This window comes from Crocodylus siamensis, chromosome 6 (assembly GCF_052110815.1).
Source record: "Crocodylus siamensis isolate JL-2025a chromosome 6, ASM5211081v1, whole genome shotgun sequence".
Taxonomy (NCBI): Eukaryota; Metazoa; Chordata; order Crocodylia; family Crocodylidae; genus Crocodylus; species Crocodylus siamensis.
This window is the reverse complement of record NC_143400.1, coordinates 51,084,470-51,228,648: the sequence shown is the minus strand read 5'-3', so window position 1 is coordinate 51,228,648 and position 144,179 is coordinate 51,084,470. Positions and strand designations below refer to the sequence as shown.

Here is a 144,179-nt window from a genome sequence, read left to right as displayed (position 1 = left end):
TGCGATTTTTAAGCTGATACATGAGACACTGGAGGCTGCTGGAGTGCACACTCCAGCAGACTCGATTAATTACAATATGTTGGAACAGACTCACTGCTCATGTATAGGTGCCCAATGTTCCTAAATAACCATTTATTTTGGTTTTTGCTGGATTCTGTTGCAGGTCACTGAAGTTCCCTGCTCCTAGGGAAAGGTACAGGGCCAGTTGCCAGGGCAACCGCAGTTTGGTCAGCTGACCGGAAGGGGGCAGGGCCTGGCTTATATAAACAGCTTAGGCTGAGGCCAAGCAGGCAGTTCCCCACTAACATCCAAGGGAGAAGAAGCTCTGCTAGAGTAGGCAACCTAGAGAAGCTTGATGGCCTGAACAGCTTTGGTTTGAGGACTGGGTGGAGAAAGCCCTGGTAAGGGTTTGATTGATGATTAGCCAGGTGGTTTAGAGGTTTGTGTTTAGCCAGGAGGCTTAGTTCTGAGTGGAAGCCAATGGGCTCGCGTTAATGCTTTTGGTTGTTTATTGTTACACCAAAGGACCGGGTGAGGCTAATAGGGGTTGAAGGAGGTCTCATAGGGGCTCCACAGTGGTGTGGGGACCCCGGTGCCAGAAAGGGCACAGCATTTAGGGGTGCACTGACCCCAGCCCTGAAAAGGGGCACAGTGCATTGGGGCCAGGTACGGCTATGGCCACCTGAGCCCCAACTGCGGAGAAAGGCCCTAGGGCAGGCAAGAAGCTCCAGGGAGGGGATTTGGGGTCAGGCATGGCTACGGCCACCTGAGCCCTGATTGTAAGGCAGGGCCGCAGTGCGGGCGGGATTGTGGGAGAGAGCCCTGGTGTGGGCGCGGCCGTGAAAGAGGCCAGAGAACGTCCGTGGGGAACGTGGGCATCTGTGAGAAGAGAGAGACCAGGGAGCGCTTGTGACGGCGCAGGCTAAATGGCCGCGAGAGAGGCCAGGGGAAGACGAGCCCAGGGAACCCACGAGGGTGCGGGTAACTGAGACGAGCCCAGAGGGCGTCCGTGAGGACGCAGGCTATAGCAAGGCAAGCAAGGGGCTGCCGTGAGGATGTGGTAAGGGATTGACTAGACAACGTCCGGGACATCTGCGAGGCTTGGGGCGTGGTAACAGGGGTGGTAGGAGCCACGCATAGCCCTGAAGTCTTTAGGGCATGGAGTCAGCTAAGGCGGGACACAGACTGGGATACATCAGGGGTACTGTGTTCAAGGGGTTGAAAAGGCAGCCTCCCATAACACTAATGACATCAAAGACATGGCGGGTGAGAACGAGGGTGCATTGACACCAACTTGGCATGGTAGGGGGTTCTAGGAGAGATCACGGCCGCTCCTAGGTCCCCGCCCCGTGACAGATTCACTTTTGGTCTCAGTTATACTTTCCTACATTATTGTTCTGGTAAAATATTAACCTGAGTGTTAAATGATACCAATGGTTCTTGAACTCCCACTGGCAAAATCCGGCCCCTCTCCTTCATTCACTTGATCCAGCTATATCTATATAAAATTTGTCTGATATGCTTTCAACTATATGCCTTTGACGTTTTAGTGTGTAGGATCTGTAGCACCTAGAAAAATGGTTCCTCTTGTTAGAGCTAAAGCAGAGCTTTCCAATGTTTGGGGCCATGTTGTCTTCCATGCTTGGTGAATGTCTGCCTGTGAGCTCTCCTTCCCTTAGAAGGTTCCCTGCTAATAAAAAATTCCACTTTGTGAAGAGCTTTTTGCCAGCAGAAAATTCCACCCTATGAAGTGATTTCTTCTGGTCACATTCTTTCATGCCCACTGAATGGATGACACCTGTGCGTGCATTCAGCACTGCAGCCTGGGCTTTCATGTTTTCTGCTACACTGCACATTTGGATAGTATTTTCCTAGGGACAAGTTTCCCTCACACAATAGCCTTTCTTGCGTCTGAAATGCCATAAATAAACCTATTTCTAAGCAGAGATTCTCTGAAGCTCCCAAAAGCATCGTTCCTACACATTCTCTTTAGTTTAGTAATATACTGATCTATGTTTGCCTGCACATAAAAAATCTGTGATGTTCAAGGATCCTATTCTTTTTTGGCATATAGGACTCCTCAAATATGGACAGTAGTTTATTTAATTTTTTATTCTGATCTTTTGCAAAGGTAAAGGTGTTATAAAGAGCAAGGGAGTCTTCCTCCAAAATGTGCAAGAAGATTGAGGATTTAACATAGTCATTTTTCTCCTGTGCCCCTGTGGCTGCTAAGGAGCACTCAACCTTTGTCTGAATGCCCTCCAGTTCTCTGCTATATTGCCTGATGTAAGAATTGCAGGTGGATGTTGCAACACTTCTGTGGCCAGCTGTTCTTAGATTATAACTGTGCAGGAAGATTATAACTGTGCAGGAACATTACTTACAGTGGCTCATATCCTTTCATATGGCTGTGTTGCTCCATGTGCTCTCAAGTCCCATTTTTTTTCCAACTTGGAACTCAATTTATTTCAAATTGTTTCTTATTTTTCACTGCTGACACCATGTATTGACCACCAGGTTCAATATAAACACAGGCATATGTGAATAAGAAGAAATAATAACTATGCACTTTATTTGTAGAGCAGTAGGCAACCTCTGCAGTCCCTGTTGCTAATTAACTACTGAACTGAGGGACCATCTCCCAATTTCCAGTTTCCTCCGTCTTTTTTGTTAGGGATCATCTTTAAAATATAACTTCTATCACTACAAAATCATCTACACCAGTTTGAGGATCCAGTCAGGATGTTAGGAGTGCTACAAGTTTCCTGCCAATCCCCTTCCCAGCTATTCATAGTTTCATAGTTTCTAGGGTCGGAAGGGACCTGAGCAGATCATCTAGTCCGCTCCTCTGCCATGCCAGGAAAGAATACTGGGGTCAAACGACCCCAGCAAGATGTTCATTTAACCTCCTCTTAAACACCCCCAGGGTAGAAGCCTGCACCACTTCTTGTGGAAGTTGGTTCCAGACCCTAGCCACCCTGACCATGAAGTAGCGCCTCCTGATATTTAACCTAACCTACCCTCCACCAGCTTGTGACCATTATTCCTGGTCACTCCTGGCAGTGCTCAGGGGAACAGTGACTCCCCCAATGCCTGCTGATCCCCCCTGACTAGTTTATAACAGGCCACAAGATCCCCCCTCAGCCTTCTCTTTTAGAGGCTGAACAGGTTCAGGTCCCGTAGCCTCTCCTCATAGGGCCTGCCCTGTTGTCCCCTGATCATATGAGTGGCCCTCCTCTGGACCCTCTCCATGCTGTCGACATCCCTCTTGAAGTGTGATGCCCAGAACTGGACGCAGTACTCCAGCTGCGGCCTGATCAGTGCCGCATAGAGGGGGAGTATCACCTCCCTGGACCTGCTCGAGATGCATCTTTGGATGCATGCCAAGGTGCGGTTGGCCTTCCTAACTGCCTCCCCACACTGCCAGCCCATGTTCATCTTGGAGTCAATGATGACCCCCAGATCCTTTTCCGCCTCTGTGCTGACAAGAGGGGAGTTCCCTAACCTGTAGGTATGGTGCCGGTTGTTCCTCCACAGGTGCATCACCTTGTACTTGTCTGTGTTGAAACCCATCCTATTCTCGTCCGCCCACCCTTGTAACCTGTCTAGGTCTGATTGTAGCCTGTTGCATCCTTCCAGTGTGCCCACATCCCCCCACATCTTAGTGTCATCAGCAAATTTGAACAGGGTGCTTTTTACCCCCTTGTCCAAATCACTGATGAAGATGTTGAACAGTGCGGGCCCAAGGACCAAGCCCTGCGGAACCCCACTGCCCACGTCCTTCCAGGTTGAGAAGGCCCCATCCACTACCACCCTCTGGGTGCGGCCCTCCAGCCAGTTGGCGACCCATTTAACTGTGTGGGTGTCTACATCACAGCTCCCCAGTTTCTTAATGAGAACAGGGTGAGAGACAGTATCGAAAGCCTTCCGGAAGTCCAGGAAGATTATATCCACTGCTACCCCTGCATCTAATGATCTGTTGATCTGATCGTAAAAAGCCACCAGGTTGGTCTGACAGGACCTGCCACTGATGAACCCGTGTTGGTTGCCCCTAAGCATGCAGTCCCCTGCTGGTCCCTCCTGGATGTGTGCCAGCATAATTTCCTTGAACAGCTTGCCTAGGATTGAGGTAAGACTAACCAGCCTATAGTTTCCCGGGTCCTCCTTCCTGCCTTTTTTTGAAGATGGGGACCACGTTGGCCCTCTTCCAGTCCTCCAGTACCTCACCAGAGCACCACGAGTCCTCATAAAGCCATGCCAGGGGACTTGCAATGACCTCGGCCAGTTCCTTTAGAACTCTAGGGTGGAGATCATCCGGGCCGGCTGACTTGAATATGTCCAACCCCTCCAGAAGCTCCCTAACTAAATCCTCGCTAACCCGTGGCCCAGGTGTGCCTCCCCTGGGGCCCGAGGGGAGCCCAGCAGGGAGGTGGCTGTTCTGGTCCCTACTTAGGAAGACGGAGGCAAAGAAATCATTGAACATGTTAGCTTTGCCATCTGGTGTGATGACCAAGTTTCCCATCACGTCCTGCAAGGGCCCCACATTACCCGGGACCTTCTTTTTACCCCCTATGTATTTAAAAAAGGACTTCTTATTGTCCTTAATTTGGGAAGCTAGTCCCAGTTCCACCTCTGCCTTAGACTTCCTAACTACCCCCCTACATCCCCGAGCAACTACAGAATAGTCCTCCCTGGTGACGACCCCTTCTTTCCATTGGGTGTAAGCCTCCTTTTTAGCAAGGAGACATTCCCAGATGCTTTTCATGAGCCACGGAGGCTTGTGTGCTCTCCTGCTCCCTTTGATCCTCGTTGGGATTACCTTCCTTTGGGCTTGGAGGATCGTCTCCTTAAGGAGTGACCACTGTCCTTGGACACCTGGCTCCCCTCCCCTCCAGGATCTCAGCGCTTCTCCAACTATCCTTCTTAGCTCGTTGAAGTTTGCCCTCCTAAAATCTAGGGCCGCTGCCTTACTGCATGCCTTTGCCACCTTGCGCTGGATGGTGAATTCCAGCAGGCGATGATCGCTGTCGCCCAGGTGGTCAAGCACCCGCATCCCCCTCACCAGGTCATCACTCATGGCCAGCACTAGGTCCAACAAGGCGTCTCCCCTGGTGGGGCTGTGCACAGGGCTAGGGACAGAAGATACATATAAAATGGTTTAAGTGATCAGAAACTGGTTTAAACCTGTAACAGAACAGAAGTTCTGTGCATAAAACCAGTTTCAAAGTGGCCAAAACTGGTTTAAGATAAACCTGGTTGAATGTAATATCAGACTTAACTGATCTAGGTCAAACTGATTTATGGAACTTTTGTCCCAGACCAGAAGTTTAAAATGAGACAGACACCTGAGGCCTGATTTTACTCTACCTTTTAGGCATTTAAGTAGGCTTAAAGGCCTAAGTGTGATTCTGTTCCATCCTGTTGAAAAACTGTTAATGTATCTACTTCTGTAATACACCTGCTATCTTACCCTTAAGACTGAGTCACAAAAAAACAGTGAGGCAGAAGGACCCACCCACTTTTTTAATTGACCATTTTTCAGGAGCTTGAGCAGATGCTTAAGTCCACTTACACATCTAATAGGTGGAATAGAGTCTGGCCTCAAGCTTCTGCCTACAGAGCATCATCCTCAGCATTTCTACAGAGGGCTGGCCTTAAGCTCCCATTCACCAAACTCAGAAATGCAGCAATGAAACCACTTCAAGCTGGTCAGCCACATTTCTGGGTTTGGTGTTTATGAGCAACTCCACACGAAAGTGGTTCTTCCCACAAATGCTGTGAATGCAGTGCAAACAGGCCAGTAGAATAGCTGTGAAATGAAGGGAATGAGGAAATAATAGGACTAGTTGTATTATCATTGGGGTAGCGGTTTTTGCACCTTCCTCACTACCCTCTATTGCTCACAAAGACATTGATTACACATCTGGACAGAAGTGCATGTACCCCACCAGAGTGACCTTCACAAATATTATTGAGCACTGGTTGTTACCATGATGCTTAGGGACCTAATGAACACCTAATTAATTTGTGGGTTTGTAGATTTTGTGGAAATAGTGAAATATGGGGTTGTCTGCAAAGTTTGCACAATCAACAAAAAAAAATGTTGATTCCCCAGTGGGAGCCAGGGTCCTTGCTGCCAGAAAGGGAAGGGCTGGCTGGTGGGTGGATGGCATGAAGGGCAAGAGACAAGATGGCTGTGTCCCCCTCTCCCTCCTCCTGCACTGGGGCCTCTCCATCAATCAGCACTGAGGAGCAGGGCCGCATGAAGGACAGCCAGCAATCAAGACAGCAGCCATCCTATCACTCCTCCTCCCCCCACCCCCCGCCCCCAAGACCTCTGCCAATCAGCCCCAAGCAGCAAGGATGCCATGGAATGACTGTGGATTGAGAACTTTACACCATGATCAACCTGTGAAAATTGGTAAATCTCCCCATGATTTAGGTGGACCACTATCAATAATCATATAATTTTTAATAGTACTAATTTCAGAATAAAAGCAACTGCTGCTGGCTACACCTGTACAGAAAATAGATGTCTGTCTTGCACAGTTTATCAAGATTTCAGAAGATTTTCCTACCCTCCTTTGGGATAAAATTCGAAATATAAAAACTAGCAAACCAAAAGCTGGGGACAGGGTAAGAGTGACTGCACAATGCTTAGTTTGGATCATTCTGAAATGTTTTGCTATGATCTTAACATTTATTTTACTTATTTTAAAGCTACAAAGTCATTAAATGAAAACATAGATTTGAATTGAAAAATGGAACTTTTCATTTAAAAAATACTGAAGCAGGACCATTTGATGATTTTTTTAAACATTTTTTGTTCCCTATTTTTTCTTCTACAGTGGGGAATATGGCAAAACCCACCCCTCTTTTTTGTTGTCTCACTTTTTATACAGGAAAAAATATGTAATTGAAAAATTCCTGACAGGCTGTACTTAATTCTGGCTGAGTCCCCATAGTACTGCAGGTAGGAAAGTTTCTTATTGCTATTCTAGTGAGTGCCCTAAGAAGTCTGTTTTCCCAAACTGCTTTGTCTTGCACACAATTAAAATATATACAGCTTTTACATACAAAGGGCCTCAGCAGGAGTCTCTGGCAGCAAAACAACTGTATAATCTACATTAATGGGCCAGTCAGGATGAGTTTATGACTGCCTTGCATCACCAGAGTTACACAAAGCAGTCCGAACTCCTGAAGAATCTAGCACAAAACACACATGGGAGTTCATCTCTGTATTAGCAGGTATTTTGTAGGAGTGTAATATATCTCTTTTATACCTCTAAGAGGGAAATGCGGAAGGGTGGGGGTGGGGGAGAGAGTGAGGTACAGGTGATTGGAATATTAGGCACAGACAAAAGTGAGGCATCTCCCCAGTGTAACTCATAGCACTTTACAGGGAGTGCCATGAGATACAATGATCCCCCAGACCCAACAGACATTCCTTGTGGGTCCTAGGGGTTGGGATATTGAGTTGCCATTTAGAGCAACTGGAAGTCTGCAGCTGCTCTCTCCTAGCAATGTCCCTCCCCACTCCCAGCCTTGGCACTGTTTGACAGAATGGGATGGAGGAAAGGGAGTGGAGAGAACTCATTCTGGGGGGTTGCCCAGCCAGCACGGGAGGGTGAGGTAGGGGTTTCCAATCGATCTGCCCCACCTTCCAGCACCAACTAAAAAAAAAACACAGACCAATCTCCTTCCGCTCCCTTAACACCCTCCCATTCTGAAGATAGTGCCAGGGGAAATGGCTGATCCGTATCATCTCAGCCCTGCTTCTGGCATGTGCAGACAGAAGTCACTGAAGGCACTGCATTTTGGGGCACCTTTGTCTGAACCCTTCTGTAATGAGGATTTAGACTGGATCAGGCCTTTTTAAAGCACTCTGTGACCATGCACTTGTGTTTGGTCATGGCTGTAGAGAGCTTTTAGGAGATGATTGGGCAAAAATTGTCACTTCTGTCTACACCTGTTAAGCTTTGGTCTGAAGCTTATCTGCAGCCCTTATTCAGCAGGCAAATGCCTAACTGTAAGCTCAGGGGAAGCCTCACTAACATTAATGGGACTATTTATGTTTTTATGGTCAGACACAAACAAAGTAAGGGAGTTTATGCATAACAAATATATTTCCTTCTGGTCCTTAATGCCTAAAAAATGCATGACTGCTCATTCGTACTGATGGCTACTTCTCATGGAATAGATCATATGATATTCTGAGTGTAGTTTAAGTGAAAAAAAATGATGTTGGCCATATAACTAGAATTATTTAGGAGTACAAAAAAAATCCCTGGCTCACTGACTTTGTTACAACATACACAAGTACCCCCCCAAACACATACACTCAGCCTACATGACCTATTGCAGTTGGATTTTTAGAAGTGCAAAATATATTCAAACTATCATTTTGAAGGGAGCACGTCAGCAAAGACAGAGCAATGTCCCATGCTTTGCTGGATGTGTTCAGCATGGCTATTTATTTCCCACCTCCCACCTCATCTCCAGATTTTCTATTTCCTACAACAAAGGCTGACCATGGAAGAAAACATTCCTATGCAGACTCTAGACAATTTAATCCAGAACACAGTTTAAAGCATTGGAATCTCTCTTTCACAATGAGAGCTGAAATGAACCAAACCAGAATTCCCCACAAAGTAGTGATATGTAGTATTTTACTGTTTAGACTGGGGGGGTGCAGTATGAGGTCTTCCCTTTCATGGAACAATGAGGCCACCCAGTGGTGAAAATGAATCTCCACGTTGTAAATCAGGGCCTGCCATACTGAATGGATCGATACTTGAATGAATTACATTTAGTATTCTCCATTCTAAACATTAAAAACATCATGCATTAGACTAAACAAATCATGCCACTGGCTTTAAAATAAGGTGTTTAAAGAACAGTGAGCGGTAGGTGCTTTGTATTTCCCTTCCAGCTTTGTAAGCTTGTATGACACACTCAGCTCATGTTTTTAAATCTTTTCTCTACAACAAAAACAGCTAAAACATTTTTTTTCCCCCATTAATGAAAACTCAGACTCTCACCTAATCTGTGGAAGTAACAAGATCTGAGGCTTCATGAGATTCACAAAATATCACAAGGTTTTTTACAAGAATTCGCGGCACTGTGACTTGCAATCCTATGATTTGGGGCTCAGCTGACTTCGTAGCTCATACATCTGTACAGAGGGGAAGGTAACTGCTAGCTCTCCTCAGATTTGCACAGATGCTGGGGAATCCCAGGGTTTATGAGCTAAATCCCATTCCTTTCCCAGGGCAGGGAGAAAGCAACAGGCCCCCAGTGGAAGAACACAGAGGAAATTCCAGGAAGCAAACTTTGATTGTTGCCTGGCCCTTCCCTAAGCGGGTACAAACCTCCCACAAAGGGGCCTGACCTGCCCTTTGTCCTGTGTTCTTAATGCCATAATTGAAAGCAGCACAACTGGCCTGGACTCTGCTTCAGGCAGTCATTGTTTCTGCAGTGCTTCTGCAGGCAAAGGAATATGAGCTTCAGCCATCAGAAGCAGCTCAATACAGAGGAATGGAATAGAGGTTTAAGTCTGTTTATCATACTAGCTGAGGCAGAATGAGCCTCAGTGATTTACAAACAAAGTAAAAGTATATGTATATTTATATTTCTAAATAAATCTATATTAGAGGCCTCACGTTAGTGCCCGGGTATACAGTGAAAAGCTGCTGTTACTTTAGAACAATGTATTCCAGCTTCCCTTCAGCTGCAAGAACAGAACTTATCTCAGCATTGGAATTGGAGTGGGAATGGCATTAAAGCTGGGGTTTGGTTCACTAGTTACATTCATTCAGCACTTTCAAATTGAGTTCCAGGAGAGACACATGCACAAGCAATCACGGTTTTGCAAAAACATTTAATGCTCATAAATCTTTATAAAAAGATGGCTGTCTGTTTAGCCATGAGACAGTAGAGCGTGGCGATATTTCTGTTTTTAGTGGGCACTTCTACACACGTGCATTTACTGCACAGTAACCAAAATCATGTATAGGGTAACAAATTTATACCCAATTAGTTACTGTACGTTAAAGCATGTGTAGATCCCCTACTGCGCAGTAACAGTGTGTGTGTGTGCGTAGACTGACTTGGGACTAACTTTAGCATTAATGCACCTTAACACCTGCACATGTAGAGATGGGCCTATTTCCACTTACTGTACAGTAACTCACTGCATAGTAAATTTAAGCCAGTGTAAATGCACGTGTAGACATGCCCACTAACCCATGAAAAAGATGAAGTGGAGAGATGACAGAAGTGATATCAACTGGATGGTGTAGTTATTTTTCCCTCCAGAACCACCTTGGGTTCTAGATTCATGCCAAGGGAATGGATCCAGTAGTCACACTGAGAAGCTGCCACCCTACTATTAGAGGTGGATTATTGAGCCTGGGGGAAGTGCCATGGGCCTGTGAGAAGCCTTATGGTCTGGATCAGGCCTGCAGGTTAAAAAAGTTGGATGACCCTGTTTTACATCAACCCACTGAAATTGCTTTGTGAAGGACCCCTGGTTTTGTACTAGACAGATCCAATTTCCAAGCAGGCAGTGTTGTTGTAAAACCCCAGCACACCAGTTGGTATTATTATGGTTAGTAAGTTGAACATCCATAACTGATCATGTTAGTCAATTATTTCCTGGATCTGCCACCAAAGAGTTTCATCAAATGAAGAAGTCAACAGCGAAGCACACTCCTTCCTTGCTATTTTTTGTTGCCAATTTCTATAGCTACTCTTCCAGGATTTACTTCATTAACAGTAACAACTGACGTCCCTCACCACCTCTTTTTATGCTTTTATTCTGTGCAGTTTTGCTTGGCTGATGGAGGTAATATGTCTGATCTTCCAGAAGAGTTCCCATTGTGCAACACTGCCTGCTTTGGCATACCATCCTTTATACTTCTCTCTGGCTACCTTAGTGCACCCACTTAGAATATGACTGGTGTGTGTCCAGGGAGGGATGGGGGGGGGGGGTTGTCTCTTGATGCTGACAGACCTAAACTTTTCATACTCAATGTATTTGTTCTTTACCATTGTTCTTTATCTTTGATGGATCTCTCCCCTCCCTTGTGTTCCCTGGTATATTTATAGACAGCAATCACATCCCCTCAGCCTTCATTTTGCTAGACTAACCAAGCCAAATTCTGTTATTCTGCTCTTGTTTAATAGGCTCCTCCTAACCATGATCACCCTATTCACTCTTTCCTGCATCTGTTTCAGTTTGGCTTCATCTTGAACATGAGTGACCAGAATTAGATACAGTAATTTACATGCTTAAAATGAACCAGTGTCTTATGCAATATCATTCAGATTTTCCCTTCTACTGGACATAGTTTTCCTGATATATTTTGGGATCGTGTTTGCTTTTATTACCATGCACCTTATTAGTAACTTATAATCATGTTCCAGTTGATAAATATATCTAGATCCTTCCGTTCCTCTGGGCTTCCAGAAATTCTTGTCATAAAACCCAAGTAAATGACCATGCAGTCTGTACTATTAAATGTCACCCCATTTCTATTATTCCAGGTGTCAAGGGTTTCCTGTATATTATCCCAGCCTGCCTTGGAATTGAAGCTACCCAATTTTGTTTCATCAGCAGATTTCATCAGCACACTTCTACCTTTTTGTGAAGTTTCTTAATGAAAATATTAAATAGAACTGGTCCCAAGATCAATTCTTCAGAAACTCCCTCCAGCCCAATAGTTCCTTTTCAGCACATGAGATTGTTATCTTCTTTTTAGCCAGTTCCTTGCCTGCCTTACTGTTCTTGTATTAATTTCCATCTTCTCCACTCAACTAATAAATTCCCATGTGGTACCATATCAAATGCTTTATTGAACTCTAGATAGATTAGATCTACTACATTTCCCTTGTTTAGAAAATCAATTATCTTATCAAAGAAAGATATCAGGTTTGTCTGACATAATCTACCTTTGGTAAAGCTGTGTGGCATTTTTTTCCCATTTCCCATTAATCTCTATGCCTTTAATTATAGTTTCCTTCAAAAAAGTGTTCTGTAGCCTTGCCTTCTATCGAAGTCATATGAACTGGTCTGGAGCTACCCAGAGTGTTTTTTGCTGTTACTGTTTTATTTTGTTCTCTAATACCTAGGTACTATAACTGCTTATAGCCGGTTGTCAATAGTGCCCCCCAGGTTCACAGGTTTATTAAAAATCCCTTATGCTAGACCTGAGGTTTCCTGCACCCACCCACCTTTTTCAGAATTGTGAGAATGATGTGATCTGATCCCCTGTACTTGAGTAGTACATCAAGAACATTAGTTCTGCTTTCACCGCAGGGGCATTTTTTCTCTCCAGACCCGTCATTCCCATGTGCCTTGCCCAAGGTCAACATCACCATCATGATCACTGAAAAATGAGGCAAAGAATTAATTTCGCTTTGGGGCCATACTCATATTATCCCTACTCTCTATCCCATCCTCATTGGCTAGCATCCCACTTTTTCCTTCCTTTTTTTCTTTTCCTGTGTCTGGAAAAAAGGGCCTTTTGCTATTTCTTTTATTCTGCTTTGCAAGCTCTACCCCAACTTGGCTTTTGACAATGCAACACCTTCTGACCTCTAGAACATAGCTTTCCTCAGTGACCATCCCCTTTCTTCATACCTGTAAGCTCTTTGTTTATCACTATTATTACTCTAATTAGATTTTGGAATGTTTTTCCACAAGATTTTCCCCCCTCTTCTTATGTCTTTATAATATTCCACCCACACTCTGGGACATGTTACCCTCCCACTTTTACCTTTACTTCCGTCTTTCCTGGACATTGCAGATTCTTATTTCTGTGCAAGTCTTGATTACTCTTCCATAAACTTTCCATTTGGTTTCATACCCTGCACCAGTCACTCTAGTTCCTCCATATCATTTCCCAAGACCCTTGCATTACTGTATAATATGTCAGTTATTTACTAATTACATCCAATTCCAGTAGCTGGATCAGACACAGTCCTCTCACTGATTACACTTGCCTGACAGTGGCCCCAGTACTTACTTGTTTTTGCTGTCCATCCTCCTACCCTATGGTGTTTCTTTCTCCACTTCTGTACCCACATTTACCCAGTGTTCCTCTGTCTGTGTTCTAGAATCAAACATGGTGTTGACAAGGGTCTCTGCCAATATTCTTGCCTCCTCCTCCAAGTTTGTGCCAGCCCTCATTCTAGGTCAATACCCAACTACTCAGGTGGAGACCATCTGTCAGAAGTCCATTTGTCGTGCTCTCAGCTCAGTCAGATCCAGGACTTCTTGTTTAAAAGCATGAGCCTTTACTAACTGGAATAATAGACACAGCTTTGTTGGCCAGGGCTGTAGCTGGTTCTCTAATCCCTCTATGTGATCCGCCCAGCCACTGCTAAAGGGGGACATGGAGTGAGTATGAATTACGCTAAACTTACTGGACAGAAAAAGAAGCTGTCATTCTTATTGCATATGTTCATTAGTGCTCGGGAATATAAGGACCTGGATCCATGATTACAAGACACTAGTGTAATACAAATAGTAAGGGGGGGAAAGGAGCGGTCCTGTTTCTAAGGTATCTAAATACCAGCACAGAGAGCATTGTTCACTGGAGAGATGTCATCCCCTTTGTGACCTCATAGGCTTACAGTTCATATGCAGTAGGATAGCTGCTCATCTCCCACACACTTTAGCTAGAGTGATTGCTCCAGCACTTAGCTTAGTCACTGGGAGACTGTGGCATTATGTATCCCTGAGTGTCTAGGAGACGATGACATGAGTGAAAGCAAGGTAAACTTGAACATTACTATCTTTCTACTGGTGTTGGAGTACAGCAAGGCTGACTGTCTCAGATAAGGCATCCAGAATATTAAGGAAACCATCCCAAATCTTGAGTATGGAAAATGAGTGGATATCTCAATGTGATATTGCATGTTGAAATGGTGGGATCTCATTGTCTTCATAATGTAAAAATATGCTCCTTGGGAGATTGCCTAAGGGTAAGGGTAATGGGTACAACAAAAAAATTGTCTGGAAATTTGGAGGAAATGTTACTTAGAAAATTAAACTTGGATGAATGCTTGAATAAATGAGGAAAAGAATAAAGATTATGTCATTCTCTTTATGTGGAGAGTGACCCTGAAGAGCAGGGCTTAAAATACAGGGGGATCATATTTGAATAGAAATGTAATCAGCAGCAGAGGATGGTGGTAGGTTACATACATATGCTGGTAATGGGAACATTGGACTGAAATGACTTCTGAGGAGAGACTAAGGGAAATAGGCTTATTAAGCTTGCAGAAGAGAAAGCTAAGGGATTTAGTTGTAGCCTTCAACTCCCTGCAGGGCGGTTTCAAAGAGGATGGAGCTGGACTGTTCACAGTGGTGGCAGATGACAGAACAAGGAGCAATGGCCTCGAGCTGCAGCAAGGGAAGTTTAGGTTGGATATTAGGAAAAAAATCTCTCACTAGGATGGTGGTAAAGCACTGGAATGAATGGGTTACCCAGAGAGGCTCTGCAATCTCCATCCTAGACCTGGATCGACAAAACCCTGGCTGGGATGATCTAGTTGGGGATGATCCTGCTTTGAGCAGGGCATTGAACTAGATGTGACCTCCTGAGGTCCCTTCCAGCCCTATTTTTCTGATTCTATGAAACCCCATCTCCTTTGGGTCTAGAGTTGGGAAGTTCATGCATTGCTCCTCTTTTTTGTATTACAGTAATTATAAATGCCTGTCCCACAAAAAATAAAAAATCAGGAGTCCCGTTTATGCTAGGTGCTGAGTACATACCCAATAACCCTAAAACAGACAGTCCAGGCAGGTGGGAAAGTGGATGGAAAGATAAATGGAGTTAATTGCTGGAGGTCATCCAGCAGAATGTGCAACACAACCTTGCTTCCTATGTCCCATGCAAGTGCCTGCTCCCCTGGAACATGTTTCCTTTTTGCATGCCCCCAACAGGGAAAAAGCAGACTTTGTAAAACTGTAGAAAGTATATTAAAGCCATTGATTTATTTTTGGTGTGTGTGTGTGTGTGTATATATATATATATTTAAAAGAATAAATGTAAATAATTATTCCCAGCAGATTCCTGGAACCTTTGCAGCTGACAGCGAGAAAACCATTACTCCCTGGTATGTGCCTCCTTTTGGAGCTCTCATATGAAACCTGAATTTTAAGTCAGTTATTAAACAAGCCCTTTTAGCAGTGGCAATGCTATGTGATATAGCAAGTGCAGTACCATGTAAATCTGGCTGTTACATGGACCCGACATGGGCATGACTGATGCTACTTCAGCATATCACCCTCTTTCCTCATCCTCTCATTCAATTTTCCCTTCTATTCCCTCTGCTGCACTTTCATTCAGGGTGGGATATTGACATTACGGGTTAGTAGAACAGGGCGATCAGAGATGAATCAACCGATAATCAATTTTCTTGACATCCCCCCCTTATCTCTATTCATTTGCCTACTCCAGTTCTATTTTGGAAAGCAAATGCCATTTTAAACTTGTGATCTGTAAAAGCTAACATTTGAATCGCTGTTTCAGTAGCATCTCCATCTACAATAAATTGATACTTCATTTGGATCGGAACAGTAGACGTAGTTTAGTGTTCAGTGAGCATTACTGGATAGGATATTTCGGTGATATAATGCAAGCACCAGTAACTACCTGAAAACTCATATTCTCCAGTTATTATGTCATATTTTATGGTTATCAAATATGCAAGGAGCAAGACATGACAAGGTGTAGGGGAGTGTGATTTATCCATATGCCTTAGGAGAAAGCCAGGGCGTTTTATTCCACTTATAAAAAATATACTTTAAATGGAGATATTGTTCTATTGTTTGTACAAATCTGATAGCTCTTGTTCAAACAAGAATCATCATTTCAGGAGGGCTGCAGGGCAGGGAGACCATTATCCAGAAAGGACTGGGTCTTCAGTAGCACATCTGATGGGCCAACAAAGAGTCAAGACCCTGGAAGCCAGGAAAGTACCAGCACTGCCTCAGTCCACTTGCCAGGCTGCTACATATTTGGCAACACGGAGCCCTAGGGTACCCATCTCTAAAGGAATCTGCATGGTGGGCTGATCTGGAACCATAGATTCTGGAAGCCCAAGCTCCCAAAAAGCTGTGGAGGAGCCAGCTGAGTGCACTGGCAGGAAAGAAACGGCCATTTTTGATACCCACCTGGCTGGATTGCATGGGAAACTTGCTGAAATCCAGCATTTGCACAAAACATTTTAATTTCAAGGTGGATTCGTAGTAGTAGTAGTAATAGTAATAGGAGAATTTCTGTCCAGTACTAATTGCAATCCCAGAAGAGAGACCACAGACTGAATAGGCACAAGGATTCACCTAAGTCCTTGCTTCAAGTCAGGAGTTAGGCATATTAGCAGAACAGTGCGGGCAAAGTGGAAACTGTAACAGTGAAAGACACCAGCCAGCAGAATGCATTCTGGGAACAATTCTCTGAGCATGGGCTCGGGCAGCTAACAAACCTGAGCATTGCTAAGGAGGCATTCTGCACAAAAAAAAAATGGTTTATTGTTCCAGTGTTTTAGCTATAATCATTTTAAAATGGTATTACTGAAATGAGCTCCAAAATTCACACAAGCATTGTGTGCCAATCTCCTCTGAGGTTCAGGGAAAGCCCAGTAACTTGGAGTGGATGCTTGCTGGAGTCTTCCTCTGTACTTCTACTTCCACCACAGAAGCTCCCTTGACAATTCTCCTAAACCCGTAGCTCTTAGAAATCCCTGTACCTACTTCAAATGACTTCAGGACTTATCCAGTTGAGGTCCCCCTTGAGGCACGGTGACCTTCCCCATGGTCTTTCAGAAATGGGGACTAGACATATCGCCTCAATAGGGTCTACAGTGAGGAAAAGAATATGCCTGCTTCTCCTAGGGCAGCTCTCTAAGTGGGCAAAGCAAAGCATAAGGCTTCACCTGCCTCTGCCAGCTCTACCTGGCCTAGTACACAATTACTTCATAATTTATCCTAGCAACCACATGTTGAGAAAGTAAAGCCTCCTGCCTCCTATAACAATTGAATGGCTGCCTGCCTATGTATTATGGGGTCTCCATATCCAACTCACCTGATGGGAAGAAGGATTACTCCATTTCTACACGCATGGTTTTTAAATAGCATACCGTGTATGTGAGGCAATATGAACAATAAAAAAAAAATTCAATTAAAAGTGGGAGTCTGAATGAGTGAAACATCTTGGTCATAGTGCCTTCTCCTTCTAATGATCTCTCCTCTCTTTTCTCTAAGTCTCTCCATTATCATGTTTTAGATGGCCTGGTGACTGTCTCTGCTCCCCCTCTTTCTATCCTATTTCCTGTATCCGCATATCCCCACCCCATTTCTTTCCCTGCAACCTCATAATGTGGCTGAACTTATTCCTTTCCCATAGGATCCCTGGCATATCTCCTCTCTTTTCTCTCTCCAAAGGCCCCTAATATTTTCTATCCTCCTGTTCCCATGCCTATTCCTGAGATCCATTTCCACCCTCAACCTCCACAAATCTACTCCCTGGGGGGGTTGACAATGATGCTGGCTAAGGCTGTGCGAGGCTTCGGACAGAGCTTTGGATCCGGAGGAGCTTTGGACACTTTGAGGTTTGAAGCAGCATGTCTGGATCAAAGTGTTGGCTTTGTTAGGCTTTTTGAAGTGGTTCAGAGCTTCTGAAGTGCTTTGGGAAAGCTTCAGAGCCGCTTTGGAGATCTGCCCATAGGGTATAATGGGGAAACAATGAAATATCTATAACTCTGTTGTATTTTGTCTACTTTGAATGACATTTTCTGGAGTTATAGACTCTGCTTAGCACATGAAGCCTGCCAAGTTTCAAGAAGATAGGTGCAGGGGTTCAGGGGCAATTGTACCCCAAATTCTCAAAAGCAAAATTGATATCACATCTATGTGTTGCACCACAGGGGGATAAAAACTGCAGGAGTGGTGTCCCTGGCTGAGGCCACAAAGCCTACCAAGTTTCAAGAAGACCAGTGCAGGGGGTTGGGAGGGACTGCACCCCAAATTCTTGAAAGCAAAACTTACGTTACGTCTATGTGTTACACCACAGGGGGGTGAAAACTGCAGGCATAGTAGCCCCTGGTGAGGCCACAAAGTCTGCCAAGTCTCAAGAAGATTGGTGCAGGGGTTTGGGGGCAACTACACTTCAAGCTGCGGAGAAGCAACACTCATGCCATAGGTGCCACAGCGTGTGTTAAGGCACAGCAGAGTAAAAGCTGCAGGCCTGCTAGCCCCTGCTGAGGCCACAATGCCTGCCAGCTGTCGAGGAGGTCAGTGCAGTGGGCTTCTGGGGTCCTGCACCCCTAGCTGCTGACAGGCAAAATTCATGCCACAGATGCTTGTGGGACTGACTGTCTCTGTTTTGGGGCTGGGAGACACTACTGCAGGCCTGGCTGCCAAGCTACTGCATTACCAGTTACCAGTCAATCATAATTCACTCAGAGACCAGCTCAATACACAGGATGGAGCTAATGTAGCTAGTTAATTGCCATCAATTAGCACCTACAAAAGCAGAGACTAAGGAGAGGAAATAATCAATACAGACAATCAACTGCCCCAAAACAGACACAGTCAGTCCTACAAGCATGCATGTCTGGAGTTTTGTCTGTCAGCAGCTAGGGGTGCAGGGCCCCAGAACCCCCCTGCATCAATCTCCACGACAGCTGGCAGGCATCATGGCCTCAGCAGTGGCTACCATCCCTGCAGCTTTCACCTTGCTACAGTTTAACACATGCAGTGTCACCCATGTCATCAGTTTTGCTTCTCCACAGCTTGAGGTGCAGTTCCCACCAAACCTCTGCACTGTTCTGCGTGAAACATGGCAGGCTTTTTGGCCTCACCAGGATCTACCATTCTTGCAGTTTTGACCCCCCTGTGTTGTAACACGTATAAGTGACATGAGTTTTGCTTTCAAGAATATGGGGTAAAGTTCCCCCCAAACCCCTAAACTGATCTTCCTGAAACTTGGCAGACTTGATGCTCTCAGAAGGGGATACCATCTCTAGAAGTTTCATCCAAATCAGACAAAAAACAGAAAAGTTATAGACATTTCATTTATTCCCCATTATACCCTATGGCCAGATCTCTGAGGCTGCTCCAAAGCTTCGGAGCCGCTTCGGCTGGATTGAAGCAGAAACCCGGTCTGGAGCTGCAGATCAAATCCCTGGCATCTGAAGTGGCTAGAACCCAAAGCCGGATCAGATCGCTGCCGACTTGCACAGGGCTAATGCTGGCAACTTCCATGAGACTAAAGCAGCCACTAAGACACATGTGCCTTTCTTTCTGAATGTCTCTTCATCACTAGAGCTGTATCTCAACCTGGTTCCCATTTCCCTTGACTATCATGAGTTACATCCATTATCCCCTCAAGTCACCCTCAAACTTTGAGGACAACTTCTTAAACAGGCAAAGGTTCTACTCCATCCAGGTGCTGAACATCCAGGATTATTCCTGTTTTCCACCTAAACCAGTGTCCAGTTTTAATGCTGGTATCACCACACACAAACTGGTGGTAATTACTGATTACATTGGCCAAATTGCCCTAACTTTTCATCTGAAAGGATCTATTTTATCAGTACTTTTAAAATCAGCAGGACAGATTGATCTGTGAAGTCAATCCATAGACTTCCATGAAGTTACATGGGTGGCAGACTGATACAAAGTTGCTTGCTCAGTGTTCAGTGTCGCTGGTTTGGAAATGGGTAAGGAGAGTGTTTAGAATTAATTCCAGCCAGAATTTACAAAATACATACAGAGTAGTTGTTTCAGTTGTTTGCAGGCTTGAATGACATGCCAGCTAGGAAAAGACTTGAGTAAAAGGAAGAATGAACAAGTTGTAGGGGATGCACTAAATGTTTCTCTGGGATTTTGTACTGGAAGGAATGTGTGTATGTAGAGATGTCTATATCAGTCTACATTGTTGGGTTTTTTAAATACTATTTTTAAGTGTTCTATTTAACCTCTCTCGTTCTTGTAAAAGAGTCAAATTCTATTTGTAGTGAAAAGACCTGCTGGGACCTGTCACTGCAATATGTTACAGCTCCTTGAGATAATAATAAAAATGCCCCTTCATCCTCAACTCCCCCCCCAACCAAAAAAAACCTGGACCTGATGATCCCTTCCAGCCCTAATGTCTATGAGACTGCATGCTCTTTTCTTCTGCCAGGGCCACATGGATATCAACAGAAGAAGACTCTGTTTTCCAGTCCTGGCATATAAACACGTTGCTGAAAGAGCAAATTGAATGTCTGCTAAAGGAAGAAGAGATCATCAAAGCTAATATTAGAGATGTAGAAAAAGACTTAAGCAGCATGGAGGCAGAGCTCAGCAGGTAATGTCTAAGAGGATGTGGTATGAAGCAAATATCAAATGCCCTAATGACACATCTAAGAGTGCTAAGGGGCCAGTTATTCATGGACTTTCCAAAAATAAATCCTGCTACACCTCACCCCATCTGAGCACAATCTTCCAGCCTGTGCTTCTATCCCATGAAGAGAAGGACACTGGAATTGGTGTTCTGCTTCTAATAGGTGGTTGGAAGCCACAATGAAGGGGGGAAATGTTAGCAGTACAGTTTTTGGATTAGCTTCCCTCTGCTAATGGCCCTGACCTTAATGAGCCATACTAGGCTTTGAAATGGGGAAAAAAAAGCCCTCTTACCATGACATCAGGCTTTTATCACAGGGTGCCTAGAAATCATCACACCAGATCAGACCTAGGGTCTAACGTCATGCTGAATCCTGTCTCCAGAAGTGGCCAGAGAAATGTGCAAGACAGTTATAGAATAACCTACCCCCAGAGAAAGGTTCTTCCTCTCTTTCATCAGTTAGAGACTGGTGGATGATTTGCTGAAACAACAGCTGGACTTGATCTGTTGCTGTGAAAGCAGGGTGGTCCAATTCTCACCAGTCTATGCCAGCTTTAAACTGATTTGGGACTCAAGAGATGCTGCCTTTGACATGTGTGAATTTAGCACATTGCCAGGACCTCCTGGCTTCACCGTTTGCTGCCCTCCACTCCAGTTTGTAGATAGAGCTGGCCATCTCCAGCCCCACTGCCCCCTCCCCTCACCCCTGACCAGCAGAACAGTTCATAGGTTCATGTGTGCCTGTATCATTTGTCACCAAATCCAAATGTTCCCATGTGTACACTCAAAACCTCTATAGGAACTAGTGTTCTGGAGCATGAGGATTTTCTTTATACTTCATGTATGATACAAATATTTCCATCCATTACCTGTTGAATAGTCAGGGCTATATAGGTGAACAGACTGTGCCTAGAGAGGGAGATATCTATCTTTATTCATGGTGTATCCACGCAGCAGTCACTTCTGTGACACTTGTGTAGTATAGAAAGAGCCCAACAGGCTTTAAAGTAGCTGGATTGGGCATGCTGAGCAGTGTAGCCCTAGCAGCACAGAGCTCAATCCAGAATACCATCTGAAAATGTACCCAGTGTATCAGGTAGATTTTGCAACCTTCACTGAGCTCCATGCTGATACAGCTACATTACCAAGGGTACTCAAGGTAGCTACTTTAAAGCTAGTTGTTACCATTTCTATGTCTCCATACAAACATTCAGGAATCCTAGATTTAGCTTAGAAATAAAATTGACTTGACAAACTATAGTTGGTTGGTTCCTTTCTTTTCACTTGTTAAGTGTATACACATGCCTTTATGGACTTATATTTGAAGCAGAAAGTCAATGGCCCTTGTATTCCCAAGTCAGTTAGGCACTTTTGAAAAGCCTAACTTTAAAGTACATAATGAACTGACAGAGTCAGAGAGGCAATGAAATGAATAAATTCATGAATTGGTGACTACTAGAGGTGTAAGATATAGTTGTGTGCATGAGAATCTGAAGAAATGAGCAATCAGAAAACAGTAATCAGAAATCAGCTCTGTATTTCTGAGCCACCTTCACAGTTTTTGGACTATGAATTTATTGTCTTGAGGGGTTTTTTTTTCTTTCTCCAATGAGCATAGGATAAAGCAGGCAGAAACCATGAAAATACATTTAGAAGCAGAGCTCCAAACAGCCCAGAAAACCTTGGAGGAAGAGCATGTACTGGAGTTGGAAATGGACCTTTACCTAAGGAAGCTGGTAGTATTACATTTCACCTATTAACAGCATTATTGTTATTATCATCATCAAATGCTACAGGAACAACAGTGAAACATTATTATTACATGGTACTTACTAGAAAAATTCATGCCAGTAGCACAAAACAGTACCAATTATCATTGCTGAAGATTTTTTTAAAATGAGAAACCTTTTTTATTAATGAAAATAAAACCAGAATTCTATATGGTTTCCTGAGAAACAAGAACAGAAGCCTTATCAAAGTTGTATGGTTAGTTCAATCAGCATTTTAATAGAATGACAAACATTTGCTAAAGATGTTCTTTCCATTCCCCTTTTAGCATTGAATTATAAAGGCAAGGTTCTTTGAGTAGATGTGGTATCTTTTATTAGACCAACTGAGTAGTTGAAAAAAAGTTTTTGGCAAGCTTTCAGGTGCAATCACTCTTCTTCAGGCACAGGGAGTCTCTGCTGGTCTGAGACTCCAAGAAATGAGAGAAGCTAAAAGTGTGGCAGGATGTCACCTTCCATAGATGAGCCTACAAACTTCACTTCGTAAGTCTACTGGATACAAAAAATCATGGACTCAATATAGACATTGGTTTTATGGCACATTACAACCTTTCTGACATCTGATTCACCAGGTACCTGCCTGACCCGACCCCTTACATTGTTCTTTTCCCCCAACTTTTATCCCTTCCTCTCCCCTGCTTTTCTGCCCTTAGTAATAAATCAGGGAGACAATTTTCTTCTTCATTGAGAGCCCCTTTCTTACCCTGTAATATTTCCTTTAGGACTTTCTTTTCCCCTGCTTTCTTCCCTCTCATTCCCCTGCTTTACCTTTTGTTTCTCCTTTTCACCTATTTATATTTTCACTACATCCTCTCACACTTTTAACTTCTCTCAGTCCTGTTTTCCTGATCTCCTATTATTTTCTTTTTCACTGAGATCCTCTTTTCTATCTTTATATTCTGTCACTGTAATGTCTCTCTTCAGCCTTTTTTTCTTTTCCCCTGCTCTCTTCCCCATCCCCTCTGCTTTAGCTTCCGTCTTTCTAATTTCTACCTATTTACTCCATTTTCACTGACATCTTGCCACACTTTTAGCTTTTCTCATTTCTTGGAATCTCAGACCAGCAGAGACTCTCGATGCCTGAAGAAAGGTGACTGCGCCCAAAAGCTTGCCAAGAACTTTTTTCCAACTACTCAATTGGTCTAATAAAAATATCCCATCTACTCAAAGAACCTTGCCTGCCTATGTCCTTAGACCAACATGGCTACAACCAAAAACCATTCAATTACAAATGTCTCTGAGAAACAACTCCAGCAAGGTGTGTCCCCCATCCTACTTTACCGCCTGTGAAAGATGTTACCTTGTCACCTCCAAAATATTGGGGGTAACAGTCTAGTGTTCCCTGGTCATCTACAGGGCCACTTTTTGGTCTTCTACAGTGGAGCTGTTCACCTACCAGCCTGGGAGCTGCATAGGTTTATCTGCAGCCCGCTCTGGCCACTGCTGCCTTCATCCCTCCAGCTGCTTCTACAGCCAGGGTCTCCAGTCTCCCCCTCCCTTCTCTGACTTTCTTTTCCTCCCCCTGACCCACAAGGTAGGGCGTGGCAGGGTGGCACGACTCGGCGTAGCCTGCAGTGCTGGTGAAACCCACAGCCAAGGAGATGAGAAGAACTGCCCCATGCAGTGTGGTAGTGGGGAGGGAGCTGTCTGATTACATAGTACCAGGGGAGCTTGTAGCTGGGGAGGTGAGTGGGGTGGTGCAGTCCCTGCCCATGGCTGTTAAGTCAGACAGCTCTACTCTATAGGATCAAAACCAGGGAATTTTATTCTTTGATGCATAAGGACAGCTAAGTAGTCGCACAAATAGGCAACCACAAAGCGAGAGTGAGAGCTCCTATCTTTTCCATCTAAACAGACTGGCACCTACCTATACTCCTACCTCTCTCCTAAGACTAAGTGGGTAGTCACAGGATTCAGCCACAGGTGTCTAAGTCGTAGCTCATCCACAAAGGTCATGCGTTCATGTGATGGCTGCTACTGCACATCCTTCATCTATGTGACTACATAGCATTTGGAGTCATCCACATAAGCAAGGCTATGGACCAAGGAAAAAGGAATCTCCTTTTCCCAAAATGCCCCTTTAAAAGCCATAAAATGGGCATTTCAATGATTTGGAAAGAATAGAATGTCACTGCAGATCTGTACATGCATAGTTTGTAGAGTCAGAAGACTCCAGTCATAGGTTACATGCTGGCAGGTTAGATTCACATTAGCTACTCAGTGGGCATGTCTACACACACACATTTAATGCATTTTAGCCTGATTTAAGGCACATTAAAGATGCATGTCTACATGTGAGCATCATTAACATACCTTAAAAATGGTGATTTAAGGCTATTCAAGCCTAAATATGATACCTGCATAAAGCAGGTATCAAATTTATGTGTGAATAGCTAAATCACATTAGCAAATGTGTAGATGCACTAATGTGCATTAACACAGTCTGTGTCCATTGACTTGAGAATAACTTTTGTCCCAGGTCGATCTACACACTTGTGTTAATGTGCATTAGTGTGTGCACATGTGGACACATGCAGCAACATAGAAATTATGCAAAATGGAGCAGATTATGTCACCAGGAATGGCCAACAGTAGCTGCTTCAGAGGAAGGTACAATAGCCCCCACTTCAGGCAGATGTAGCTTGCAGTTCAGTTCACAGAACACAAGCAGAATATTAGCCTGTCCAGTCAATGACATAACACTTTGATCTTTAAAGTAATCAGTGTTCACAACTCCCTTGTTAAATATTTGCCCCTGTTCTACTGAAGCTAGGTGGATACCAACCAGTTGCAACTGGTTTGGAAGTAAACCTAAGCCCTGGTCCAGAGGTGGAGTCAGTGGAGCACCTTGCAGGAACCCTATGTCTGGCTCACAAGGCAGGGACAAGGCTCCACGGAGGATTTCCAGCCACTCTGTCCACTTCAGCCTTCTTTCTCTGCTGGCCATTAATATTAGGGCTGTGCGAGGCTTCGGACAGAGCTTCGGATCCGGAGAAGCTCTGGACGCTCGGGGGTCCAAAACAGCACATCCGGGTCGAAACGCTGCCTCATTCGGCTTCCCGAAGAGGTTCAGAGCTGCCTTGGAGATCTGGCCATAGGGAATAACGGGGAAACAATAAAAGATCTATAACTTTGTTGTTTTTTTATCCGATTTGGATAAAATTTTCAGGGGTGGTATACTCTGCAGCAAGGATGAAGCCTACCAAGTTTCAAGAAGATCAGTGCAGGGGTTTGGGGGGAACAGCACCTCAAATTCTTGAAAGCAAAACTCCTGTCATGTCTACGTGTTACAGAGCAGGGGGGTCAAAACTGCAGGGCTGGTAGCTCTTGCTGAGGCCACAAAGCCTGCCACATTGCAAGAAGATAAGTGCAAGGGTTTGGGGGGAACTGCCCCTCAAGCTGCGGACAAGCAAAACTGAGGCCAGAATCCCTGAAAGTTTCCTTCAAATCAGACAAAAAACAACAAAGTTATAGATATTTCATTGATTCCCTATTATACCCTATGGCTGGATCTCTGAGGTGGCTCCAAAGCTTTGGAGCTGCTTTGGCCGGATCAAGGCAGAAACCCAGCCTGGAGCCCCAGATCAGATCGTGGCCATCCAAAGCGGCCAGATCCGAAGCCGGATCGAATCGCTGCCGACTCGCACAGGTCTAATTAATATGGCTGTCTGAGTGAATAACAGGTTTCCCACCACTGTGTTCTTCCAGCTTCCCCTGGTGTGACTTCAGTGAAACTAGTCTTATGCATGTAGACCTGGAGAAACACATGTCTTCAATGGGACTACTTTCATAAAGTAGTCACTACTTCGGACAAATTCATGTGCCTGGCTGCCAGCAGGAGCAGAGAACCAGCTCTGTGCCCTATTATTTCAATGAAGGAATCTTTTTTTCTTCCCACAGGAGAAAGACAATGAAGATTTCAATTTGAGAATGCTTATGCTCTCTGAGGAGGTAAGTGGGAAGAGCAGACAACATCCCTTGGGATGGTTTCCTCTTCATTTTAGCACAAAAGATGAGCAGCATGTCAGCATGTACTTGTAAGAGCATGAAATGCAGCACAAGGCAGCAACACGCCTCTGAGGTTTGGGGGAAATTGCACGTAGGAATGTGTGGAGCTGTGTTTAGAAAATGAACAGAAGGCATAGGATGAATGCTACATGACCATGTTTTCAACAACCTATGCTGCCAGTCAGGACAGCAAACCCTGCCCACCTCATCATTTCATCATTGCATGGCATGTTGATTACCTTTATTGTTTTAACTCAGGGCTGTTCAACTTCCAAGGAGCTGGGGAGGCTGCATGCCCCATGGAGTGCACCAGCGAGAGCTGTGTAGGCCACACCAGCGTGAGCCCCAGGCCACATGGACCACCCTGCCATTGCACCATGCACCCACACAGGCATCTCCTCCCCTAGCGTTGCACCGTGCACCCATGCAGCCCTGGGCTCACCCCCTGCTCCATACACTGTGGCCTTAGGCCCTGGGGCGAGGGTAGCCAGAAAAATACTTTGACCAAGCCCAAGGACCACAACTTAAACCCCTTAGCCTATATGTGGCCCTTGGGCCACAGTTGGAGAGCCCTGTCTTAGCTGTTATAGCAACAACTTTGACCGTTTGGCATACAGTTGATCCTATTTCAGACCCAGCTTCATTATTCCAGATCTAGTTTTAGCTTTTGCTCTCAGGATCCAAAAAAGGTCTTCTGATTTCAGTAGTTCTATCCTGTTGTAGAACCAGTTGTCCCTAGTTACCCACCTGGCAAGAGGAAGGGTGTGCAAGTGGTAAATGTGCTCTCCTGGGAGAAGTGAATTCAGTTCTTCCTCTGACATCCTGTGTGATGTTGAGCTGGAGAAAGCAATCCCATTCCAGGATCTGCCCGATTCCTTGGAATCTGCAGTTCTTCTAGCACCAGCATGAATAACCCAACATGGCCTTTTTCACCATGGTGCTACCTGAGACCTCAAGCATTCAGATGTTTTGATCCAATAGGAGCATATCAGTGGTGCACAGAATGATTCAGGGGTTTGCCCCAGGTCAGACAGAGTTATGGCCTGACTAGAAAGTCAAGAGAACTTTCTTTAATCCCAGTTCAGCACCTCCCCTGCTAAACCAAACTTCCTACTTTCTGTTAGCAAGCCTCTCTGATGGTTGTGGGATCTGAGTTAGACTTCTTGCTTTCCTTTAGTTTGATCAGGTCAGGGTTTGGTTAAAAAGGAAGATGTGAACAAAATCCAAAGTTCCTTTCATGCTTTGGAAAAGTTTATTCACTTCTTTATTCTAACTGCCCAGAGCTTGTTCCAGACTGCTTTATTCCATACCCCTTTCATCTGTGCAAAAAGCAGGCTTAAAAAGTGGTCAAAATAGAAAGGGAGAACTTTATACCCACACTGCAGAAGTGTAAAGGATTGCACAAGTTGGAAGCCAGGGAAGAATCAGATCTCTCTTTTCCAGCTTGATTAAATAACGTTTGGTCACCATGCGGTCCTTAGTCCTAGCTCAGTTTCCATCTTATATTCTACCTCAGTGGGAGCTGGTTCTGATTAAGCCTGAAGAACATGGCTAAACTTTTGTGAGATCTTGCTGGCAAGTTGTTGCTGCCCTTCAAACCTCTGCTGGGAACGGCCAGAGAAGTAGTTAAGCTGAAGTTCCAGGCAGTTTAAGCTTTGATTCAGATTTGAGCCAAAGACTGTCTCCAATGAATTCAGCTGTAAATGGATGCCTCACACTGGGGAACCAAACATGGCTTGTTGCAATGCCAGCCATATCATTCTCTTGTGTACCATTGGCTACAGAAATTGGTGTGCCTTAATTATACTAGTTGGTTTGGCAACTTATTAGATCTTTGACATAAAAAGTACCTAATACTGTAGAGCATGTATGCTATTTTTCAGTATGACAAGGTTATATCTAGAGTATTATCACTATCTGTCACTATCAGTTCACCCATTGGGCTCTTCTCCCACACCACTGCCAAGTGCCATTGACTGACTGGCTTTGTCACATCTTCTTTCATCTGTCAAGATGTCAGTCAGCTATCGATCAGTATCTTCTCTACTCCTTATATGGGGATTTGATAAGAGAGATGTACATATATTGCTGTTACCCCTCCCCTTCCTCCCGTGTTCCTTTTGGGGTAGAAGGATAGTCCCTGCCAGCGGAGATGGATAACCCACTAAGGTAGTGGCCTGGAGATCTGGATTCAGTTCTAAATCTTCTATAGACTCCTTATGCAACAGAGTGTTACAGTGCCTAAATGGAGGTTAGAGACCCTGAGATGCTTCTGAGAACAATACCCCAAACCTAATGCCCTTAGTGAATGCATATACATATACATATGCATTATAATAATAGCTGCCATTAACAATATTAATTATTAATAACAATTAATATTAACAACAATAATAATGATACACTTTGCATTACACTTCAGCCCTCCAAGCAGACCAAACACCTTTACATATATATGGCACCTACACAGAGCTATTTAGGCTAAGAAGTAAATACCATGTCCATAGTGTATTACCAGGTTTTACCATGGCTGTGCATATTGACAAGTATTGAAATTTCCATGCTGACATGATTGGATTTCTTTCAGCGCTTGCTTTGGCCTACACTACCTCCAAGGATAGCAGACTTGATTCACTTCTCACTGCCATCTGTTGTAAACTTGTCCATCTCTACTGAAATCAGTGGAATGAATCCAGCTTTATGCCAATTTAAATGAGAAGAAAATGATGTCTAAATTATTCTCCCATATCTTATCTCCTAGTGTAACTCCAGGGACTCTTAGCAGAGTTACTTTTAGTTCAGAATTAGGTCTGTAGCAGATAGCGTTGTTGGAAATATAATGAGTTTATGTGCAAGTTATATATGCAGGCCTAAGGCAACTGAAATACAATGACATATCATACCATCTAATTTCAGAGTTCAGCTTTAATGGCATCAAGAAAAGCCAGCCAGAACAGCCACAGGCAGCTGCAACTTCAGATCAGGAAATTGGAGGTAAGTAAAGACAGAACCAGGGAAGAAGAACATTTGGTACACAAAAGGAGTCAGTTTGAGTAGACTTGATTGACTTCACATCCCAACTGCCTTACAGGAACTAACAGAAATCTCTTCATTTGCTACAGCAGACTGTGAATTCAGGTTCCTGGTGTCTGTGACTATCAGTTTGGTCAGACTAGGGCAGTTAGGTACCCAGCTCCTTTTGAAATCCAAAGGCATTTGGGCCCCTACCCTTCTTACATCCTTTAGAAACCTCTAACAAAACCTGGAGGTATAAACAATATGTGCAAGTTGAGGACATGGCTGTGTAAGGTTTTTACTAGATACAGATCTAACAAGTACTGGAAATCACCCACTATCGTGAATCAGCTCTTCTTTCCCCTGACCTATTACTCAAGCTTTTTTGCAAGATGCAAGGGTTTAAAGAGAGAAACTGTCAATGTTTTGGTCAATCCAACTTGGTTGTAAACATTGTGGGTATAGTCTACATATATTTAAAGCCACATCTAGGTCAGTTTGTGCACAAAGAGCAACACTGTGTTCAGGCTGATGACTTGAACTGGGCATAGTGGAAAATAAAATCATGGGGTTTAGTTGAGAGTGAGAGGCTGTTGACTATAAAACCATATTGATAACATAATACCGAACTGAATATTTTTGTTTATTATTGAATGTTGTCTCCCATTAGAGAAAGCTACAGGAACGTATACTGGCTTCTACTACTGAAGATGAGGTTTTCAGAAAGGTAAGGTAATCACACTGGTACTTGTATCAATATATCTCTTTGATGATGGAGAGAAGCATAGCTATAAGTCAGTCTCACTGGTTGAATATGATCAATAAAGTACAAAAAATGTCATTACATTCTCAGCTGCTCATCCTGTATAAACTACCATAATCACATTCAGGAAGGAGATTTTTGGAAAACAATTATGTCAAATAAGGCAATGAAAATAATTATTGGTGGCGTTTGCTTTAGAAACACTGAGCCATGTCCCTAGCTACCCGAGAGAGGTGATGCTGCTTTTGGTTGCAAATATGTAGGCATATTACCAAAATAAAAGGTCCTTTTCTCAATTATACTGATGGGGCTATACACACAGTGTTGCCTTCAATTAAAGGCCCTTCATTACACAAAAATGTCATTGATTAACCAAAAATGAGTCAGAGAATAGCAACTAAGATTATGGAGGAGACACTGAATGAAAACTGACACTTTTGAGTGAAGCAGCACAGATTTTGGCTCAATTAAAGCTGAGGTAGAAACAGAATATTCACCCACATGTATCTGAAGAATTCACACAGGAGAAAAACAGGCATCTTTGGAGCTCTTGCCAAAACTTATTTAGGATATGGACATCAGACAAAGCAAAGAAAAACATCACAGGGGTATTTTTAAAAATAGTGACAAATGATATCCTTTTAATCATAAGGTGAGTGACTTCTCTATCCTTATGCTCAGATTGATAGAAAAGCTTTCTAGGCATCCATTCTCAGTGGTGACAGATGACAGAACAAAGAGCAATAGTCTTAAGTTGCAGTAAGGGAGGTTTAGGTTGGATATTAGGAAAAACTGTCTCATGAGCAGGGTGGTGAAGCACTGGAATACGTTACATAAGTAGGTGGTGGACTCTCCATCCTTGGAGGTTTTTAAGACCCGAGTAGGCAAAGCATTGGCTAGGATGATCTAGTTGGAGCTGGTCGTGCTCTGAGCAAAGGTAGGATTAGATGTGACCTCCTGAGGTCCCTTCCAACCTTCATTTTCCATGATTCTATGATTCCAAATGTTAATACAAAAATATTTTTCAGGAGTATTTCATTTTATGACAGCCTAGAAATGTTAGTTCCCAGCATTCCTTTCTCTGAAATCTATATAAAGATTTGTTCAGTTTCCAATCACTACAAGGGTTAACTTTGGATGAGCTGACATGTAGGCTTTTCCATGGGAGCCTGTAGCAGGGATGTTCTACCTAGTTTGAATCACCTCTTTTGATAGAGGGTAAAACACAGATACTCTTCACCTATTGGTGTTTGCGTTAGTGATAAGTGGTAATAATAATTCCCAAGTAATATGTATTGATTTTCAGTAAATCTGAGTAAACACAATTAAATAACAAGTCATATCTTTATTAGTTTCTGAAATTAGAAGTTATGGAATCTTTTTGCACAAAATAAGTAGTTCTAAGTAACTGCTTCAAAGTGTTAAGTAGCAATTATTGTACTTTATTAGCAGTTAATACTACTAATTTATTTCTGCATAAATATGCAGACGGTTCAGTCCCAGGGCTATCCAGTTGGTTTTGTTAACAACCAAATTTCCCTATAAACATACCCTGGACATAGATCACAGCCCCTCTGACCCTCCATTATTTTAAACAATAGAGTCTGGTTCAAAGACCATTAAAGTTAGTGCAATAGTTTTCATGCATTGTGTTTGGACAGGGTGTAATGCTGTAAAAATAAAATATCAAGCCCCAAACCTAAAATGAACTGCATACACATACACACCTCATCACAGGAATATGACCAAGATTTCCCAGTACCCTGCATCAGTATAAAGAGAAAACTGGTTCCCACCAGATTTCACAGACAAAGAACCTTAAACTCTGGGGATGGAAACAAATATTGCTTTTCATCACTTTCGTGCCACCATAACATTTTATGGTGGCACCAGGCAACAGCAAATAGATGCCCATATCCTTTGTTGTACCACAATGTTGTGGTAGTAATAATGTGCATCACTTTATTGCTTTATGGTGGAAGAGCACAGACAACCAAGAGCTGCCTGTACTTTCCAACTGCCCTGGGCAGGTGCTGGAGGGGCTTGAGGGGCCCAGTCATTCAGGCCATAGAAATTCCCATGCAGGTCAGGCTGCTCATGTCTTGGGAGCACCTTTCATGCCCCCAGCAATTTCTGTGAAACAGCTGGAACTGGGGAAAGGCTTTTCCTGTGTCTTGAGATGCACCCCAGAGATTTCCAGGAGCCTATCTCTGGAAGTGGGAAGTGCGTTGCCTATTGTCCCACAAGACCAAGGGGTGGGACAAGGGGCAATGTGTGATTTGCCCAGTAAAGCTCTGCTAGGACACATCCCAGCACAATTGATTAATTTCATTTAATTGCGTCTCTTTCTAGTGGCTACCACACTGAATACTCTCGACATATTCTATACTGTTTTGTAGTAACCCCAGATGAAGGATGTGTTGCTGCAGTGTAGTTCACAGGTCATAGGAAATTATACTTACATTTGTATCTTTTAGATGCAACATCAAGCTCAAGAGCTGGAGGAATCCATAAAAGAATATGAGGCTGTAATACAGGTGAAGATTCCAAATGTTAAAATAATAGATGGTGGTAGTATCAATTATATAATTAAACTTGCAAAACAGAAGGAGGACAATTTTACAATTAAGAAACTGGATTAGTACTCAAGTGACCTGCCTTTGCTTTTTGGCTCTATCAGAGTTTTCCACAAGTGCATTATATCTTTTCTTTATTGCATCTATTTAGATTGCAAGTTGTAGGGGTCTCTTGTGTCTCTGAACAGTTTCTAGCACGATAGATTGCCATATCAACAGTAGTGTTTACTAATATTAAAAGAGTGTCCAATATAACTTTGATTTCATATTAACATGTCTTTCCAAAATGTAATCTTTTGGTCTACATTGTTATGACCTTTGTGTCCATGCAAAGGGAAAGAGAGCATACATATCTCTATGGCCACTTTTTCAGTTCTAGGAGAACAGAAAGACATTTAATTTTTATTTTGAAATAACTTCTGCAAGTTTGGCAGGTGAGGGGAGAATGAAACATGAAATGGTCACACCTATGCACGTGACAGTGATCACATACATAGATGCAAGCCTGAACATCATGGTTTAGCAAGCATCAGAACATGGGTGGTGAAATTACTATGATATCCCTTTGAAAGCCTGTTTTGCTGTGTGTGCACAAGGATATTTTACTCTTTTAAGCAGCAATATAGTTTCATCCTTGTCCGCTGGCTTGCTGTGAACCAACCCAAGCAACATTCCTGAGATATTACTCTACCTGGTCACACACTGAATATCTCCTACAACATGTTGCCAAGCTGAATTCTGCATTTGTTTGACCTTACTTAGACATCCTGTAAAACTCACACTTTCTTGTAGAAAAAGTAAAGAGACAATAAGCCCAGTATTTCAAACTAGAGACAAAACTGAGTGACATAAATTTGGAGTAAATGGTGATTTAATGGATTTGTTTTGAAGGTTCTTCAGACTAAAGAGAAGTCTCTTCAAGACCAGCTGTTTGCTGCTGAGGAGGAAAAGGCTCGGTAAGTTCCCGAGTGAAAAACAAAGCCCTTCAAAGCCAATGTTATAGCTCCTTTGACTAGTCAGTGAAATCTGTTGTGGAATGATTACTGAGTGATGAATGTTACTTGGACAAAAAAAGCACCGTGAACAAAGCTGACAGGAAATCAGTGAATGGGAACCTTCTGCTAAGTGCTGCTTGGCAGTAAAAAAGGGCTGGGGTTTTTACTCATAACTACAATTCTTGTTAGCCTAAGTGAACCAGAAAACTGGGAAGAACCAGTTCACATGCTCTGTGTGCTCACAGTGAGCAAAATGTCCCCATTTGACAACAATTAATTAATGAAACCTGGCTTTATTAAGAGAAAGGGAGAAGCGGTCAATGGGATAACTTTGGAGAACCTAGTCAAGAGACGAACAGTAGATGAGGCAATCTCAAAGGTCTTTGGAAACATTGCTGACACAGTTCTTAGCCCAACAGCTGTGGGTGGCAGGTGGAATAGTTAACCACTATCTTCATCCTTCATTATGTCCCACTCATGGTTCTTAGCTCTAGCTCAATGAAATCCTGTCTCAAAGCAGGTTGCTCCCTTGCACTACTGGACTGCACAGAGGCTTCACAACTTTTCCAGCTAAAATAACAGCTTCTGCCCAGGAAAAGTGCTCACCCAAGATCTTTATTGCTACTCTATTCTCTAGTCTTCTTTCTTGTTCCACCAATCTTCACCACAGCTCTAGTCCTTACTGCTAGTCACATGTTTCTCCTAGGCACCTGAAGCCTAGAAGCTCTTTTCAAAATGAGTCAGTAGTAGGCAAAATCTAATCTTTTCCTGTACAGAGAAATATTCTTCAACAGAATCTTAATTTTCCTTTCCTTAAAGGAAATTCAGTGGTACACAAGGCACAATTGGATGCTGCCTCCTTCAGAGAAAAAAAAATGTGACCAGCATTCTCCTCCCTTTCCCCCACCTTTTTGTCCGGGATCCCTTCTTCACTACAGTCGACTGCACTAGGAGGAATTCAGACCTGGGGGAACCCGAATAGAACTTGCTTCAATGCCCACTCTCAAATACAGGGATTGGTATTTTCTATACCCCCCAATTACTAATTATATGATATTTGAATAAAATGAATTCATATTCTTACATAAAGCCATGAAAGTGACAGAAAGGCATATTGACTAAGATACCGAAATTAAATGTCAACAAGGCCTGGCTTATAATTATGATGCTTCTGGGGATCACAGAGTGGCGTGACAGGTTCCCTTTAACCATTTTAAAGGCACTTAAAATAAGATTGTGTATACATGAAAGGGTGTTAAACTGTGGTAAGTACCTTTAAGCATCTTAGAGTTATGTTAATTAGGCAGGGGATATCTTTGAGCTGTTCTACCTAGCTCAAGCTAAGGTATTGTTAGTTTGCTTCACAGAGATAAAGCAACCAATCTGCAGTCATCCAGTGTCCCAAGATGCACAGCTGCAAGCTCCTCTACCCCTGCAAACTTTCCACCCTCCCAAGCTCTACTGCTCAGGGGATGGTGCTGGCCTCAAGCCAACAACCTCACCCACCCCCAATGTGTATGACCCTATCCCACATGGCACCATGCTGCCAGCTCCAAGAACCTCCAGGAGACAAGGCTCAGGACCCTGGGCCAGGGTTAAGGCACATACCCTTTGCCTCAGAGGGCTAAATCTTTGCTCCACATCTAGGCATCTCTTCCCTAGCCAGAAGAATTTGGAGTAGGGGAGATGAGGCTTCCTTCCCCAACCTCCTGCATTTCTGGCAGGGAGGAGGGAAAGGGCTGCCTGGTGCTGTGTGGCTAGAGCATGGAGTACAAGAAGGGATGCTTCCTCAGGGTCATAGAGTCATACAATACTACAGTCATAGAGAAACAGGGCTGGAAGGGACCTCCACAGGGCATCCAGCACAACTTCCTGGCAGAGGCAGGAACATCTCTTTCTAAACCATCCCATACAACCATAATGTAAATTCTACATAAGTCTAACTTCAACCCTTACACAACACTGCTTCTATAAAAGGTTGCCAATATATACCCAAGAGACCCCAGGTAGAGGGCTATGCCCCCTACTGCAGAGTAAGAACCCCACAGTCAGTAACAATCTGATCATGGGGTAACATCAATTGGCATGCTCTAGTTGAAGTCCCCAGCCTTAGTGGTAATAAATCCCTTCCTCCACCACAGTCTTCTACTAGCTTCAGAGCAGTTGCAGGTTAAGGCTTAATGATGTTTCCAACCTGCACAACTGCATCTTGCCACTCAAAATCTTGGTGAGCAGTAGGGCTGTGCGAAGCTTTGGGTGGTGATTCAACTTGGAGGAGATTCGACCTGATTCGGTGGCCGAATCTCTGAATCAGAATCGAATCATGGGACCAGTTTAAAGGTCTGAATCGATTCAAAGCTCTCCGAATCTTTGGAAAACATTTGGAGAGCTTTAATGATTTGGGCAGTCCCTGGTGGCTGCAGCCACTCTGAGCTGGTAAGGACTAGAAGCAAGGGAGGGGACCAAGGGGGAAGAAAAAAAAAGCTAAGAAAAGCACCAGGACTTACCACTGCTGCAGCAGCCCCGGGGCTTTGGGGGGTAGTGGGGCGCAGTGGGAGGCAACAGGGATCGCCCATGCCAGCAGGAGTGGTAAGTTCGGGGTTTTTTTCTTTTTTTTTTTTTTTTCTTCTTATAGTGCCAGAGCTGGCCCGGGCAAGGCACCCATGGTGGGGCTGGGAGAGCAGGAGGGGAGAAGCAGGGGGCTCACACAGCTCCTGCCTGCTCTTCCAGCCTAGCAGTGGCTGCCGCAACTCCTGGCACTTGTCTAAAAAAAAAAGCCCCGGTGCTTACCTGCTGCTGTCCCCATACAGCGTGGGCCAGTGGGGGGCAGCAGGAATCACTCCCCCACACCTGGCAGCACCAGGTGAGCACCAGGGCTTTTTTTTTAAACAAGTGCCAGGAGTTGCAGCAGCCACTGCTGGGCTGGCAGAGTGGGCAGGGTCTGGGCCTGGCTGATTTGGAGACTCAGCCGAATTGATTCAGGACAGTAATTCAAATCACCAAATGGAATCACTGTCCCCTGAATCAGCTGAATCTGAATCCGAAACAAATACTAGCTGCTTCGCACAGGCCTAGTGAGCGGGGGTGTGGCTTCAACTCCCTGCAGGCTGCTTCCAAAGAAGATGGAGCTGGACTGTTCTCAGTGGTGGTAGATGACAGAACAAGTAGCAATGGTCTCAAGTTGCACCAAGGGAAGATGAGATTAGATATTAGGAAAAACTCTCCACTAGAAGTGTAGGAAAACACTACAACAGGTACCCAGCCAGGTTGTGGACTCTCCATCCTTGGAGGTTTTTAAGACCCGGCTAGACAAAGCCTTGGGTGGGATGATGTAGTTGGGGCTGATCCTGCTTTGAGCAGGGGTTGGACTAGATGTGACCTCCTGAGGTCCCGTCCACCCCTCATGGTCTGTGATTCTATGATTCTATTCTACCTTTACCACTGTCTCATATTCCACAGATTTAGTATGGTTTAAGGGTAACCTTTAACTCCCCGCAAAATACTGAGGAATATAAATAGCACTAACTTATAACCAAGTGTTTCATATATGGGCACCTACCATATCTCTTTCAATATACCATAAAGATGGTGTGCTGATATTGAACCTCTATCAAGCACACTCCTGAATCTTGGTCTTGTGGTATGCTCTTGTGGGCAATAGGATAAGGCTGGCAAAACCCTATTCAGTTGCATTTTTATCCAGGATGAGAAACAGAACCACATTTTAGCTTCACTGCACTGGTAAAGGACCAGAATAGTTTCCATCCTGACAATTAAACATAATGCATTAGAACAGAGAGACTTGTGGGCCCTTGAGATAAATGTTTTAACTTCTTGAAGGGTTGACTGATTCATATTACCTGTACTTCTCACCTCCTCCCCTTACCTGATAACCACAGGAGAATTACTCAGAATATACCTGCGTTTACTAGAGCTCCTCTCCTATAGATCCCAAGTTGCCCACACAGTGGCACTGGCAGGCCAAGAACTGAGCCATATCAGCATGATTTTGTCTCCTTTTTCCTCTATATCTCTGTTACTTTTTTACCTGGATATCACTTATAACCATATGGGGTGTGCACTTTATGCACCTTGCCCTCTTTATTTTCTGTGCTGGTGCTTCCACTGGGTGGGGCAGCAGTGGCCTGCTTGCTGCCTCTCCTTACTAAATCTGTAGACATGCTCTGTGGTATGTGCAGCTCCCTCCACCAGTCATAGTTACACTGTTCAGACTAGTATCTGGCAATGTTCAGGCCTAAATAGGCCCGTTGTGTTAAAGTACTGCATCTTATTTGAAAAAGACCACGCTCCAACAGTGTTTTTTTGGTAGTCTAGTGATTTGTCCTTATATAGAGAGTTGTGTGTGCTGTAGCCTTTGAGCTGTCTGCTTTTAGATCCTTGCTCAGTCCTTCCTGCTGCTACACCACCCAGATGTGTCATGTTGTACTTTCTTACAAAATCAGTTTGATTTGGAAACGTCTAATATAAAAGGAAGACTGGGTGTGTTTTGAGGACTTAATGTCCCATATTCTCTCTTACAGTCATGGTAGTGTGTCCTGCTATCTTTGGTTTACCTAGCAAAGATGGAAATCCTAGTCATTTTCAAAGATGGGCATAAGGACTTATCATAAATGGCAGCCTTTAAGAAATCTGCATGCAAACGATATGAAGGAGCTTAAAAAAATTATGACTTGTGCTCCTAATATTTTTAGCTGCAAGCTAATCATTGCCTTTCTTGTGTAATGCTAGAAAAGTGTGTTTAACGTACAAATGAGGCTGATAAGCAGTACTTCAATCGACACACAATATTCTTCTAATGTCTCCCTCTCTGTTCTTTTCTTTTTCTTTTGCGCTCTTATCCCTCTTGCTTCTGTAGTGAAGTCTTTGTAGAAGACCTGTCTAACTTTCCCGTTACATTCTCTTCTTTCCATCTGTCTTTGTTCCTATTACACAGAGACACATTAATGACTGAATTGCTCTCTCTCTTTGACTCGTATAACTTTGTACCCTGTGTAACTTCAAATTTACTTTTAAAAATTCCCAGTGAGAAATAGGTAGGTATTGGGCTGCAAAAGGGCATTGCAGAAAATTTGATAGGTGATTTGAAATGATGAAAAGTTGTACAGATCTGCCAATTATCTAGACCAGCAACATGTTAAGTGTAAATATGGTAGTTAAGAACCTCTTCCTGGGATGATTTCTTACTGAGACTTGTGTAAAAGGAAGCTAATTAAAGGCAGGAATACATGCAAGGCAGGAAATAAGAAAAAAGAAAGGTATCTGGAAGTATGTGTGAATTGCACAAGTGGTGCTCCCTGGTGTCATTGTAAAATAGCAGTGGGAGATGTTGTTTAGCATGTGAAACAAAGGAGCTGAGGAGACTTACTTCCAATGCCACAACCCATCTCTTATGTCCAGTTTGAATAAGCAGGCTTCTTAATCACTGTAGGTGCATGTACACACATGATTAATGCAACTGAATAAACTCTGGCAAAATTTGAGCTGGCGTAAAATAATCCCGTTACCATCTACACATGCATTTAAACACAGTAATTTACTCCGCTGTCAGATAGTATCTGTGTCTGATGGGACTATCCTACACCAGAGAAAATTAATCTACTGTGCCCTAATTGTGGCATGTGCGTAGACAGTGATGCTTTACTGCACAATAAATTAGTCTACTGTACAGCAAAGTGCATGTGTAGATATTCCCACTGTATCTCAAATCTCCATCTATATGATGAGGGTAATAACGCAGACTGTACGCAGGAGGGACACAAGTGTTTCAGTCTGCGCCATACAAACGTGTAGTATATCCAGGCAACAGTAAAAGACAAACGAGAAAAGTGCCCAGCTTGCATGCAATGCAATAGCTGCCTTATGTCAATAGTGGGAAAAGGCATCTGATGCTTTATGAGTGGAAAAGTAAATATGCCTCTTGCTAACACCCAAGAAAATAGAACACCTTTCTTAGATCTGGGATCACCTCTTCAGAGCTACAGCATATGTTCTTATATGACGAGCCTCAAGTGAGACTGTCACAGCCATATGGCAAACTGCATAGGAGAAAGGGAAGCTTTTTTGTGGGTGATCTCTTCTGTTGGGCCAACTGCATGGCCAGGAGAGATTTAGATAAACATTTGGGTGCAGGTCTGAGATAAAAGTAGTTGGGGCTTGAGCTAAATGGCACATGGAGCAATGGTCTATGTTAAACTCGATACGTAAATAAAAACAGTTTGCTGAGCTGCAAAATAGTAGAAATCAAACCAGAAAAATGCAGAAGAGAGGATAACCTGATTATGGAAAGAGCAAAAACATTCAAGAAGGAAGAGGGTCATTAATACCTATGGAGTGCATCAAGATTAGGAAGGATCAGGTAGATTATAATGATTACAATAACCCATAAAGTCTGCTATTTATCTGAAGCTGTGTCTGCATCTCTCTCAGACCTGAAGAAGTCTGTTCTAATGAAGTGAGCTTGAGCTCATGAAAGCTTGTGAGATGTGTATGTGTGTGTGGGGAGGAGGGGTGCATGTTTATGTGTGTATATACACATACATACACATAAAGTCATAGAGAAGTTGGGATGGAAGGGACCTCCAGAGGTCATCTAGTCCAGCCCCCTGCCTGAGGCAGGATCAGCTCTATTCAAACCATCCTATATAAACCATAATCTAAACTCTAGATAAGACTACCATCAACCCTGACACAACACAGACCTAACATCCAAGCACAGGTAAAGCAGGAGGACCATGGCAGCTAAGGTCCTGCTTCTGTGAAATGTTGTCAATATATGCGCAAGAGATCCCAGGTAGAGGGCCATGCCTCCCGTTACAGAAGAAGGCAAAGACCCCTCCAAGTCCATACCAATCTGACCATGGAGTAAAATACCTTCCTGATCCCAAACATGGCAATCGGTCTGATGCTGAGAGGAGGGGCAAGACTCTAGCCAGGAATGTCTGGCTTTGGGCCCAGCAGCAGCATTGGCACACCCCAGTCAAAGTCCACAGCCTTGGCTTTAGCCAACACCCAGTGCCTCTGAAGAAGGCTTAAAAATACCCTGACCCATATAGCAGAAAGTGTGTGTTGGGGAGGCGCGTGGAGGGGCAACCAGCAAAGCCCAGATGCATGGAAAATACCCATCGTAGAACATAGGCATTGCTACACCTGGATCATTCCCAATCACTGGCTTTCTAACCTCCTCTTGAACACCTCCAGTGATGGAGCGTTCATTACTTCCCTGGACATCTATTCCACTGCCTCACTGCTCTCACAGTGAGGAAGTTTTTTCCATATATCCAATCTAAACTTAGTTTGCTACAACTTCAAGCCATTCAGTCCTCCTCTCTGCAGCAAGAGAAAAAAGGTGTTTTACCTCTTCCTTATGCTAGCCCTTCAAGTATTTGAAGACTGCTATCATGTCTCCTCTTAAACACCTTTTCTGCAAGCTGAACATGCCTGGCTCCTTCAACCTCTCTTCTTTATGGACTTGCCTTTCAAGCCCTTGATCATCTCTGTTGCCTGCCTCTGGACCCTCTATACCTTCTTCACATACTTTTTAAAATGTGGTGCCCAGAACTACACATAGTACTCCAAATGAGGTCTAACCAGTGTCGAATAGAGGCACTATCACCTCCTGTGTCTTGCACCTAATGCTTCAACTGATGCTTCCAAAACCACATTCAATTTCTGTGCAGCCAAATTATACTGCAGACTCATGTTGAGTTTGTGGTTTACCAAGGCTCCCAAGTCCTTTTCCATAGTGCTGACATCGAGCCAAGTGTCATCCATTTTTTATTTGTCTTTTTGATTATTCCTCCCAAGGTGAAGCACTTTGCATTTGTCCACATTGAACTTTATCCTGTTAGCTCTAGGCTCAGTTTTCCAGTCTGTGCAGATCCTTCTAAACAGTGCTTGAGTACTCAGACATGCTCACAATCCTTCCTAATTTTGTGTCATCTGCAAACTTGCTCACTAAGCTTTCTATGCCAGCATCCAAATCATTAACACGTTGAATAGCACCATGCCCAAGACCCCTGTGGGACCCCATTCTAAACTTTCTGCCATTCTGACATGGACCCATTAATACTTACCCTTTGCTTGCAGCTATTGAGCCAGTTACCTATCTACCTTATAGTAGTTTTATCTAGCCTGCATTTCTCCATTTTGTTTATGAAAAGGTCATGTGAGACATTGTAAAAAGCCTTCTTGAAGTCTGTATCCACAGCATTCCCTTGAGCCACCCCAGTAGCTATTTTGTCAAAGGATGTCTTATCAAGTTTTTTCGACGTGATTTGTTTTTCATAAATCTTGCTGGCTTCTTGTGATCGGCTTTTCTTCCTCCAGGTGCTTGCAAATGACCATCCATAGGATACACTCATGTAATTTCCCAGGTATTGAGGTGAAGCTAACCTATCCCTGGGTTCTCCTTTTCACCTTTTTTTTTAAAAAGGGGCACTACGTTGGCCCTTTTCCAGTCATTTGGTACCTGGCCTGTCTTCTGTGACTTCTTGCCAAGGACTCTCAGATCTTCTCTGCCAGTTCCTCTAGGACTCTGGGAGGAAGTTCATCCAGCCCTTCTGACTTTAATTAATTCAGTCCCAACAAAAGCTCACTGACCATGTCTTTTGTTATGTTCTTCTTCAGCTTGCCCTCTTCCTTTTCCAGATAACCCTCATTAGGTGTCTGGCTTCAGTTTAATTTTTTTTTGTGAAGACTGAGGCAAAGCAGCTGTTGAGTAGCTCCAACTTTTTTGCATGTTTGGTTAGGAGTCCCCCCTGGCTTGTCAATAGGGGACCCACAGTTTCCTTGGTCAACATACTTTCTTTTCTGGCCAACATACTTACAGAATCTCTTCTTATTGTCCTTAACTTCCGTTGTCAGCTGCAGCTTGTTCTTTATCTTTCCCTTCCTGACCTTGTCCCTGCAGGTTCTTGCTAGATCCTGGTACATGTCCTTGGTGACCTGCCCATGCTTCCACTACCTGTATGCTTTCCTTTTGCATTTGAGGCATTTTAGAAGCTCCTTGTGCAGACACACTGGTCTTTTGCACAAATTCTTCTTGTGCTTCCATCATGTCAGGACAGTTTCTTGTTGGGCTTCCTATCTTGTGCCCTTTAGAAGATCCCAGCCCCTCTGGGTGCCTTTATCCTTTAAGCTATCCTCTCATGGCACCATGCCTATTAATTTCTTGACTTGAATGAAATCTGCCTTTTTAAAATCTAACCTCCTAATTTCCCTCTCTTGGGATCTGGAATTCTTTCGTATTGTGTTTGTATCCTCCCAAGTTACCCATCATCTTCACATCCCCTGCCAGTTATTTCCTTTGGGTCAGGACAAAATCAAAGATAGGTGATCCTCGAGTTGTATCCTCTCCATTCTGGAACAAATAGTTGTCCTCCACACAAGTTAGGAAACAACTTGACATTTTGTGTTTGGTTGCACCGATCTTTCAAAAGATGTCTGGAAAATTGAAAACTCTCATTAGTACCATCCCATAACTTTTTGATAGATTTATTACTTATTTGAATAGTGCCTCATCCACCTCCTCTTCCTGATTTGGTGGCCTATAATAAACCCCCACAATATTAGTGCTGCATCTTTCACCTTACATTTTCACTGAAATGCATTCTGATTTCCTGTTTTCTTCCTCCTGAACCAGGAAAACACTGCATGTATTTTTGATGTACAAGGCAACATCACCACCTTTCCCCCCAACCCTGTCCTTCCAAAACAGAGTGTAACCCTCAGTGTTGACATCCCAGTCATAACAGAAATCAGATCATAGATCTTTTCACAGGTTGCAGCTTCCAGATCATCTCGTTTAATCCCTATACTTTTCACATGTGTATATATACACATGGGATGTATTTATCATTTTAACCTACTCAGAGTTGCTTCTTTGAGTCCTTTCCCCTCTAGACGTGCGCTCTATTGCCAGAGGATTTTGATTACCATCCCCTGTGGAACCTAGTTTAAAAACCCTCATACAAGGTTAGCCAGGCTGTGCCCAAAGTAGTGGTCACAAAGTAGTGCTGGCAAGGATGATTATACATGGGAAAGACACTTCAATAAGTGGTGTATGATGTGATGGCTCCTCAGACTGCTCTTTTTCTCACATACTGACTCAATGAGAAGACGGACAGAAGCACTTGAAGTATATGAAAGAAGTTGCAACATTGATGAGGAAGTTGTTAATTCAATGAGATGAACTGAAATGTGAAGATCTTTTGAAATCCAATGCCCTAGGCCCCAACTATTTGGGAAACAGTTTGATGTCAGTCAGTGGCCCATTCAAGCTGAAGAGCCTTCACTCCACTTGGAAGCAGACTTGAGAACTCAACTCTCTGAGCACTTTTATTTTCTTGGACAAGGTCATTCAGACATGGATGTAGCTTCCAGGGTCTCTGGATTCAGAGCTCTCTCTGGAGGAGGCAAATGCAGGCTTTTCACCAATTGTGTTTTAGGCAATGCAGTTCCTCAGGTGCTCCTGAGACCCAAGTCACTATTTCAGTAAAACCTTGCAGAGACTGTGGATCCATACATAGAAGGGACTGATAATATTTCCTGTGATAGGCCCGGCGTGCCAGGGGTAGCTGTGATGCCCGCTGATTGCCACATGGCCCTGACCCCACCCTGGCTCCTTAGGGTACCCTCCCTTTTCAACCTCACCTGCCTTGATGTTTCTTATGGAGTACAGGGAGGCTACCCCAGGGTCCCAAAGTAAACCCCAAATCCTCAACCAGACAGTCTCAGTCTTGTCCCTTAGGGCACTAAACTGTGGCCGTCTTGGCCCTGTTAGTGCCTCAAAGGCTGTATTCATGGCCATAAATGCCTCATGTCTCCCAAGGCTGGAGGGGCATGGCGACCACCCACAGGTGATGGTGGCAGGGGTGTGGTGGCAGCAAGTGGGAACCACTTGTTAGTGGCCGTGGTGATGTAGGCAGTGGGGTGGACTGAGCGAGGACTGCCCACAGGTGGCCGCAGCAGTGTTGCTGGTGGCGGGGGTGGGGAGGGGTGACAAGCGCCAAGTGGCAATTGGCAACTGCCCTCAGACACCACTGGCAGTGCTGGCAGTGGGGGGAAGAGGGAGTGATGAGCAGCTACCACCCACAGATGCCACCAGCAGTGGCGGTCAATCTCAGGGGTGCACATGCACCCATGTGCACCCCATACGTGTTGCCACTGTTGATGGTCTCCATCCTTCCCTGTAGCCATGTCCATTCCTCACAGATGCTGTTCTGACAAGGTTCTGGACCTTTCTGTAGGGGCCTCTGCCTTCTTGGCTTTAGCCAACTATTATTCTGGTTGTAGGCCTCCAGCCAGGGCACACTGGTTCTGGCCCAGGTTTCTCAGCCTCAACCGTCTCTGTAGCTCAGTCTCTGGGCCCCTAGCTCCTGTCTCAGTCTCAGTCTCAGTCTCAGTCTCAGTCGCTGTGTCTCTAGCCCCCGCCTTCAGTTTCATCCCAGCCTTTTGACATGCTTACCCAAGCTAGGCTGCTCATCATCTGACTCAGCCACCCCTGCCTCAGGCAGGGCTGTTCCCAGGCCAACTCAGGTCAGCCCCACCACTGCATCCCTGGCCTGGGGCAGGACTGCTCTTAGCCTAATCCAGCCCCAGGATGCCCCTGACCCAGGAAAGGCTGCTCATGTTTTGCCAGCCCCAGGCCCATTTAACTTGGCTCAGCCCCCTGCAGTTATAGCCCCATGTAGCCTACTAGGTCTTAGACCCTGGAAGGGCTCTGTGCTGGGTGCCCCTCAGGCTTTGCTGCGGCCTCCTATCCGCCTCTGTTAGCCATTTCCAGTCCTTTGGTCTCAAACTGAACTGCAACACAAACACAAGCACCCACCTCCAAGCTAAAAGTCTCCCTCACTCTGGGTTAACGTCCCCCTGCATTTCTACCACCATGTGAGTTCTCACCTCCCACCTGTCCTACGTGGTTTGAGTGCTTGCTTGGCTATCTCTTTCAGCCCTTCTCTTCCCAGAACTCACTCCCTGCTTTGCAGGGCCAGACTGCTTGCCTGTTTTCACCCCTGTGATGAGCTTATATACCTTGGCAGACTGCTTCTTCCAGTTAGATGACTCCCTAGTCTAACAGAGGGGTTTCCCCTTGTGCCTACTGGTCAGCATACCTCTCTTTGCTGCAGCTTAACCCAGCTGCTTGTAGCCATTACTTTCAGACTTCCTGGGAATCTACTCCACATAGTAAGCTTGATGCAGTGCATCAGCCTCCTGCCTACACAGCAATGCTAGCCTGCTGCACCTTCCCCTTAAAGTTTAACAGGAGTCACTAGCTTCCTGTTACACTTCCTTTCAGGAAGGGCCTGAAAAAGCTGAATGAAGAATGCTTTGCACTTGAAAGCTTGTCTAATGCTATCGCAGCTACATATTTGGTCCAATAAAAGATATCAGCCTAAGAAATCCTTGCCTCTCACGTTGTTTAGCAAAGCATTTCCTTTACATAGAAGCCACCTAACTGGTTCAGAGCATCTTAAAGACCTGTCTGTCAGGAAAGACAGTTACCCTTCACCACTGCCATTCTCTTCTGCAGAAAAGGACCCATTGGGTCATGTTAAGCAATTGCTCATGTCATGGGCTGTCTTGAGGATACACTAACAATTCTGGTGTCCCTTTCTGTGCAGTGTGGATAGAAAGCTGACTGGTATGGATGGCTATGCAGCTCTTTCCAACTGTAGGTCTCTACTAAAAAATGTAACAACGTACAAATGGTACTCAGCTCATTGGACCTGCTGTGTTCAGTTAAGAACCTGACTACTTGTATTACTGAAGCTTAGAAGAAGGCAAGTGCTCTCCAAAAATAATTCCATGATAGCCCATTAATAAGGTAATGGATGAGTCTGGATCTAGATGCGATATATCTGAAGCGTGGGATTCAGATGGTTTTAAATTGTTTTGAAAAAAAGCCACAAGAATCTTTCACTTCCTTCATAACTACACAGCAACATTGCTTTCTTGTTTTAAGTTTTCTCTGCTGGATTTTGTATTAACAGAATCCATTTATATGGTTCCCAAATATTATGGGGCTTACACATTCATATCTCAACAACAGTGCTACTAATTTTTGCTAGGATTTCATATATCTGAACCACATTTTCTCATTTTGATATTGAATGAGATAAGGCTTCAGAAGAAACTTCAGATATGAGCACATAGGAAAAGTTAGCAAAGGTCAAACTTTAAGTGACAATGAATCTTTATAGTTCATGAAAGAGAATCCTAGGAAATTCTATGCAATTAAGAATGATTGCATGTAGGGCTGAGGTCATTTATACAATTTCCCCAAAATTATATAAGCTTAAAACACAAAGAGGACTTCAGTCAGGCAAGACTGCAAACATCTCTAACACATAATGAAGATTAATCTACTTTATGAATTACCATCTTGGGGCACTGAGGAATTAACCTGATATTTCTCCTACAAGTCAAACTAAGGATTTACCTGTGGTAATAGCAGCATAGATAGATGTGATACAACCAGCTGAGAGTACAAAGAGTCTGGCTGTCCCTGATAAAGGTCCAGTGGACTCTGTTGGTGATGACCTGATGAACACACCATTGCAATAAGAGCATATATTGGCATCTAAGTCTATTTGCAGATAGCATTGTCCCAGTTATTATAAAAAAATTACTCAAAGCATTGAAAACAACTCCAAAGACTTCTGAGAAGCCATGGACTGAAGATGGAACTACACAGATCGCTCTGTCCTAAAATATAAGGCCTCTCTAGGTTGTATAAAGAGGGAGGGAAGTGTTGAGATATTTACAGGTCTGTTTGTGCTCAGAAGCTGGTAGAGCCAGCTTGGTATAGAGGGTAGAGACCTGGGCCCTTGGAGATTCAAGTTCTGTTTCCTCATCTGCCACTGGATTGGCCAGCTGAGTGACCTTGGGCAAGTTCACTCCAAATCTTATCTATTGATGTCAGCAATCTCCAGATTATGCTCTAGCCCTTCTGAATGAGTCAACAACCTACATCTGAGTCAGTAACTTACATCTGACTGTGAGAGTATGAAATAAATGGCATTTTTTCAAGCTTGAAAGTTTGCACAGCATTTTTTGGACTTGTAAATACATTGAATGTTAGTTTGAGACTAAATGTATGAAAATATTATAAAATGGAAGGGCTTCTTTAAGAAGTAAGTAAAGGCATAACAAATAGGATCATAGGAAAGTAGGACTGAAAGGGGCTTCACAAGGTCATCTAGTTCAGCCCCCTGCTCAAGGCATAATCATCCCTGACTAAGCCCCCTCCCCTCCAGCGAAGTGTCTGTCCAACCTGGCCTTGAAAATTGACAGGGATAGAAATCCCACAGTTTCTGTAGGTAGCCTTTCCCAGCACTTGACCATCCTCATAGAAGGTTCTCCGACCTAAATTTCCACTGCTACAGCTTGAGTCCATTGTTCCTTGTCCTGATTTAGCTAAGTGCAGATGGCAACCTTACTAAGAAATTGCAATATAGAGCTATCTTGGTACCTCTCACTATGTGGCTGAAAAGGTTTTTACATCTGGACCCTTATAGTAAGCTGTTCTTCCACATCCAAACATTGTGCTCATAACTGACTGGAGATGCATCCTTTGGAGAACTAGATCTGATGCTCTATTCTCTGTTCCCAGAGAACAGTTAAGATGAGCAATCTCAAGCTCCCTTGAGAAGTAGGTATTAACTGGAATCTGCAATCAAATCAATATCCTTTTATCTTTTATAGAAATCTCACTTTACCAGGTAACATCCTGAACATCAACCCTAAGAGCCTGTTGTTTGAAATAGCCAGTGCTGAAATGGTAAGCACTTTTGTCTTACTACATACAGGAAAGCAAGGGGTTTTTTGGTGATATTTTTTTATTGGGTCAACTGTACAGTGATGAGTGCATGATTGCACTCTTAATACGTTTTACGTATGTATGCAGAGACATTTCATGAAAAGCTTGCTAAACTATATGTTATTTCTATTGCAACCTTGAGGACACATCATCGAAGTGACAGGACTCATTTTTGTAGGGCCCGATGCTAAGCATGCCACCAGGGTGTTCACTTTGGCTCAAATCCTGTTTCACCCTCAGATGAACAAGTGATACTGAGCCATCTAAGGCAGACAAATGGTACATACTGCCTCTTGAGCTGATTTTAGACCTTACCTCCATCTATGCGACTAGAATGGTTCTTCTGAGCATGCTCAGAAGACATTCTCTACAGCCACCTGAAACTGTTGTAAGCCCCAAGGTCAGATTCTGTGTGTAAATCCAAGAAGCCTTAGCTGGAGGAAACTATTGGATGGAGGAGGGCCCATTTATCTTTGTCCAGAGATCTACTGGTAATAACACCAGGCAGGAAGTATAAGAGACAGGTTCTAGGCCTACCTCAGCCAAAGAGGTAGGCATCACCCACTTTCCAGCACCATGCCAGGACCAAGCAAGACCTCTACCCCACTCTTATACTTGAGTCACTGGGCATACAAGAAAGAAAATCATGGAGTCAGAAGACAAGCAAGCCAGAAATAGTTTTTCTCTGGCTAAGTAAGTGGGGCACTGCCCTAAAAAGAATGGTGTCCTGGTATCTGACCCCCTGTACTGCCCTCAGTGCTGTTTTAATATTAAAATTAAATAGTCAATGAGAATTTTTTTAATTTCTAAAAATCCTCTGTGTCCACAGGAAGCTAAAATAAGAGGAAAAGAAAAGAACCAGAAGCAGCAAATTTTTGGTGGTAGGTTAGTGAAGACCTTGCTTACAATTTTGAAGTACCTATATATTCATTGTCAGCTTACATGGGTAGGCAAGCTTTTGGAAAGAGAAAAGTGGCCAGCCCTCTGGAGAGCCATCTTTGTTGCCCTTCTATGATCTTTTATAGTAGAAGTAGAGGGAGGCCTCCCTACAAAGACAGAGTGTATCAGCTAGGACTTTTCAGCTTAGAAAATGATGACTGGGGTTCAATATGATAGGTGTTTATGAATGCTGTGGAGAAAGGAAATAGTAATTTACTGTTTACTATCTTTCACAATACTCGAACTATGGGACATAAAAGAAAAATATTAGCAAGCAACGTTAAAACTGATAAAAGGAAGTTCTTTTTTCATACATTGTAGTATTAATTTATGGAATTCATTTGCACAAGATATTTTAACCAGGCCCAAAAGAAGATTGGAAAATGTATGGAGGATGGCCCATAAGTGGGTATTAAACATGACAAAAGGGTTGCAACCTCTAAATTAGGACTTCCTTCGTCTCTAAATACTGGAAAATATAAGGGAAGAAAGGCAGAGGCCAGTTTAGTCTGTACAGGCCCTGCATAAATATCCTTCCTTTTGGCATCTGCTCTGCGCCACTGCGAGGAAGGACAAACTGGTCTAGATGGACTGTGACATGACCTAGTATGTCATTTCTTATGTTCTTGGGAGCTTGAGTCTGCAGTCCAGTGAGGCAAACATCCCTGGGCTTGTTTCTGTTTAATCAAAAGATTGATTAATAAAGAAATCATGAGCAGTCCTCTCCCATTCCCTGCCACCAGGTACCTAACCCTATTTCTTTGACTCATTCTTCCGGTGCCAGGCTGTACAGGCAAATGTCACTTATTATATGAGCCACAGTGCTTGCCAAAAGACTATAAAGGAGAACATTTGAGACTGAGAGTTTGAAAACTCTCTACTAGCTTTAGGTGTCTAATTTCTACTAAGTTAAATTTATGCATCCAGATTTCTTACACAGCTTCAAATATCCAAGCCTTAACATTTTAATTAAATCCAAAAAAGAGGGCATTTGATCATAAGGTCTTTAGCAGGGATTTTCCTTTCATTCTATGTTAGCACAGTGCAGTACCAGTTCATGACTGGAACTGATAGGTGGAACTACACCAATAATAATAATAATTATAATAACAATAATAATAATAATAAAAAAACAGGAAGTAAATTTATTTTAAGAAGTAATTCACTGTTATAATGAAAAAACATAAGTATCAAATACACAGTAAAAAGGAGAATGAATGAGAAAGAGGTGAAAGAAGAAAGTGAGACACTGACAGGGAAGGCACTGAGAGAGTGAAAAGATTAGTGAGACAGAGAACAGGTTGCCAAGGGCTGGCCAACAAGCAGGTAAAGTGTGGCCAGACAAAAATATGTGGGTGCTAGGGAAAGCCTTTCCTATCTTCAGACACAAAGTCTGGGTTTCATCTTTTAAGGACTTGTTCTTTCCTACAGTGGGATCAATAGGAGAATGCAGCTTCCCGTGGGGTTGATAGATGCTATCAGAATTGACTCCAAGACTGGATCTCAAAGAACCATGGAGAAAAGTTTGTCAGCATCAATAAGCCTGCCAGAAACAGAAGCTTTCAGTGGGAATGGGGCCAAACCCTTAAGGCAATAACCTTTATTTGCCTTGCACTGTTTTTGGCAAAGTTCCTGCCAATGAATAGGTTTGTGCATAGATGTGCCATGCGGGGACCTGGTAGAACATCCATTGCATTTCTTTCTTGTTATCCTACAGGATGAATCTCAAGTGGATTTTTGTTCTTTTGGGGCAGCTAGCTGGCATACTCCTGGCCACTGTCCTGGCCATTACATTAGTCACCTTCCTTGTCATCTGCACCTGCCTCTCAAGTCAGAAAGTGACAGAGGCCTACCAGCAAACATCACGGCACTTTTGGGCCTATTACTTCTGGTCTTACATGAAGCTGCACAACCCCGGCTTGTTGCCTCTGTGATCCCTGTGTGCAGAAGCTGTCGACCAACTCAAGCATGCCCACAGAAAAGCCTTGTCAGTCTACAACATTGTGGAGCTTGAAATGATGGTTTCCCTCCTAAGGTTTGTGATTTGTGATGCCGTGGGCTATAATTTTACACTATCCCTTTGCATTAGTGACTTGCATAAGAAATTCAAACTTCAAACTCCTGGGGCCAGAGGGTCAGCTGCACATCCAGATAATTAGCGAATCAGCATGGTAGGAATGTGCTTTCATGTTAGGGCAACGCTATGCTAGATAAAAGCTAGCACGGAACTGTTAATAACAGATAACATCTGTTTCTATACATGTCCGCATGTTAATATACAAATGTATTCTGTAGGCTTGGCAGGCACTTATAGATGTTCGCTGCGAAAGGACAGACTGGTATTCTCTATTGGCTCTAAGGGATGAATTCAGATTCTTTTATTCCATTGCAGAATGAACTGGAAACTATCGATCTACTCGTCAGCTCTGGACAAGCCTTGGTTTAGGCAGAAACGCCCATGTTGCCACTTCTACTGCACACTGTGGTAGGCCAAGGTGTTTCTGGGTGCTTAGATAATTATCTGTAATCACAGCAGTACATTTTTGTAAATGAAATACACTTTGCCTTGCTTCCATGCCATTATCTCACAGCTAAGAATGAAATATCTAGATAGCATATCATGGCAAGTATTTGCTCAGCCCTGTTGAGGTGGCATTGACCTAACTTACATCTTTCATCAGCCCACAGAAACAGGAACCAAATATTTCAGAAAATAAATACAACAGGAGTTTGGCCCTATCATCATGTTTCTGAAGAACCATGCAACTTAGGATTCAATGGACCTGTAGAGAACTGGAACAAAGGGGGTAACTCCAGAGGTTTTGGGTTTTTTTATGAACACTAAGGATAATATGATTGCTATAGCCTCAGTGTGCCATGTGATATTTTCCATTGGGCCCTGCCAGAGATCAGGGGAGGGAAGAAGAAAGGGGGAGAGTGGCTCTAAGGTGGCAGTATGCAGCTTCAAATTTCACATGGCGAGACTGGTGCATGGGGCTCAAATATTTACCCTTGCAATCACTTGTGTAACTGTGTTAAAGCAGCCAGTGCTAGCTCATCTGTAGTGAACACATTTGTTAGCTGAGATTTAGCAGCTGGAGACAAACCAGCAGTCACTCAGCCCAGACACAACAGTATGCTCCCAGGCCCCACACTGAGGCCCAGAGAGGAGGGGAAAAGGGAGTAAAGAAGCCATAGCCACCATGGACAATACAAGAGATGATCAGCTTCCCAGTGCATGATAGACATACTGTGACTTAGCATTCTCATCAGAACAAAGGGCCAATTCTAGCCAATACCAAACTCCTGGAAGGAATTATAACATGACTTCTGTGTACAAGACCCAGGCTAGATCTGCAGGGATTACAGGTCACCAGCTACTGGTTGCAAACTACCACCTTCTTCTAAAAAAACTACAAGAGTGAACAGGAAAATTCCTGGAGTTTGATATCCCACTGTCAGCTGCTTAGGGCATTTTCTCATTGCCACTGTCTGCATAGGCACACTCAAGGCATCTCCACATGGCCATGGGCACATAGGTGGGAGCACCGCCAGGAAGCATGGCAAGCCCACTCTTCATATGCTGCATCATTAAATGATTCCATTCACTTACCCTCAGTGCTGCCTTAGACAGATGCCAAAGCAGCTGCCTAAAACAGATATCTGTTGGCAGGTTTCAGGCACTGCTCTAAGCCTAGCAACTTCACATCCCTATAGGGGTGCAACCCACACAGCATAGACTTTACTGTGGCATTATGCAGCAAGGTACAATAATGGCGTAGAATGAATCCAAGTTGAGTAAAGGTATGAATTTGAAGTGGCTCTGTCAAACCAGATTATTTTGGGTTCCATGTGTCCATGCCAGGGTATAAATTGATCTTCATTCTCTTTAATTTAATTCACTTTCATAATGAAGTAAGGTGAATTCAATTCAGAATATGGGTGTCCAGTCAAGGGTGTAATGATGTTTAACTAATCCAGACTAGAGGTCAATTTGAAATAACTTGCCCTTATGTACACAGTCCTTCAGTTTTTATAATACTACAGGACAGGCAAGGTTAAGACCCTATCAAGGCTTAAGCCAGTTCTCCCACTCTGAAGTCCTATCTTTCTCTTCCTGTGAGAGCAGGAAGGAGCTCCATATAATCATCATGAGACTTGTTATCATAGTTGAAGAGGTCCTCAACCACCCAGGATCTTAGTATCTACCATATCTGGCTTGGTAAAGAGAGTTATGGACCAGGAATTTGTTCTGTGGCTTGATACAAGGTTGGACAGAATCACTGCAAGGAAAAACTAGGGGAATATTTGTGCTGCAGGAAACTCCTCAAAGCAGACTTTCTTTAGAAGTTTTGCATAGCGATGCATGCCATGCTATTGCAAGCATACCTCTCCCCTGCACAGGAAGGGACTGTTGTCCTTCCAGGATGCCAGCAGGACATGCCAAGCCATCTCTGAGCACAATATCAGGCACAAGGAGGGAAACTTAAAACTTCTGTAAGAATGTTACTTCTGCACCTATCTTCCAAGCATCTACAACTCAAATAGCACCTTGACAACTTTAGCATGACCTACATTTTTGTTGCCACTTGAATAAGTAGCACAAGCATCTCTCCAAAGCCCAGGTGCCAGTTTATACTGTTCTGGGCCTGTTTTCTTCATTTTGCTAGCCATGAAATGTACACCTACAAAGAAGCAGCACCTATATATTTTTCAAATGGAAAGTCTTCATAAGAGCACTACAGAGGCATGTACTTGTGTCACATCCCTACGTGTAGTTTCATAGTTGGCATTGTCAGAAGGGACCTGAGCAGATCATCAAGTCCGGCCCTCTTGCCATGGGCAGGAATGAATGCTGGGGTTAAATGACCCCGGCTAGGTGATTATCTAGCCTCCTTTTGAAGACCCCCAGGGTAGGAGCGAGCACCACTGCCCTTGGAAGTTGGTTCCAGATCCTAGCCACCCTGACAGTGAAGTAGCGCCTCCTGATGTCTAGCCTGAACCTACTCTCAGTCAACTTATGGCCATTATTCCTAGTTAATCTTGGTAGTGCTCAGAGGAACAGGGTTCTTCCATTCCCATCGGTCCCCCTTGGTAAGTTTATTAGATGGACACCAGATCCCCTCAGCCTTCTCCTGTGAAGGCTGAACAGGTTCAGGTTCCTTAGCCTCTCTTCACAGGGCCTGCCCTGCTGCCCCCTGATCATGCAGGTGGCCCTCCTCTGGACTCTCTTGAAGCTGTCCACATCCTTTCTGAAGTGTGGCGCCCAGAACTGGATGCAGTACTCCAGCTGCGGCCTGACCAGTGCCGCATAGACGGGGAGGATCACCTCCTTGGATCTGCTTGAGATGCATCTGTGGATGCACGAGAAGGTGCAGTTATCCTTTCTGACTGCATCCTCACACTGCCGGCCCATGTTCATTTTGGAATCAATAATGACATCAAGATCCTTTTCTGTCTTTGCACTGATGAGAAGGGAGTTCCCCGGCCTGTAGGTATGGTGCTGGTTCTTTCTCCTTAGGTGCAATACCTTGCACTTGTCAGTATTGAAACCTATCCTATTCTCATCTGCCCACCCTTGTAACTTGTCCAGATCTAGTTGTAGCCTGTCCCTCACTTCTAGCGTCTCCACTTCTCCCCACATCTTAATGTCATCCGCAAACTTGAGCAAGGTGCTTTTCAGCCCCTCATCCAAGTTGCTGATGAAGATGTTGAACAGTGCGGGCCCGAGGACTGAGCCCTGGGGGACCCCACTCCCCACATCTCTCTAGGTCAGAAACGACCTGTCCACCACCACTCTCTGGGTGCGGCCCTCCAGCCAATTTGTGATCCATCTGACTGCGTAGGCATCGATACCACATCAATGTACTCACAGTCCAACTCCTTTGAAAATTTAGCCTTTACATTTTCCTTTCTTATCTCAGTGCAAACAGAGTGCAAAGCCAACACCTGTAGGAAGCAATCCAAGGGATACTGCTTTAAATGTTCTCTGGGTATGAAGGCATGGGATAGGCAGTATGTATTCATAGGCATGAGGTAGAAGACTTCTCGAGATGTTCTTGTTATTGCTACCTTTCTGAAGAGGCTTAATTAAAACAACTCCCCCCAAAAAACTCAACATTGGTTTCAAATAGGCTGCAGATGTTTCTGACTGAAGAAGGTAAGTTTTGATTTCTTTATGTCACATGTAAAATCAAAAACAAGAAGGAAAATGACATAATAAGTATTAGTATAGCTTTCAAGATTTGCTTTAGGTTAATAGTTAATGTTGATGATCCTGAATATTAAATATTATATACTTAGAGTTGCTCCACTAGCTAGGGGGTTTAACATGAGATGCAGCTGACTCTGAAGTGCATGTGCATACCCTCCAGCTTGATTGTACTTATAGTTTAGTTTTGGAAAAGATACAAAAATGGCTCAAGTGGTGCTATATGAACAATTAATAACAGCATCTTTGGGAAATTCACTGCTGGAAGAAATAAGGACAATTACTGCATTCAAAGCCTGCAGAACTAAACAGGAAACTTGAGTCTTTGTGCCAACTTTCCCACTACAGGTTTTTCAGTGTTGTAGACTTATTCCCTTAAAACCAAGCTGCCTTTCTTCTTGCTGGCAACTCAGCCTCCACAGCAGTGAGAGCCAGAGATATAGACAGGTATTTCTTGTGATGATATGCGCAATGATGACAGATAGTTTCTCATGAATATTTTCCACCTTTGACTATAGATCTTAGGGACTTATATCTGTGATATGGGTAAATCAGTTTGGATAAGAGAGGAATTTACAGTCACAGAGCCTTATTCCAGAGCTGAAATTCAAGCTCAACTAAAAGATTTTGGATTTTTAACATTTTCAGGTTAAAATTTTGGAAACAAACTTTGGCGTGGTCAAATAAGGGGAGAAAAAACACATCTAGATGGTAGATATGAAATCCAGGTGATCATGCAGTGGCCTACTCAAACTCCAGCCTTAAAACTAAGCCTTCCAGATATCTCAGAGGAATTCTGCAGTGTTATTCTAAATACATCTATCTCCCCCTCCTCCCTCCTTTTCTAAACCATGGATTGTCTAAATTGTTTTTATAGCAAATCTGATTCAAGCATTTATGAACACAGGATTGTAATAGGGGAAGTTCACCCATAGGGAACTGTTTATACATGATTCTCTTACAACCTATAGCAATCCCCCTTTGCCAGGAACCATGGAGGGAGGCTCCCCAGGGAAGAGCAGGGAGGAGACAGGGAGGAAGCAAGACAGATGGGCTGTGAGATGCAAGTGCCCCTGACTTGTGGCTTCTTTCATGTTTTGTCACAACTTTCATGTAGTTATGGACTGACTGGGACAGGTGAGGAAGTCTTTTAAAGCCAGAGGGGAACTATAGTGGGTTCCCTTTTCACACTTGCTCTAGGGGGATTGGGCAGGATGGGGGGACTGTTCCCAGCCCAGCAGGAGTGGCTTTGAAGTGTTCCTGCCCCCTGGGACAGCAGGGAGAGCAGGAGCAGCAGGCAGGGAGCAGGGGAAGGAGTGGGGAGGGACCATGCCTTTGCCTGGAAAGAGAGAATTCTTACATGCTTTGGGGACTTAAATGAGTTGTAGGCAAATACTCCTACCCAATGGAAAAATCAGTAGTAAGAAATCTAATGGAGCTGTCTGGCCCCTCTAAAAGGAGATGGAAACTCAGAGCAGAGACTAGAATTAACACCTCAGTAAAAGTAAATCCAGCCTCTTTAAGAATTCCACTAGTCATGTGTGTTTGCAAGGTAGCAAACATGGATTAATGCGATATGTAATTCACAGGCTAATTGACTTGGCCAACCCCTTCAGAAATATGCCTATCCAAAGAGGTATCCTTAACTGGCAGTCATTCTATGTCGCACTTCGCCAAATGTCTGGTGGGACAGCAGGAAGGACTTATCACACAGTGTTACATGCTGAAACAGGCTGTCTTTTTCCATAGAGTCCCATTTTCATATTGGATTTGAAATACTAAAATCATCAAGAAGGGAAAAAAAAAATTCACAAGGAAGGCCATCAAGTCAACATCTTGTCTGCTGTGTTGGGGTGGGGGGGAGGAGGGGAGCAAACCACTTGACAGGATAATCTATTCAATGGCTAGGATGTATTTTAACAGTCAGTTCTGCAGTCCTTTTAACTTGGGAAGAGAAGTGAACATTCTGATAACAGCTGCCTCCAGGTCAAATGTGATGAGAATTCATAAGTCACCGCCTAGCGGCTTTGGAAAACCAATGAAGCAAAACAATTTCCGAGAATAAGTCGATGAGGATTCACATTTTTCTTCACAATGTCATACACAGTGCTGATATCTGTTGGAGTGGCTGCTTATTCTCTCCCCACAATTTGCAAATAAAATGCCTTCTGGACTATGTTGAATGTGAGCTGTTACTGTAACCACAGTTTTGCTGGCTTCCCCTTAAAGGATTGAGATGTCAGATCTTTAGGCCATCAAAGAAGAAATAGTAATCCAGCAATAGGAGTATTCCCATTTTTAATCAAAATAGTCTTGTTCCTTTGCTTCAAGCTACCATTACTTGTAGTGGAGCCAAGACTAACGTTCCAGTAGATGTAGATATGGTGCCACAATATCACGGATTTACTAGAGGAGCAAATTTACTGAGAGGAACACAGCATAATTGGGAATTAAGATTCAGAAAGACTGGCAACACAATCTTGGTCCCAGTAATGTGAATGGCAAAACTCTCATTGACTTCAGTAAGGTCAATTTCTTGCCCTATATTTTGGGATTTTACAAGCATGATGAAGGGTGGGTCTGAAAAACAACCAGATAGCTGTGAAATGTGAAGATCATTATACCTTTCCCTACTGATTGTTTCTTAAGTCCTCCCACTGGGTTGCACTATTGCTCGATAACGTATTTAACGTTGCAAGTAAAAGCTGCCTGAGCTTCCATGTTGCACTACACCTTGGGTTAGTAGGGCCTTCTCCCCTCCAGAATAGGGTCCATCTCAGTGATTCACGCTTCCAATACCTTATAGTCCTCCTCCTGGCTGCCCAGGGTGCCAGCCAGGAGGAAGAGGCTAGGAAGTAATTTGGAGAATGCTTAGCCAGCAGCCTAACAGGGGGTAGAAGAGACCTAACAGGGTCTCTTGCTCCTTGGGTAAGTGCCCTAACCAGCAGGTGATTGGCCTATGGGGTGTTTTATACATGTCCCAGCCATTTTATTTTTCCTAGATGCCTATTCAGCTGCAGTGCAGCCTTCTGAGCATACCCAGAAGGGAATCACACAAAGGGCCTAGCTACCTGGGATCTAAACTCTGCTCAGGGTATGTGGCTATATGAGTGTCACTTAAGTGCAGAAACAGGAAATAGGATTTAACCCATTAAGTTTTGGTTGGAAAACTGAGACCCCTTGCTCATCCAGAGCCAAAGACAGCCTTTGTAGGTAAAGCATTCTCTTTTACAATGAAGCTGGACAGAAAGTTCCAGGTGGTGAATTACTTGCTAAGCAGGAAATGAAGATTTAGAAATGAAAATGGAAGAAACAGCAAAGGAAGAAACTTGGCACATGACCCTCATAGTCCACATAGACAAATGGATATAAATATACATTTCCATGCACACACCATGTACACAAATGCCCATATATGATGCATGAACACACATGCAGACATGTACACGTACACACATACAAGCATATTTAACTCCTCCTTCCCTCTCTACCATCACCTTTGAGCTGCTAACGACTCCTGCCTTTTCTTCCTCTACCACCTAAGAAGAAACACAGCCTCATGGTCATATTCTCTTATTTGATATAAGTGCTACTGTGCAATCATTGCAAAACCCTCCAACTTCCCCCAGATAATTTCTCCAATGCTTTACAAGATCTGGTGACATATTGAAAACTGAATAAGCATTGACAATGCAGACAAATAAATAACACTGCATGGAAGGCTCTACTGATTGGAGATTTTTTTTTTTTAATTTCATACAGTGAGATCTTTCATTTTTAAAGGTATCAGATGCTGCCACCCAATTACCACCATAGGATCTGGGAACCTTGCTGCATGACTTTGATATAGCTTGCTGTGCTGCCTTGCAAGAGAGACCTTGTCTATATTCTGGTGTGGTTACATGGCAACTTGTATTAGTATCTAAACGGGTAAGAAAGTATTTCTTTGCATTGCTACTCTAAAAACAAATTGCTCAGTCTATGCACAGACTACTGAATACTATAGATGGCCACTGAAGATTTTAAAGATGTCCACCATACCCTCTAAGATGGCCAAACACCTAATTCTCAAACACATTGATAATGGTTGTTTGGCACATATGGTAACACTTTTGGACCTCCTGACTTATTTAGGTATAACAAGGGTTCCCATAGGAGCATAGGGCTGCAGTTCAAAATTTGTCCTGTTTGTTTGTTGTTGTTGTTTTGGTTTTTGGTTGTTTTTTTTTAAGTCTGGCTAATAAGGATTGGGGCAGCTTGCCATAATAATCATGTTCTGGTAATAGTCCTATCTTGCACAACACAAGACTGGAGAGTCATTCTCACTTGTTTTCTCTCCCTCTGGTCCAACAGCTATCTGATTTTTCCAGGCCAAGGGGAACAGTGTCAAGTGGAAGGACAAAATGCTTCTCTCCTGACCCTAGAAACTTAGAGCCTAGTGGTTAGAGTAGTTTTCTTGGAAATATGAGCTGAAATCCCCTCAGGCAGGAAAGGGAATTGTCCTTTCATTTACCCACATCTCTGGATGAGCAATCCAACTACAGAGATACTATAAAAAGGGATGGGTGCTTGTTCCTTCTCTCGCACTAGCAAATAAAGCAGAAATCTCAGCTTGTTGTTTTTTTAAAGAAAGATGCCTACCTTTGGGGGAAGGTTCACAGCTACCAGTTTCAAAGGGAAGATGCCTCTTCCATTTAGCAAGATGCCAAAGCCCCCAGTACTGGGCAGAATTGGACCCCTGTCATCATCAATTCCTATTAGCTAGGTTAGATGGTTCTTTGCTAAGTGTGCTGGTCAGTTTGGGTACCATTTGGAGACACTTCACTCTTCCCATGCCCCATTCAGGGAGCCTAGGGGCCTAACTCAGCACTCTGGATTCTGCTGAGGGCTGAATGCCTAACAATTAGACACTGAGGCACATGAGTCCTTTCGTGGACCTAGTTCTAAGTGACATGTTCAAGGTCACACAGGATATATGAGACAGAAAGAAATGGAATCTAGGTTTTCTCCCTAAAATGTAAGAACAATGTCAGCATTGTTTAGCTCAGATGTGTCCTTGCCAGTGGCCACATGCAGATTAATTAGACTCAAGGGGCACACCCTCATGAGTGGAAACATGTGTTCCCCAGGGACAGATAGCAGTGGCCCATATTTGTGGTGCTGCTAGTTGCTCTCAGGGAACACCCCTGCACATGCACTTTGGCAGCTGGGCTTGCCCTAGCAGCCTTACCTGGGAACCTGGGGGCCTCCCAGGACTCCAGGAGTGACAATCTGGGCACATGGAGCCTGGCCAAGCTCTGGTATCAGGAGGTGTACACTGTCACCACATGCACCACCCCACTTTTTTCTAGGGGGCACTTTTTGACACCAGGATCTCCAGGTATCAAAAAAAGCCACCACGCTTCAAATTAGCAGTGCGAGGAATGCCTGCATGTGTGCCATGTGCAGTTTGCAGTGCCACTGATGGGTCTGTGGTGCTACAAACTTCATGTGCATGCTTTTCTGCATGTGCCCAAGGGCATTTTAAGGGAGTTGCTTCTTCCTGCTCTGACTTAGGGCCAGATCCATTGCCAAGTGAAGGCAGCAGACTTCTTTCCCTTTACTTATCCAGAGAACCCTTCTGGTTTTGGGATTGAAAATATCCTGGCTCTAACCCAGAGGCAGCTGACAAGGCTTCTGGTTAAAATGCAAAAGCCACACCAGCTGACCCCAATGCAGGTTTAACATGGGGTTTTCTGGTTTCATAATAATACATCAGCCTCATAGGAAATGACCAAAGGAAGAGATGGATCCTATCTTTTGGAAATCCTAAGCTGGACCTTGTCTTTCCCAGAGATAAACAATGAACCACTAACACTGATCTTTCTTTTCTCCCCCTTTAAGATTCATGGAAAAGCCAGAATGTTGAGGAAGATCCAAATTTTGCTTGGTATCTTTTTTGTCTTTGCTTTTGGCATTTTGTATGAGTTCTCTCACCACCCAGGCTGCCTCTTCTCATGTCTGCCCATTTCCAAGAAGTTCCCAACATTCAAAGGAGTTATAAGCCAGGGCAACAGCATCATTTTTCTGGAGACCACTGACCGGCTTGACCCTCCTCCATTAGTTTCTTGCTCTGTCGAATCCACTGCCAGGATCTACCATGACAGACCTATTGTTTTCTTCATGAAAGGGCTGAAAAGCAACATAAGGTGGCATCCAAAGAACACCTCCACAGCCTTCTCACTTTTATCTGCTATAAAGAATGTCTTCATTGTCCCTCTCCAGATGGAGACTTTACTCCAGAAGACACCTCTACTTTCATGGTACCATAAGGTGAGTAGAAATATTAAGGGGACAAAGGTGCCGAGTACATGGGGGCCTGAGGGCCCTGGGAAGAACAGAATGAAAGAAATGTGAGATTCTGCATAACAGGAAGGGATGACCAGATTTGATGAAACTTCAGGCCACTGCACACAGTTTTAATCCCAGGCCTAAATTTTTGTGAACCTCACTTTGCTGGCCTTTTTTTCAAAACCTGATCTAAATCTTACTGAACTTAATGGGAGTCTTTCAATTGAATCCAGGGGACTATGACTTAGGGAAGGAGTATGTAAAAATAATTTTTTCCTTAGTTTTTGTGTTATAGAAATAATAGCTGAAGACCCTTTTTTACTATTTGAAAGAAACACATTTCTTAGAAAATCTAGTAATTTAGCCATTAATATTTAATGGATGTATCTACACATTCATTAATGCACTTCTGTTATTAAGCATTAAATTTAGTACCTCTAATGTGAGGTACTAAATAAATGCACATTAAGCTACCCTAATGCGCACTAGTTAAAGCATATGCTTTTTAGTGACACAATGCATAGCCATCTCTTTTTACTGCATACGAGTGTATTAGCATAGTTTTTTTACATAATGCTTTAATGAGCAGTAAAATAGGCCACACTGTACATTAAAGCACACGTGTAGACATGACCAAAGAGACTGAATTGAGGGTATGTACTGTATTTTTTTTTACAAGGCAGCTAACTGGCTCAGCTGTTCAGACAGATGCAATTTGCACTGGAGGCAATTGCATCATTATGACCCCTTTCCACTCCTGCAGGTAAATGAAACTCTGGAGAAGAATTGGATTCACATCAGCTCTGATGCCAGCAGACTTGCAATTATCTGGAAATATGGTGGGCTGTACATGGATACTGATATCATCTCTATCAGGCCTATTCCAGTAAAAACATTCATAGCAGCCCAGGCTTCCAAGGTTGCCAGCAATGGGATTTTCAGCTTTCCTCGCCATCACTCGTTCATTTGGAATTGCATGAAGAATTTTGTAGAAAACTACAATGCGGACATTTGGGGACACCAAGGTCCTTATTTAATGACAAGGGTGCTTAAAACCTTATGCAATCTTACTGATTTTAAGGCTGTGGAGGACCAATGCTATCAGAACATTTTCTTCTTAAATCCCCAGCGTTTCTATCCCATTCCCTATCCATTATGGGAAAAGTACTATGAAGTCTGGGACTTACACACCAACTTCAGTGACTCCTATTTCAGTGACTCCTATGCCTTGCACCTGTGGAACTATATGAATCAGCAACAGAAGGCAGTGGTTGCTGGAAGTAATACACTGGCAGAAAATCTGTACAAAACCTACTGTCCCATCACATACAAAAATCTTATTCTGGACAGACATCGGGGTGGTTGCAAGAGAGAATAAAAAACTGTTCGACTGGCTACAACAGAACAAGGGACCTTTCCCATTTGGGTGTTCCTCTGACTATGATACACTGTTCACAAACCTCTCCTCCCCTTCACCAGTGTGCGCTTCTACAGGTGCATTAATGCACTTTAATCCATGCACATTAAATCTAGTACTTCCGTTATGAGATACTAAGAAAATATGTATTATTGTTTTAATGCACATTAACTAAAAAGCATTGGGGTTTTTTCAGTCATGCTTTAATGAGCATTAAAATAGGCTAATGCACATTAAACCACACATGTAGTTGTACCCAGTGATTCTCACTTTTGTTCCATCTCCAGATCTCTCTGTAATGAACTGCCTCCTTTCCCAAATTCCCCAGGACTGAGTGAAATGTGTAGAAAGGCAGAGGGTACAAATATCACTTGAGCATCAATGGTAAACATGGTAAACATGTCAATGGTATACATGTCAATGATAAACATGTCATATTCTTTAGGGGAAATAACTTATGCCTAAGTCCTAAGTGATTTAGGAGCCTCAGTCTAATTTTCGAAAAGCTGAATTGGTGTTTAGGAAGCAAAACTTCATTTTTCATTGAGTCTTAAGCCCTAAGACTAGGTATTTATGAGGTATTTATGTGCCTCCATGCAGATAGACAATGAGATTTTCAAAAAAATGAGGTGTCTATCTATCTGCATTGCTAAGACCTTACTGCCATTAAAAATCTGGCCATTTGTATGCTTTTAAAACGCTATCAGTATACAGTGAATATTTGCAGGCAAGAGCTCCACAACCTGACTAGCTATGAAAGAAGACTAAAGGATCTAGGATATGTTTCTGGAGGGCATAGGACAATAGAAAAGGGAGTTCTGGCTCTCCAGTTAGGATGTGTAATATCTGGGACTGTGTCCCCCATGTGCAACACAGAGTGGAGGGTGTCCAGTTATCCCATCCTTCTGGACTTTTGCTGGCCATCACATGGAGCCAGGAAGGTTTTCTTTCCCTTCCCACTTGCTGTTGCAGTCTGGGGTCTTTTTCTGACTTCCTCAGAAGCATTGGGTGCTGGCCACACCCAAAACTGGAAACTTTAACTGGGTGTGCTGATAGTCTTACTGGGCCTTAGAAAACCTGGAGGTTGCTGGGTAGGGGGTCTTGCTTCTCTGCTGAGGGTCAAAAACTGATCTCTATATTCAGGGTCAGGAAAGAAGTTGACTCTGTAGTCAGACTGGCATGAACCGTGGGGTTTTTGCCTTCATCTGCAGTGGGGGCATGGTCCTCTTCCTTGGGTCTCTTGAGCATATATTAACAACTACTTCCTATCCTTGCAGGGGCAGGAGTTGACAGTGCCCTTGTCCCCCTGCTTTACCTGTGGCAAGTTAAACAGAGTGTGATTTTGGTGTCCTGAACATCATGTATGGTAGTCATGTGTGAGGGTTTAGACCCAAAGATTTTAAGAACAGGTTAGACAAACACTTGTTTAGGATGGTCTAGACAGGGATGATGCCTGCCTTGAGCAGGAGGTTGGACTAGGTGACGTCCTGAGGTCCCCTCCAGTCCTACTTTTCTATGGGTCTATGATTCCATAACAACAAGAAAAATAACAGCCCAAGCTATTTCAAATTTTTCTTTCACAGAGTTTAGTTCCCTCTTAAATACTGAAGCTTTGTCCTCAATGTTCCTAACTGTGGTGTTTTAAACAAGGTAGAAATAAAATGTTTAACCAAGTTCACTGGCTCCAAGCTTCTTTTCCCTCCTGAATCTCCTTTCATTCCATACACTCCTTCCCCCCTCCACCCTGTTTTTTATTTTCTTATTCTATTTCTTCATTTTTTCTTCATTGGTTCTTAGTAAGACATCTTCCTTGTGCTTTCTGAGTATGTATGGGATTTCATCAGCCATAAGTATGTATATGGCCTAATCAGAATCGTATCTGTGAATTCATCCATGCAACACTCCCGTGACATAAGGCAGTGCTATTATAACCCTGCCTATCCACTTGCCATTCCTCCCTCCCCTCCTCATTTTCTTCCTTTGTGCCCAGGATTTGGCTGATCGGAGGACTAACAAGATCTGGCTTCGCCTTTTCCTGTCCTCCCTTTCTTTTAACAATACCTGGTCCTCCTTGCCTTACAATCTGTCTGTTCCACCAACCCCTACCCTCTGGTGTGATTTGCAAGCCAAAACAGTGAAACCCTTTTCCTGGCATTTGATCTTTGTGTCTTTTGCCTTTACTAGGAAAACAGAGCTCCTGGGCTCTTTTCAGGTGCTAATTCACACCTTTTCAAACCCAGAGATCTAAAGAGGTTAAACACTGCAAATCCCTTTGGTCTGAAAAGCAGTTGACAAAGGCAGTTCCTGATGGATGGCAGGTTAGTAACCCGTTACCCACTGTTTGCCATGTGCACAATGATAGCTTTTGTAAATACTAACAAGCTGGCAGCAACCTGCACTGTTTCTGCAGCTGCAAGTTACAGTAGAATTAAGTAGGAAAATAAAGAACCCCCCCCACCACACACACACACACCCACACACACACATACACACATGCTTTTGCTTAAATGAACCCTTCAACGTTCTTCCTTAGGGTCTGATTCTTAACTTACAACACGGTTAGTCGGAAGTAACTACACAGATCCATGGAGTTACACAGCGTAACACCAGTGTAAGGGAAAGGAGAGTCGAGCCAAGCCTTTCCAGTTGCCCGAGCAACAGCTTGGCTTTGGGGAATATTTCCCCATTCCTTTTCCAACAGAGAAGCTCTCTAGGCTCAGCACGGTGGAGCTGCTGTCATCACGGAGGTGCAAATCACATAGGTATAAACTAAGCTTTCTTTTTCTCCTTGCCTTCTGATGAGGGAACCTGCATTTTAGCTTGAAATCACCTGGGAGCTGCCTTTTTCCTGGGTGGCTTTGGATTTCCTGGTGGGGTACGTGGGGAGGGTGTAGAGTTACAGCATAGCAAAGTCCTCCCAGTATTCCACGCAGCTTTGGACAACCCCTCTGTGTTGGGAACTACTCTTAACCCTCCACACACATCGCTCCAGTCCGGCCCTTTTAGACCCTCCCTTTCAACCTCTCCCTCCTTGGGGACAAGTAAGTATTTGCTTTTTTATGTCCGGGGGCTTCATTTTGCAGGCTTTCCATCCTGATACAGCACTACACAGCGCGCATGAAAAGGCAACGGAGGGGGGGGAAGTGCAAGGGGGATTTGTTTAACTGGAACAAGGCACCGGGGCTGTTCGCACAGCCATGCAGTCAGAAGAAAAGTATTCAGAGGTTCTGCTTGGTTACGTATTAGCTGCTCTGTCATCCATCTAACAGGCGGATCAAGTTCAGCATAGTTTCTCCCTCTACTTTGTTGGGAGCTCGGTTTGCAAGCAGTCTGGCCTCTCTGGAGCAAGGAGAGGCAGCATAGATTTAGCTCTGAATCCTTGCTCTCTGAGCAGTTATAACAAGGGGGAATGAGGGTAGGCAGTTCTCTTGCAGCCCTCTAAAAAGGAGGAAAGCCTTTGGATTGCATTAGGGGCTTCACTAGTTCTCGATGAGGCATTTTTGGCTTCTGACAACAAGAGACATTTCCAAAAACTAAAAAAGGGAGGAGGGATTGCATGCTGTTTTCACTGGAGGCCTGGAGGAGGCCGATGAGCTGGCTAAGCAGCTTCTGGATCTGGGATCCAATCCTGAAGGCAATGTCGTAGTTCAGGACCCAGCGGGAGATTGTTTGAGTGAGGGATGAGTGCTCAGGGTCCCACCGCGCTGCCCAGCTGTCATACTGATCCCAACACATAAATGTCCAAAGAAAAAGGAGGCCTAGAAAGGGGGCATGGGGTGGCTGCTGGCACCTCTGTTTTGCACAGGGATGTGTTAGTTTTCATATAGCTTGTTGTTTTTTTGGTTTGTTTTTTTTTTTAGAGGGGTGGAAAAACCAAAGGCTTAAGGAAAAAACTAACCCCATTGGCGCTAGAGTACTGAGGGGAGCTAAGGGGAAAGACAGAAATAAAAGAGCGGAAGGGAGGCCTAATTTTATAACCACTAAGCTTACTTGGTAACCTGCCCCTTGACTATTTGCTGTCCCACTCCACATCCCTTTCTTGTGCATCGCTTGCACCCCTGAGAGCATGTTTCCAGTCTCTCAGCTTTTGCAGTTCTCCTAATGCCCCAGCCCTCATTTTCTCAGGGGAAGCAGGATGAAGATTGAGGATTGCAAGGAAAGATGGTCCTGTGCCTCCATATTGAGCTAATGTGCAGGGCCGGGTTTAAACCGTAATTTTGCATTTTTTGTGAAAACTACAAACTTAAGTGACTGATGATCATGAAAGCATTCCCCAGCCAGCAGCAAAACCCTAGTAACCCAGGGGAGAGACGGGGGAAGGGGGCTCAAAAGGGACAAGGGGAGTTGGGGATGGGGAGGGGAGGGGCTGTTTGCTCCTCTAGGTGGGAAAACTTGGGGAAGGGGGATGAGATGACATACATGTGGAGCAAACAGCCTTTACCCAGTGCCAGAGCCATCTTCCAAGGCAGCCCCCAGGCGCCCCAACTCCCCATGCCCCAGTTTTCCCACCCAGAGGAGCAAATAGCTCCTCCCCTACCCAGCACAAGGCCTTCTGCCAAGGCAGCCCCCAAGTGCCCCTAACCCCCCCTGCATCCCAGTTTTCCCACCCAGAGGAGCAAACAGCCCCTCCCCTACCCAGCACCAGGGCTTTCTGCCTAAGACATCCAGCAGCTTCCAAGCCCAGGAAAAAGCCTCTTCGCAGCAGCTTAGCCATGTGGAAAGACCAAGCAAGCATGGGAAGCCAGCACAGACCCGTGGCTATAAAAGCAGCCAGTCATGGAAGCAGCAGGCTATTGGTGCAAATTTTCAAGCAGCTATATCATTGCGTACCCACTTCCCTACCCCACTACATGGGACAGATGGCCACTACTGCTGTTCCTGCCTTTTCCAGTGAGGGGGTGGGGGGCACTTTTCAGCAGTGATCAGAGGCCTTGGGAGCAAAGCGTCTGCTGCTGCAATTAAACCTGGCCCTAAACCTGCCCCCTCAGCCAATCTGGGGGTGTGAGAGGGGTGCCACAGTCTGAGCATACAATCAGGCACTTGCCACAATCAGGCAATGATATTAAAGAGCAAGGCTCATGCTTTAAACCAGGGCCTACTAAGATGACTGTGTTGCCAGCAAAGACAATGCAAAGAAATACCATGCAGCAGATCCTTTGTGGTGTAAATCCCAATCGCTCCACTGATAGCAGCAGGCTGCACTGATTTGACACCAGCTGAGGATCTGGCCCCAGAATTCACTGGGGTATTAGTGCACTCCTCTCAATGGATTGGGTTTTAATAGCTGCTGGGACACAGGGTTGTGATGGGTTGCTAGGCTCACCGGTACGAGAGCTGCAACAAAGACGGCTGGCAGGGAAGTGCGAGACCAAGCAGGTCACTCATTGGCACAACATACGGCCAACCCGGTGAATGGTCTGTCACCCATTCACTGCCTGAGGATTTGAACTACCAGCCATACACCATCAACACAACAAAATTACATTGCCCCTCTTTATTTGTGTTGTAGAAGCACCTTGGAGCCCTGGTTATGAACCACTGATCCTATTGTGCTAGATACTGCACAAACCCGGAACAAGGAGGTGGTCCTGGCCCCAACAAATTTACAGGTCTGATAGATAGAGTGAATGATTGTATAGACAAAGTTCACTTCTTTTCAGAGTAATGCACAAAACAGGTTGCATATACCGGCAATCCCAATCTCTAATGTTTGCACAGTTTTGATTTTCAAAGCAAGCAACCCCCACGTTCCATTTTTAAAATGTGGTGCCTTTTCTTACATGGCTTATCTCTACTTGCCACAGTTTTTTCCTTGCAATTTGACGATGCACTCAGAAAATTAAAGCCAGTTTAATGCCTTGGAAGCCAAAACTATCAGCATTTTGGGAAATGGAACATGAAGTAACTTGTGAATTCCACATGTTCCAAGTTACCTCTCTCAGAAGCATCTGGCACCTGTGTCCTGAATTCTGCCTAACATGGTCTTGTCATAATTTGGTGCCAGTGGGGACAGAGGGACAAATTCTGGCCTAATCAGAGCAAATGGGAAAATTCCCACTGAGGTTAGTGAAGAAGGATCTCACAATCAGTTCTTAGCCAGTATTAATCCTCATAGCTCCACTGAAATCAAGGGAATTATTCTATTTTATACCAGCTGACAGTCTGACCCAGTTGAAATCAAATAACATTTTGAGGAAATAAATAGGTTACCCAGAGAGGTTGTGTTCTCTGCATCTTTGAAGGTGTTTAAGACCTGGCTAACCAAAGTCTTGGCTGGGATGATGTAGTTGGGGCTGGTCCTGCTTTGAGCAGGGGGTTGGACTAGATGTGACCTCCTGAGGTCCCTTCCAACCGTCATTGTCTGTGATTTTAAATAAATCTCTCAGACCAGGCCAACTTATTAAGCCTGACACCATGGGATAGAGACTGACTTGTACAAAGCAAAGCCATATTGGAATTGTACCCACCAAAGTCTCCCACATGGCACACCGTGCAGCACAGAGTCAGTGGAAAACACAGCAGCATAGTCACAAGCCATTCTACCGCCTGCCCCAAGAGTGTGTTTTGGTATCTGGGCCTAAGCTCCACGTTCATGATGACAACCTGGTTAACACACCATTCCCTTGGCGTGTCCGGAGATGATTAATATTTACCAGGTTGCACAACAGCACCTGCCTCCCATGTCATGCAGCAAGTCATTAGCAGCTTCTAGTGAGCATTTTGAGAGTAAACAGGGAAAAGGCAAGGGTGAGGGAACCTGGGGTGGGTCAGAATCAGATTGTGTTCCTGGCCACACCGTTCGGCAAGAGCCAAGTGTGTCAAACCTGGCTGCAGACTCAGACCTCCCTTTTAGCCTCCACTACAGGAACAGACAGGCTTTCTAGCGAACACTTTTCTTATCCACCCATGGGGCACTGGAGAACCATGTCCTTCTAGGAGCATTTTGGTGGGGCAGGGAGGGGCTGAAGCTCGAGCCAGCCAAGTTTATACGGATGGATCCAGCAAACCGGCACAGCTCCATCAGCTCTAAGGGACATTGTGAGGCCTTTTGCTTTAGACATAAGTATAACAGGACGGAATTATGATATGCCTCCAGTGACCTTGCTGACTAACTGTATACAACTTATAAAGTCTAGTTATTTACTGCACACCAAAACACATTATTAAAATGATGACATCAAACTCTCAAGAGCTAGGAAATGCCACAATTAAGTTGACTCGTACACCCTTAATTCAGACATGGCATTGTGATACAATCTTTAATTACATGATCACATCCTACTTTTCCCACAGGACCCTTGCCTGGTTTAGAGCCCAAGAGAAACAGGGGCTCACTTAATGAGCCGCTATTCAGTATTTTGTATTCTCCTCATTGTGTGGCACCAGGCTGTATTTACTGCACACTATTCAAACCCTGCTTTGAAGACAGAATTATTAATGTCCTTGTGAGTTTTTCTATGGTGCCCGTCACAACAGTGTCAGAATACTTCACAACTGGTAATGAATTTATTTTCATGGCACCTCTTGGAGGTGAGAGGCTAACATTATCTCCATTTTACATATATGGAACTGAGGCCAAAGGAGTTTAAGGTCAGAGGTACCCGATAACTCTGGATGCTCAATCTGAGACACTGCGGACTTGACTTTTCAGAGAGCTGAGTATCCTAGGGCACTTCATATATTCAAAGCACAGCTCCTGCTGACTTCAGTTGCAGCAGTGAGTGCTCAGCACTTCTTCAAAAAATATCCCAGAGATCAGAGCTACAATTTCAGGGGAAGTCCAGCTCATCCCTGTCTGGAGCATGCTCAGTGCTGGAAGAATCTGTTGGAAATTTAGCTCCTAAAATTTAAGATCTACTATCTAAGAAGTTCTGGTCAGTATTTGCAAGCTGAAAGAGCTTGGCTTCCAGTGCTCTGGATACTCAGCTGGGAAGCATGAATTATGGGCTCTATTCTAAGGATCATTTCTTTTCTTTTTTTTCATTCAATGATTGTTTCAAGTGACATCCATGAACAGTGATGGAAGCAGAGACTTGTCCCTTGTTCAATCTCCTTCTGGCTCCATGAACTTTGCATTCCTTTTGGCATAGTGGCCTGTCTCTTAATAGGAGGGTGAAAAGAGCTCTAAAACCAATCTAGCCTCTGGACTGGTGCCTGCAGCAAGCTATGGGTTTCCATTCTCCCAGGCTGAGGTGGAGGGACATCAAACCAAACTCTCTTCCCGGACACGTGCTCTAACCTCTACGGTATTATGGGACCATCCCCATTTTTATTTTAAAAATGAAGCAGCCACAACTACCTTTTGTGAGGGGTCTGATCCTGTCAGTGTCTGGGGCACATGCACACCTACCCGACTGAGCTCCTCTTGCTACTGAGTTTTCTGGATCCCACTGGAGCTTAGGGAGAAGCTAGCTGCTGAGATAATTGGGCTGGGGACCTTGTAGCCATGTGCAGAAGGCAGAACTACAGGCATTATGGAGGCACAAGGCAGAATGGAAGACGCACTGAGTTTAGGCCAGTGATTCCCACCCCGTGGGGTGACGTGAAGTCCTTTTAAAGGTGATACAAAGTTTTGCTCAATATTTCCAGAGACTTCAAATAGGACGCCCCTCCCGCCCCCGTGGCAAAAACATTCTGACCTGCTGTGAGCTTTCTGAATGCTTTGCAACAGAATTGCCCTATTATTTTTCTATATTCAAGAATCAAGTGAAAGCTAAGAGCTGGCATTTTCTGAGGGATGTTTGTCTCTAATGAGGGATATCTTGAGTCTAAAAAGGTTGAGAACCACTGGTTTAGGCAATACCCAAGGGTAGGCAGACGCTGAGCAGGAGTTTTATGAATTAAATGTTTGGATTTAGCCACCTGAACTCTCTCTGAATCAAGTTTTGGTAACCTAAGTCCTGGGGTTTTTTGGATTTGTCCCCTAGGTCTTTTTCTCTTCCTCTCTCATCTCATCCTTACTTTGGAAAGTTTCCATATTTCCAGGCTGGCTACTCCTTTCTCATACAAAGGAATTTCCCCTGTCCTGCCTCTATGACTGTCAGGGTAGGAATGTAGGATTTGTCATGCCCACATCATCCCTTGATAAGCCATCACTAAGATCCTGCCTACAGCAGTGGCTAATGCAGTTCACAATGCTTCAGAGGAATGCAACAAGTCTCAAGGGGCACATCTACATGAGATGCTTTAAGGCACGTTAGCCTAAATTTAAGGTGCATTAGGGAATGTGTCTACATGTGCACACCCTTAATGCACTTTAAAAATGGCACTTTGGGGCTAATCGTACCTAAATTTGATACTTGCAAATGCAGGTATCAAATTTAGGCGTTAATAGCTATGACACATTAATGCACATGTCGATGCGTTAAAGTGCAAAATGCTGTGTGTGTGGACTGAGTTGGAGCTAACTTTGGGTATTTTTTACACATACAAGTGCCACAGCACCAGGCACTTTAAAAAGTGCCTGGCGCTGGGATGCTTGCGGTTGTATAAGTAGTGAAATGCACGCCATTGCTGAAAAAATGGTGGCGGCGCACTCTGGAACTAAAGTACATTGGAGGTGCTTTCATTCAAAAGTGTACCACCACCATTTTCTGCATGCTGGCACATGTTTTGCCACTCAGTTAAATTTTTGCCAGCTTAAATGCATGTGTAGACACGGCTACGAAGAATTGACACATGCACGTGTGCATAAATGTATTTATGTGTGTGCATATATGTGCAAAGAAAGCACACACTGCTCTATACTTTCTGAATTGCAATGTCATCATTTTTTTCTTAGAAGTGAATTCCCCCATCTCCCTTCTCCAGCAAATTATACATACACACACTTAATATATATAATACATATAACAGCAGCAGGAGGCCTTCTGCGATCATTGCTAACTGTGAGCGGTACAGAGCACACACAACTCTGTTAGCACCCATGTAACCATAACAACAGGAGCTGATAACCTTAGGACAGAAGTGATCCTTGCAGGTTTCTGTTTCACAGAGCACAGGTAAACAGAGCCTGGCTTTACCTCCCACGCCCAGATCGTATTGCAAGTCACACAGCCTGATGGTCTAGGTCTGGGGGGTTCCCTTTGTTTAATGTGGCAATGGAAAAATAGAAGTTTTCACACCAGATCCAACAGCAGTTGGCTGGTTAATTTGCTTGCATGTGAACAGTTATCCAGAAGAATTAAGTGATTAAGAGTGGTGAGCTGGGGCTGTGGTTTTGTTTGGCTTGTCTTGTTTTTCACAGTACCTGGCAAAAGTGTGCTTTAAACTTAATTAAGACTTTGCAGCACTCCCACAGTTCAAATAAAGAAAAATAAACTGGTATCATTTCATGTGAAAAATACTTGAAGAGCCTGTAATTTTGGTCAACAGAAATTAGCCTTGACATCCCTGCCCCATGCACAAGTGCGACGGGGTGGGTTGGACAGGACAGCTTCAAATCAGGTTTTATTTGAAAATGTATATGTGCCCCCACAAAAATAATGAAGCAGGCGACAAAACAGGTCAGTTGTAATCCAGTGTGGTACTAGAGGAACAGTATGTAGGACTTTGAAGGGCTGGGTTGTGGGATTTTTTTTCGCATTGCTTAAAAACTCAGACAAAGGTAAATCCTGGAGTTAAGCTGCTATATTGATCTGCTCTTTTCAGCCTTCCTTTTCATGAAAAGCAACAAAAGACTGAAAAATGATGGCTCCTAAAGCAAATACTTGGACAGCTTCAAAATAAAGAAATGATCAGGTGGGATCCCTGAAAGCTTCTCTCTTTTACTCTTACATTGTCTCTGGCAGGACTGCTCACGAGGGCACCTGCATGATAGGAAGGGTTTCACTTGACTCTCTCCTCTGTTCCTGGGTTGCCAGCGGTTTTTACCCTCTCACACATTGCTCAGTCTCCTGCGGTAGCCCAGACAGAGACCAATGCAATAAGTCAGGTAAGTTCAGTGATGTTAGAAAGAGCCATCTCAACTAATTAACCTAAAACACTAACCTGTTTCTATTATTTATGTTATAGTAACACACAGAGACCCCAGCCATCACAGTAGGGACAATACGTGAACAGTGAGACAGAGATGTGGCAGACGAAGTAAAGCGACTTGTCCTGTGCCAGCCAGCAGGCCACTGTGGGTCACTGGTGCCCTAACCAGTGAACCACACCACCTCCCTCAGTCACTGAATTATTCTATCTATGTCAAGCATCAGATGACTTCATGAATGGGCTTCCTTTCAGCACAAGCTCCTGCAGTCTTGCAGCTGTCTGGTACAGTAGTACAGTAATAGTGCAGCAGTTAGCCGGGCGACAGCTGTTTGATGCGGTAGAACGAGCAGGCTGAGCAAAGGCCTGGCAGAGAGCTCCAATGTCTCGAATGGGAGATGCCCAGGCTGGACTTTGTAAAGGCACAGACCCACATGGGACAGCAAGTGTGCAGCAGGAGTGAGGCCCTGATCATGCAGCGGGATCCCTGTAGGCAGCCTGCTGCCTATCCACAGAGCCCCACTGCCATCGGTAGGCCTGTGGACAAGCACTGGGACACATCACTGCAGAGCTCCCTGAAGGATCAGGGCTTGCTGCAGATTAAGTCAATGTGGTGCCCCCAGGTAAGGCCAGAAAAGGGGACATGGTGGGCACAAAGGAGGCTTTTGAATGCCCTGTGTGTTGCCTTGGAGGTCTCAGTGGGCAACGTAAGAGCTAACGCTGACAGACATGCATGCCTTTCCAATGGGGAATCATTTCCCCTGTGGAGCTGAAGTGGCCACGAAATGTATGACAAGGCCAGCTCCAAATCTACAGGCCAGGTAAACCAACTCAGAAAGCCGTGATGCAAGTAGTGAAGTCAGAAAAGAAATGGGGAAGGATTTCCTAGTGGATATCAAAAATGAATAGGTGAAGGTTGCAAAATATCATACAAATCCAGCCCTTCTTTGTCTCTTTGGACTCCTGTCTCATTTGGTCCAAATTGGTATAGTTCCACTGACCTCAGTGGAGCTAAGCTGATTTATACCCAGGGAGTGTACGTGGCCACATAATTTGCTTGGTCTAATTAGGTGCCCCTAAAGGTAAACACCTTTCTGATAATATGCCTATTCATTTCAAACAGCAATGTTTGCTGCTCTCCCACTGAAAGAAAAAATTGTAGATAAAACTGTATTACCCAATGGTGTCTGCAACATCTATTCCACCTGGGGAACTACTGAGGGAATGCACCTATGGCAGACCCACATTGTCTCCACACTGGGATACCACCAAGGTAGACGGTTTGCAAATCTACCATTCTCTGGACACAGGACACAGTTCTCAGCATTAGATTCTCCCCGTGCTTGCACCCATAAAAATCAGGGCAACCCACAGAAGACCGCATAGTCTCTCCCTTGTCAAACACAGTGGAAGCAGGAGTCAGCCCAGCACATACGGCACAGGAAGACTCTTCTAAAGGGCCTTGGGTAGGAGAACACTCGTGGATTTCTCTTCTCTTGGTTGTGGCTCTTGACTTTCTCTCCTCCCTGTGGCATCACATCACAACAGTCCTGGAGAAGCCTACAGGGCCAAATCTTCAGCTACTGCAATCACTGCAGCCCTTTGAGACCCTTATAGCTATGCCAATATGTCAGCAGAGGACCTGGCCTGTGAATCTCTCTTTATGCATTCTGCTGGCTGTGATCAAGCACTCCCTTTCTTCCTCTGAGAGTTCAGCCCCAAGCAGAGGCTTAGAAAAATCTGGTGGAGCTCAGCTTTCCTGAAACAAGCCTAGAGTTGCATAAGCAGCCGCTCGGTTGCTTGGCCCTGTTATCACTTGTCTCCTGCATACACACATTGCACCTCAGCAAAGTTCAAACAATGGAGGAGGTGTACTCATGTGAACCCCTTCCATTCTGTAGTTCTCAGTTTAATTATGGTGTGTACTCTACCACCTCCCGGCCTGCAGAGTATTATTATTGGTACACACGACACACCTAGTAACTTGCTGTTGCCCCCCACACAGTTCTCTGTTGCCATTTCTCTTGGTGCTCGAGTGATACAGACAGTGCAATCTGAAGAATATGGTATGTAATATTTTATAAATGGCTGTTTTTATCTAAATATCTGTTAGGATATGCAACAGCAGGTATCACATCCTGTTCAAAGGTGACTGCAAACCCTGGGTGTGGAATTTAATTTTTACACTCCAATGGCTGTCACCCATATTTTAACTGTTAAATAACTTAGATTTTAGTTTGTAGATTTTTTTCTGCACCAAAGTGTTAGCTGTAAAGCTAATAATAAAGATTACTTCACACCACAGAGTGAGAAAGAATTTTTTAAACCTGATTGTATCATTTCTAGAATCAGTCTATATTTTAGGACAAAAGTGGGAAAATGAGCAAATGGCATTATAGGTATTAATCTAGATTAAGGTCAGAGAAAGGTAATGCAGGCAAGCCCTTTTGGTGGTTCACTGGGAAAAACCAAAAATGATGCAATATTGAAGTATAATAAATTGGTTTGTTTTCCATGTCTTGTTTGAAAGCAGTAGAAACATGTGCCACAATCAAGTGTGCATGTATGATTCTGTGTATGTCCACGTGTTCTCATGGAACCAATCATTTTAAACCGCTGTAACACAGAGAGGTTTGCTTTTTTTTTTTAATTTCTTTTGTCGGGTACTAAGAGTTGAAACATAGGCCTCAGCATAATTTTGATCTGTTGATTCTCCACATACCCACCAATTGCCTTATCAATGAACTTGCATAACTTTCTTTTCAAACTTTAGTAACGTCTATAGACCTCATGTAGCCTACAAAGAGAATTATTTGTAATGATCTCTGGTAGGCACTGCAGATTGTATGTCCATAAGAGTGCATGTACACTTGCATATATGGTATTTGGTGGATATGTGGAAGTTTTAGGCACATCTGACTACTTTAAATATATGTGGGTACATATATGGAGAGGTGTTTTATGAAAGTTTATAAATGTATGTGCATGTGTATATCATGCATGTATGCAGGAATAGACCCCACAGCCAAGATATTAAAATTTAAACTGAGTGTAAAAGATCAAATTCTTATTTTTAGAAAAGTTAGTTCTAAGTATTGCCAAAAATAGGCATTTAAATGTACCTCAACAAGGGGACTAACTTCACAAAATGCTGAGCAGCAACTGGTATGGGCTTTATACAAGAAAACGTGTATACAGACAAACCCATGGGTACATGAGGCAGCAATATATGTAAAAGTATCAGAGTGGGTAAAAAAATGTTCCCACAAAAATAGTCCATAAAATATGATTGGTTTTCACACAAAACCCAGAAGATTAAAAAAAAATTCACTTCCCTCCCGAAAACAGAATTTTTCTTGCAAAACATTTTATAAATAAAACTTTTTTTTTGTCTGAAGAAGGGCCTACTCATACTAGACCAGCACTAGTGCTGTAGAGGTTGTGTGTATACCAATAAAGGATACAACAGTAGACAGGCATAACCAGCGTAGATCCTGATGTGCCTACAGAGTGTGAGCACATGGAGTTACACATGGTTTTTTTGTTTTGTAGCCTTTCTCCCAGAATATTTACTATCCATGGTATTCGCCTGCATTCAGGACACGGCGGCTGAGTATGCCAGGGCACGGCACCCCCATGAGCTACCCCAGCAATGGGGCAGTCTTCGGGAATGTGCTCACCAGCCCTGGTGGCATCCCTGCCTTCAAATTCCAGTCCCGCCACGACAGCGTTGATTGGAGGCGGTTTAGTGCCATCGATGTGGAACGAGTGGCCCGGGAGCTGGACGTGACCACACTGCAGGAGAGTATCAACAGCGTCACTTTTTGCAACCTCGATTCAGAGAAGTGCCCATATTGCCAGCAGCCGGTAGACCCAGTCCTCTTAAAGGTCTTTAAGATGGCACAGCTGACCATTGAGTACTTGCTGCACTCCCAGGAGTACCTGAGTGCCAGCCTGGCACTGCAGGAGGAGCAGCTCCAGTCAGCGATGGAGGAGATCAAGCTCACCAAGCAGGAGGTGGAGAAGCAGGCAGAGGAAATGAGGGGAGTCAAGGAGGAGAGCAGGAGGCGAAAGAAGATGCTCGCCACCCAGCAGCTTCTCTTGCAGGCTGGGGCCAATAACTACCACAAGGTGAGGTGAAGGGTGGAGGACAGAAATGTCTGACAAGCCTCAGTGCTCCTGGGGCCTTGAAGGGCAGGGGTCCTTTCACTGCTAGCAGTCACCTCCGCAGCAATAGCAGCTCAGCCACCAGCTCTGGACCTGGCACCGGTTGCTTAGACGGTAAACGTCCGCTTAAGCCTTGGCTCAGCCAGGCATGTATGCTCCTGTTTAAGTTTAACTAAGCAAAGAGCTGCATTGACTATTCATCTTCTTGCAGCTAAGCACAATCATAACTGCTTTGCTAGACCGGATCTTAGCCCAGGCCACTGGGTGCCTTGAGAGGAACAGGCAGGAGCCGCAGGGGACGGGCATCAGGCACGTACAGAAATCCATGACCATGTCCAGAGAGTACAATCACTTCTGGACACGTTTCTCTAGTCACTGACTATAGAAATAACCCACTACTACAGCAGGTTGCTCTGCACTGCAGTAGGGAAGGAAATAAATGCTTGTGTAGACAATACAGGGTGTCATAACACTGGAGGGGACCCCCTGTTGACTGTTGGTCCCAGGTTCAAGCCACCTCTGGATGTGCAGGTCCTAGAGCTCAAGCACTCTTGTTTCCCAAATAAGTGCCTACAGTCACCTTCACATATTCATATGGGGAGGGAAAGGAGCATGTCCATAGTCATCCACAGGGCTATACGTCCTGGAACAGAATTCCCCTGCACGCATAAATGTCTTGCAGATGGCCAAGATACGGCCACTCAGTTGACCAGGAAACAGGAGACTCCCGTCCCTGCTTTCTCCTGAGGGGTCCCCCCTGTTGTGTAGCAATTTGGCCCTTATAGACCATGCCACATTCCCGGGTGGCAGTTGCCCGTAGGACATCCCTCAAAGGGAGATGCCTAAAGGGCAGAAAGTGAGCAGGAAGATAGAAAAGCAGTGCTCCCTCTTGTGGGGAACTCTGTTGAGCTGGTGAGAACAAACTGTCATTCCCTCCACAGCCTAGGCCTCTGCTCACCTACACTATCAGATTATATTTGCTCACTGATTTCCTGAGGGAAGAAATTGGATTTACCAAGAGGAAGGGAAGATGAGGGATTAGGTCGCCAACCATGGGTGAGAGTCCTGGGGGCTATTCTCTCCTTTGGCTCACTTCTCATCTCCCAGTGACTTAGCTTCCCATCGTTGTATACCCCCTCTCAAGTCACCATAATGATTAGAAACCAAAGAATCACTACACTGGTTAGCTACTGCTTTTACTATCAGTGTCTGCATATTTATATTCATATATTCTGAACAGTCACATACTTGAAGCTATTCCTTCCTTACAAATGGCTCGAGCTTCATTTCTATACTTTTTGGTTCAGGATGAATTTGAATAAATACATACATGAAGTGCAGTAGTTCAACCCATCTTTGAATTATGACTAATTGCATAGGAATGTAGGCATATCTTCTTTTTCTTCATTTGTTAATGAGCCTACTTCTCCCCTAGGACTACTTTTCCCCTTGATGTTGTTAAAGAAATTCTTCTTGTTCCCCTTCACCACTTTGGTTGGCAGCATTAACTCCTTTTGCTCTTCTCTGGCCTGTGATTCCCACACCTCCCAAACCTCACACGCCTGAGCTGTCCCTGAATGTGCTTGAATTTTGTTGTTGTCTCCAACCCTGTCGTAAGGTCCCTCTTGGACTTCTGTGAAGGACAATCCTGACAATCCTGCTGTCGTATGCATCTGACCTATCACTCAAGCATTGTGGGAACTCTTTGTTTCAAACTAGTGGGATGCTTTTTGAGGCCAGGGGGACAGAATGAGATATTCACAGAGTTTCATCCTTCTAAAGTGACTCCTTTTACTCGTTCTCTTTCTGTGACGCCCAGTGTCACCTGTGTGACAAGGCCTTCATGAACTACTCCTTCCTCCAAGCCCATGTTCAGCGCAGACACGTCGAGGCCAGTGAAGCTGGTGAGTAGTGACGCTGAGTTTCTTTTGGAAGGTTTTTCTCTGTCAGCAATAGGTGATGGCAAAGGAATGGAGAAATGGGAAGAAATGAAAGGTTCTGAGTTCCTTTAGCATCTTTCGAGAGCTGACCGCGGCAAGCCCAAGAAAGAGAGAGTCTGTTTTGATTTTTTTTCCAGCAATCCAGATTTCAGGTCCGTTCCTTTCTATCCAGGCCTCTTTTTTGTTCTTTTTTTGTATCAGTTGATTTCTGTCTGAGAGTCTCCATCTCCACGAGCCCTGCAAAGGCAGGGAGGGAGAGGAAGAGGAAGGAGGGGAGGTCAGAAGAAGAGAAAGTTATGCTCATGAAAGGATGAAACTTCAAAACATCTCTGAAATGAGGCCAAGCTCATCAGGCTTGGACGTTTCACATGAAACATCCTGGTAGATACTTGCATGGGCACCTTACTAGGATCAGTAATTTGTCTTTTCTCAAGTTATTGACCCACCACTCCCTCCCACTTGAAATCACTTTGACATCTCTAGAACAGCGGTCCTCTACCTTTTTTGTACCAGAACCCACTGGTAAACATTGATGTCCAGTCCTGACCCAGTGCCCGTCACTCCCGCCCCACTGCCCCCAGCCCCCAGGCCCCTACTTTAAAGTAGAATCTATTTTTAAAATTTGTTCATGAACCTTTCATCTATTCTCATGATCCAATTTGGGATCACGACCCACGGGCTGAGAAACGCTGCTCTAAAACATGCAAGCGCTCAGCACCTCTGAAAATAAAGCTTCATAATTAAGTTGCCATGTAGGGTCAAGGTGACTAAGATGAAGCATCTCAGTTTAAAAAGTCCCACTATCCTCCAAACTGCTTGGGACCCCAAATCAGTGATGAAGTACGTGCATTCAGAAACACAAACCAAAAATGTGTTTTAAAACAGGGACGTGCGCAGGTGCCCACGTGTGATTTTCAAAACAATTCTTCATTATTTAAATGGAAGAGACAACATAGCCTAGTGAGATGGGCACTAGATGAGAATTCAAGGCCCCCCTTTCTGTCCCCATCTCTTAATTGGCGAAGCTTGCATAGACCACTGCCCCTTTCTGTAACTCAGGTTTCCCAGTGGTAAAACAAAGACCTCTGAACGCAGGAAGCCACCAGGCGAAGGAAGCAGCCCGTGGAAAACTCTGGACATACCCTGCTCCCCCTCCCCATCATCTTCTCCTTTCTGTTACTTTGTGAGACAGGGACCTATGATCTGACTCAGTAAATGGCAGTTCTTACGTCGTTATGAGATAATGATGCTCATCTCCTTGGGAACGGACTTTGAGATTGACAGATGAAATGTGCTTGATCAGAGCTAGGTATGCTTGGTTATTCATTTGCCCAGGATTTGGAACCATAAATATAGCAGATGGGCAACAGGAGGAGGCACAGAGTCTCTTTAGCAACATGCAGAAGGAAGAAGCAATTTGAGCCTCAATACACAAGCAACATTCAAGAAATACTCTTGTGGGTGTGATATTAATCATGTCCAGTAGAGGTCAGTGGTGCCCTGCATATGTGGTGCACACAAAGAAGCGATGTGTGACTTTGCAAAGGATCCGAGGTTATGATTTCAGATGTGTGAAATACCTACAGTGAAAGAGAAGATGGCTTAGTATTTAAAAACCTTTCATATTTTGTTAACATGGCATAGTACTTTTTTTCCTGTTGTTTAACTCAAAACTTCTGCCCCTTTTCTTGAGGGAACGAAAAACTGATCCTGCAACATTAAAATCAATGTGATTTTCCTGTTCACTATAAGTGTAGGATTGGATCCAAAGAACCAGGGGAAGGCTCTGGCAATTCAGGTCCCTGCTCATGGTCTCTTGGTTTGAATGGGCTTTACAGAGAGGCAGAAGAAGAAGCAGGTGGAGCAAATGGAGGAGGAGATTGAAGAGCTGAAGGTGAGGTTGAAAGAGACCCGTGCCCAGTTGGAGGCTGAAAGGGAGGTTGAGAATCAACGAAGGGCTCAGGTATGAAAAAGTTATTTGCGGAAAAAGAGGGGAAGGAAGGAAACACACTGAAACAAGCTAATATTACAATGAACTTTTTCTAACAAAAGGAAAATGCCTGGTTTCAGTTTAAATTTTGCGCTGAAAAAGAAAAATGTTTTCTGATTAGACCTAAAATTGGTCCCTTTTATAAGAGAATTAATTTTGGGGGGAAAAAAAGAGTAATACTTGAAAAAAAGAGGTTCCAGTAAACTTAGAGTTTGTCTACACTAGAAGACAGTGCATTTAGCTGGACTGCTTTAGTTATACCAGCAAACATCCCTAGTGGAGATACAACTTCTATTCAATTTTGTTTGCAGTACAGTGAATACCACTTCCTAGAACTAAATAAAATATGCTATCAAAAATACTTTTACTGCCAATTTACCTGTGTGTACACTATGGCTCTTTCTGCTATAAGAATATTGTCAAAATATCATAACCCCATCAAGCTCCATTTACATCAGCCAGTTTCTAAGGTACACCTGGTCTGAGTCTGAGGCCTAATAAACAAAGTGGGGTTTTTTGTGCTGATATATCTATGCTGGTTAGAGGACATCAGGTGATACCAGTACAATGTCTATTGTGGATTCAGTTATACTGGAAGAGTCAGAATTATTTCAATCTGACTTATTCCCCTTTCTCCTCTACCAGTATAACTGTACCCACTCTAAGAAGATTGTACCACTTAGACTATACTTGCATGCCCAGATGAACCCTACACTTTGAGCAGATTCACTTCCCTAAAGCCCAACTAGAGTCTCCCAGTCCTTCAACAGGCTCAGTTTCTCTCTCTATGACCAGCTCCTTGCCAGCTTGGAGTTTATGTTTCCTTGGTAGGAAGCAGAGAAAGTTCGCCAGAGAGAAGAGGAGGGAAAGAGAGAGTTTGAGAGATGGAAAGAGGAGGAGAGGACCAAGTTTCAGAAGGAAATGGATGGCCTGAGGCAATTGTTCCTCTCAGAGTTCAAGGACATTGCTAGCAAGAACTCTGCCTTAGAAGAGGTAAGTGAAAAATCTAGGGTTAAAAATCTTCCAATTGAAAGAGATGCTCAGCTTCCCATGTGTCACAAGTATTTAGTTCAATAAGCCTCATTGCTCTTTCATGTCATCTTAATGTCTTCACATCAGAAAAACAGGCTAGAGGGTGGTGGCAATGCTTTTCAGCAGTGGAACGCTAAGCGTAGCTCCTGCTTGAACCAATGGTGAATGAGGGTCACGCTAGGACATTTCAGTGTGAGCAAAAGCCTGGTGGTGAAATGCCATTGGGGTCCAAACTGATGAGAGCACAGAGATGGGAAATCAGGGCCCAAGCAGTTGCTGAGCCTACTCAGTTGAGTCAGTCATTGGGATTTGGGAGATGGTTGCCTTGTACTAGTTCTGTGCTAACTCAGGCATTTTAATAATGTTGCTGCATATCAGCTTAACCCCCAAGTGGCTTTCCCTTTGGTGCTCTGAGAAAGGAGAGCAGAAACATTGAGTTGTTCAAGGCTATTCCTTGCTGCTCCCTGGTGTGTAGATTTTCTCTTGCCTATTTCAGTGGCATGTCTCACTTCATGCACAATCCTAGCACTGTGCACTTAAAGGACTGGCTAATAGTTTGATAAGTGAGCCACAAGTGTCTGCAGTCCAGTCATTTCCCATCAGGTGTCACTGGTAGCTGGTAGAAGATGGTATCTGTTGGTACAATTTGCTCTTTCCTTCCTACTCCAGAAACTGCAGAAGCTGCAGGCCAAAAACATGGTGGTGTCCAACCTGGGGACCCTGCAGGATGTGGACACTGATGGCAAGCGGCAGTGGGCAATGACCCAGAGAGAGCTCCAGGGCATGAAGGAAAAGATAGACCTGCAGGTGAGGAAAGCATCTGATCCATTTCCCACAGTCACCTGTTGGGGACCTCTCTCCCTGAGAATGATGAAATGAAAACACAGGGCAGATAAAAGCCAGTAACTCCCCTATCGGGCCACACTAGAGCCCAAATTCAGGAAATCCCTGACACACATACTTTAGTCCAAAAAGCATTGGAGGCACATGTTTAGCATGTGCTTATTCCCACATAATTTCCTAAATCAAGGCCAAAGTGTATTCTGTGATCCACAATCAGTTAGGGACATTGGAGTGGATGGACCTCCGAGACACTGAGTCCAGCTACCTGCATTCATCGATAACCAAAGAAATCCCCCAAATTGACACTGCAGACTCTCATTCATCAATAAAACAGTTGTCCTCATGTAGTAGAGCTAGGTGTCCTTTGCTTTCTCTGGACCCCTAATCCAATCAGGGGTTTGTTTTGCAATGGCTCTACACTTCCTTTTAGTCTTTTTTTTAACTCTGTGGGAGGTTTATTATAAGTAACATGTGCCTACTTTGTGACTGCCTGTACACAAACTCACTTGCCCACGTGTCCCTTGAGTCATCATGTAGGATTATCTAAACCACTGGGCCAACTCCTCAGTCAGCTACAATTGGTGTGGCTTCATCAATCCCGTTATGCCTATTTGAAATTGGTATACAGCAAGTTTGCTGAGCAGCATAATGTTCCCATTTCAGAGTGGAAGTTCATATTCACCAAGGTGTTATGCAATCTCAGCAGCTGAAAATGGAGAAATATCCCAGGTATCAACCAAAAGGTTGCAACAGCCAAGGATCACAAAAGCCTAATAACTCTGGCAACAGGCCCTCTTCCCCAACTAGAGCTTTTTTATGCCAATACAAGGTCAGCAGGGGTTGGAAGAAGAGACCCCTAGTAGCTTTAAGGTTGCTTTTTCCTACCAAGCAGCCTCTTCAGGATTCAGCGCCTGCACTCAAATAGCCAGATATGGTGGGAGCAGGAGACATCTGGGTATTGTTAATTTGGGACAAAGTTAATACCAAGTTATGTCCAACTCATGGCAAATTAAATGAGAAGAGAAACAGCATGCATTTTTCATCTCTCAGAAAGCAGAATGGAAGAGGAAGCTGAAGGAGCTGCAGCAGGAACACCAGGTGGAGAAGGAGGAGGTAATGACCAGACACTCATGAGGAGCAGAGCAGCTGCCTTTTCCTGAGGAGTGCAGTAAGGTCTTGCTTGTGCCATGTTTATGTCCAGCCCACAAGAGTATTTTCAGTAGTTTTTTTCTCTTTTTTCCCCTTCTTCCTAATTTGATTCGTCAGCAATCTTATATCACATCAAAGATGCAGAAAGCTCCCTTAGTAGATTGCAGCCCATCCAGTGATAACAAGGATGCCTGTTGCCTTACATTTGGCACAAACAGAGGTTAGATTTCAATGCCCTGCCTAACTTAACACACAGGAAAATTTTTGATTTAGGGATTTGCAGTTTGAAACCATTAGTATCTCACATAACCATGCCATGTAGGGCAGTACTAAGGAGGAACCTTCTTCCCTTTTCTCTTTCTGCAGTCACTTTCCTAAGACATAGCTCATGGTGCTTTATAGTAAGGGTAGCACAGAGAAGAAACACTTTACAGAGGAGGCCGAAAACTGATAACAGCAACAAAAAAAAAAAGGCACTCAAGAATGAAACTGACTCCTAGGCACAGTCAAGAGGAAAGCATCACGCAGGGTGCCATCAGTGGTAACAGTGGCTTTGTGTTTTGCCCACGTGCCTCCTTAGATGAGGGAAATGCCCATCCACTGACATGTAGAATCATAGAAAATGAGGGCTGAAAGGGACCTCGGGAGGTCATATCTAGTCCAGTCGCCTGCTCAAAGCAGGACCAGCCCCAGCTAGATCATCCCTTTGTCCTTTGAATACCCCAGAAACAGCAGTGCCTCCCTTTCACTCACCATTTGAGTGTAACCTGCATCTATGACCCAAAGGGAAAAAAGATGTAAATGTCTGTATAAATATGCCACTGGGTTGGACTTTATAGTGGCAATTCAAGACAAACTAAATATCCAGGTGCTTTCCTCCTTAGCAAAGGAGGAGACAATTGCTGTAAGCTAACAGGGAAGAACATATTTTGACCACATTTTATACTCAGTGGGTGCATCTACACGTGCACACTTAATGCACAGTAATTTAGGTTACTGCACAGTAACTGAAAATAACTGCATAATATAGACATGCCTCTACATATGTGTGCCCGTACTATGCAGTAACTATGGTGATTTATGCCGATTTTGTGCGGATTTATGCCTGAGTAGTTACTGCACAGAAAGACATGTGTAGCATGTGTAGCTGTGTTACTGCACAGTAACACTGTGTGTGTGGACTGACTTGGGAATAACTTTACTCCCAAGTTGGTCTACACACAGTGTTACTGCACTGTAATACCTGCACATGTAGACGCCAGCTTACAAACCACTTACTGCGCAGTAAATGCATGTGTAGACACTCCCAGAATGTGTTAGTCTCTTAACTCCTTTCTTATCCCTTTCAGCTGAAGATTGAGAATGAGAGACTCCAGGCCTCCCTGTCTCAGGACCAGAGGCTAGCTACCAGCCACTTCCAGCAGCAAAAGGACTTGCTCAGTGCTCGGCTCAAAGAGCAGGCCAGGATCATCCAGGCACAGGAGAAAACGGTAAGCTTGCCAGGTTCTCTTGTTGCTGTGTGTATCATGACCAGCCTAGACATAGATGCTTTATAAGCATGCTGAAGCCTTACAGGAGTGCAGGAGAGGTTTTAAACTCAGATATTAGCAGGTTGTTGGTTCTGTATCTTAGGGTCATGGGTTCAATCCCTGGTTCAAGAATTATGGAGTATGGGTCAGCTTGGACACACCTATTCATATGAATATCTGCTCATGTCCACTGCTGATACTGTGGCAAAGTCTTTGATTTAGGGACAGAAAGAGAATGACATACATAACATGCACAAGGATAAAGCTATTTATTTGAAATGCTGACAGTATCTACCTAGGAATTAAGGGCTGAAATCTAAAAGATTTCAAGAGAAAGTGAAGGGGAGTTAAGGTACTTAAGGCATCAAAATGCCTTTGGAGCTGGCGGTAGGCATCTTACAGTCTCAATATGATTTGACCTGCTTTCTGATTATTTCCTAACCCTTTGAGAATGTGATGGATGGAATTAATGCCAATTAAAGATAAAATACCACAATTCTGTAGTGACAAAACAAACTGATCTTTGAATGACAGATAACCCATTGTTTTACAGATCAAGATGCTATTGGCAAGGAAAGTTGAAGGTAATATTCTATTGTTTGGGGAACATGGAGTAAGAATAGGCCAGTTTTTCATAGTTGTAACTCCATCAGCCATCAGCACACGCAGTCTTTGCCCACTTTTGACAATTTTTATTCTTGTAAATTTAGATGCTGGTTCTGTGAAAAAAAAGTAAGAAAAAAATGTGTCCATTAACTTGTGCATCTTTATGACACAAGCATCTCATTGTGACTGTAGTGTGATGGAAGCATGCAATAGAGAGAATTATACTGGGTAGCTAAGGGACTGGATGCAGTCCAGCCATGACCGAAGACAGCTCAGTTGTGGGCTAACTGCCCAAGTGTTTACCCAGTTCCTCAGGAACGTTTTCCGTGACTGAGGTATGGACATACCCAAGAGACTCAGATATAAAATCCCAGCAACTCATTTGCATGAAAATAAGGAATTTTGTCATCTTCAGATTTTCTCATTAAAATCTACATTCCCTGTAATCGCAGTGCAGAACAAAGGCTTCCCTCCAGACTCCTGCTGGTTGCAGAACTACAGAAAGCCCTGAAATCTGTGCAACTGCAGCCAAGTTTGACTCTCAGAATATAAAGAGACTAAACAGACATTACTAAAAACAAAAATGTCAGTTTTGATTGCCAAACTCAAGTGAGTAGGGAAAGCCTTCTTGCTTCCTGACACCCTAATGTACCATCAAACCTTGTGAGGAACATTGGCCTGTTAAGTTACTAGTGATGAACGCCAGTGTGTTTCATTGTGTTCATCAGAGGACGGCATTTCTGGAGAGAAGGGAAGTCTCCCAGAAAAATGTAACCAACAGTCAGTAGGGCCCAGACCTTCAAAGTATATAGACCCCGAATCTTCTTTTAAATCATTGGCAGATAGATGACTGAGTATCTTTGAAAACCTAGCCCTGCATCTCTTATCCCAGTCTTCAAGGATTTTTCTTCTCTGCAGTAACCCAGGAAGTGACCAACGTAGAAGCACAAGAACAATCCTCTGAAGAAGGTAGATATCGCAGAAGTGAAAACCCTTTTCTCTTTGATCACCTCATTCTACATCTGTGCAAGCGAGGGATTTCAGGCCAAAGTAGGCCATGGGTGAGGTCATGAGGGTCAAGTCCTCTATTTTTGCTGTTGTATTTCCAAGGCACTATGAGGATAAGGAGAACAACTGGTAGAAAAATGGGTGCTGTGGGGGTTCTTTCCCTGGAAATAGCTGATGAAAATTACAAAATTTATTTAAATTCTGCACAGGGAAATTCACGTTTATAGCACAGCTTCAAGTCCTGAAAAAACCCAGCCAAACCCCATGATATGTCAACTGTGAAACTCTGCTGTGGTACTTCATGGAACTCATTGTTAGGGTGATTCATGCTCCTATTCCCCTTTATAGGTTGGGCTTTATGGTTAGCCTACAACTCCCAGGATACACTATGGAAAGGAGAGGAAGTACAAGCAGGGGAGGTCATGATGCATCATGGGAGATGTAGTTTGGCATTTCTGGACAAAATGTCACAGGGCTTAGATGACAGTTTGTGAAGCAAGCAAGCAAGCACAACTCCAGAGAAAGCGGATGCTTTATGTAAAAAAAAAAAAAAAAAAAAAAAATACTCAAAAGCCCAATTTTCAATCAAGACCAGACAAAATAAATTCTTCACCAACCCCTAGAAAAGAAGGCTGAATATGTGACACCAAAAAAGTGGTATAAGAGAACCCCAGATGTACAGATTGATTTATATTAGTAAATGTTTAGGATTGGGAATCCAGAAAATAGACGACAAAGCTGATATGAAAATACAGATCGCCCGAGCGAGGGACTAACAATAGAGGGGTGGGGGGGAGGATGGGGAACGCAACTAGGTTCCAAGAGATACAAAGTTAGGCAACTAAGCCGTGGGGTGGGGGATGGGGGAAGGGGAGGGAGGGGGTTTGTGATGCTGAGAGAGAAAGGAGATAGATACACACAAACCCGTTACAATGGTCCGCAAGGGTGGAGGAAGTAGTTCGGAGGAAGTGCCTCAGTCCATATAGAGTCTCAGCACGGGAGTCCTCTTCGGGTGGAGTGGGGTCGTCCATGGTTGATGAATCCTCTCGGAGTGAAGTGAAGGTCCATCTGGCGCCAGGGGGCGGAGTGGGGTGCGGCGGTTGACTACATTAGAGCCAACTTCCTCCCAACAGCAGATTCAGGTTGGCAACGGTGCATGGACCAGCTACTGGGATGGCTGAGATTGGAGATGGATCAAGGTCCAGAGCCCAGCTTGTGGATTTTTGCCATGATGTTACAACCTCTTGTTTTATGCATTTCCTGCCCATATGACTAGGAAGAAAAAGTTGAGCACATGACCTGGCTTTAACGGATGCAGCAGCATTTTCTGTGAGAAGGGGACCAGTAGCCACTAGAAGCAATAATTTGGCACCCTGATGGCCATTAAAGTAGGCCAGTCCCCTCCTCTGGGACCTTGAATGGATGATGGAGGTGGCAGCACCCTGATGCTGGAGAGGACAGAGGGAGGGAAAGTCCTAGCACCTGTCCCATCCCTACTGGTCCATCTTTCCCTAGAATAGTGATCCTGGCCAAGGGTCCCTATAAAGGGAGAAGCCTTATACTCGAGACTGCTCTGGCTCTTGCTGTGACATCAAGGGTTCAGTTTAATCACACCCTACCTCACAGGTCCTGGATTTTTTTTTCCTGCAGAGCTGGAGGATACTCTGGATAGGAAGCAGAGGCTCCTGGAAGCCCTAAGGAGGAATCCAAACCTACTAAAGCAGTTTCGCCCCATTCTGGAGGACATGCTGGAGGAGAAGCTTGAGAGCATGGGTGTGAGGAGGGTAAGTTACCGCAGACGGACAGGCTCTGGGCAAGAGGAGGGTCAACTCCCCATGTGCAGTGCAACCTCTTCTGACTTTGGCTTTTCCAGGGTTTTAAATGTAGATCCAAAAGGAATCAAAACTCATGCAAGAGGTGATATCTTTTCTTAAAACAACTAGATATTTGCAAACAAATGATTTTATTGATTTGCACGCTTTCAGGCACATTCCCCCTTCATCAGGCATAGGAGAGAGCAGAGACTGTAAAAGTTCTCCTAGGTAGAAACGAAAATTCACATTTCACAGGAGAGCTGAAGGTGTGGTAATAGCTCCTGTTTGGAATAATTCATTTTGGCCAGGTTAAGCAAAGAGAAAGGTTGAAAAAGCCTCTGTACCTCGAAGTTGTCTGGTGACAAGCAGGATGCATATTTCTATATAGTTATAGAGATAGACACCACTGTGTGCAGGAGAGAGGGACAAGGCAGGGCATGGAGAGAAATATCACTTTGAACTGTATTTGAGTGGCTGTAGCACCCAGAGTCCCCAGGGTATCCCAGTGCCCCAGGAGCAGTACAGACATTCCCTGTTTGGAAAAGCTTATGCTCTAAGTAGACAGAGGGAGGGAAGGCAAGAGATTCACCGAGTGGCAAATTAAGACACCCACTACTACACAGAAGGGCAAGGAACAGGTCTCCTGCCTCTGTTCTCAAGCCTAATCCACCATTGCCTCTGCACTGAGCACAGGGGTATAGGGTGTAACCATGTTGGTCTAAGGACACAGGCAGATGAGGTTCTTTGGGTAGATCCTATCTTTTATTAGGCCAACTAAAATAATTGGAAAAATTCTTTGCAAGTTTTTGGGTACAAACACCCTTCATCAGGCTGAGGAAAAGGCTGCGCTGAGCACACATTACTGCCTTTCCAGCAACAGCCCCTTTCAGTGCAGCCATTCATATCCCAACTATTCTAGCCCCTCCAACTATGGGTTTGGTTTTTGTTTGTTTGTTTTGTGTTTTGTTTTTTTTTTAACTAGGAGTCTTCATTCAAGGGCATGGCTTGGGGAAGGAGGGTGGGACCAAGCAGCCAGTCTTGCTGGCCCAAGGGAAATCAGGGGAGTTCTTGCTGTCCAAGTCCTTTTCATGTGGAGCTAATTGGACACCATTCTCTCCGACTCTCCCTGGGTTCTGGGGGGATGCATTTTCACAGCGTAACTGCGGCTGTCTTGTCAGGGCAGTGGAAAGACAATGAACACACAGGCAGCCTCAGGGGCTGGGTCTTCACTGGAGACCTTGCCACTGGCGCTTCCTCAAGTCTGAGCGAGCCGTGCATCCAGACCAGACAGCCTTTGTGTTCTGCCCTTTGATTCATTTCCCTCGCTGGGATCCTTGTGGTACAAAAGAAAAGCCTTTAATAAAATACAATTACATTCCATTTCTGTGTCCATCCCGAAAGCTCCAGGGGGTAAGGAGGTTGCAACTCATAAGGGAGGCCAGGAAAAAGCAAAAACAACTGAGTCCTGACCTTGCAGACTCCCAGGCTGGCCTGGAACAGGGGCCGAGAGCAACCCTATTCAGGTCCTCCAGGGCTAGCAAGTGTCTTGTGTGCAAGTGGCTGAACAGATAGCAAGGCCAGTTCTCTAAGCTGCCACTGAAAGAGGGAAGGAGCCCTGGGGGATTACACTGAGAAGGCCATTGCATCTCTACAATGCTAAAACAGCTCTTGCTGCCCACCCACACTTCAGAGGTGAGGAAGGTCATGGTGGGGATGGCATATTGCTTTATCTGGCACAGGGTAGGTGTAATCTACATGCAGCTTAAATTCCAGGGCATGGGTATGTGCCTCTGTGGGGTAGTAAAAGTGTTCCAGAAGTTGCAAGCTTCTTGGAACAAGCATGGGTTACACCTGCTGCAGCAGACCCTCTGCTTGGCAAACCCAAAATTAGTCCCTGGCCTCTAAGCAGACTTGCCAATGATTCCTACCATGCCAGGACCCTTCTGTTGCAAAGTTGCACAGGACCCCAAATCACATTCAAGGCAGACCCATGAGTGAGCCTACTTATCCTGATCTCTCTTCTCAGGTAGGAATTGGCTCAGATAGCTTGGATTCTGCATTAGGCACTGACTGCCTTGTAAATACATACTAGAGCAGAAAAGGGCCAGCGTTCAGATGTGGGAGGGCTGAATGCTGGTACCAAGGCATTTGTTTCTTGTATGAGCAGCTCCATGCTCTTGTTAGGAAAATCAGGGATTGAATGCCTGAGCTCAGGGAAGAGATAGAAAAACTCCTGTTGATTCCAGCAGGCTTGGACCTGGGCCTCTAATCTGGAGGAGGCTGAGCTCTCTTCCAGATACGATGGGAACTTTGGGGACAGCTCGGCACACCACACAAGGCAGTGCCAGGAGTTTTGTGGGTTTGTCAGGGGAGGTAGCAATGTTATGCTCTCTGTTTCAGGCTGCAAAGGGGATTCCAGCTCAGACCTATAAAACTCTGAGAGCTCTGGTAAGGACTCAACAGCAACAGAAGGCCAAGAAGTTTCCACATCTCCTTAGCTTGAGGGAGAAGTTAATCCAAGATGTCACCTGGAAAGTCAAGCAGCGGCAGAAGGAGGACAATACTTTGCTGGGGCAAGTCTCTGTATTTTCAGGTAAACGCCCATGTTTCTCTCCTTGGATTCTCATGCTGGGGACAAGAATTCATTCACAGCTTGTTATCATTGTCATGGGCATGGTTGGGTACACTGAGCAGGATGTTGTGTCCAGTAGAAATTAACCCTTTGCACTGCTGTGTGCACTGCTCACTTTGACTAGGTTGACTGGGCTCCTCTATTAATGCTCCTTGAAGGGAAAATTCAAGAGAAAACTGCAAAAAAAAAACCTCAGCTCCTGGTCCTGAAACTGTCTTCCCTTTATCAGATGCTAGAAAATGCAGAAAGCTGCTTTGTTGCCATCAGCTGGAGTTTCAGGGAGCCGCGAAGCAGAGCAGTGATAGAAAGCCATCTAGCAAGTAACAGAAGCTCAGTGCCACTGCAGAAAGAGTGGGGAGAGGAGGGGGGCTCTTCCACAGCTTTCTGCACCTCTAATTCTGCACTCGCTGGGAACCAAAAACCCCTCAGAGTATTTTACTCCAGGGATCAGCAACCTATGACTCACAGGCCAGCTCATAGGATCATATAATGTATGATCCTATGATCTGTAAAGTATGGGCTTCATGAGCTCACCTATCCAGTCCCCCTGCTCAAAGCAGGAACGTCTCTGACTAAATCATCCCAGCCAAGTATGTGTCCATCCTACTCTTGAAAACCTCCGAAGATGGAAATTCCTGTTTGTCTAGATAGCCTGTTCCAGTGCTTGACTACCCTTATACATCAGAAAGTTCCTCCTAATTTCCATCCTAAATTTTCCCCTCTGCAGCTTGAGTCCCTTTCTTCTCATCCTGTCCCCTATGGGTCCCATCTCTACCCTCTCAATTTCCTTTCAGGTATTTGAAGACTATTATCAGTGTCCCCTCTCCCACTCCAAGTCTGCCTTTCCCCAAACTAAATATCCCTAGTTCTTTCAGCTTTCCCTCATGAGTCTTGAGTGCTAGGCCCCTGAGCACTTTTGTTGCTCTAAGCCAGGCTCTTTCCAAAGTGGCTCTCTCCTGCTTGAAGTGTGGGGCCCCAAACTGGACACAGCTCTCCAAGTGAGATCTCACTGGTGCTAAAAACAGCTGAAGAATCACTTCCCTTGATATGCAAATGACATTCCTGTTTATACAACCCAGGATACCATTGGGGTTTTTTGCAACAAAGGCACACTGTTTGCTCAAATTCAGCTTATGGTCCACCGTAACTGCCAGGTACTTCTCCGCAGCCTAGCCGCTCATTCTCTAATCTGTGTTTGCATATACGGTTATTCTGCCCCAAGTGCAGGACTTTGTACTTGTCCTTGTTGAATTTCATCTGATTGATTGTGGACCATTTCTCCAGTTTATCCTGGTCATTCTGGATCCCAGCCCTGCTCTCTGACCCAAGATGGGTCCTCCCATTCCCCTGCCAGAAAACATTGCCAACCTCTGCCCTAATCTGTCGGCTGAGAATCAGTCATGTACATGGACATCTTCTTCTTACTTGAGGTGGGGGAAGGTGGTTTAGCAATTCATTTATGCCACTGGAAATTTTCCCCTTAGCAGCATTTAGCATACCCTTTTATCTGCTCATTTTGTAAATTTTTTTCTTTTCTTACCATAACCCCATTTCCTAAGCAAGATTAACAGCACAGATATATCAAAAACTAAAGCATGCATGCAAGCCAGACAGTTTGGGAATATTTAATGGTTTTCTTTGCTCTCACCATTTTTCATGTCTTTCCAGTTAAAGGCCCAAAGAGCCCTGTGTCACCCCACCAGGTCACATCTTCCAAACCCAGAATGCTACCAGCTGACTTACAAGCCAACATCTCAGAGACACCCAGTTTAACTCCTCGCAGCAAAGTCACTCACCCCCCCAGCTCAACAGAGACACCCAAAATAACACCACGAAACAGAACCAGGGGTCCCACCAGCCCCCACCGTGCTACCATCCTACAAGCCAGGTGAATCCCAACATCTATTCCTATCCTTACCACAGACATTTCTCTCATACTTTTCCCTTTTTCCTACAACCCCAGAACAGAGCATGGACAACCCTATTTTGTCACTGTTGCTTGTAGAGCAGTGATGCCTAGGATCCCAAGACATGGACCATGGGTCCCATTGTGCCAGGCTCTTCAAAAACACAAAACATTTGTAATGGAAGGAATTTAGCCAGGGGAGCATCTGAAGCACTGCTTCATCTGCCCAGCCTTGAAGAGATGCCGAGGCACCTGGCCACCCCCATTAAACAAATGAAATGACAGCGAATTCCTTGTGGATTCTCAGCATCTAATTTGTAGCTTCCTTGTATAAAAAGGTTGCTTTGGGGGCTACTCTTTAAAGCCTCGCATCAATTCTGTAGTACATGTGGCATTCAGAAATGAGTGATTTTGGCAATGGCATGACTGGGCTCTCCCTGCCATCCCAGGCAATGACTTAAGTGAATTTTGTCCTCAGTATCATCAGATGACACTAAGATGTGGGGCGAGGTGGACACACTTGAAGGGAGAGAGAAGCTGCAAATAGATTTAGACATACTACAAAAGTGGGCAGATGAAAATAGGATGGGGTGCAACACAGACAAATGCAGGGTGCTGCACCTTGGGAGAAGGAATCCACAGCATACATACAGGCTGGGGAGTTCCCCTCTTGAAAGCACAGAGGAGGAACAGGATCTTGGAGTCATTACTGACCCCAAGATGAACATGAGCCGCCAGTGCCAGACCACAGCCAGCAAGGCCAGCCATACCTTGTCATGCATCCAAAGGTGCATCTCAAGCCGGTCCAGAGAGGTGATCCTCCCCATCTATGAGACTTTGGTCAGGCCGCAGTTGGAGCACTGTGTTCAGTACTGGGCGCCGCACTTCAAGAGGGATGTGGCCAGCCTGGAGAGGGTTCAGAGAAGGGCCACCCGCTTGGTGAGAGGGCAGCAGGACAGGCCCTATGAGGAGAGACTGAGGGACCTGAACCTGTTCAGCCTTGGCAAGAGGAGGCTGGGGGGGACCTGATGGCTGTCTACAAACTCATCAGGGGAGATCAACAGCAAATAGGTAGAGCCCTTTTCTCCCCAGCACCACCTGGGGTGACGAGGAACAATGGTAATAAGCTGATAGAGAACAGGTTTAGGTTAGAGATCAGAAGGCGATATTTAACAGTTTGGGTGGCCAAAATCTGGAACCAACTTCCCAGGGAAGTGGTCCTTGCCCCTACCTTGGGCAAATTCAAGAGGAGGTTGGATAATCACCTGTGTGGGGTCTTGTGAACCCAGCATTCATTCCTGCCTGTGGCGGGGGTCAGGCTAGATGATCTGTTCAGTCCCTCCTGACCTTAGCTACTATGAAACTATCAGAGAAGAGCCAGCACCTTCATACTTGCATGTCAGGGAAAAATAATTTCCCTCGCTGCAGGAATGCGTGGTTGAGCATCTCTGTCTCTAAGTCATATAAAAACAGTGATCATGATGCCTCTTCATATAGATCAGTCTATAACTGTATTATTGTCTTGAAGTATTTTTGATGGAATTTGACCTCTAATTGCTTCCTCTGCACACTGGCAATGGGCTCAAAAATGGGGAGTGTCATGCTTGGTAGAGCTATCATTTTTCCTTGGATATCTTCCCTCTGACTGAGGGAATAATTCAGGTGGTTTCAGGCTTTTGGAGCACTGGAGAAATAAGTAGAGAAGTGCTTGAAAGACAAGCATGGAGGGATCATTCAGCTTAGGCAAAATGAAGATGGGGTGGGGGGAAGGGAAGGTGATAAGAGAAGACAGCTGATCTTCAGTACAGAGGAGCTTTAGTTGTACTGGGTCTGAGGACACGTAACAATGAGTTCATGCTCACTCTAGGATGCAAGAAGTGAGCTGAGGGATTTTTAAGGGAAGCTGGACAAAGTCCAAGCAGTGGACAAGGTATGTGCATTTTGGGCAGAATTTTGGACTGGTGGAAAGAAAGGTCACACAGGAAGAACTGGCAGTAGGCAGCCCCTCCCTCCCCTTCCTGGCTGGTGGGAAACAAAGTAGGTACTGAAGGTTTTTGGGGACTTTGACAGCCCACCCCTGCACATAATTCTGTGCTGAGCTGCATGAACAGCTGCTATAAGCACAGGTGAAATAAAAGAGGACAGTTGGCTCATGTTTCCTCCTTTTCTCTAGGTTGGCATTCAAGTTTCAGAGATCTGTACTGAAACTTTCTGTTCTTTCTGTACAACCATCTAGCCAGTGGCTGAGAGTGCTATCAGCTTGTACTTAGAGAGATGGTTTAGGTGCCCTTATCACCAGTGGCCCAAGATTTCTATGACCCCACTTCTCAAGGCACTCTTCTCCCCCCTTTTCTGACATTTCCTTCTTTCACTGTCTATCCATCAGCACCCCACCTTTTAGCTCAGAAGAGGAGTCTGTGGGGGACCACTCCAACCTTTCCCCAGTGAAGGTCAAACATCCCATGAACATGCAGCAAGTGCAAACCCCTTCCAGAATGACACATCATGATGCGAGTGAATCAGACTGGTCTGATCTAGAGTCCTCAGAAGAAAAAGCCAGTCCAGTGATGATTCTTTCAGCTGGAACAACTCCTTCAGGTCAGTCAGTACCAAAATAACCATCATTGGGTGTATCTACACATGTTTTTACGCATGCCTAAATTTAATGCACATTTGCCTAATGTGCACTAAGGCGATTTAGGCAGGCATCTACACATGTATGCACCAAGGCATATTAATGCAGTGCACAGACTGACTTGGGACTAAAGTTAGTCCCAGGTCAGTCAACATACACAGCATTAATGCACCTTAGCATAGCTACATGTACATTAAAGCACTTTAGCTATTCGCGCCTAAATTTGATGCCTGCTTTTGATACCCACATTAGCCATTTTTAAGGTGTATTAAGGCACACATGTGTAGACTTGCACCCTTAATGTGCCTTAGAAATGGCTAATGCACCTTAAATTGGCACATGTAGACATGCTTATCTACTAAAAAACTTCTGAACAGTTAAGGCCAAAGATCTCTACTGTAGTTAATTTTAAAAAAAGGAAGCTCAAATAGCTCAAATCCAATAGCTTGGATTGAGAAATGTATTCCAGCCACCTTCTCCCTCACCATATGCACCAAAGCCCAGACACTAGGCATAGTAGCCAGTTTAGCATGACACAGTGTGAGCTAAGCCACTCCCAGGCTCTCTGTCATGGGAAACTTCCTGGGGATTGCTCAGGACTGCACCAAACTGACTACAATGCCTGATATCTGGGGTGTGTCACTCCCAGAGTAGGAGGCCAGGGGTAGGACATACTTCTGGATGGTGCCTTGGGCTCACCTTGGAGGGCAGAATAGAGATACCCAGAGAAACATGTTTATTTTTATTAGTTCCCTTTCATTATACAAGTTTTAGTTGCTTCTTATAGGACCACAGCATATGTAGTTATTCCCTTCTGGGAACATCAGAGCACAGGTCAAATCCAAGTCCACTGATATTAGAAAAATGAGTCAGGAAGGAAGAAGCCTACCTATTTCCCTCTCGCTGTGAATCTCAATGAACCATCTAGTTGTAGAATCAGAACCATAGAGGAGTGGGGCTGGAAGGGACCTCTGGAGGTCAGCTAGTCCAACCCCCTGCCTGAGTCAGGATCGTCCCTGTCCAAACTGTCCTATACAAATCATTGTGCAGCTTATTAGCAAAACTACATAGTCAACCCTGGCATAACACAAAACATAACACCCGAACCTGCCACAGGTAAAGCAGGGGGATAGTGACAGCCCGTGTCCTACTGCTGCAAGGCTTGTTAAAATAGACTCAAGAGATCCAAGGCAGAGGGCCATACCACGCACTAGAGGAAGGCAAAACCACCACAGTCCATAACAATCTGACCATAGGATAAAATTTCTTCCTGACCTCAAATATGGTGATCGGTCAGACCCTAAGTGGAGAGGCAAGACTTTCTAGCTGGGAACTTCTAGGTTTAAGTCCCAGTAGGAGCACTGGCACAGCCCAGTCAATCCATGTGGAAGTGATATTTATTGTGTGACTGCCTGGTCTTGGACTCTCTTTCTAACCAGCTCTGCTCTGCATAGGGACACGGGTGGCTGCAATAGCGAAGAGCCTGGAGAGCACGCTGAACATGACAGCAAGGAAGCCAGCTGGTGGGGTGAAGCTCCTCCCAGCCCAGAGTACTGACTCTCCAAAAGCGAGTCACTTGGCCAAGAAGCTTCAGGTACTATGGGCAAAAGGCATATTGCTGGAGAAAGACATGCAGCAAGAGGGAAGGGTCTATCTTTTCCAGACCTGGCCTCTGGTATTCAGGAATGCAACAATTCAGTGTGCAAATCACCATAGTCCCAAAATACTTACCAACAGAGATCATTTTATACCCAGTGTTTCAAAACCAACAAGGCATTGGTATGGGGAAGAGAACCGTAGAGCATGTAGACTGGGAAGGATGAGCATGTGCTCTGCTCTGAGCTGATGATTTTTAGTTAGACAGGCTTAGGACTAGTTCAGCAAAATCTGGGTTTCCAAAGTTGAGGTATTTGGTTGAGCCTCCTGGCTGCAAAGCCAAAAGATCAAAATGTGACTTTCCCTTCCCACCACGCCCCCCTGCAGTCCAGCTCTACCATGTAAACACAGCACATGGGAAGTAAGTAACATGGTGTGTGGGAATGAGAATAGAGGATGTGTCCCAGATCAGGTGCATCTTTTTGGGTGGAAGAGGGGATGGAAAGACCTTTTCCAAGAAGAGAGGAGAATTTCTCCCAGCCACTAGTAAGAGACATCCTCATCGCTTGAGAGAACTTGTACTTTACAGTAGTTGGCATAGGGACATGAAGTGGAAAAACACAGTTGAGCTTCTATCAGCCCCAAATGTTTAGAGGGCATAGAAAATTGGTTTTAGTGGCATTTTCAAAACTGTCCACACCTGTCTCAAAATTAAGTATAGAAGGCCCAATAGTTAGGTGGAATTATTTGATATAAATTCATAGTTCATATAGACAATCTCTACTGAGAGGGGCTGTAGTTGCCCTTAAAGTCTCCAAAGATATGCCCCTTTATCCAGTTACAAAGCAACTCCTTTCTAATTTTCATCCAATCACAGCCCTTGAAAAAATGGAAATTCACATAGTAGTAATAGCAATAGTAGTAACATGCAACTGTCAATCCTTCTGGATCATGGTGTGTGTGTGTGTGAGAGAGGTCACCCAGTCCTTCACATCGTAGAAAAAAAACCCCGTGAAATGCTCAGGAAGCAAATGAAAAAGCTGCCTCTGGAACATCACTAGAGATAACTGGAATGACAGAATGGCAAAACTGTTCATCTGCTACAATGGGACATATGTACACATAACCATGGTTTATATGGTAGCATCATTTGGAGTCAAATTGCTTTTTAAATGACTTTTCCTAAGCAGTCCCACCAAGTGTACCAATGTGTACCAATTTGTAACACATAGATATAACTAAAAGTAGAATTACATCAAATAGTGATAAAACATGTACATCTTAATGCAAGATGGCCACAAGATGGTGTCAAGGGACCAGTAATAAACAGTCCCAATCAAATGATTATTGGAGGTTTCTTACTGAAATGACAAAACAACCTGCAAACACTGCTCATAAGCTGAGGGAATGAATCAAGTTCAAAATAAGGCAAAATCTTTCCCAGGAAAAGAGACAAGTATTGAGATTTGGGGATGAACCAACACAAGGCCCATGGGTAAAGAGGGCTCCTGTTGAAAATCCAGCTGCAGTCCTGGGTTTTTAGTTCACTCTAGGAAAAGGAGCTGAAATAGGAAAAGGAGCCATTTGTTTTATTCCATTAGAAGTTAAACCACAACTGAAGGACCATTTTGTACAGCAATGTAGGGAACAGAGACCAGAGAGCACAAGTGGCTGCTCAGAAATAGATTTCAGGGAGACTTGATGGAACTTAATCAACGTTTTCCCTGGTTGTTTTCAGTTTTGCCATTTAATTAGTATTTGATACATTTGATGCATTTCCATCAGCTTTCTTTACTGCTTCTCCCAGACCTTTCAAGTCAAGACTGGGTGCCTGTATAAAAGAGACCCAATAGTGGCCAAATGCTTTGGGAGATGTGACACCAGAGAGGTCTTACTTTCTCCCTGAGTGCCTCTCTGCTCCCTGCCTGATCTGCCACTCTGCTCTCTACTCCCTCTCCCATCAGCTGTGTGCCAAACACAAGGACTGCCCCTGCTGCTTGCATGGCCAATGTGTGTCAAACCCTTGCTGTAGCTCATGGCCAAGACATATGCCTTGTGTACAGGAGTGGACACCCACGGAACAGGAGTGAGTAAGAGCAATGTGCTGCACAAGAGCAAATCTAGGCACAGCACAGAAGCAATGTAGATGTGCCCCATAAATGTTATTGCTGGGCAACAGCCAGCCCTGCCTTGAACTGGGAATTGGTAGGGAGCTGTGAAAGCAAATCAGTAAGCATGCCTTTTATAAATTAGATGCTGGTCAATATGAAGTGTTGAGTATTTTAGAAGTGCTTATAGGGGGGGCAAAGAAGGAAAACATTACACTAACCTTACCCTGGCCCTAGCATCTCAACCTGGTACATTGTGAACAAGGACGATGCCTGGTCATACCCTGTTCCCTCACGCCTTCTTCTCCCTGTTCCCCGTGTAGTCTGTAGATGAGGACAGTGATTTGGAGATCTCCTCCTTTGAAGAAATCACTGAACATCTGGATGCCACGAGTCAGACAAAGATGCCACAGCAGCTGCCCCCTCAGCCTGCTGTGCGGCGCAGCGTAGATTCAGCAGGATCCCAGGCCACCAGCGTCTGGAGCTCCAGCAGCATAAAGACTAGAGGCTGGTGATCCCCTTCTCTTGATGGGAGGTAGAAGTCAAAGTCTGCTGAGCCACGTTGTGGAGCTGACAAAGCAAAGCAACTGGTGGTAGAGCAAAATGCTGACATGGCTGGGGACGGTTTTAGTTGGTCTAATAAAATTACAACATCTAGCCAAAGAACCTTGTCTAGGAATGGTTAGAAAATTTTCTTTGAAAACAAGGAAGGGGAAATCACCACTGGAGGGCTCCATAACCCAACAAATGTGCAGGGACAGCACTTAGCCTGGACTTGGAGGCTGCTGGAAGCTCCACGGGTGTCAGCAATAGTGGACACAGGTTTTAGATTGGATCAAGCAAGTACATTATCCAAAGCAAACTCTACAGCTTAATTGAGCCCTGTCAAATAAGCAGAGGGAGGCTGATTCAGCACCTTGTGCTGTTATTTGTATGGGAAGAGTAACTTTTATCCCATCCAAACAGTAGCATTTTGCACCCTTGCTTTGGGCGTGTGTAAGATAAGAAGCAAAGTGAAGCCCCACAGAGAATCAGCCCAGTGGAGCTGTTAGCTGAAAAGTGTGGAAAACTCATGCAAATCTGTGGGAATTGACATCCCAGACTCTGTCCAAAGATATGCAGCGAGATTCTGCAGCATTTCGTAGAGCCTCCACAGCTACACCACAAGGACACAGTTGGGAGTGGTTATAGTCTGTAGAATTATGGCTTGCAGCTAGGCCTCATAGGGAGCACAGGATGTAGGCACCTTCCTTTGGGTCTCATTGTGAAGAGACCAGTCACCTTTGCAGTCCTTCCCCTTCCCAGAATGTAGGAGATCGCTTCAGACTGGACATAAGGAAAAACTTCTTTACAAGTCGAGTGCTGAGGGTCTGAAACGGGCTCCCTCCAGAGGTGGTACAGTCACCCACCCTGGTGATCTTCAAAAAGTATCTTGATGTCCACCTTGCTGGGGTCATCTGACCCCAGCAGTCTTTCCTACCAAAGTGCAAGGGGGCTTGGACCCGATGATCTTGTAATTCCCTTCCAGCCCCTAACATGTATGAATCTGTTCTCGAGCTATCTAGAAGAACAGAGACCCAGTGACATTACACAGTGTTCCCCTAGTGCTACCTGCCGCAGTACAGCAGGACAGCTGAGCCTACCAATGGCCATTCCTCAACACCACAATCTGGACCACATGTTTAATATTTAGGGTCAGAATGAATGAATATTATATACCAATATACAAGTAATAGACGATCCTATGCAAATGCTGTCTCCTCACTCACCTGGGGATATTCTTCACAGTAGTTTCCCAAAGTCATGATGTATTTCAGCAGATGCTAAAGTGTTAACTAGGTTCCACTATACGTAATCCAGCTCCTTTGTTTTTTTTTTAAAAAAATACTACAGCTGCCTTGTTTTGTTCTTCTAATTCAGAGCATTTTTTCCTGCAAACCTCCAGAGTCTGACCCTCCCAGGAAAATATTTACTACTCAGCATCTACACAAGACACTGACTGCACAGTAGCATCATGTGGCACAAAGCGTGACATGATGCTACCGCACAGCACCACCAAAAAGCCATTTGGGGATGCTACTCTGCAGTAACTCTGATTACTGCACAGTCATTTAATACTAGTGTATTCAAGTAGTAAATAACTGCACAGAAACAACTGCGCAGTCAGCATCTCATGTAGATGCGGCCCATGAAACCCAGAGTCATCAAAGCTGTTTTAATCAACTCTTCTAAACAGCTCTTTGGACTTTTTAAAAAGTTGATCATTCAGATTTTAGGAAAGACAGTTAAAAGCCTATATTTTCACTACATTTCATATTTGAGTATATGTTATTTACTGTTCTATTTTATGGGAAAAAATCTTTGAAGTTAAAATGTTACATATCTGGCTCTTTATATCCATGAGTGTATAGCAGATTCTCAATTTAGGAAAATGGAAATGTGATTTAAATCTAAAATAATATCACTGAGTTTTCATCAAAACTACATGCCTATTGTGTGGCCCACTGTCTCAAAACATGTAAGGTGTGTGTGTGTGTGTGTGCATGCATGTGCATATTTTAACATGGCTGTATATTTCACACATCCCTTTAAAATCACACATTAATTAATGTCCCTGTTTTAATGAAGAATTGTAAATTATGTGTATTATTTATTATGCCAGCAGTACCATAGTTGTGCAAGATACTTTACAGCTAATTTAACAGTCATTATCTTTATTGTTTGCTCATGATCACAATGACGTTAAATACTTTGTTCAATAAAACATGCTTGTTTCAGTGATTTTTTTCTTTTTTTATAGGCTCTTTCCTGCTGTAGGGCAGAGCTGGTATTGGGGGAAATGAACTGCCAGGGTTTTACCTAACATGTGCTACAATAATATAACTAATTTCAGGTGCTAGGTTGGACTTCACCTTACCAGCATGACACAGGAGAAAGCGTGCACAGAAGGAAGAAAAATCCAGTTCCTGAGCAGTGACAAGGAGGTCTCAAGCTGCCATTCTGTTATAATTATTGATCCCCCGTCTCTGTGGGCCAGAGCTGTACTATCACCCAGCACGTCCACAGGTGGCAGATAGCAGACTAACCTTCAGGGAAATAAGCAGGCATAACTCTGATGAATAAGCAGTCACAGACCAAGCAGCACCACCAGCACCAGAATATGTTGAGGACGGCAGATGGAAATGCATGCGCGCTCCTCAATAGCCACATATATCCTTCGACAGTGTTGTGACATGGTGAGTACAGGTTGCCACTATAATAAGCCCATCTGACCCCCAGCCATTGGTCCACAAGTTACAAGAGGCAGTCTAGCATTTGGACAGGACAGGAGTGTGATTTGTCAGCTGTAACTGTGACTGAGCAGCCCTCTTTGAGATCCACTCTGATCATCCTACATGGGAAGGGAGTTAGGAAGAAATACAGAGTACTGTATTAGACAGGCTATGTTTAGGGCACCTTTCCTGACTGGATAACCACATCCAGTGGGATCACCTTTACTGCTGTTAGAAACACCAGCAAAGATGCACCATTGTTTTGGGGACCTGGAACATCAGGGCCCTCATGGACAGCCCTAACAGTGAATGCCCAGAGTGCCACCCTACAATTGTGGCCCAAGACCTCAGGTGACACAACATTAACTGCACTGACTGAGACCTGGCAAGTGGGAGATGCACAGCTCAAAGAATATGGAGGTGGCTATACCTTCTTCTGGATGGATAAACAGGAAGGAGAACGCCAACTTCACAGAGTTAGTTTTGCCATTAAGAATGAACTCATAAACCAACTCAGTGAGTTCTCTATCAGAATCAATAAGGACCTCATGATTCTCTGTTTTGAACTGGTGGGGAGCCAGTATTTCATCAGCATGTATGCCTCAACCCTTGATGCCACTGGTGAAACCAAGGGGGAATTCTGTGCCATCCTTGACCAACTCCTTTCTGATGTTCAGGAGGCAGACGGGCTGATTCTTCTTGGTGATTTCAATGCAAGAGTCAGAAGGGACACTAACCACTGGAAAAGAACCATTGGCAAGGAAAAAGTAGGAAAGGCCAGCTCCAGGGGCAGCCTCCTATGGGCGACTGGTGCCACCTTAGTCAGGGGCAGGAGGGCACAGTCAGTGACTGGGAAGGAGATGTCCCCCCACAGCCAATCTCACCGACCAGCCAATTGCGCTGACCAGGAAGTGGCCATGGCGCTACATCTGGCACTCCCACTCCCTGGCTGGTGCTCGCTTCCGCCTGCTGCCCCAACCTGTCACCTAAGCAGGGAGTGCAGCCTGTAAGGAAGTGCACCAGCATGCTCAGGGGGTGCACATGCACCCCTATGCACCTCCTATGCATCACCACAGCATCCTCCTCCTGACCAAATGCACAAAACATGGACTCATCACCACCAACACCCTGTTCCACCAGAAAAACAGGCACAGGAGGTCATGGCAACACCCACAATCTAAACATTGGCACCTAATTGACTATGTTATTGTCCGTGCCCAAGATCACAAAGATGCTCTGCATCACCCAACCTATGCTAGAAGCTGATGATTGCTGGACCAATTACTGACTCATCTGCTCAGTTATATCACTGAAACTGACTTCCAAATGACAGCTGCAGCAGAAACAATGCCAATGGAAGATCAACATTGAAAGACTCAAGGACCCAAGCAAGTGAGGCCTCTTCCACCAGTGCAACAAAAAACTGTTCATATCCAATCAACAACAATAGGAGAATGTCAGCAGCATGTGGGGTGCTCTCAAGGCCACCATCATCAGTGCCTGGGAAGAGACACTTGGATTCTCTACCAGGAAAGATCAAAACTGGTTTGATGAGAATGACCAGGAGGCCTAAGAGTTGACTGATCACAGGTGCAAGGCCTCTGTGTTTGGCAAAATGATGCCAACTCCAAGCACAAGAAATTGAATCTTCAACAAGCCAAGGCAGAGGGCCAAAGAAGGACCTGTGATATGAAACAAATGGTGGGAAGACAAGGCTAAGAAGATTCAGCATCTTACTGACATCCATGATATGTGAAATTTCTTCAGTGCCACCAAAGCTATCTATGGTCAAAGCACTCAAGGACAATCCCCTTCACACCTAAGGATGGAGAACATCTGATCAAGGAAAGGGGAGCCATCAATGCCCATTGGAAGGAGCAACAATCGAGACTCTGTTGTTGATGAGGGTGACTGGGTGTTGTGGGATGGAGTTGAAAACAGAGATGATCCCAGAATCCTCCAACCCTTAACAAGGTGAGGAAAGCCAAACAGATGAAGAACAACAAGGCATCTGGAGCAGATGGAATCCCCACTGAAATCTTCAAGCTGGGAGGAGAGCAGCTCAAATCACAGATTCATGCCCTCATCTTAAGGTTCTTGAATTATGAAGACATCTCAAATGACCTCATGATTGTGACAATCTTCAAAAAAGGACAGAAGTCTGATTGTGGAAATTACAGTGGGATCACTTTGCTGTCCAGTACAGGAAAGATCATTGCAAGAATCCTCCTGAACCATCTTCTTCCACTTGCTGAAGAGCTCCTCCCAGAATCTCAGTGTGGGTTTAGGGCATCAAGAGGTACAACTGACATGATTTTCAGTGCTCACTAATTGCAGGAGAAATGTCAGGAACAACATAAGCCTCTCTACACTGCCTTTCTTGACCTCACAAAAACTTTCAACTCTGTCAGCTGGCACTAAGCCATAAACAAGCAGCAGCTGTTTGCCATAAACAAGCAGCAACTCCTACGATGGTGTCAACACTGCGTGCTGCGAGGGCCCCTGCCCGGGGGGGCACAGCCTGCCCAGGGCTTGTCTGAGGCCTACACCCAGATAGAGCCCATGGGGGGGCTGGTGTCCCCCCACCCCCTGGCCTGTGGGAGTTGTCCAGCAAGGCCCAGGGGAGCAGGGATTGGGGACCCCCACACCCGTCCTGCGGGCGCCCACCTTAGGGCCCTGGAGACGCAGGTGAGGGAGCTCTAGGAGGAGATTAGCAGGCTGAGGGGAATCAGGGAGGCGGAGGATGAAATTGATGGCTATTTCCTTTCCCTGCAGGGCCACACACCCAAGGAAGAAGTACCTTGGGAAGTGCCCTCCACTGCAGAGTATGAGGCCCTGGCAACTCTGGAGGAGAAGGAAGGAGAGGAGGCAACCAGAGAGGAGACAACTCCACACTCTCCATGATCCAAGCAGGCCGAAGGAGCCAAGCAATCCCGGAGGAAAAAGCATTGAGTGATCATCATAGGCGCCTCCATCCTCAGAGGTACAGAGGGCCCCATCTGTCGCCAGGACCCCTCGACACACGAGGTCTACTGCCTACCCGAAGCAAAGATTCTGGATGTGAAGGGGATGATCCAGACTGTGATCCAGCCCACTGATTACTACCCCACAGTTGTAATCTGTGTGGGTACTAATGATGCGGCCAGGAGATGCCCTGATCACCTGATGGCAGACTACCACGCTCTGGGGGGCATGCTGAAGGAGGTAGGGGCACAGGTGGTTTTCTCTTCTGTCCTACCAGTGAGCAGACGTGGAAGACGGCATGCAACGTGCATTGCAGAGACCAACTGGTGGCTTCAGGAATGGTGTCTCGAGGCGGGCTTTGGCTTCCTCGACAAAGACCCACACATCACGACAAGAGACATGCTTGGATGGAATGGGCTCCACCTCTCCCCTAAAGGTAAGCATGTGTTTTCTTCTAGGTTAGTGGATCTCCTCCGGCAGGCTTTAAACTAGGCTTGTTGGGGGAAGGGGAAGACAAGGGCAGAGGAAGCCTTGGACTGCCAAACCAAGCAACACCCACAAGTACAGCCCAGCGTAGACCGATGAGCAGAACATATACCCAGATAAGCAAAAGGGGCCATGGTAATGCTGAGATTAGGGGGCCAGTGCTCACATCCTCAGGAGGCCTCAAATGCCTCTACACAAATGCTCGTAGTATGGAAAACAAGCAAGAGGAACTCACCATCCTGCTAGCTGACACCAACCCAGACATAGTGGGACTCACTGAAACACGGTGGGACCCAGCTCAGGACTGGGCAGTGAATATCCAGGGCTATAGGCTGTACAGGAGGGATAAGACAGGGAGGAAAGGTCAGGGCATGGCGCTGTACATTAAGGAGGAATACACATTTTTGTCAATTAGCAAAGAATCAGAGGAGGGGCACTCTGAAGTGCTCTGGTTTAGAATACAAGGCAGTCAAGGGGAAAGAGACTTAACGGTGGGGGTCTACTACAAACCACCCAACCAAGGGGAAGAGCTAGACTGGGAATTCTTAAGTCAGCTCACGGGGGTAGTTAGGTCAAAGGACGTGGTCATCAGAGGTGACCTGAACTTTCCAGACATCTGCTGGGAAGAGCAGTCAGCCAGGTCTGACCGCTCACGTAGGTTCCTAGCCAGAATGCAGGACCTCCATCTAACCCAGGAGGTGCACAGCCCTACCAGGGGAGACGCCTTGTTGGACCTGGTGCTGGCCACGGGAGACGATCTGGTGAGGGGGCTGCAGGTGCTCGACCACCTGGGCGACAGCGATCATCGCCTGCTGGAATTCACCATCCAGCGCAAGATGGCAAAGGCCTGCAGCAAGGCAGCAGCCCTAGATTTCAGGAGGGCGGACTTCAATGAGCTAAGGAGAATAGTCGGGGAAGCACTGAGGTCCCGGAGGGGAGGGGAGGCAGGTGTCCAAGAAGAGTGGTCGCTCCTTAAGGAGACAATGCTCCAAGCCCAAAAGGAGGTAATCCCAACACAGGTCAAAGGGAGCAGGAGGGCGCAAAAGCCCCCATGCCTCACCAAAAGCATCCGGGAATGTCTCCTAGCTAAAAGGGAGGTGTACACCCAATGGAAGGGAGGGGCCATCACCAGGGAGGACTATATTGTGTTTGTTCAGGGATGCAGGGGAGCAGTCAGGAAGGCCAAGGCGGAGATGGGACTGGCACTAGCTTCCCAGATCAAGGACAACAAGAAGTCCTTTTTTAAATACTCAGGGGGCAAGAAGAAGGTACCAGATAACGTGGGGCCCCTGCAAGACATGCTAGGAAATTTGGTTGTCACACCAGATGACAAAACTAACATACTTAACGATTTCTTTGCCTCCATTTCCTGAGCAGGGACTGGAACAGCCACCCCCCCTCTGGGACCCGCTTAGACCTCAGGGGAGGCGCACCTGGCCAAGGGTTAGTGAGGATCTAGTCAGGGAACTTCTGGGGGGACTGAACGTATTCAAGTCAGCTGGTCCGGAGGATCTCTACCCTAGTGTGCTGAGGGAATTAGCTGTGGTCATTGCGGGACCCCTGGCATGGCTTTACGAGCCCTCGTGGTGCTCTGGTGTGGTGCCAGAGGACTGGAAGAGGGCCAATGTGGTTCCCATCTTCAAAAAGGGGAGGAAGGAGGACCTAGGAAACTATAGGCCAGTTAGTCTTACCCCAATACCGAGCAAGCTTTTTAGAGAATTATTCTGGCACATGTCCATGAGGGGCCAGCAGAGGAGATTATGCTTAGGGGCAATCAACACGGGTTCATTAGAGGCAGGTCCTGTCAGACCAACCTGATGGCCTTCTACGACCAGGTCACCAAATCCTTAGATGCAGGGGTAGCAGTGGACATAGTCTTCCTGGACTTCCGGAAGGCCTTCGACACCGTCTCTCACCCCGTTCTCATTAAGAAACTGGGGGACTGTGGTGTCGACACCTACACACTCAAATGGGTCGCCAACTGGCTGGAGGGCTGCACCCAGAGAGTGGTGGTGGATGGGTCATTTTCGACCTGGAAGGAAGTTGGGAGTGGGGTCCCCCAGGGCTTGGTCCTTGGGCCCACACTGTTCAACATCTTCATCAGTGACTTGGACGAGGGGGTAAAAAGCACCCTGTTCAAATTTGCTGATGACACCAAGATGTGGGGGGATGTGGGCATGCTAGAAGGAAGGAATAGGTAACAATCGGACCTAGACAGGTTACAGGGGTGGGCGGACTAGAATAGGATGAGATTCAACACTGACAGTGCAAAGTGATGCACCTGGGGAGGAAGAACCAGCACCATACCTACAGGCTGGGGAACTCCCTTCTCGTCAGTGCAGAGGCAGAAAAGGATCTTGGAGTCATCATTGACTCCAAGATGAATATGGGCTGGCAGTGTGGGGATACGGTCAGGAAGGCCAACCACACCTTGTCATGCGTCCACAGATGCATCTCGAGCAGGTCCAAGGAGGTGATCCTCCCCATGTATGCGGCACTGGTTAGGCCGCAGCTGGAGTATTGCATCCAGTTCTGGGTGCTGCACTTCAAGAGGGATGTGGACAACATGGAGAGGGTCCAGAGGAGGCCACCCGCATGATCAGGGGGCAGCAGGGCAGGCCCTACAAGGAAAGGCGATGGGACCTGAACCTGTTCAGCCTCCACAAGAGAAGGCTGAGGGGGGATCTAGTGGCCTGTTACAAACTAGTTAGAGGGGACCAGCAGGCACTGGGGGAGTCCCTGTTCCCCTGTGCACTACCAGGAGTAACTAGAAATAATGGTCACAAGCTGGCAGAGGGTAGATTCAGATTAGACATCAGGAGGCGCTACTTCACAGTCAGGGGGGCTAGGGTCTGGAACCAACTTCCAAGAGAAGTGGTGCTGGCCCCTACCCTGGGGGTCTTTAAGAGGAGGCTAGATGTACACCTTGCTGGGGTCATTTGACCCCAGTACTCTTTCCTGCCATGGCAGGGGGTCGGACTTGATGATCTGCTCAGGTCCCTTCCGCCCCTACAAACTATGAAACTGAGAAGTGCTGTGGAGGATCCTTCTGAAGTATGGATACCCACTGAAATTTGTCACTCTTCTCTGCCTGCTCCATGATTGTATGCAATGAGTGGTTCTCAGTAATGAATATGTTACAGATCCCTGTGAGGTTAAGAAGGGAGTTAAGCAAGGCTGCATTATCACTCCAATACTCTTCTCAATATTACTTCCCATGATGCTACATCTGACCACCAGCAAGCTTCCAACTGTAGTGGACCTAAACTACCAAATGGATGGTAAGCTATTTAACCTCAACTGACTCCAAGCAAAAACCAAGACCACCCCAACCTCAATCAATGAGCCCCAGTACTCCAATGATGCTGTAGTGTGTGCTCACTCAGAAGCAGAACTTCAGGAAATCATCAACATCTTTACTGAGGTATACAAGAAAATGGAACTGACACTTAATATTCAGAAGACTAACGTTCTTCACAAACAAGCTCCTAATGAACAGTCCCCAGCTCTGGTAATCCAGATCCACGGTGAGACTCTGGAGAATGTTGAGTCTTTCCCATACCTCAGAAGCCATCTCTTGCAGAAGGCTGACATCAGCAAAGAAATCCAACATCACCTCAAATGTACAAATGCAGCCTTTGGACACCTGAAGAAACAGGTGTTCAAAGATCATAACATCAGATTTGAAACAAAGCTCACGGTTTATCAAACAGTTTTGATCCTTTCTCTGATGTACCAAGGTAAGACATGGACAATGTACAGGAGACATCTAAAGTTGTTGGAGAAGTACCATCAATGCTATATGTGGAAGATCCTCTGAATCCAGTGGGAAGACAGACGCACCAACATTAGCATCCTCCTGCAAGCAAATACCAGGAGCATTGAGGTGATGATCATCCAACATTGACTTCACTGGACCAGCTATATCATATGGAGGTTGAACTCCAGACTCCCAAAACAAGTTCTATTGTCCCAGCTCAGCCAAGATGTACGCTTAAGAGGAGGGCAGAAAAAGCACATCAGGGACAACCTCAAGGCCAACTTTAAAAAAAATGCAACATTGATGTCATCTCATGGGAGACTATCACCCAGGACTGCCCAAAATAGAGGAAGAGTCTGTGCAGGAATCTCAGTACTTTGAAACCTCACAAGAACAGGAGAGGGAAAAACAGGAGTGGCAAACACAGCATGTCATGGACCAGATCAAGAATCCAGCACCCCCCTCCTACATGGAAACACATGTCCGAGCTGCAGTAAAGTCTGTAAATCTCAGGCCTTATCTGCCATCTTCCAACACACAGCTAAGACAGTCATGGAAAGCAATCATCCTTGACTGCGAAAGATTGCCAAAGAACAATTCTATGCAATATAGTGAATTTAGCTCAAAGTCTGTCAATTGTACTAGGAGCTATACAAACCCTTAGGAAGAGACTCTCTCTGAAGATCTTCCCTCTCTAAGAAGACAAGCTAGAAGTGAAGGGCCTTACCTAAGACCATGTATCAGAACACTGGGAGAACTGAGTATAGAAACTAGTCGCCTAAAATTTTGTTATAGATAGCAGGTGGAGAAGATTCATGATACGGTCACAGGCACTCAGTCTGTTCAGGGTACTGAATTTATTAAATATGTATGTAAGCAATACAATCTACTAAAGAAATCATGCTTCTATAGCTTTGCTGTCAGAGCAGGTCCTGTGAATCGTTCAGTCTCCGAGGATACTCTGGGATTCACACATGCCAAGTTGTTGTATTGGCAGAAAGTCCAGCTGGTGTCTCATCTTCGTACATTGTCTTTTCATATGTGTATATATGCGCATATATATATGTGTGGGGGGGTATGAAAATATATACATCTCCCATCTTTTGTTTGAGCTTCTACAGTACTTTTCCACTTCTTTTGTTTCCAATCTCACTTAATACCTTTCCCCATTTCTACTTTGTTGTACTTACGCTCATAACTCATGGTCAGCTTGTGACTAGCCTATATACAGACGGATATAACCATAATACTGTATGTTCAAATGTGGCATTCTATGTCGCTGATACAGCAGTCACCATGACCTGACTCACAGTTATTGTGTGCATCACGCAGCCATCCAGCTAAAAGGCCACTATATAAAGATCCAGCAAAGAGTCTTAACAAGGACGCTTATATTGACAGCCATTTTGTTACAAGGATTCTAAACCAGTTGTTCTCATGCACTTGGCCAACAGATGGTGCTTTGTAACCATTTTGGCATGTTAGACTCTGCAGAAATATAAGGCACAAAAGGAAGGAGTCACCAAAAAACACACAAAAAAAACCCACATGGAAGGAAGTAGAAGGTTTCAAAAGTATCATTTTCAGGGCTGTGCCCAATACAATCAATAGGCAAACCTAAACGCTCTGAAAAACAAGAGCAGGAAGAGCTGCAGCCTTGGTTAGTGACTGAGCTAGGGATGGTGTAAACACAAAACATGATAGAGGGGTTGCTGCTAGCTGACTTCCAGATGAACTGTTTCCTACGCATGCTGGGTGGGAGGTTAGCATGATATTGTGGTATCATGATATAAGTCTACAAGAGAATTGAGCTGTGAAAAATACTCCCCTTTCTTCCAGACATTAGAAATGTATTTACCATCCATAGGCCATCATTATTCAATTAGGCCTCATGTAGAGTATGGTTCTGTATTAATTAAGCATCACTACAGTTGAGGTACGCCTCAAAAAAAAAATAAAATAGGTACGACCTGGAGAAGTAATTTCCAGCTCAGCAAAGGTTTTAACCATCGTTAAGGTTTTAAAGAGCATGCTGGACAAAAATAGCTGATTTTGTCAATGTGCATGGATGTTGTCTATATTTATCTTTTTCCCTAGGCTAGCAGTAAAAGGGTATTTTATAGCAAGTGGTGAACTCAGTATATTGCAATCACTCTCAGTGTCATTCTACAGAAGAGATTTCTTTAGGCTGGTTGAAAATTTTCCACTGAGGCTGTGTTTCGATGGAAAATTGGTTTTGAGCAAATGAAATTTTGCAAAAAAAAATGTGTTTGTTTTTTCCGGAAAAATGTTGATTGTTTAGCAGGGGGGAGGGGGGCAGTGAGTCAGAAACTGAAACTGAACTGTTCTCCTCTCTGGACTGGGTTCCCCACTTAGACTAAAATCACAGAATCATAGAAAATGTAGGGCTGGAAGGGACCCCAGGAGGCCATCTCATGCAAACCCCTGCTAAAGGAAGGCATTGTTCCTAGCTAACCCAAACCAACCAAGACAAGTGTTGGTTGAATTTGTTATTAAAAACTTTGGGAACAAACCTTCATGCATAACTGCCTGAGACATCTAATACACGCTTTAACCTCCTCCAGGTGAAGCAAGGGGGTGTGGGCACCGTGAATGCCGTTCCACTGCAAAGACAGAGCAGTTTGGTGAAATACACTGAAAAGATCTGAGGAAGAAGACCACATCCACTGCTACAAAGGAAGGCAAATCCTCCCTGCAGTCCACACCAGTCTGATTACAGGGTACAATTCCTTCCTGATCCCAAATTTGGAGACTAGTCTGATCCCAAAACTTCACTAAGGCACCACAGCCCGGAGGATTCTTACATGATGACATGATAAAAACTCAATCAGAGAAGACATGATGTTGATGAAGTCCATTTTGGGAGACTGAGTCATGGAGGAGATTGGTGGACACTAAAGTTACAAATTCTTTGAGGTATTATGGTGTTATTTTAGTGTCATAAGTTTTGTTTTCTGGGATTTGGGAGCAAATGTGGGTTTTTTCATGAAAAATTTAAGCTAAAATGATTTTCCTATTGGTTTGGATGAAATTTTCTGCAGAGAAGCACTTTTTCACCATCTTTGATACAGTTTTCCATGTACCTGCTCACTGTGATGCAAAATCCAATAGTGTCATGGCAGGACAGTGTCTGGTTTATTGCATATTAGCATCATCAAATGCGCTTGACACACTACACAGTGATAATACCCGAGAGAAATAGATGTGAATTCCCCCCAGCATGTGGATTACTGAATCCAAGAGAATAAGAATAATAATAATAAAAAGATAAAAAATGCACAGCCTAAGAGGGAGTTCAAAAGTGTGGGCAGGGAACCTGACTTTGAATCAAGTTGAAATACAGAGAGAGGTGTCTTGGCAATTCCTTCACACAAAGATTTTTTTGTAACAGCATTAAGAAAACAAATTCAGCTTCTCCCGCAAGAGAAACAGAAAGGAACAAAAGCCTAATCCAAAATGAATTTCCCCTTTTCTGTGAAGATGAGATTCCAAAACAACACAAGACAATGAAACTATGTAACAGCAAATACAACTGGGACTCTGGCAGGCCAGCCTTCTGCGCACAGAAACCTTGCATGCAAATTGGAGAAACCGATGCCTGGTGCAACTAATGGGCTGCTTTTGGGCATTGTGCTTTGGGTCACAGCTCAGTGTCAGAGGGGGAAAACCATCTCCTTGGTATCTCTGCCCCTGGCCTTCACCTAGTATAAGTTGGTGTAGTTCTACATCTAGTCCCTTATTTTTCAGTGGGATTGTTTACTTTCTACCATGTTGCTTTATATTCTAGGATGGCAGTGAGAGCCCCAGGAGAAGTTTCTGGCTCTCAGTCTTTAGATAAGAACCAGGGGGCTCAGCAGAAACAACTGGGGTCTGAGCTGCAAAAAGGCTTTGTGGCCAAAAAGCTAAGTTCTGCCAGAGATCCAACCCTGCAAGGCTTAGGGTCTGATCCTGCTTCCAAAGAAGTGATTGGCCAAGTTCTCATTAGTTCAAAGGGTGTGATATCCAATAGCCACAAATACCATATTTTCTCACATACAATATTGCCCCAAATAAGACATGCACCTTGTTTTTAGAAGGCTGAATGTAGAAAAAGGATTTTCCCAGAGTCACGGCCAACTACAGAGTATGTCCTCCTGGAAACATACACAGTGCCCAGGAAGTGAGACACAAAGTAGCAGGAGCTTCCTGCTGGGTAGGTTAGGCACAAGGGTAGGCCCCAGACCCTTGCAAAGGCAGTAGCAAGACTGCTCGTTCTTTGCTGTAGCTAATTCTTTATATAAGATCCTGTTAATAAAGCGTTGTTTCTACATTGCAAGCCTCATCAAGATGCTATCAGTGGCTAACTTGGAACCACAGCTGACCCAGCTTAGACTTGCTTTGCAGAAGGACAGGGTGCTGATTCCCTGCTGCTTGACCTACACTGAAATCACTGAAGATCTGCTGGTCTAACAGCAGAGTAACATAGTGCAGACTCCAATCCAAGTGACACATGATGCCAGGCCCTGGATTTGAGAATCAAAGGTTCATCCACATAAGGCCACCCAACCTCAACACTAAGCTCTCACCATCAGCGCCCAACTCCCAGGCGGTGATCCTAATCCCTGCTTATATTTGATCAGGGACTTCCTCTTCCAAAAAGTCAGAACAGCAGCATTGTCTACCCCAGCAGCTGAGATGCTTCTGAGTGGCTGGGGATGGATGAAGAGGTCCTTTTCTGTCATGCCATATAGTGCCATCTGCAGGCATTGGGCTTCTGGGCCTCCACAACAACAGCCTTAAAAGGACTGGGTCAGGCCCTTCCTGCAGCTGTCATCTCAGACTTCCTGCCAACACAGGCAGATGCCACCATAGTGTTTACACTGTGGTCACTTCTTCATGGCTACAAGGGTTAGAAATGAATAGTTCCTTTAAGTGAAAGCTGAGATTCTAACACAATCACTGTGCACAGGCTGACAGTATTTATGCCTTAATTTATTTTGGTTCCTTTGGCTGTATCAACCCTGGGATGCTACCATAAATACGCAGATCTGGCCATGCCCCTCTATTTCAGCCATCAGTCAGTCCCATAGTATTCCAGATGTTGGTCCACTCCTTTATACTTCTCTGCAAAGGCCCTTATTACCTTATGCTACATACACACACAACTTCTTTCTAAGCCACATCTCCCAACTATTCCAATGGGATCTCACTTCTGTCCCTCAGTCCTCCCTATTCCAGCAGGCCATGGCTTCTATCCACACACATATGGCTCTGCTGATGCCCCCACATCCCAGCCTACCAACTGCCTCGCTATTCCAGTCTTCTGCATTTCACACTTAGCTCCACTGAGGCTCCTCAATCCCAACCTACACCTGCTCTTACTTCTTCAGCACCTACAAGACATTTACTACAGAGCAGCGTAATTAGCTCTGCAGCAAATGTTTCAGCATCTACACATGCAGCCCTACTAGGCCACAATAAGCTAATCAGCTCCACAGCAGATTAGTATTTGTAAATACAAGTACTATCCTGCTGCAAAGTTTTTTTGTGCACAGCAATGCACATATAGACACTGACCCAGATGGCTATGGCATGAGCATGCTCCAGTGCAGAGCTTGGCCCTCCACACCAATCGAACCAAGATCTGGCAAGCTGACCCCCAGGACCCCCTGCCAGATGGGGCTGCTATAACCAAGTTCAATGTGCTGCAGTTCTGGGTGCACATTCAAATGTGGACCTGGGAGTAATAAACTCTGACAAAATATATACCAGAGTGTATTGCTTTGTATTAATTGCACATGTAGATGTGCCCGACCACGTCACAAATACTTGTGCAGTTATTTAAACTTGTATAAAAGGGGTGCAGACAGGGTTAATGAAACAGAGCATATAATGTGAGCATTTTATATTAGCAACATTTTGCATCTGCTTTGTAAAGTGTTTGCGACCATACCAATGGCAATACAACAAAAAGCAAAGAAAGTGCTGTCCATAATTAGAGCATGCTTTAACAATCTAACCAGTACATAAAAGCATCTGGCTAAAACATTTGTTTCTGACTCATGTGAGATGACTTTTTATAGCAAAATATGATTAAATGAAAACATTATCCCTTTATAGTAACAAGAACGAAAAGGAACACACAATTAATAGGGTGAATCATGACTTTTCAAATGTATTTGAAATGTATGCATCATTTCAAATTTTCCATCCAACAACAACATTATTTCAAACCAAGCATGACAAATATTGAATGAGGCTGAATAGCAAAACATAAAAATTAAAATCAAGGGTTCCCCCCGCCCCCCGCTTCCTTCTGCCCCATTTGCTAAAGGAAAGCTCCTTTGTCTCCATTCAAAATAGTTGGTTCTGTTTTGAGGACAAGTTGAAAACTAGAACTATTTTTTAACATCCTTTAGAGATGTGTCTTAGAAAATACTTCTCATGTTTGACCGGTACTGTTTGCTAATAAAAGGTTTCTCTAAATCTTCTGTTGTATGATCCCTAACTCTGTTTCATTCATGGAAAACGTAAGAGAGATTGTACCTGGCCAAGAGTCTTGGCCAAAATAAAAAAAGGCAAATGTGGGAAAAGAGTTAAGAAATATCAGAAAATCTCATTTTAAAATGAAACATGTTGATCTTTTGTTTTAAATTGGTATTTTACATTTAAAAATTGACCTTATTCTTAAAAATTGAAGAATAAAGTATTAGAACTGGTTAAATAACCCAAATCAAAAGGAAATGAAACATTTTATTTTGGAACAAGCAACACATACCATGGTAATCCAAAATGAAATGGTTTTGTTTTCATTTCACTTAAAATTTAAAAAGAAAAAAATATGGTTGGGTTTGACCTGAGCCACTTTTTAAAATAATGTTTCAGTTCAGCCACTGAACCAAAACACCTATTTGTCACACTTTACCTGTGGTCTCTGACATCCTACATTTTGGTCACGAAACATTTTATATGCAGAAGCAATAAGGCAGGAGAAGAATTACTGAAGCACTGGCTGGGTCCCAACTGCTGCTGTTGACCTACTAGCACTCTTCTGCTAGTACCCATGATTCCAGTACCAGCCCATTGTTCATGCGGATTATCCGATACAGAATAAAGAAGTGAGAGAGAAAGAAGAAAATTCAAGCAACCCTGGTGGAAAGAGGAACTTGGCTGCAGGAAAGTCTTTAAAAACTATCATTGCCATGCAGTCGATATAAATTTTGCTTCTTACCTGTGATAGACACAGTGAAGGATTGGGTTATCTTACTTTGCTCTCATAGCTCCCCTAGCCAATGTAACTAAACCTCTGGTGAGCCACAGACAGCTTTGCCTTCAGAAAAGTGTTTTGTTAGCTAAGCCTATGTTGTCTGGAAAGGCTGCACAGCTCCACCAGCTGAGAAAGTCCTTCTGTGGACATATGCTGCACCTCCACTAGCTATCCCAGCAGAAACTCCTTAGTGTAGACAGCCACACGCACCCCACAAAATATTTTCTGCACCATAGATCACTTTGTAAACCCATATGGTCTCCATTCAGCCCCTGAGCTTAGCATCGTTGTAAGAAGTTCATATCTTCTTTTGCTTCACCACTTCCAGATTCTCCAAGAACAAGATATATTATATTAAGATCAGAGTCAGAAATGCAAAGATATCCTCCAGAGTTGTCCAGTTAGCAGGAGAGACAGCAATCAGGGCTTCTAGCTGTGACTCAAATACTTGCCCACTGGAAGGGACAAAGGGAAAGCTGTACTAACAGTGGAACAAGTATTAAGCATGTTTTACTGGTATATTTGCTGGGGCATCTTTTAATCTGTAAATTTTGGGGAGGGGTTCTTTTAAATATTGAGGTAGCAAGTCTCAGTTGCAAGGCATATGATAGGCCCCAGCTGTTGTAAACTGCTGTCAATTCTTAGAAGTTAAATGTGTCTGTGCATGAGTATGTGTACATGCGTATGCATTTCCCTATGTACCGCTGGATCTATCAGTATTACAGGGTATAGAAATGCCTGGGACAATTAGTAGGTAATCAAACAGCAGCAACATCTGCCTTTCTAACAGGAACAAAGTGCACCCAAATGTACAAAAGCTGAAAAATAAAGGAAAAGAAAAAAATCCTATCAAGTTTATTCAGCTGGAATTGCTCACCCTGAGAGCTATTCTCCTACAATATTTGGGGCAGAATAGTGTCATAAATCTTAGGGCTATTAATCCATAGTCTCATTCATCTCTGCTCAGCTCTATAAAAGCAATAACCTTGTCAGTATAGGAAGGGAGATAGGGCTTTTAATTGCATATAGATTTCAGGAGAGTTCTTATCTTGCAGTCCAATTTGTAGCTCCAGATATGGGTCTTTGCTTTCCCTTGGTCAAATTCCATTCAAATCCACCACACTCCATAGAGTTATAAATGTTTCAGGAGCTTGCGAAGGACCTTTATGGTGCAGTATTTGTAGATAATAGGGGTAACCCCTATTCAGCTTGTGTTTCATTTGCATGACCTATATTTAATTAGCTGCTCTAAAACAGGGCTGCTAAATGTTTCTCAGTAGCTGTTCATATTTTACAGAAATAGAAACCTCCGGTAGCACACACAAGCCCCAGCTGGGATTAGGTGAGGAAACAGTCCCTGCCTCAAGGAGACAAAATACATAAATGAAGGACCTCTGGCACAGGGAAACTTGGGACAAATGAAAGGTGAGATCCGCAAGAGAATGTACGGGTCTATTAGCTGCTCAGCCGCCAATGGAGGACCGGTACCTAAGTTCGTAGGCACCTAAAGGCCTTAGGCAGTTAGATTGATGTCCAGTAGTGTAACAGTCTGCTTCCTGCGAGTACTTACTTTCTGACTGTGCTGAGCAGTTAGTATGCATCTCTTACCTCACATCTAAGCCTAACCAGAATTCACAAGCTAGGCATTTCCTTAGTTTTTGCCTGTGGGAACTGACCTGGGAAGTGTTTTTGGAACGCTCCTCCCAGACTGGGGCCACCACATAACAAAGCCAGAGGAAGAGCAGTAGCTACTTTTCCCCAGTAGCCCAATGATTTGAATGCTTACCTAGAATAGGCAGGTTTGGGCGCCAGTCTATATGCCAATGAAGTATTTTATATGAAGTATTCATTAGAGCAGAGACCGGGACACCCCTTCCCCCATTTCCTAGATGAATACACTAATTAGTAAACTAAAAAATCATGCTTGCTTTTGCTCTCTCTCCATCTCAGTAAGTATTCAATTATTCCACGCAAAGTGGAAAAGAACTATTCCCTGCAAAGGTGAGAGAGATGCCCAAGATACAGCCCCTAGGTGAGATGCTGTTGTGAAAAAGGCATATGAAATTTAATGCCAGACAGTCTCAAAAAGAAGTCTCAAAAAGAAGTGATTTGTCATTTCTGAACTGACTTTTTTTCCCCCCAAAATTGTTGCCTCTGTGAAGAATATTGGTATTTTAAATTTGTAACTTGTAACTTCAGATGAAATACTGGGATTTCTGTAAGAGTAGAAATCCTATTGTTCTCTCACTTCTATTTCATTCCCTGACACATCAGCATATGGCCTCATTATCCAGAGAACTGCTGGAATCCTAGTACAAATTTTGCCTCAGTACCTGGGGCAGTGAGTTCATTAGGTTAATTATGCAGTGTGTGTGTGTGTGTGTGTGTGCGCACGTGTACACACACACACACACGCATATATAAAAATATAACCTTTAAATATGTCACCTTGTGCTTTAATTTGGGTTAGTCCTTTGTTCTTATAAGATCAGAAGCTTGGACCTGTGATTTTTCGACTCCTTTCTATCCTCTTCTATATTATCCATTATTTTATGGACCTCTCTCATTCCACCGCCTATTTCTCTCGTTTCTAAATTAAACGCTCCTAGGCTTTTCAGTTTCTCCTCCAGCAAAAGCTGGCAGCAGAAGTGGGAGCATACCAGCAATTTTTCTTCCATCTAAGAACAGTAAAGTGCTCAATAGTATATGTATATATATTTTTACAACTAAATAACCTTTCTTTGAAAGGCAACAAAGTGAGGCTACAGTCTCAGTTGTCTAGAGCCCCATTTCTGCAAAAACTTACCCGTGTGCTTTGAACTTTACATGCCGGTAGACTCAGCCAGTTTGATGGAACCAGTCGCATGTAAGAAGTTAGACTCATGTATGAGCACTTGCAGAATTAGGACTTACGTTTTCTATGACTCAGGGAATTTTCCATTTTTAGAAGGAACATTGGAACTGTCCTTCCTCATCTTAATGTGTACAAACTATCAGCTCAAAGTAATGTGGTGACCAAGCGCCTTGTCACGGTCTAGGCCGACGCAATCGGACAGGTGGGGGCTAGCAGCGAGGAGTCAGGCGGTAGATACTCGTACGGTTGCCAAGAAAACCTTTTATTTTCTCTTACTTATGACACGTGATGTTAGTGTAGCGCAGGTCAGACTTAGTTACAATGGTAACAATAAACGAAGACGATCGGTAACGACAACGGAGACGGAGATGAACGAGTTAGTCAAAGACGGAGATGAACGAGTTAGTTGAAACGTGTCCAAGGGTGGGTACACCGGGGCCTGACGGTGGCGAACAAATGAGGTAACCGAACCAAAACGAAGACGAGCGTGTATGAGGATGGGGTACGCCGGGACGCGACGGTGGCGGGGAGACACTCACCAGTGGGACTCTGGACTCACGCGAACCAGGGATCTGTGATTCTCCTGAGGCGGTCTCCGCTGTGGGTGGAAACTCGCTGGCTTAAATAGTTTTTCCCTGGCCAATCAGACAGCTCCCTTTTTGGAAGGTTCTCGTACATGACTGGGCACGCGCAGTTTGTCAATTTAAATTACCTCACTTCAAATTACATAATGGCCAAGCGTGGGGCATGTTTGGGTATGCGTACTGGCTTTCTGGGGTTTTTCCACTTACATGCCTGTACATGTTTCTTTTTAACTCTGTGCTATCCAGCATCCTTTCCAGTTCTGTTTCAGACAAGTAACTCGAAGATTTTGTTTTAAACGTGTTTTGATGGGCTTGCTATAAGGACATGATTTTGTGAGCTTTGAAAGACAGAGGCCCACTTCACTGCTGCGTTACTGACATTCTCCGCTGTTGAAACACCTCTTTGTTGTGCTAGAATGACAGGTATCATCTTGGCTAATATATTGGGGACTGACGCAGGGACATGCAGGCCTAAAGTGTGAGCTGCTGGAGGTTAAACGAAAACAGCCATAGCTGATTAGGTGGGGCTGCAACAATTTATGTCTTCAGTGAATGAGGCCCACTCACACCAACTCACCAACTGGTTTCAGCAGTATCTGCCAATCTGCAGACAGTGACAGTGCCCCAGAATATACCAGTATATTCAATGTGTCATTAAAGATGAAGAAAGCTCGTTTTTTTTCTAATATTTGTGTTATGGTGATGCGTGTCTGTAACAGTGTTATTGGCCAAAAGCACAACACAAATGATAAGTTCTGCTCTGCAGGATAGCTGTCTGCCTGGAAAAAAACAAGCAGAAACTTGTGTATTTTCTCGTAGCTTGCACATGGGGCAGGCTGTTGATGAAAACCAACAGCCTTCTGAAACTCCATTAGTTGGGAAAACCTCTAGTACCTTGCTATTGCTGGTTCCCTGTGTGTTTACACAGCAGAAAAAAATCTGCTAATATGTGACTTACTTATTTTTTTAATCAGGAGCACCCAGCATAGCTAACTCTCCTGGAAACCAGCTGCAGTAGGAGCATTTCTATTTCTTGCAAGATTAATATGAGAGTTTTTTTGGGTTTGCAGTAATGCCTGTTGGGAAAAATGGAGGTATTGGGAGTGACTGATGTATTTGATTAGCTTTACTCTAAATGCTTATCTCCTAATTTCTCTTCCTATGTCCATATACAGATTTTTTTCTGCAAGGAGTGCATTATGGATAATAGATTATTAATACTTATAATTCTTCCATGTAGAGAACTGCATTTCCTAAATTAAACAAATTGGAAACCCTCCCTGAAAACTCAGCAAGGCAAACCCTTTCAAAGTCCCCCATACTCATTTTTAAAAGAGCCCAAAGGTCCTGTTTTTCCACAGTTACACATCACATCAATAAGTGATTGGAAAGCCCAAAGCTGAAATCAATTTAGTAATGCAGTGAAAGTGTTGAATATTGTTTTCCTAATTCCAGAGAATGACAAAACAAAGCAAAATGAACAAACGAGTAATGTTGGATCTTAAAGAAACTTCATTTTTTACTATTCAAATAACATTAAAAAAAACAGAGCATGATATTTCCAGCATGCAAAACAAAGATGTGAAAGCAAAGTACGCATTGGAAATTGCATGAAAATCTGTTCTTCAAAGTAACAAAAACATTGCTTAAAAAAAAACAAATTCAGCAAAAATCTCAGATCTGTGTAACTACAAGGACCTGTAAAAATAAGGGGTCAACTCTTCCAGTGATGTAAATGAGCATATCACCACTAACTTCAACAGAACTATGCTGATTTATGCCGACTAAGATTTAGTTCCAATGATGATATAGAGTTGGGAGTGCACATTGTATAGACTTAATTGTGCTGTTCAGCATACTAAGGTTGATACAGGAGACAGGGATACACTTCATTTCTTTCATCTTTATGGCCATGACACTGCGCACCCTTTCTGAGCCGTCAGATTCTCATGGCTCCATCCCTAATCTGCCTCCAAGCGCCTTCGGACCATCCTACCTGGAGCCACTGTGGAAACATACATTGCTTTGGAGCTCCTTCAGAGAGGGTCCACTGTAGGGCAACTGTGTTGGGGAGGATATAGCGTGGACTTCATTCTGTCCGAGTACCGGTAGCTATGGTATGCTGTGGCTAGGTGTTTTATGGATAAACAACCAGTGTGGGTTAAGCCAGGATGTTGTCAAGGCCTTTATACATTTACCTGATCAAGCTTACAGTGGAAATCCCTATCTCAATTTCTGATTCATTAAACATAGAAGGGGCAGGGGCATACATATCCATGCGTTCCCAGAATGAGTTCCCAAGCACATGGGTAGGCAGAACTCCAAATCTTAGTGAGGAAAGAGCAAAAACCCATCACTGGCATGTATTAAAGTGATCATATTGGTGGGGCAGGCTGTTTTCAGTAGTCCCCAGCCTGTGGCTTGCAGGTCAAAACTAGCAGTCAGAGGAAACAAAACAGTTAACACTGAGGTAGACAGGGAGTGCAAAGATGGTACCCCCGAAGCATTTCTCCCTCACTACTGTTGCACATGGGCTTGTGAAGGTTGGGGACCCCTTGCTTCACACGATCAAAGCCCAACAATAACATGATCCTTCCTCTACTAAGGAACCCTGACCAAAGCAATTTCCAGAGACCCATCAAATTACCTTTGGGAATAAACTAATTAAAGTGGCAGCAATGTTTCCCATCAACTGTAGATGGAACAATCTCCTTTTCCTGTGTTCTCTGACTGACAAAAAACTGTATTAAATTTGTTTGCTGAGATGATGACAGCATCCTCCTAAGGGGTTAATATTCAAATTGGTACAGAAAGAATTAATGCAAGGGACTCCTAATGTCAGGAAAGAAAGTTACACTTCTAATGCTCCCTGGGATTCCTGATCCAAATGTAACTGTAATTAATTCTAAATGAGAAATTCCTCTGGCTTCATTAAAGGCAACAACCACATGAATACCAGTTGTGCACAAAGGTTTTCAGCTATTACAGCAAATACCATGCATAGGAATAACAATGGATTATATATATTCCCCAAGGAGATCAGAACAAATACACATTGGCTTCACAGGTTACAACAAATGGCTAAGAAATATAAATCAAATGCAATATCACAGCACATCAGCATCATGGTATTGTCTTCAATACAAGGTAAAGATGTATCTAAGTACAAGTGTTGACCAAGGGGGTGTATGTTGTTATAGGATTTGTCTATACTCACTGTATTAGGAAAGGGAGTGGAGATTTGGTTAATGCATGCAGCATATAATACAACAGGCAACTGTTTTTTCTTTTCTCTTTTTAACCTGTCATGGAAAAAGTAGGTTGCAAAGATGCACCATCCGTTCAGTGAATCACTGCATTCTCAGACTATTATGAGAGACCATTAAGTTTTCTGGGCTCTAAAAGGCAGACATGACATCTAGTATTTTGCATAACATTTTACTAGAATGGGGAGATGAAATGTGCTGATGTGGTGTGCTGTTTTGACATATGATCTCTAAAATCACCCACTTAATGTTTTGGAAGCAATTGCCTCTTTTAATAAAACAGCAGAGTAATCTGGTTTAGTTTCCTGATTTGCTGAGGCCTTTTATAATCTCACTGCTATTTAGCTTTTAGTCCCAGACACACATGTGATCATGATGGATTGACATGAAATCACAAACTCCAGCTGTGTTCTGTTATTGAATACAGATTTAAGTCTATTAAAAGAAGCAGAAAATGGTGCGGGGGAGGATGAAAGCTTTGGTTGTCATAGGCTGCATTTGCAATATACACAAAGACAGCAGTTAAAAAAATGCACTTCATTTATTACAGATCGCACTTTGCCATGAACACTAGTATAAAGTCAACTCAGGGTCACATTAAGAGCCAGTGAACAAGGAGGATGTCCAAAACCACCTCCAAGCAAGGGGAACAAATTAAGAAAATACGAACCAACGGACAGGTGCCTCTAGCTTGCAAATTCTTTTTGTTTTGTTTCTAGACTGATGTATGTTATACAAACACAGTCTATCTTTCACCCCCAGAAGACTTCTAGACATAGTCATATTTTGAAGGGTAAGAACGCCTTCCATCTTCACTTCGAGCATTTTCATCGTAGGTTGGAGTTTTCTTATTTTTCGGTTCAGGTTCATAGCCAGAGCCAACTTTATATGGCCCAGTCTTGTAGGCAATATTCCGTCCGGAGGCATTGTAAGACACAGCTTTGTAACTAAGAGATGAATACAATGAAACATCAGTAATGGACCACCTCAAATGTTCAGCTATGCACATTATTCCTGCTGGATAGAAACTTGATGCAACTCACTAAGCCCTGTCCTCATTCTTTTTATTTGCAACGTTGTAGAACCTGGCTGAGATCAGACAATAAGGAGAAAATTTATTTGAAAAACTTTTTGAAAATTTTCACAAAGTTTTTCCTTAAATACTGTAATATCCGGTCAGCAGATGGTTTGAACTGCAGACTGCAAATGTAATCAAACATACCGGGGCTGCATCCCAGCTGATATAAATTGTCATCTCTCTCGTCTTCTATTTACACAAATGCAAACAACTTATACTAGCTAAAGACTTGCTCTACAGTCCCCAGATTGCACTGCAGTTTATTTAACATACTTAGTTAACTAACACTCTGCAAAGGATGAATTGTATATTTAATTGTAAATGCGGTGATTCATACCATAGCTATTAGTTGTCCTATCAGGGAAGCAAAATAGTATCATGTGTGGCTTGGACTTCTGGGTCATGAGGAATCATGAATTGGATGTAGTCTGTCTGATTTCATCTGTTACAAACCTCAACCAACTTATCATTGAGTGTCATTGCATGGGATGGCTTAGCCAGGGATGATCTTGCCCCTAGCAGGGGGCTGGACCAGATGACCTCATGAGGTCCATATTCCAGCCCTACTTTCCTATGCGACTCAGGTAACTATGGAATTACATACTTACTTACTATATGCTTACTCAACATAAAAGTAAGTAAATATTATTTGGAGTTCACACATGTCATGAAAGCTTTTGCAGATTGATTGTCCTATATGGAGACAGCTATGGCTCATATTGTACATGGGACTATACAGTGGTTTTCAACCAGGATGCCACAGCATCCCAGGGTGTCACGAGACCCTTTCAGGGGTGTAGCTTCTGCAGCCAGGTGGAAGTGTCTGCTCTTGCCCTGGCCCTTCCTGATTCAGTCTCCCCATGCTCTTCCCAGAAACAGGTGCTCAGGACAGTTCCACCTGCTCCACATGCCTGTTTCCAACTGCAGGGTCAGATGAGGAAAGGCTGTGGCAAGAGCAGACACTCCTGCTTGCTTTAGGCTTGACAGGTAACCTTAATGCAGACAGGAGCCCATGCTCATGCTGCAGCCCTTTATGCTCTAGTTGTGCACCGGGCACCCTTTTACCTGGTGGTAACAGCAACATCTCAGTTGAGAAGCCCCGGAGGTAAGCTGAGGCAGCACAACAGTGGTTCTCAGCCAGTGTCACCAAACTCAATAAAGTCACGGAGGGGTGCCCTGAACCTAAAACAGCTGAGAAGCACTGTTCTACATGATCTCTTTACTCTGTACATCCCGTGCTTGCCAGGGCATCAAAGGTAGAGAGCTGTCACGTTCCACCATCTGTCACAATTTAGGATCATGTTTAGAAAACAAAGTTTCTAGGTGAAAAGCTGAAACACTTACTGGGTATCTTTGGGCACCAGTCCTCTGCAGGCAATGCACATCATAATGCCTCCGACAAAAGCCAGGCCCCCAGCCACCCAGCCAACAAACAAGGCTGAGCCAAAGGTGTACCTACAAACAAGAAGGAGGAATCATTAGCTTGCTGCAGTGATGCAGTAAGGCTCTACAGTTCTGCTGTTTAGATGCATTAAAACTACTGAACTCTCTCCTGGGAAAAGGGATTCTTTTGTAATGCCCACCTGTCTCAAACAAGGAGTCAGTCAGGTTTTTTTCCCCTGTGACCCAATGGAAATCAAAATTTCTGTATTCAAGTTGATGATTTGCATGGGATGGGTGCTTTCCCCCTACTCTGCACTGTGTTGGCTTCAGGGGCAGAGAGACCCCATAGATTGCTTGGTTTATTTTTTTCCAAGTGCCCACTGTAGCCAAGAAGAAAGACAATCATTAACTGCAGTGGACTTTAAATGAGGTGTAAATGGTCACAAGAGGACTGCCATCCCTTAGCCCACATGCCATACAGGGAAATAATCTGGTGGTATCTACCTACCACAGTGATTCCAGCACCCTACCCCTTTCCCTGCAGCCAGGTTAGAGAGCTCACACTGCTAGGTAGCTCTGTACCTACATACTGTATCAACCCTGTCTGATACAGCATGTCTGCTCAACTTCTGTCTGAGCATGTGCTCCAGAATAGAGTGAAGTCAAGGAGACCAAAGATGTGCTGCTGTATCATTCAATTCTCAGACAAAGCAAAGGATCCAGTCCACTAGACCTACTGAGTCTTAGAGTCAGAACTGAACTGGAAAGACAGATGAGATATTTGCTCTGCCTGGAACAGCCATGACTATGACATGCCAAAACTCACCTTCTGCTCTGAAACCAGAATGCCCATCAAACACAAGGAAGGGGGACACTTGCTTACCTTGACTGGAGCGATGGCATCATTCCTTGGTACATGGAAGCTGTGGACATCCAAAAGTTTGTCACCAGCATATTGGCAAACACAGACACTCCAACGACTGCACACAGACCTGAGAACAGAGAGAAGATTGGACTGGGACTCCAGCCCACTCAAATGGAGTCAGACTCCCTGCTGTCTCACACCTTGCTAAGCCGTTTACATCTTTGAAAAATACATTCAAAAATACCACCTGCCATTCTGCTTGCATTTGCTTTGCAGAGCTTATATAATAAGGCAAGGGGGAACCAGTCACGGTATATTTACATCTATCTGCATGCAAATTACTGCATGTTGCACTCCAGAGTCAAGAGCTTTAATTTTCAAACATCTCTAATACAGATGATAGGATTTTTTAGGTGCAGAAAGACAACAGTGGACTGGTGCACACTGTGGCACAGACAAGGACAAGAGTACACCAGGATATAACATTTTGCTGGGATGGAGACTGAAGAATCGGCACAGCTTTTTTGAGAATTTAAAGTAGCAAAGAGCCAAATCCTATTTCATCCTCACATGCTAGGTGCCACAAATGCCAAAACAGGCACTTGGGCAAATATTTTATTCTATTTTCACCTGTGGAAGAATAGGACTTTCTGGTCCACACAGCTGCCCTAGTCAAGAGCTAGACATTTCCCAGACTGCTCTCCAGACGCCCTCTTGAAGCTAGACCATGGGGCAGCCAAGAGGGGGAAGATGCATAGGGCCAGGAGAAGAGCAAATCAGAGGGAGCGTAGCTCAGGGACTTCCCTGAAAAGGAGATGCTGCTGGGCTCTAGCCCGTGACTTCCAGTCATTATTCTTTGGATAGACAGAAGTCAGACAGCTTCTGTCCCATGTGGCAGAGGGGCAGATCAAACTATGCACAGCATGAATGAAAGGTTGGAGCTTATTTCCTTGGTGGCAGGACTGAGTACCTTGCTACCACAATGTATCCATACCCTCTGAGAGCTGGTCAAGGGAACACCTTGGAGAAGGGACAACATGTTTGTGTAATGACTGACACAATAAGGTCTTAGTCAATGGCTGGGCCTATGAATTCATGGGATTGGATTCTGTGGATAGTCAGGGTTTGTATGCCACTATGGGCACACACTTACCAGCCACAATAAACATGACGCCGGAGGTCAGGGTCATGTTGGCTTTTGCAGAGTCCTCCATAGTCCCGATGCGTATGCACTTGAGGGCAAAAATGGACACCAGGAGGCCAAGGGCACCCAGGACAATGCCCACAATCATGAGGGCCCTCACCGCCTGAAACATGGCTGCAAAACAAACCAAGAAAAGCAAAATGAACTACATAAAGTTGCAGACTGTAAAGTCAAACAAGGCTGGTTGGTGTGCCCCAGGTCTCCTCTGTAACATAGATCAAAATATTATATTCAGTCTGTCCCATACCACTGTGACACAGGACTTGGTTGGAAAGGATAGTGCTATTTCCAGTTCAATGTAATTTTAGAGAAGACCAAACCTGAAATGAAGATGTTGCAGCTGTTTGAAAAATCCCCATTAAAGCATTTTTTTTTTCCTTAAAGACAAATGGCTGTTCAAAAAACATGAAAATTTAGGGCAAAAACACCCATTTTCATTGAAGCATTTGAGTGATAAACCACTTTGTTTCTTTTCAACAACCAAAATTCTGAACGTATTGGTTTTAAACTCTAAGGTTTTCTATGACTGAGAATGGGAAAACATTTTCTGGTTACAAGGTTTTGTGTCTTTGCTGAGACTGAAAATGTTTAGAGAACATTGCTTGAGCAGTCCTACAGACTTCCCTCTCATGTTAGGCCAGAGTGGTATTAAATCAGAGTCTTTATGAACTGTTCCCCTTAAGCCCACAAAGATCTCCCACCTAGTATTTTGACTTTCCAGGGACCCTTTGCCTGTCGAAGTGAGCTTCCTTTCTCCCATAGTAATAAACTGGGCTTGGTTTGGTTGGGTGTTTTATTTTTTGTTTAGAAATTAAAGTAAATGTTATATTCATTTAGAAATCTAAAAATTACTCTGCAAGTGCAATAACTGAAAAAATCAGACTAAAATGTCACTAAAAAACAGCAGCAATGGAAACCATGGGAAGTTCCACTGACCCACCCACCTGCTCATCCATCCATCCAAGTTTATTCTAGAGGAGGTTAACTAGCATGAAATGGAGTTCATGACAATCCCCTGCTGTCATAAAACATATAATGTAGAACAAAAGTGAAAAGGCATTGGATTCAAGCAGTGGCAGAATATGTTTTGATAGGGCAGAGACAAGCTTTTATAGACAAGCATCAGGTTGGAAGATTTAGATCCTGAGTCTGTTACAGTCAATTATAGTATCCTCTAGGGATAACCAGCTTCCTCCTAATGAGATTTCAATATTGTTTCACTTTTGCATGTAAAAAAAGGGTCCAGTTAATGGAAGCTTTTGGTTTTTCCACAAGGTGACTGGGCTTTGCCCATATCACTGTTGAGACTAGCGCTGTTCTTGGCATGAATATTTGTGCTCAAAAGTAACCAAGAGAATGAAATTCTCTCCCCTTTCATCCCATGGAGCTGGAAACTGCCTTAGAGTCCCAAGTTAAGAATCTACTTGTTTCCAGATTCCATTGCACCTGCTGGTTGCATAAAGTTGATTATTTTATTTCACTCTGGGTGCCTCTATACAAGATGCTAACTGCGCAGAAGCCTAATAACAGCGCAGTAGTGTGCCAAGCAAACCCATGCTAATATGCTACTGCACAGTATTATTAGGCTACTACACATTTAACGTTACTAAAGAGCCTTGTGCCAGTCATAGTACATTGATTTAGGACTCGATTATGCAGGTGTGTTTGCAGTACGCAGTACCTATGGCACATTAATGAACGTGTAGGTGCATCTCCCAAGTCCCTGAAAAAAGAAATAGAAAATGTGGGTGGTTCTTTCTCTTTCTGACTCAGGCGTACAGGTCAGATGATGGTGTCTGACAAAAGTATATGCAACATGACTTCTCAGGAACTTGAGCAGTCTGAAATAGAACCACACTTAGGTGCCTAAGTCCACTTAGATGACTTAATGGGATAGAATCTGGCCTTTGGTGTGTAAGAGACATTAACTGGCATAGAGTTTGGACAGCCAGATGCCACACCACCTGGAGAATGAGCCAAAGGAACGATGGGAATGGCTAGCGAAATGCTGCACCCTGGCCATTCTCTTCTCATATGCTGTGCCTAGACAGCTATTACTGGTTGCGGTGCAAACTGCTGAAAAGATGTTTATTGAATGCAGCCCATTGTGAGCTGACTGGAAAGAAGAAGGTGTATTGTGAGAGGGCCAGGAGTGCACTTTGTGCAGAAAGAGGATCCTCTGTGCAGAGGACATTATTTTCAGCGGATAGTCGGGGATACTATCAGTGGATACTGCTAATAAAAGTTAGCAGTACTTTGCTAAATTGCCAAAGGGTCAGATTTGTTGTGGGGTTTTCAAAGCTAGTTTCCAAAGGGGAAGGTGTGTTGTGTATATGTGTATGCACTGTACATAAATACATGTTTTGAAAAGACCTATTTTTATTTAATTACTCTTTTCATGCCTAACACCATCTATAGAAGGCCCCACAATCCAGAACCTGCTAGCTGAGAAACATAACTGTTTTTTCAGGGGCTAATGGGAAATCTTTGCCATTTTGCCATTGCGTCCCACCTATTAAAGTCAAGCCATATGGGGAAAAAAGCAACTGTGGAACCATGCCACCAAATATCAGCTCTCCCTGTGGTTAGGTGGGTTACTTTATGCTTGGACAGAGCCACACTGCTAAATTGGTGCAAAGACCCATCTTCATGCATAGTGCTCAAAGAGGCGTCCAATCTACCATAACCAAGACCAGAACTCCTGAAGCTGCCAGGATATCATTACCTTTTAATGGAATTGGATACCTTTGCCAATCCCAGCCCATGACTGCTGCCTTTCTGACTCATGCCAATTGTTCAGCATGCCTTTATCAGTTGATAACAAGTGTTAATAAGCCAGGTGCTCAGGCTTCCAGTCACTGGTGCAGAGGTGCCATTTCATTATTATTCATCAAAAAGCAAAAGACCAACCGATAAGCGTTATCAAGTCCAAGGGGTGTTCACCAGGCCCTTGGGACAGAGCCACAGGAAGCAAAGAGAAAAAATTCAGGATTTTCCTTTCCTCACTCTTCCTTACAAACACCAAAGTTTCATTTCAACTGCTTTGGTTTCAATGAGAACATGTGTAATGGATGCCATAAGGCACCACCCTAAGGCATGTGGCACTTTCTGAGTAATTCCCAATCCAGCATTGCATGGGAGGGCTGGTACAGAATCAAATGTTCAGCTGTGGTTCTCTCTAGGATAATGATGTGCTTTTCCCCCAAGGGAAATATTTTCTTTCTTGTAAACTTCCTATAAGGGCTTACAGGGGATGGGTGCAATCTAAAGCATCCCTTGAATCATTCGGGGTTCTCTAAATCCATGCCAGCAAACTTTAGGACAGATAAACCAGTACATTCTTCCTGCTTTGTACATGTCCTGAAGTGGTGTGAGGATGTCAGGAGACAACAGTGATCCTGCCTCTTTCAAAACTCTCTAGTCTCAATCTTTACTAGTCCAGTTGAGCGCAGAAGGTGAGAGAAAGAAAATGAACTAATTAGCCCATTCCTTTCTATCCTGGGCAAAGAACTAAGCACAAATGAAGCCCTTGCATTTATTTGATTTCAAAGAGTGTCTAGTAACAGCACGTAGGCTTTCTGAATGCTGTACCTCCTCATCTCCATGCCAGCTAGCTGGGCTCATCCATGTTTCGATAGCACATGCCACCTTCCTCAGAAGAATGCACCATCCTTGTGCCCCAAAGAGCTCTGGCAATATGGTAACACTCCCAGTACTTCCCCTGGGGGAGGTTATCTCTGTGCCATACCCAACTCCAGGCTGTGCCTTCGAGGGAAACTTGATACCTTTAGATTTTAAAACAGAAGGCAGCAAAGAATATACAATGGGACAGATCTCCAGGTGACTTCAATGGAGCGGCACTTGTTTATATCAGCAAAGGATAGGAATCTGTTTCTACAAATTCACAATGGCAGGAGGCAACGATGACCACAGTCTCCCAGCTGATATGAGATTGTATTCATATTAATGTCTACAGGCATTGTTTTTCAGGGTGGGAAAAGCATGGAGAATACGTGTGTGAAAAGGAAGGACTGCCAAATTCAGTGAAAGTCAGCACTAATCAGAAGCCATTTTAATGAAACTTCTTTATGCGGGGCAATGATCCCTCTTAGTAGTTAGAATGGGTAGGAGGATTTTAGTCTTATTCAAACAGAGAATAAATGTTAGTTTATTGGCTGGCAATAGAAGCACCTAGCAGTAGGCCTGTGTGAGTCGGCAGCGATCCGATCTGGTTTCGGATCCGGCCACTTCAGATGTCAGTGATCCGATCCAGAGCTCCGGACCGGGTTTCTGCTTCAATCCAGCCAAAGCGGCTCCGAAGCTTAGGAGCCGCCTCGGAGATCTGGCCATAGGATATAATGGAGAATCAATGAAATATCTATATTGTTGTTTTTTGTCTGATTTGGATAAAACTTGCCAGGATGATAGCCCCTGATGAGAGCATGAAGTCTGCCAAGTTTCAAGAACATTGGTGCAGGGTTTTGGGGGGGAACTGTACCCCAAATTCTTGAAAGCAAAACTCATATCACGTATACGTGTTAAAACACAGGGGGGGTCAAAACTGCAGGACTGGTAGCTCCTGGTGAGGCCAAAAAGCCTGCCAAGTTTCAAGGAGATCAGCGCAGGGGTTTGGGAGGAACTGCACCTCAAACTGGGGGGTGACACTAAGTTAAGGCGCAGCGGGGTGACAGCCGCAGGGATGGTGGCCCCTGCTGCGGCCACAATGCCTGCCAGCTGTCGAGGAGATCAGTGCAGGGGACTTCTGGTGCCCTTCACCCCTAGCTGTTGATGGACAAAACTCATGACATAGGTGCTTGTGGGACTGACTGTCCCCGTCTTGGGGCAGTTGATTTTCTGTATTATTTCCTCTCCTTAGTCTCTGCTTTTGTAGGTGTTAATTGATGGTAACCAACTGGTTATATTAGCTAGGTCCTGTGTATCCAGCTGGTCCCTGTGTGAATCATGATTGATTGGTAACTGGTAACACAGTAGCTTAGCAGCCAGGACTGCAGTAGTGTCTCCCAGGCCCAAAACAGAGACTGTCAGTCCCACAAGCACCCATGGCATGAGTTTTGTCTGTCAGCAGCTAGAGGCCCAGGGCCCTATAACCACCTTGCATCTATGTCCTTGACAGCTGGCCTGCCTCGTGGCCACAGCAGGGGCCATCATCCCTGCAGCTGTTAACCCGCTGCACTTTAACACACACACAGTGGCACCTATGGCACAAGTTTTGCTTCTCCGCAGCTTGAAGTGCAGTTGCCCCCAAACCCCTGCACTGATTTTCTTGAAACTTGCAGAATATGTGGCTTCACCAGGGGCTACTATGCCTGCAGTTTTCACCTCCCCTGTGGTGCAACACATAGAGGTGATATCAATTTTGCTTTTGAGAATTTGGGGTGCAATTGCCCCAAACCCCTGCACCTATCTTCTTGAAATTTGGCAGGCTTCATGCTCTAAGCAGAGACTACCAGCCCTGCAAGTTTCATCTGAATCAGAAGAAAAACAACAAAGTTATAGATATTTCATTGATTCCCCATTATACCCTATGGCCAGATCTCCGAGGCGGTGCCAAAGCTTTTCCAAAGCGCTTCGGAAGCTCTGAACCACTTCAGAAAGCCTAATGAAACCAGAGCTTTGATCCAGACATGCTGCTTTGGACACCAAAGCGTCCAAAGCTTCTCCGGATCTGAAGCTCTGTCCAAAGCTTCGCACAGCCCTAGTTAGCAGTATATAGCTATATTTTTTTTCATTTAAGCAGAGGAAAGGTATATTATTATAGAGACCTGAAGTATGCATAGCCTTGATATGTATATGCACATGATGAAACACTTCCCTGACCGGTCATTTGCCTATGGGATTTGCACGCAAAAAATCAAGGAACCATGAGCACAGATTAGGCACAGGGAAACGTTTGTACAATTGCAGTGACTCGCTTTGAAAATTTGGCCTCTGATATAACACACCCAGAAAACTGTAATTGTTATTCCAAAATTTTAAAACCAAGCAATAAGTTTTCACAACTTTTGGTGCAGGAACCATGAAAGCATCATTTCTGATACAATTGAATTGTTTCGTTAACAATGGAATTATACATCAGACCTGGTGACCTAATGTTTAATGTTTAAAAAACCAACCAAATAAAAACTGAGTCATTCCTCCTTTGTATTTCCATTTATTTCTCAAGCACATGGAAATGTGCTGGGAGAAATAACACCAATAGGACAACAACATCCTGCAGTGTAAGCTTTGTGTGTGATTAGGAAGTAAAATTCTGTATTACATTTTTACTTAAATAATTATGTTAAACAACTGGTTCTTGCTAGTGATAAATCACTCCAGTCAAAACTGAGGTTCATCAGTGCTAAGTAAAATTATATTGCTCTTCTAAGCTACAATTAAATCAGTCACATGCGGCATTTTTTGATACTTTTACAAAACTAAAAGCTATGGCAGAGTAGCTACTTTGAAATGCTATTTTCCCCTCAAACCAAACAAATTGTCTACAATCACAATGCAAGGTTAATGTGGATGAATTTATTAAATCATATCTCCTGAGATATATGTGGGACTTTATCAAAGAACCCAAACATAAGCAAACAGGTTTGTCTTCAACACTACAGTCACTGGTGACTTCCTGGTAATGAAGCGAGTCAGTCAACCACATACAGAAAAGAGCTCACAACATCAGGAGCTATTTTTTCCTTTACGCAAGTCAATAGCCACAGCTGCCCCGCACTTCATACAACTATTGTATACATTATGCAGAGAAAGTGCAAGGTGAAAAATGCTACCAAATCAAGATGTGTAAATCATTTTTCTTTAATTTGATGCTGTTTGGCAAAAAAATCACTGTATAAAGGCACTGGAAAATCAGTTTGATAACACCAATAAATGTTTATATCAGCTTTAGCCTCCATGTATGCCAGTGCTTTGTAAATTATTGAGATGCATCAAGGTAGAAAAAGCTTTTTTAGTTTAAAAAGGTTGGATACTTATTTAGCAAGTGGTTTATCAACTAGGAACTGCACCTTGACTCCAACACTCCTGGTTTTGATCTGAACACCAAACCTGGTTTTTTACTCCCTGTCTCCTTGCACCATCATTCAGTTTGTCTAAAGTGTCTGTAAAAGGCTGCCCAGTGAGAACTGGCATCAAATTTGTGTTCACTTTGAATGAGAATAAATAACTACAAAAGAGATGAATCAGGCACCCAGGTAAACAAGGCAGCAACCAAATCAGGTTAAAAATCTTATCAAAAGTGCATGGAAATGAATGGGAGTTTTCCCCATCAGTTTGAACTGCCTTTAGGATTGTGTGCTGCTTTATCTAACACTTTCTTGCCATTGTCCTGGATGCATAAACTCAGCTTTAGCTGAGATGCATTGAAGAGCATCAATCAGTCTAAGACTCTTTATAATTTAAAAAGAAAAGAAAAACAAACAAATGAACAACAACAAAAGAAGGCAAGAAAACTGTCTAGTAAACTGTCTGTTTGTGACAAAAGACAATCAAAATCCAGGCATCCAATTTCTCTACGCAGAGAATTCAGAACCAGGTTTCTCAACAGGAAAAGGCTTGGCATCACCTTTTCTTTGTGGGGAAAAAAATGTTTCTATTCCTTTCTTCAGAAACAATTTATATGAATTGCTAATCAAGCTGGAAAAATTAAAACAAAATAATCAAGCAACTCCTATTCACCATTTCATGTATGTTTAAATTCAAAAAGCTATTAAAATCAATGGGGATATATGATGACTTACATTGACTGAGGATCTGAACCTGTGAAGCTAATTTAGGTATCAGAGAAATACACTTCATGTAGCATGTAAAGTTACTATTTATGGTGACAAAAATATTCATGTAGTGTTATACTCAAATGTTGAGTAGCTCAGAGATTTCATAGATTTCATAGACATTAGGGCTGGAAGGGACCTTGTAATTAGGGGTCCAGACCCCTGCCCCAGGGGCAGAAAGTCAACTAGGTCAAAGAATCGCAGCAAGATGAGCATCCAAGCCTTTCTTGAAAGATTTTTTTTCTTTTTTGGCTTGCAATGCTCTTTAAAATATTCAATACAAGTGAATTTGATTAATTCAATGAAAAATAGGTTCTGTTTCAGAAAGTTCCAGGGATTAAGCTTGGTCCATCTTTTGCCCCTACCTGGTAGCCCCAGAATGGTGAAATAAGGTCGGCACTCTGTAAAACCTGAGCTCTGCCTCACACAGCTCCTCCAGAGTCCCTGATACTGGAACACTGCCGTGACTGGGTTGTCATACAAGTCCTGTGTGCTCCACATATCCATCCCAGTGGCTGCGATGCACCCCGCAAAACCCAACGATGCGACAATAAAGCCCATCACTTGGCAGACTGTTGTCGACATGGTGTCTGCTTTGTGGCCAGGAGCTCAGATTGCCCTGATGAAACTCTGGAGCTTATGGAAATGCTGAAGTCCTCCTGGCTGAGCTACCAGAAATGCAGCTGCTCTTATCAGATGGTTTCCACTGAACAACTTTGTTTGCTCACTGTGTTTTTGCAAGATAGTCCAGTTTCACTCTTGCTGGGTAGGGTTCCGTTTCTTTGGCTGGCAATGCTAGAGATATTAGCTTTTGTCCTTTAGAAGCACTTGTCCTTCCAGATCTAAACAGTTATAGTTGGTCAAGTGTAGGGCAACCCACTCTGCGCAAAGCTAGGTGGAGCGTTACTTTTCACGGGCATGTGTGCACCTCTCTTCATATCTAAAGAAGTGGAGCTTGCTATGCTTATTCTGTGCACCTGGCACATCACTTTTTCCACAGAGTGGAAGGAAAGGGAGAATGATGCATACAGATGAAATAAGTGGTCGGGACAGACACAGTGCACCAAGCTTTTCCCACGTAGCGGCCTCCTATGGCCTCATACACTACACCCACATCCTTCTCCACTGCCTAGCCTCTTATTCAATCACTCACCCTCGCCCAAAGTAGAAGTAAAATACTGCCAGAGAAGAATGGTCACCAGTTACACCTATGTACGACAGCTTGTCATGGGTGCATATATCTGAACAAGTTGACAGGCAAAGGAAGCCCAGGCCAAGAGAGTTGAGTCTTTAAGGGTTTGGGAAGTCTGTCACACTGAGCAGAAGCAGCCGTAGGCGTATTGGGCTCCTAGACATGTGCACGGAGGCTGCCCCAACATGCTGTAAATGAATAAATGTGTTGCTGGAGCACAGAAAATAATGCACTACAGCAGCATCACATGTATCAGCAGCTCCAAACTGAAAATGGCAGTGGGATGCTTTATCTAAAGCTCATTTCACAAGGACCCTGCTGCCATTTTTCAGCATGGGGATGCTGATACACATGACACTCAGGTGTTTTTAGCTAGCGCAGCTCGTTAATTAAAGGGCACCCCCACTTACACTTCCCAGACTGTGTCTACAAATGCCCATTGCTCCTAATATGCAGCAGTGAGTAATGAAAGGAATCTTATTAAGAAGAAAACAGGATGGACTAGAAGCCCAAGGTGACAGGTTTGAGAAGAGGGATGTGGGTCAGTTTTTAACTATCTTCCATGCCAGCTCTAAGCTCAGCCAGAGCTCTCCCTTCATCTATGGCTTCACATGAGAACAATCCAATCTGGAAGGTCAGTTCTTACTTCTCTATTTTTAAGGTTCCTATTCCTCTGGTAATGTACCACCTAACTGCACATGATGCCTGTTGACATCAGTAAAAATTACCCCGGGTGCATTGGAGGAGGATATGCTGCTCAGAGAGTGTGGTGTTATAGGTGGTTGTTTACAGAGGCTGAGGGGAATGCAAGAATTAGGAAATTAATTATCATCTTCCACTGTGGTGAAGTGCTGTGCTCAGGGGAGCAATATAAATTTGCCATGCTGCTCTGCCAGTGCTCTGCTGTGAGTTACAGGGACCTTCCAGACTTCAAGCTCATCAATTCTGATCTAATACACTGTTCCAACTGATTTACTTCAACCCTGACCTAGAAACAAATTCTGCATTTGCCCAGTCACAATACCTTTTCTTTGCAGCAGACACAGTCAATATGATCGCCTTGCTATAAAGCAGGATGAAAGCTACCAGGACGAGAGGTGAGGCTGACTTTGTTGGATGCATGATTTACAAGGAAGTTATTATGTATTGGCTATCACTTCTGTGCCCTGTATAAAGACAAGGCAGGACATTCTTTTAACATTTAATGAACCCCATTCAGTGTTTATCCATAGAGGGATTTACATATAGAGAAGATCAAGGTCTGCCACAGCCTGGGTTTATAATCTCAGGGTGAGGAAAATCACATGTAATGCTGCTAGAATAGCCACAAGAATGAGTAGCCATGCCTTTCGCTTACATTGCATTTCCCAAAATAGCTAATGTCCTGCTGGTCTTCAAACTGACTCATGCTGCTTCCTTCTATTATTCTACCAAAGGCTTTATTTCCCATATTGTCCATCCCCAGTGGTTAGGAGCATCTGCATACAGCATGGCATCCTGCACTCCTATACAATCCAAGGCATCTAACTGGTCAAATGAGTTGCTGCCTCTACCAGCTGACTGGCACCAAACAGGATCCATTCTAGATTGAATGTGAGAGCGTCTGTCATAGTTGCTGAGATTCTTGTAAAAGGCCCTCTATGAATCTCTAGTGCAGGGTCACTAATTGATGGCAATACAGCAACATTTTCCCAAGCCTACCCTGTGTGCAAAGGGATTGCTCAAGCATCCTGGAATGGACAGGAGGATCTCAGCTGGTATCATGTGGCATTGCTTCCAGTAACTTGAATTAAAAACTGAACAGTTTTATACCATGTGAAGGCCAGGTCCTAATAGAGCTAATATCAGAAGGGGGCCATAAATCTCAAAACACAGTGCAATGAATGGGGGGCAAACTATGGGCAGAAGAGTACACAAAATAAGGAATACAGTGGATATTATAGCTAGGGTGTTGGCCTCTTTTAATAATCTACCATTATTGAGGAATTACAGGAAAGTTTGAATCCTTATTAGGGAAAGCAGAAGATAGGGCAATGGAGACCCACTGGGTCAGAGAGGCATTGGCTTTTGCAGGCAACACTTGACTTCAGCTGATGTGATCTGACCTTTAGCGTGGAAGGAATTTCAAGTAAAAACAACTGTCAATGGAAAGGAATACTTGAAAATCTAAACACATGTAAAGCAGCTGGTTTGGCTGACATGCATCCTAGGGATTAGGTCATGGCTGAGGGAAAACAGCAAAAAGCAAGATGGATTGGACTGCAGATTTACCTCCAGCACTTTGGGCTTTAAAAGCTAGTTTGGAAAATTGGAGCACAGGGGAATTCAATCCTGCATCAGTAAAGACATGAGTTAGGTGTTCCATCTGTAACATCAAGAATGGTGCAGATGGGGCCTAGTACCTTCTCTAGCCTCCTAAAATCCCAATCCAGATGGTGTTCCCTAGAAGCAGATGGAAAAAGCAGCATGCTGTGCTAAACAGCCTATTGTAAAAGGAGCTGCAGCACCTGAACACTCTGATTCCCACCCCTGTTTCCCAGAAGTTGGGGGCTGCTGCTTAGCTGACACAGAGGTCACAGAGGTGAGCATAAATTCTCTCTACTCTGAATTAGTATTCACCAGAAGAGCCTGTCAAAGGCTGCACTTACTATTCTGCTTAGACTACTGTGGTCTATTGCTGTCAGTATCTGCTGCTCCTTTCTCTGGCAAAGCTGCCCCTGCCTCTTTCCAGTGCAGAGATGGCAGCCTTAGTTGATGGGGGGTTTTATAGTCACCCTAATGGGACAGAGCAAACATGCATAGCCCACAGTTATCCCCATCTCTGCTCTGGTTTGTGGGCTCTCTCACACTCCACTGCCCCAGCAGCTGCCTCCAATTACATCCCCATACCCAGAAAAAGTAGATCCCCTTCTCTCTTGGGCCTGTGGTAACAACCGATTTTGTCCAGGACTTTCAGTTGTGGAGCAATAGCTCTTCAATATCTCTTCAAACTTGCTTTCCTGGCACCATCTACTGGTAAAAAATCATATTGCCCACTATTTTCACTTGCATCCAGCTGTTTTGAAGGACAAGAATTCAGTGGTCCTCAAAGCATGGGTCACAATCTCAAGAGAAAAGTTAAAGTGTAGCTCAGACTGGAAATGGGGTTGTGGGACAGCCAGATGGAAAAAGATTGGGAACAGTGACTTAATTTATTGGACTTCCTGGTGGAGGGGTGTAGCGAAGATATACTCCCTACCTTTGGTTCTTTGAGAAGAATAGTAGCTCACTGAGGCCCAATCTTTGCCCATGTGAGCCAGGAACAGCTATCCAGGACCACCTGGTCTATTCTTTGCAGCAAATATAGTCAATTTGACTGCCTTGTTTTGAAGCAGAATGGAAGCTCTTGAGGAATAAGGTTGGGTGATGAATGGCTGGATGGGGGGAGTACTCCAAGGCAACCATCTTGTGCTCTTCACCAAACAGGGACTGTAATTCTGACATGGGCTGTGCAAGGAATAGATGAAAGAGCTACATGTGCTTTCCCTATAGTTGAATATGGGCCTCCAAATGCACTAAGTAACACACTCTTGCATTGTCTCCTTCTGGCCCCGTGTCTCTTCTTCTCTTGATTACCTTGGGGCTCAGCTTCAGCAAGACTGCGGGAGTCTTTCTGGCCTGGCCTGGCCTTGCTGATTAGGAGCTTTGGTAGCAAGTGTGGGATATGGGTTCAAACCCCCACATCTGAGGACTGCCTAGAATCTACGCCCTAACTACTGAGCTAAAAGAGGACCTTCTCTATCATCCTGATGTCTCCTTCAAAGTGAGATGGAGCCCATTTGGCATAGCTGTGCAAGGGTTCTTCACTGAAGGATTAAGAAAAAGTTATTCTTTGGCATGGGACCTGCAAAGACAGTCCAGGGTCAGAACTGGAAAGTTACATGTCTATGCAGAGTGCATCAGGACTGATCTCTGGGCTGCCCATTGGGAGAACAGGAGAGCTGTATATCTGACAAGGTGGATTTGGGATGTGCAATTTTCATGCTAGCTACAGGAAAGACTCCAAAGAGTATTAGGATTGGGACCCAGCTGCTCAAATGCAGCTCCTCTGCCATGCCTGGAACTCCAAGGTGATCTCGCATTCATGTTCTAGCCAGGCTGAGGACAGCTGAGCTGCCATAGATCATATGAGACCAGGTGTATTTAGTTCATCACAGCCGCATGTGGCCTATATATTATACAAAAAAATCCATCCTCACCCACAACCCACAGATGCAAGAGCAGTATGGTAATGGCTTTATGATCTTTGAGGGCAAGTGTGATGCAGGCATCCAGGGACCCAGCTCTATTGCAGCACTAGATATTTTCTGGGAAGTTTTTTATCATTTCTTTTATCCATTTTTATGATTGACCTTGTTTTTACCATAAGCTGCCCTAAGACGTTCTAGGGGATAAATTAACACTGAAGTCAATGGCATGCCAATTCTTCACATCAGAGCTATTCCTGGTCTCTCTCTTTCTGGCCCTCTCTTTTCTTCCCACTTATTTTTGTCTCCTCAGAAAATGGAGCTGAGGAAGCAATCTCAGAAATAGAAGCTATGCTGAAGTTTTCAAGCTCAACGACAAAATGTACATCCACATTGACCATGCTCAGCACCTACGGCAGTGGTTCTTTAAAAAGATTACTGAGTTACTCAGGAGTTTAGCACACTTATCCCTCAGCCCTCCGACCACCGCCCAAAGCTTTCTGTAATAAACTAGATATTAACTGCTTGCTACTTCATATGCCGGTGATCAGCATTGCACTTGTAAATATAGGAGACTCACAGCTCACAAAAAAACCTCTCTCCCTAGCTGCTGGTACAACATGCAGTAGTTAAAACTGAAAATCAGTTTCTGCTCTCTCTTTTCCCTCAGTTTCACCTTAAATTGTCTGTGCTAAGTCTTGAGTGATATGTGATTAACAAGAAAGAAAAAGAAGGAAAATCCAGTCTGTCAATTCTGAGTTACTTGAGATGGGGAAA

The 144,179-nt window shown here is 44.3% G+C and overlaps 3 protein-coding genes across 6 annotated transcripts; 2 read left to right on the top strand and 1 right to left on the bottom strand.

The window, feature by feature from the left end:
• The first annotated feature begins 61,433 nt into the window (after window positions 1-61,433).
• A4GNT (alpha-1,4-N-acetylglucosaminyltransferase) lies at window positions 61,434-63,254 on the top strand. The gene is made up of 2 exons (XM_090054166.1): window positions 61,434-61,844; window positions 62,626-63,254. The coding sequence occupies exons 1-2, from the start codon at window positions 61,434-61,436 to the stop codon at window positions 63,238-63,240; spliced, it is 1,026 nt and encodes a 341-aa protein (XP_089910292.1). The 3' UTR covers window positions 63,241-63,254.
• A 2,691-nt stretch (window positions 63,255-65,945) lies between these two features.
• DZIP1L (DAZ interacting zinc finger protein 1 like) lies at window positions 65,946-118,158 on the top strand. Of its 4 annotated transcripts, XR_016442939.1 has the most exons (19): window positions 66,220-66,320; window positions 73,930-74,019; window positions 77,806-78,384; window positions 80,240-80,324; window positions 82,199-82,323; window positions 83,182-83,343; window positions 84,052-84,189; window positions 85,276-85,338; window positions 86,724-86,864; window positions 87,457-87,487; window positions 88,428-88,478; window positions 90,168-90,301; window positions 92,732-92,924; window positions 94,632-94,851; window positions 97,256-97,467; window positions 98,959-99,098; window positions 104,102-104,444; window positions 107,256-107,880; window positions 114,276-118,158. XR_016442939.1 is itself a non-coding variant. In XM_090051604.1 (17 exons), the coding sequence occupies exons 3-17, from the start codon at window positions 77,869-77,871 to the stop codon at window positions 101,721-101,723; spliced, it is 2,403 nt and encodes an 800-aa protein (XP_089907730.1). In that variant the 5' UTR covers window positions 66,220-66,320; window positions 73,930-74,019; window positions 77,806-77,868; the 3' UTR covers window positions 101,724-103,985. The 4 variants fall into 4 exon arrangements, 3 of the variants coding, with proteins under 3 accessions (XP_089907732.1, XP_089907731.1, XP_089907730.1); XM_090051604.1 differs by lacking the exons at window positions 104,102-104,444; window positions 107,256-107,880; window positions 114,276-118,158 and adding an exon at window positions 101,532-103,985; XM_090051606.1 differs by lacking the exons at window positions 66,220-66,320; window positions 73,930-74,019; window positions 104,102-104,444; window positions 107,256-107,880; window positions 114,276-118,158 and adding exons at window positions 65,946-66,041; window positions 101,532-103,985.
• An 8,272-nt stretch (window positions 118,159-126,430) lies between these two features.
• CLDN18 (claudin 18) lies at window positions 126,431-138,569 on the bottom strand. The gene is made up of 5 exons (XM_090053180.1): window positions 138,350-138,569; window positions 130,141-130,305; window positions 129,006-129,114; window positions 128,084-128,194; window positions 126,431-126,608 (listed from the first exon to the last, which is right to left on the bottom strand). Exons 1-5 carry the CDS (start codon window positions 138,567-138,569, stop codon window positions 126,431-126,433), a joined length of 783 nt encoding a protein of 260 aa, XP_089909306.1.
• Window positions 138,570-144,179: the final 5,610 nt, after the last annotated feature.

Coding starts and splice junctions, on each gene's coding strand:
- CLDN18 (XM_090053180.1), bottom strand. CDS start 138,569: ATGTCGACAACAGTCTGCCAAGTGATGGGCTTTATTGTCGCATCGTTG. Junction 130,306..138,349: donor CACCATTCTGGGGCTACCAG/GTAGGGGCAAAA, acceptor TTTGTTTTGCAG/CCATGTTTCAGGCGGTGAGG. Junction 128,195..129,005: donor ATGCCATCGCTCCAGTCAAG/GTAAGCAAGTGT, acceptor TCTTGTTTGTAG/GTACACCTTTGGCTCAGCCT.
- A4GNT (XM_090054166.1), top strand. CDS start 61,434: ATGTTGAGGAAGATCCAAATTTTGCTTGGTATCTTTTTTGTCTTTGCT. Junction 61,845..62,625: donor TACTTTCATGGTACCATAAG/GTGAGTAGAAAT, acceptor CCACTCCTGCAG/GTAAATGAAACTCTGGAGAA.
- DZIP1L (XM_090051606.1), top strand. CDS start 77,869: ATGCCAGGGCACGGCACCCCCATGAGCTACCCCAGCAATGGGGCAGTC. Junction 88,479..90,167: donor AGAACAATCCTCTGAAGAAG/GTAGATATCGCA, acceptor TTTTTCCTGCAG/AGCTGGAGGATACTCTGGAT. Junction 99,099..101,531: donor ACTTGGCCAAGAAGCTTCAG/GTACTATGGGCA, acceptor TTCCCCGTGTAG/TCTGTAGATGAGGACAGTGA.